General features: G+C 46.3%; 3 protein-coding genes across 3 annotated transcripts; 1 reads left to right on the plus strand and 2 right to left on the minus strand.

The window, feature by feature from the left end:
• Positions 1-4,862: 4,862 nt before the first annotated feature.
• Positions 4,863-64,104, minus strand: MTCL2 (microtubule crosslinking factor 2; the record flags this gene model as incomplete). Its single annotated transcript, XM_084247967.1, has 15 exons — positions 4,863-5,015; positions 6,046-7,372; positions 8,238-8,308; positions 9,823-9,894; positions 13,355-13,606; positions 15,103-15,270; positions 16,222-16,326; positions 16,951-17,181; positions 18,093-18,218; positions 20,321-20,461; positions 23,220-24,401; positions 25,069-25,131; positions 37,445-37,603; positions 44,165-44,389; positions 63,430-64,104. 15 exons carry the CDS (start codon positions 64,102-64,104, stop codon positions 4,863-4,865), a joined length of 4,950 nt encoding a protein of 1,649 aa, XP_084104093.1.
• An 8,897-nt stretch (positions 64,105-73,001) lies between these two features.
• On the plus strand, positions 73,002-86,599 carry TLDC2 (TBC/LysM-associated domain containing 2; the record flags this gene model as incomplete). The annotated part of the gene is made up of 6 exons (XM_084246668.1): positions 73,002-73,031; positions 73,208-73,378; positions 74,007-74,159; positions 79,871-79,966; positions 85,338-85,411; positions 86,464-86,599. The coding sequence occupies 6 exons, from the start codon at positions 73,002-73,004 to the stop codon at positions 86,597-86,599; spliced, it is 660 nt and encodes a 219-aa protein (XP_084102794.1).
• A 7,593-nt stretch (positions 86,600-94,192) lies between these two features.
• SAMHD1 (SAM and HD domain containing deoxynucleoside triphosphate triphosphohydrolase 1) lies at positions 94,193-137,470 on the minus strand (the record flags this gene model as incomplete). Its single annotated transcript, XM_084247326.1, has 15 exons — positions 94,193-94,397; positions 94,850-94,954; positions 101,172-101,267; positions 103,523-103,659; positions 109,448-109,563; positions 111,358-111,449; positions 112,213-112,321; positions 112,518-112,618; positions 114,139-114,294; positions 121,322-121,392; positions 123,306-123,421; positions 125,976-126,136; positions 129,340-129,412; positions 132,524-132,590; positions 137,263-137,470. 15 exons carry the CDS (start codon positions 137,468-137,470, stop codon positions 94,224-94,226), a joined length of 1,782 nt encoding a protein of 593 aa, XP_084103452.1. The 3' UTR covers positions 94,193-94,223.
• Between the last annotated feature and the right edge of the window lie 6,709 nt (positions 137,471-144,179).

The following is a 144,179-nucleotide window of genomic DNA, read 5'->3' on the forward strand; positions in this document are numbered from 1 at the left end:
TTGGTAGCAGTTTATTTTTTTTTAATTAATTTATTTATGTATACAAGAGCTAGGGGGTAGGCCAGAGGTGCAGGGTGAGGGTACGGTGAGAGGATTCACCAGAGACAGAGTGGGGAGTAGAACAGGCATATCTACTGAAATACACTGCTGAGGGGAGCAGTGGGTGAGACAGGAGAGGTCTGCTGTGCTATGTGGGTTAGCTCCCTGGCTGGGGATTGAACTCATGCCCCAGTGGCTGGCGATAGCTTTATAGCGCTGAGACTTTAACCCCTGCGCCACCAGGGAGGACCAGCAGTTTATTATTTAAAAAATAAAAAAAAAAGTCACCTGGAAAATATCCTTGTATCTTAGGTTCACATACTAAAACATCAAATAGTTTAGAAGCTCTTGAAGAAAGAACACTGACTATAAATTAGAGGCAGAAGAGTTTGTCTACTAGACCAGATAGGCTTCCTTTCCATGACTGGACGATGAGTTATGAAACCTAATGTGTTTCTCTTTTTCACCATGGCTGCCAGGAAACTCAAGAATAAATTTTAATACCATGATTTCAGGAATTACATTCACTAGATATAGGAACAATAATTCTTCCTTTTTGACTTTGTTTTATTGAACTAATATTCAATAATAGTCTATTTCTGCGGTCTTATGACTAAAATTGTAAATTACTTCTGATTCTTTTTGGAAATTTTCAGAGTAATTAAACCAAGTCAGAGCTAGGTTGAGCCCATGCTTTCTGTAAGGTCTATCTTTACGGATAATGGTTAAAGGAAAGACGCTAATGCTCAGGGCTCTCAAAAGATGCAGTGAATACTCCCTGGGAGTTTGTTAGAGATGCAAATTCCTGGCCCAGAGGCTGAGGTGGGCCCTGGAAGCTGCATTTTGGACAGGACCTCAAAGAATTCTGATGTATGGGGGCCCAGACTAGCCTCTGAGGCGCACAGGTCCACGATTCTGGTTCTACGTCTGGATTGGGCAGTGACATTGTCTGCCTCCACAAAAAGCCTCCAGTGGGGTGGGAGGTTTGCCTAATAAGTAGTATACAGAGTTGGGTTGGGGGATCCAGTGGACTCAGGTTCTAGTCTGGACCCCTAGTTAGGTGCCTCAGTTTCCGAATTTACAAAATGGGAGCACTAAACCTCTATCCTGGAGAGTAAACCTCTTGGAGTTGGTCCTGGAGGTTTGAAGGAAACATGGGATGGGAAAGTGATTTCTAAATAGTAAAGTACTCTAGGTGGGGTAGGTAGGGAAGTATTATTATTATTATTATTATTATTATTATTATTATTATTAAACAGGTAGTGGAAGCTTGGGGTGAGCTGGTGGAGCTGAAAAGGGGGTGATCTGAATGGGAGGGAGAGGGAGGAAGGGGCTGGAAGTTGGGAGGGCAAGAGAAGAACAGGTTGGGTGATGAAAGCAGGAAAGATGTGGGGGGTGTGTGCATGAGAAGCCATGTGGTGATCAGGGTGCAAGAGGGTCAGGTCTTTAGGCCCTTCACTTTGTCACCTGGGAGAGCAGCCAGTGGAGGAGCATCCCTGGGGAGTTCAGGGGGCGGGACACATTTTGAGTTCATAGAAAGCCAGGCCTCTTGTAGGTAGGTCAGTGTTTGGGGGGAAAAGAATTGGGCATTCAGGGAGACATTGGGCATTCAGGAAAAGAAAGGGCATTCAGGGAGACAGGGAATTGAATTTTGATGCTTTGTGCACGCCAGGTCTAAGACCCAATGGTGCACTGCACCAAAGCACTTGGATTTTCATTTCACACACATACATCATTGCCCCCAGAAAGGCATAACTGGGCTATGGGAAGAAGGCAGCCATAAGAAACAAGAGGCTACCCACTTCAGGGTCATTCAGGTGAACTGGTCCCTTACTTACCCCAACCAACTGATGTCAACACCATTTACCCAGTCTCGTGGTTCATATGGGATTAGGAAACCAGAGATCCTTGGGACTTTGTTGAAGAGAGTAGAGATGAGGGGAAAGGAGGAAGAAGGATAGAGGAGGAGAAGGGAGGAAGGAGGTGCTAGGAGTTAAAAGGTGTGGGGACAGTAAGACGAGGAAGAAAGGGATGAAGGGCAGCGTTCCTTCCTGGTACCCAATGCTCCAGGATAACCCCCACTGAGGGTCAGGCAGTTATCTGCTTTAGGAATGTTACCAAGACTTAAAAGGCATTTGAAGAAACAAACTTAGAAATTACATTCCAAAAGAGTAGAGAGTTTTTACAAACCGATCCCCCCACCCCAAAAAAGAAAACACAACCAATTACTAATTAAAATGCTAAAAAATCAAACCAAACCAATATTTACATGTAACATGTTCAACCCCATCAAGCCCCATGTCCAGAGGTTTCTATAGGAACAATGACAAGTGACCTTGCACAGTGGCATGCAGAAAGAAGAAACTGGAACTTTACCGAAAACCAAGATCTGGAACCTCTGACGCTGGCCAGGCAGCCAGGTGTTGAGACAACGAAGATGGCAAGGACAATCTTGGACGAGGACGATGGTAAGGCTGAGTGGTCCGAAGGCGGCAAGGTTCATGTCTCAAGAGGATTTCTTCGCGAAGATGAGAGCACAGCTTCCCTGACCCTCTGTAGCTTGGGGAGCTGGTAGAAGGCCTCTGATGGCTTGTGGCCTGGTGTGAATCCCCTCACCTCTTGGGGGAGCCCCCTGACATCTTGGGTGTAAGCAGCAGCATTCCAGAGGAAACTGACCCACAGCTGCATCAGCTGGCCTGCTCTGCCCACACAAGTCATAAGGAAGCGGGCTGGTGGGGCTGACATGACCCCGATATTATGCTGATAGAGAATGGAGATGAAGGATCTGGGTAACTGGTCCAGATGAATCTGAAAGGGCAGGGCTGGGAGCAGGTGGATAAGAGTGCAAAGGCATCTCCTGAGCTCTAGGGGGAATAGCTCTGATGGGGAAATTCCACAGACAAACCATTTCACCCTGGTGGTTTCACTCTGGGCCGCCAGCCAGATACAGGAAGGCGGCATATGTGCAGGTGTGAGGGCATGAGTGCCACTGGAATGGGCTCACTGGCATCCGAGGGGGAGGTCCTATGAGGCCCTCCTCGCCATGCTGCAATGAGCCAAGTTGTGATTACTCCAATGGCAAAAGCAGCTCACATGGCATGTGGGGAAGGGTAGGCAGGGAGCTGGGGCTGGGAGAAGAGCCGCAAAAGGTCACAAGGTTAAGGAGAGGCTGGTGAAAGGCTGGCAGGCTGGTGAGAAGTGAGGTGGTATGGAGACTCTCAGGTCCACGTGCAAAGCTGCAATAAACAACATTCTCCAAGTTCAGTCCAGTTTTCCTGCAGTTCTCACTTGGGGGAACTTGGAGGGCTCTCCATGCTCTTGATAGAACCTTAGTAATAGTGTTTAACTTAAGAAAAAAAAAGTGTCATAGGGCAGGAGGAAATAGAGAATGTTCAGAAGTGGTGATGTTGGTCCACCCTTCCACCTGTCAGTAAGCATCTGTAGCTGACTGCCCAGGGTCAGGCCAGTACCAGGTGTTGAGGGAAAAGCAGTGCTGTGAGGTCAAACGGTCAGCGGCATTGGGGGAGCAAGCTGCAGGGCTCCAGCTCCCTGGGAGGCATCCGAGTCTGACCAGGGGACCAGGCTTGGTTGTAGAACTGCCTCGTTTGCAAGGGGGACTCCACACCTACCCAGTGCGTTAGAAACCTCACATTGTGCCAGTGGCGAGAATGCATGTCTCAACCTCCAATAAATTATCTTGGGGACTCTGGGGTAAATTAAATTATTAAAATAAAGTAAAACCATCTTAAATATTTATAGTAAAAAAAAAAAAAATTCCAATGAACAGCCTAGGCAAGAAATGTGTTTCCACGCTCCACTCCACCACTGTGTCCTGGGGCGCTGGCCTCTTGGAGTGCTCCTTGGCCTGGCCTGGCCAACTGGGAGTCTCTTACCAGGAATATCTTTGTCCTCCATAGGATGTAAACACAGTGGGGATGGGGTACCCCTCCAAGGTGCTGGGGAAGATGCCCCAGCAATCAAGGCAATGGGCATGTAGGCATGTGTCTTTGCACCAGATCTTGAGACTATTTCTGTCCTCAGTGAGTTTCCTAGAACTTTAGGGCCCCCAAAGTCACCTTTGCAAAGGAGGCAGTTGTAGTGGCTCCCCGACCCTGAGCCCCACACATTCCCACCTCGTCTTCCAGTCCTTGCTGCATCCAAGCTATGGGCAGGGAGATCCAGGGCTCCAGGACTCCAAGCAGACACTTGGTAGTGGTTACTGCCCTATCATTCCCCCTGGAGTCACAGCATCCAGAGCAGCGGGGCTGGGAGGAGGAGGGGATGGTGGAAAGGAAGGGTAGGGCTGACACCTAGCCCAGCCCCACCAGAAACCCCAAGCTGAGCCTGACGTAGAGCAAAGCCTGTTCTCATCGGGGTTTCCTCTCCAAGGAAGGGGGATGTAGTTGGCAGGGTACATCTCTGTGGACCCTTTCCCTGAGGGGCACAGCCAGAGTGTATCCTTTCCTCGCTTCTTCTGAGAAGTGGACATGTGTAGAACTAAGCAAGGCTCTCCCGTAGGACCAAGGTTTGGCTTCCAACAGATGGCTCTCAACGGATCTCTCTGTAGAGGCTTCCAAAGCCCAGATTTGGTCTTTCTCCCGCTTGCTGCCTTCCCCTGGGAAGTTGGAGATCACCACCCAGTGGTCAGCAGGAGACCCTGCTTTACCTTGATGGGAAAGCTGTTCTCTGGCAGTGGTGCAGCTGCTGTCCTCCAGGATGAGGTGATGCCAAGGGCACGGGCCCATCACCCAGTCTCCTCTCTGCTGGTTCCCTTCGGCTATCCAGGAACTGGGCTGGTTGAGGCGGGGAGTTCGGCTGCTCTGTCACTCGCTGGGGGGCACTGCTCTCTCCTCCCCGCCCCAACCAGACTCTGAAGGGTGCAGCCTGCACTTGGAAGGAGAGTGGCGGATGGCAGAGCGAGATGGCCGGGCAAAGCAGGAGGCGAGAGACTGGGTGCTGCAGTCGCAGACAGCATCCTAGAAGGGAGGGGAAAAGTTAGCAGAAGCTGGGAGGCACTAACCGATCATTCAGGGATGGGTGGCCAATCGGGCACCCAGTCTGAATTTGGATTCAGCTGTGTCCAGAGACCAGTTAGTTCCCAGGAGATGTAACCCCTCTCCAATTTTTCTTTTTATTGTTTTTCTCCCTTTAGAGCAGTAATAAGTACTCATAAATAATATTTCAGACTGTAATAAATTCTGAAATACAAAGAGATGTTATAAAAGCAGAGCTAGGACAGCCCACCTGGACCACATGCAAATACAACACTGAGAGAGAAAAAAGCAAGAAGAGGATCTCAGAGAAAAGGAAGCTCCAGAGAAGGAGTCAGAAAGAAGCTGCTGAAACCTAGGGTCCCTGCCCTTGGGTTCTGTAAGACCCCCTGTCATCCTTCAGTGACCTTTACTTCCCTTTCTGCAAAGCTCTCTTACCCGCATAGCCCTACCCAAATCCAAAACTGGTATGAGGATTTGTGCAGCAAAAAGGTTTTCAGAGAAAAGGGGAGCACTTAGACACGGAGTCTTGGTAGGGGCGGGTGCTGGTGTGCTGACAAATGTTAACAACCAGTTTTCCAGGAGTGAGGGGAGATGCCCTGACTTGGTAGCATTTACCAGTTTTCATGGTGTAAATCTTTCCTTTGTGACTGACCTCAAGGTACCAGGGTGATGTCTCTGAACACTAAGATACTCATGACTGGCTCTCTGGAGCCAAACAAGCTGGCTCCAGCACACCGTTGTGTGGCAGGAGAGCAGTGAGCATGCCCCTTCCCTGGAGGAGATGCCAGCAATCTCTGGCATCTGGTGGCAAGGCAGCTGGTTAAGCCATGTTTGCTTGGCTCTTAGTATTTAGACTTGTGCCCTTCCAATCTGGAGTTTCACTCCTCACTCCAGGCTAGCACAAGGACTTTTGAAACACATGACCATAGTTCCTGAGTTTAAAAACCAAAGAGCTTGAACCTTATAAGCCAACCCCACCTCCAAAGAAACAGAGGAGAACCCAACCACCTACCTCATTGGGAAGGATAGTGGCTCCATCTGTATCTCGGGGGACACCATCCTTCCCCACCTGGGGAAGCATGGTGAGTCTGGTCTCCTCACCGCTACCTGATTTGGCAGCCTTCTTGTTCAGGATCCTGGCCATGCCCTCTGGCTGATGGTAGCTGGCTGGGGAGAGGGGCTCTGGTTTCTTAGTGCTCTCCTCTCCTGCTGCCGCAGTGGGGCTTGGGGCCCGGCCGCACACATTGCGGAAGAACTCCTGCACAATGCCATACTTGGGAGGCTCAGGCTTGGCCCGGGCCTCGGACATGCCCAATTTCCAGATGGACTCCGTGCTCCCCGAGTGTTCCACCACACTGAAGAGGCTGGACAGGCCATCATTTATGTTCCTCAACACGGGGCTGTCCCGCGTGGTGGTAGACCGGGCCCAGGCTGAGCCGTTCTGCTTGCCCTGGTGCAGGTTCCACAGGCTGCGGTCCTTGGCGCTGTCCAGCTTGGACACGGACCGCCTCTGTAGCTTGGGCGAGCCATACTTGGGGGAGCAGCATGGCCGCTCAATGCGAGAGTGTACCTTGTCTAGGGAGGAGGAGATCTGTTTGCTGCGCACAGACACCAGCGAGGAGCTGCGGGGTGACCAGCTCTTGCTGTGCAGGCTGCTGCGGGGCGGGTCAGTCTGCAGGCCCACACTGACCATGCGGATGGTCTGTGTGCCCACACTGGTCAGGCCCACTGTCTGGCTAGAGGTGCTCTTTACTTTCCTCTCCAGCGAGCCAGAGCGCATGGCCTGGCGCACACAGTTGGTGATCTCCTTCATGTCGTCACTCATATTGCCTGATATCTCAAAGTCGTGTAGGGCTGCTGGGAAGCCATTCCCAGATGATGAGGGGCCGCCCCCTGAGCCCCCGTCCAGGCGCTGCCGTGAAAAATTGCAGAGCCATCGGCTGTAGGAGCTCTCAGCCAGCCCATCGGCCTCAGTGGACTCTTTGGGCTTGGCTGTGGTGAAGAGGAAGCCGGGCTCGATGATGATCTTACCCTCCCTGTCATGGACCACGGGGACGCCCAGGCGCCGGGCCACTGGGGGGCTGTAGTAGACTCGGATGCCCGTCTTGTCTGGAGCCGTGTAGCTGCGCTGCATCTGCCTGCCCACTGGCTCCTGGCAGCCCTGTGAGGAGAGCCCCGGCTGTTCCTGGGTGTCCTTCTCTGGGTCCACTGGTTGGGTGCCCACAAAGGCAAAGGTAGGGTTATTGGGCAGTTTCTTGCTTCGGGTAGCTTCACTGGCAAGGTAGGGGGAACAGTCAAGCAAACTTTCAAATTCAGACATAGAGGAAACTGATTTGGTCCTGGGAAGAGCAGGGCAGAAAAAGAGCAGTGTTAGTGGAGGGTATCATCCACGCAGCAGGCACAACGGGTTTTGCACTTTATTCCAGGAGCCTCCTTCTACAAAGAGACTCCCTGGAGCTCAGTCTCTTGTTTTCTTGCTTACAATAAACCCTAATGTTCTTGCCTCTACCCCATGTCTTGAGTCCTCATTACATTTTTGAATGAGGAATTCAAGGATCCACCAGACAGAGCCTGATGACTAAAAATGTCTAGTACATGCCACACCGTTCATCCTCTGTTAGCTCTAGAAAGCAACTCTTCTTATTCCAATGAGATGAAATGGGTGGGATGTATGCCCAAGGTCATAACCCAATACAAAACAGTGGAGCTGGAATTCAAACCCTGCCCTCTGACTCCAAAGCCCACCCTCTGGCTCCTAGGCCCACCTACTCCAGCTGCTCTCATTGCCAGTGTCCTCTCTCCTCTTAAGGGTTTCCTAATGGTCCTCACAGGCCTCAGCCACAGCATAGACCCAGAGGATGCTGCGCAATAATCCCGGGAAGGGGTGTCCAGCTTGAGTCTCCCAACCACAGAGACAGAAGAAACAACCAACAGGAGCTCGAGTTTCTTTGCCACGAGGATAATGGGGGGCCTTAGTTTTCCATGGCCAGAATTGAACAAACAGAAAAACTGTAGGCAAAAATTCCCATTGTCCCAAGTTTCCAAGCTCCTGGATGACTTGGGTTCTCTACAAACTATTCTCCCGGTTCTGCTGAGAGGCAGATGGTGCAGAAGCAGGGAGAAGAGGCAAAGGTGTGGAATTGGTTTACAGAGTGGGGCAGGGGGTGGGCTGCAGGGCTGAGCAGGCCAAGGGGGTACTAGCACCTTTTTAAGCCGGTTCCCCCAAGCTCAGCTTCAGAAGCAGCCTCCTTGTCGTGGATCTTCTCACTGCGTGTCTGTTAAGGAAGAGAGACAGGAAGAGTCAGTTCTGCGTCCGGGGCCAAGATGAGGTTAGCATGAGAACTGACCCCAGCTCTTATTGTAGAACAGGAGTGAGGTCAGCACAGAATCCCATTGGTCAGTTTCTGGTGTGTGTCTAACCCTTCCTCCATGGGTGTGTGATCCCGCCTTGGCCAACTGGGGCTCCAAGAGAGAACCCCAAGGAAAAGAGTCCCATTCAAAATTTACTCCAAATGTGGTGGCAACAACAAAGCAGCCAGTGTTCTCTGTTAGGTGCAGGAATCCCTGCACAAGAATTCCAGCCTGTCTCGCCCCAGTTCCAGAACAGGTCTCCCAGGACCTGCACCAATTTTCTGATCTTGCATCACCAGCCCTCTTGAGCCCCTGATAAAACCACCTCCTGCCTCAGTTCCCCAGAATTGATTTTGTTGCTGGTAACCAACTCTCCTGACTCATACGCCACTTCCTTGGGCTGTCATGAGGATTATATGTGTGACACAAAGGGACTGTGTGGTCTCTGTTTGGTTTCCAGGTGCACTGCTATATGGACAATATACCTGAGGTTCAGGAGCAAACTTTACCAACATTATAGTATTGATTTCCACAATTAGAATTTGTACAAGGCAGAGAATGTGATTCTCATTTTACCAATGAGGTAACTGGAGCCCAGAGAGGGAGAGTGACTTACTTGAGATCACACAGCTATTAAGAGGCCCTGCTTTTTACAAAGGCACAAAGAGGGCAAGATAAGAATAGAAACACAGGGTGGCGCAGGGGTTAAGCCTGCGGCCTGAGTTTGATCCCCAGCCAGGGAACTGGCCCACATGGCGCAGCAGACCTCTCCTGTCTCACCTACTTCTCCCCTCAGCAGTGTATTTCAGTAGATCTTCCTGCTTTGCTCCCCACTCTTTCTCTGGTGAATCCTCTCCCCCCCAACACCTCTGGCCTACACCCAGTTCTTCTATGGATAAATAAATAAAACCTTAAAAAAAAAAAGAATAGAAACATATCCAACCTTTCCTCCAGGGATGGGATGGAACTGGAGGGGGCCCTTCAAACATTAGTTCCCAAACCTGGGCCTCCCTGGTGGCGCAAGGGGTTAAGACGCAACCTATGAAGCTATCTGCAGCCACTGCAGGGCGAGTTCGAACCCTGGCCAGGGAGCTACCCACATGGCGGAGCAGACCTCTCCTGACTCACCCACTGCTCCTCTCAGCAGTGTATTTCAGTCAGTCTGCCTGTTCTGTTCCCCACTCTGTCTCTGGTGAACCCTCTCACCCCCCACAACTCTGGCCTGTACCTCAATTCTTGTATGTATAAATAAATAAATATTAAAAAAAAAACCTCCCAAACCACAAACTGGAATAGAGACCCCAGGGTTGGGGAGTCCAGGGGTAAGAATATGACCAGTGGGACAGGATTAACCCCCTGTGTCATGTCCCCCCCAAAATGAGGAAATTTCTAGTGAAGCTAGGAGCCAAGAGAACATGGGCAGTCTCTGCCCACTCACCTCTTTCCAGCTGTTGTCCTGCTTCTCCAGGTCTGAGTGCTTTAGGACCCAGGGGTCAGCAGCCTTCTGCAGCTGGGCAAAGATCAAGAAGGCAGGTCAGTGGCAGGCAAAGCTGGTGACGCAGGGGTCTGCTTTATATGGGGCTCCACTCAGCAACCCAAGGACCCCGATCATGAACGAGGAGCCCCCTTCCCAATGGGCACCAAGTCTGAGCCACCAACAGGTGGATTTTGAGAATGATGAGGAAAGCAACTACTTAAAAGTGTCCTTAGAGAGGTCATTATACCTAACAAGGAACAGCTGTTCATGGAAACTCACACTACAGTTCCTGAAACAGCTAGATCAGCCAAGCGGCAGTCAAATCACAGCAGGATGGCAAATACAAAACCCCGTAGCCCCATCTACAGTAGCCATCACTGCTGGATCCCTGCACTCTCTCCTTTCCTACTGGACCTTGGGGCGGCCTCTGATTCCCTCCCCTCCTGGCGCCCCAGGGGGCATGTGAGGGAACCCACCTACTACCACACACTAGTTCATTTAATCCTCACAACAACTGCATGGGGTAGATGTTACTATTGTTATATCCATTTCCCAGGTAAAAGGATCAAGCATGAGGAAGGAAAGGAATCAGTCCACAGCTGGGCAGGTGAATTACAGCAGAAGTAGCAGCTCCCAGGACTTGGCAGCCTGCCCCATCTGCTGCTGCAATCATCTCTCGAGGATTGCCTTTGGGCCAACAGGGACCTGATCTCTGCCAATGACCAATGAAGGCCAGAAGGTCAACCACTTGCCTCATGGTGGACAAACTATGAGTCAGTTCCTGTTCACCCTCCTGAGGCTTCTCCTAGACCAAGCTGAAGGCAGACTTCGCAGAAAGCACATCCTCCCTTGGCTTCTTCCCCTCCCGACCCTGGTTTCCACCATCCCTTTACAAGTCATTTGTAACAAACTCATCAAATTTGCTCAGAACATTCCCAGTTTGATCACTGAAAGTCCTACGTCTCAGAAAACTCTCAGTCTTAAAAAAACTAGGAGGCTTTGCCTTGGACTGTCCCAGTTTTAAAAGGATAAGTCCCAGGAAATGCACAATGGGTTTTCACCCTACTTGTGCTTGAACTCATGTCTCAGGCATTGCTTCTTGCGAACCCAACAAAGACAATAGTAATAAAGACAATAACAAATTAACACCACCATGGATGAGCAGTAGCAAATGAGTACTGCAGTGTCACTCAAGCCCCAGTTAGAAGTGGTGCTTGGGAATTGTCATGTAAATTCCTTCCATTTCCATAGCTGCTTTGTGGGATGAAGTCAAGAACAGCCATCCCCATTATATAAGTGAGGACCAGCAATCAGAAGTGACTTGGTTGGGGCTGTTAACATATATATTTTTTTTTATTTATTTTTTAAATATTTATTTATTTATGCATACAAGAGCTGGGGCACAGGCCAGAGATGCAGGGGGGTGAGAGGATCCACCAGAGACAGAGTGGGGAACAGAACAGGCAGACTGACTGAAATACACTGCTGAGGGGAGCAGCAGGAGAGACAGGAGAGGTCTGCCTCACCATGCAGGTTGCTCCCTGGCCAGCCTGGGATCGAACTCATGCTGCAGAGGCTGCAGATTGCTTCATAGGGCAGTACTTAACCCCTTGCTCCACCAGGGAGGCCGCAACATATATATTTTTTTAAAGGAGATATTGGAACTTCCCTGGTGGCCTAGGGGTTGAGTCTCAGCGCTATATCACCTCTACAGCCTGAGTTCGATCCCCAGCCAGGGAGCTGACCCACATGGCACAGCAGACCTCTCCTGTCTCGCCCACTGCTCCCCTCAACAGTGTATTTCAGTAGATCTGCCTGTTCTGCTCCCCACTCTGTCTCTGGTGAATCCTCTCACTCCCTACATCTCTGGCCTGTACCCCAGTTCTTCTACACAAAAATAAATAAATAAAATAAAGGAGACACTATTTTATAAAAAGGACTTTGGTTTGATGATGCAAATAGATGCATCTGATTTGCTTATGACATGGGACATGCTGCCCTGCACTCACCAAGCAAGTGTTCCTAGTGGATGTGACCCTAGGGAGTTCTGTCCTTGGGGAGCGGGCAAGGCCCAGCATCAGGAGCCTGCAGATTTGACAGTTTTGCCAGATATAAGCTCTGGCCCTTACTGAGGCCAGATACCTTAGCCTCAGTCCCCTCATCTGAAAAAGGGGTTAGTGGTAGTGACCTTGCAGGACTGCTGGTGGTTAGGAGATATTTTAAGAAAGAGAAAATACAAATGCTCGATAAACTCATGAAAAGATGTTCACCTTCCACTGAAATCAGAGAAGTGCAAATTAAGGTAATGAGACAGCATTTTATACTCATTCACTGAGTCCCTGAATCCAGCTATACCTGACAGAGCTACTACCTTGGACCTCATTGTCGGGGTACCTGGATCTAGCTACACCTAAAGGTAACTCAGCCTTGCACCTCAGGTACTACTAAATATTGATAATCATAAGAACTGGCAAAAATAAAGCAAAAAGACACTTCTCACTGTGCTACCAGTGGGAATGTAATTGGGCAAAGCCTTTCTGTTGGGTTGGTTTGGCAGATTCTAGCAAATACAAATGCATATGTCCTCAGACCTAGCAGTGTCACTTCTAGGAATCTATCCTACTGAAATAATTCATGCATGTGTGGGGATGGTCAATGAAACACTACTTTTAATAGTGAAAAACTAGAAACAATCTCAATTTCATCAAAATGAAATAATCAATCATGGTGTTTGTGCTGGGAACACCAAGCAGCAGTTACACTGAATGAGTTCACCTCAACACTGTCACGAAGTAGGAGCTCTCCGTGAAAGTGGCAAAGTATAAACAAGTACACTATGGCTCCATTAAAGATTAAAAAAATCTCTGTGATTATAAATTTAAATAGCAAGAAAGGAAATGGGTTGGAGCATGCTTTTGCATATTGGGGTCTTACTAAAAGATGAAGTCCTAATTTATGTAATTAAAATAAAAAGTAAAACAAAGGAAAATTCACAACAAAAAGTGGAGCCTTGCAGCTTGGGTGGTGGCTGGGTGCATGATGTTAACTGTAATAGGGAGATAATGATCAGTGATTGTTTTTCCTACCCACCCACAGCCCACCCCACCCCCACCCCCACCAATCTTGCATCAGAGACCAATTTTTCCATAGGGAGCCATGTTTGGTTCTTTCCCAAGTTCCTGAGTTTTGGCAGGTTCCAGGGATAGTAGCATGATTCACACCTGGCCAATCAAAGTCATACAGAAAAGCAAACTTTTCATTGCAATTTATGAGCACAAAACTAACAGTGACCATATTTGAGGATAGCATGCTTAAGAATAAAACACAAAGGAACACAATTCTGAGAGATCATGGCAGAGAGAAAGACCTATTTCCTTTTGCATTTTCTGAGCACCTGGATCCATCTATATCAGAATGAGTTCATTCCTAGACTTTTCATACAGTGACTCCCCCTGTGGCTTGAGTCATCTTGGACTGGGGACAGCTCTCTCACCTGGCTCAGGCAGTTCTGAAGCTCCTTTACCTGCTGCTCCACCTGCTGCTTCTCACCCTGAAGCCGCTCCACCAGTTGCAGCTTCTCCTGACTCCAGTTGCGTTCACTGATCTGCAGCTGCCGCGTCAGCTCCATGACAGCACTATAGGACTCAGCCAGGAGGTGCTGCTGCTCCTCACGCTCCCTCTGTAGCGCTGCTTTCCAGTCGGGCCCTGGCCGTTCCCCAGCCCCCTTCCCAGCCTTCAGCTCCATCTGCAGAAGAAGAGCAAACTGAACGTCTGGCACCAGGAGAACCCCTCCTCTCAGCCCTCCCACCATCCACCCTTCTTCTCTCCTGAACACAGGAGGGAACGGGGGAGAGAACCCTCCTAATAGTACCCCTCATCTCTCCATGCAGAACTAACCCTTCTTCACAATCAAGGCTGTGGCACTCTCTCTACAGATACATGTGCTAAGGGCTCTTCAATCATTATCTCAGCATCCCCATGGAAACTCAGCAAAATAACTGCTATGCTATTTTACAGAGGAAGAAGAGGTTCAGAGGCTATTTGTCTCAGGTCACAGAGCTACAAAATGACAGAGGTTCTTCTGCCATTGCTTCTCATGACAGTCCATCTTCTCTTACCTTGATATGGAGTTACATGTGGGGGGACAAGTTTTACCTCCCTTCCTAAAGAGCTGGGACCCTATGATGTCCCCCCTTCCCCACTCCCAGCCCTGTGCTGGGATGTGCGCAGTCATGTAATGAATGTGTGCAGTGTGACGGCTTTCTTGGCCCCAAGCCTCAAGGTGGCAAGAGGGAAATGTGCAACCTCAAGAATCAATGCACCCCACGCCCCCCTAGCTGTGGTCTGGGGTGTTAACCCTCAGAATTGGCCAGATTATCAGGAATAGCACACACTGTGGAAGGTGCAGAGGGTGTCGCAGTGAGAGATCTGCAGGTCAGGTCAGGAGGAGAGCATGGCAGCACCAGGAAGCTAGACGCCCACAAGCACTAGGAAGAAGGGGAATCATGGTCTTGGAAAGGCAGGAGGAGCAATGGCTTGGAGGGCAATGGTCAGGTCTGCCACTTACTAGCTGGGAGTCCTTGAGAAAGAAACTTAACTCATTTGTGTCTTTTTGTCACTTGTCCAGCAGAGATCATCAATGTACCCACATTCAGGGGCCCATGATGCATGGGAAGGCAGCCTGCAGCGGAAGCCCTTCAGAATCATGGCAGGAGGCAGGGATGGTCAGAGCACAGCTAGGAGGAATCCTACTCACACTTTTCAAACCAGAGAGGGGCAGCAACTTGCCTCCAGGCACACAACAGAGACCAAATACCCAGGCTTCTGGTTAAAGCTCATTTGGTCATATTGTTATAGGGATGGGAGTCCTCCAGTTTGAGTGGAAGGAGTAAAACAGAGCAGGGGGTTCAGGGAAGCCTAATGAGAACAGCTGGCAGCAGGAATTGACATGTAGGTGAAGGGATTCACCAAGTGCAGACTGGCATTTGAGTGTTCTGGCTTCCCTCATCCTCGTCTGCCTTCCCTGTGGGCCATGGTGCAGGGGAGATACTTGTGCTGTCCCCACACGCCCCTCTGTGCTTCCTTCCCAGGTCCAGTAAGTCCTGCTCCCCATTGTTTTAGGTCACCCTTGCTGTGTGACTCTAGAAAAGTCTCTTGCCCTCTCTGGGAAACAAAGTAATGGGAAGGGCTTCCTATGCTTCTAGGCACCCTGCTCCCAAATCTGACAGCTGAGAGACGCACCTGGGCTGTATGGCTCTTCAGCTCTGCTCTCTCTGTCTCCCAAGTGGCCTTGGCCTTGGCAAACTGCTGCTGAAGCTCCGTCAGACCACGGCGTTCATCCCGGAGCAGCCAGCACAGCTCCTTCAGGGTCACCTTCATGTCAGCCAGTGTCTTGATGTACTCGTTAGGCTGCAGATGGGACAAGGCCTGTGTCAGAGCTTCCCAACACATGGGGGAGAGGCCTGGGCTGGCCACACTCACCCAGAGTACAGCTGAGATTCTACCAGGTCTTGGGCAAGTCCCACCACATCTCTGGTCATCTCACTTTGCAAAATGGGCATGACAAACCCAACTCTGGCCACCTCTTAGGCCAACATGCACCCCAGTCTCATATAAACACAGGACCCTGCAGTTATAGCAATAACTATTCAGTCTAAATCTGCGCTAGGTGTAGGCTTTTTCAAGGCTCTGCGGCTCTAGGCTCTGGACGTTCTCCTTGCTTCAGATCTGCATGCGCGACTCACCTCAAGCCAGATGGGGAGTCCAAAGCATGGAGCCTCCCTGATTGCCTGACAGGGTTCCAATCATCTCTCCTGGGTCTAATACCTGCCCCTACCCATATCCAAGGTCATCATGTGTGACTCTGGAGCCTGACCCTGCTGCTCTCTCTATTCCATGGTTTGATTCCTGACTCTAGGCCACAAGGTCCCTCTTTATGGCTCCAGCCTGATGTCCTTACATCTACTACGTATATTCCAAGTTGCAATCAGGCCCAGATTTCCTTGCCACATCTCTGCAAGCACAGTCTCTTTATCCAGATTGGGCCCCAATCTTTATCATTTAAGCTCCTACTCATTCTTCAAAACCCACCACTGTGACCCCCTTCTTTATAATACTTTCCCCTACACTCCAAAGAGAACCAATTGCTCTCTCTCACCTATTACCCTCTGGCTCTCTGTCACTGTCCTGGGGTGACTTATGCATCCCACAGCACCAAACACCTAGGGCCAGTGGCCAGGCAATCACTCCCTGCAGCTCTAGTGCCCAGTGCAGGACTGGGGTCAAAGAAGACAGCAGGATGTGATCACTAGACAGAAAGAGGAACAAATGGATGGGATTGGGAATGGGCTGAAAACACACCGTATTTTGGGTCCAGCTGTCCCCCATGCAGGTCTTGTTATCAGAATGCTGGGCATTTAATTCCTCCTCCTCCATTAGCAGGTATAGCTCCTTCATGCTATTTACCTATTTAAAAAAAAAAATACACTCAGCAGGGGGAGGGGAGTCAAGCTCTTGGCCCAGATAGAAAAGGACTGCATAGCTGGCAGGAAGAAAGAATGGGGATACATGGCACAGGTTAGACCAAAGGCACCCAGAGTTTTAATTTGACCCTGGACACCATCAGATGGAGAGCACAGGGGGACAGTCAGGCCCTTCTGGTCCCACACATCTCTCTGCCCCAAGGTCCATGATGTGTCCCAGAGGGCTGCTCAGTAATAACCATGTCATCAGGCAGGGTTAAGGTAGACATTGTGGTCAGTGCCACAGGCACCCCATGAGGACAATGAAAGGTTTGCGAGGGTGGAGGGAGCCTTTCCGGGAGGGGGGCTTGGTACCAAGGCATTCAGAGTAGAGACCTACCAGCCCCCAAGGAGACTTTCTCCTGGTGAGACCCACACCACGTCTGTCTTCCTCACTAGATATCCCCCGCACCAGCCACTGTGCTCAGTCAACAACTAGTTCTCACAGAAGCCTGCAAGCTGAGGCTCAGATATGAGCCTCAGGAGTGTGTAACCCCAGCAGGATCTCCCTCTCATGCTATCTCCCTCACCGCACTCCACCCTAGCCCCAGTGCCCGGGGAACCCTACCTCTAGGAAGTCATCCCTCTCGCTGGGCAAAATCTTGCCCTGCCTCCAGCGCTTGAGGAACCACCTAAGCTTCATGAAGAGCAGCAGGAAGTTGTGCTTGAACTGTTGGGATTCCTGCACCAGCATGTTCTTCTCCTGGCTCCAGAATTTCTGCTCCAGCCTTCGTTGAAGGCTCAGACTTTGCAGTTCAAACTCCCGCCTCAGGAGCGCCCTCTGCTGGTCCTCCTTCAGCTAGGAGGGGAACAAGCATGAGCAACCCCACCCATTCCAGGCGTCAGACCAGAACAGAGAGGACAATTTGGGCGGTGCCCCCTTAGTGATCCCTGCCAGGGATTCCAACGGGAGCAGCTCATTCTGTTGAGATAAACACTGCCCTCTGCTACCCTAGGAAGAGAAACTAATAAAAGTGGTAATCACAGTTACAGATCAGTAAAAGCTGGGATCTAAACCCAGCTTTGAGTATAAAAAGCACATCATAAAATCAGCACATACTGGGCACCAATGCTTCCCATGAACTCTCACATTTAATGAGGAACCTGGGCGAGAGGGCAACAACTGCAGGGAGCGGTAACCCTGGCGGACAGCAGAGGGCATGCTGGGAGTGGGGAAGGCTGAGCATATGCAATAATCTAGGAAGCAACTGGATGTCATGGCTGAGAGACGGAGACCTGCCCTGGATGTGCAACCCTAGGCAAAGCTCTTCAGAGCCCTGGGCATCAGTTTCCCCATCTGTAAAACAGCGACACCTCATAGGGAAGATTAAAGGACATAATGTGCAGAAAGTGCATGGTGCAGGCCTGATGCAGCAAGGGCTTAATATTATCAGGACTGTCGTTTTGATTACCAGCCAGGCCTATGGTCATTCTGCCACACATTTTCAGCCCTGAGAGAGAAAGTATATCACAGATGAGAACGGAAGGTCAGAGAGGAGAGAGGCTTGGCCCGAGGTCGCCCAGGTAGTAAGAAACCCAGGCTCCCAGCCCAGCACAGATAATGCACAATGACAAGTACAGCATGGCACAGGAAGACAAGTGTCCCCTGACAGTCTTGCCTTCTAAAGACTGGGGACTATAAGATTTATTTCTTCAGTTCAGGGAAGACGGGCTGGAATAGGTGCAGGGAGGGCCCTGCACATCACCCACCTGGACCATTTTCTGGTTGAAGTTGTCAGCCTCCTCCTTCCGAAGCTGCCGCTCCTGGGAGAGTTGCTCTTGCAGGCCCCGAAGGCTGTCATGGGCCTCGGCTAGCACCAGTTGCAGCTCCTTGATCTGGGTAGGGACGAAGGACACAGATAATGAAGGAGATCGAGCAGAGCAACACAGAAGCTGTGATCAAAGGATGAGCCTGATAGGGAGCAACAGAGGCAAGTTGGGCCCGAGCCATCCTTCAGCACAAAGCAAGCAGGACCCACTATTCCTTCTTCAGTGGGTTGTCATGACAATTAAGTGAAACAGTTTATATCAAATCTAGCTCTGGTTTATAATTTTAACTTAATAATTTCTCTCTTTGAAGTTTATTTGAAGAAAACAAGCTGCCATGAAAACTAAGTTTGGTTCACAAAGATGTTCATTATCTCATTGCTGGTAACTGCAAAAATGTAGAAACAATGTAGATAAATAAGTGAAGGGATTCATATCTGTGTTTAATAGGTCTATACATATGTAAAAACCCATTTAACTACACACTTAAGGACAGTGTCCTTTATGGTATGTACATTATTCTGTGATACTTGAATTAAAAGTTTTGTCTTTTTAAAAGAGATACACAGTATGCCTCAACAGAAAAACATGAAGGACATGGACACAGACACACTAAATATTAACAGAGGCTAACTATGTGATAAACTTGTGATCTTAACTGTTCTTTTCATATCTTTATACAATGCTGTTTAGGGATTTTGTTGTAGTTAATTATTGTTTATAATAATGACTATTACTAAAATCTTAAGAAAAAGAAAATAAAACTACCTTTTCAGGGGGAATGATATCTATATAGTTATATGTTATAGCTAAGCAGGCAAAACTAACCTACTTGGTTACAAGTCAGGATGGTGACTGGACGGGAGTACAGGGAGGTTCTTGGGGACAGGTCATGCTCTGTTTACTGACTGACTGCTGATTACATAGGAATGTTCAGTTTGTGAGAATTAATTGAGTTGTCCTCTAACAATTCAAGTATTTTTCTGTATGTACGTCACAGTTCAATTTCAAATTTTAAGGAAGTAAATAATGAGGGAATGTTTATGCTGTCATGTTAAATGGGAGGCAGGGGGAGAAGACAGGGTCAGTCCCAACTCCTTACACAAAACCTTTCCAGGTATGGCAAAATGTCCCTCTGTGAAAAAACCCAAACATTTATCATCTGGCCAATAGCGTTGAAATTTGGTTATGGAAGGGACTCTGACTTCAGGTATATCTTATATACCCATTTTGTATTTAAAATTTTTGAGAGGTTAAATAATAGCTGTGATCTCTGGTGTTCTTGGACTTGGGGCCCAACACAGTGTCTGGCAAATTATAACTGCTCAATAAAGAGTAGTTGAATTAAATAATAATTGAATTCATACAGGAAAGGATTCTTTCTGCAGGTAAGCTGACCTATTTCCCTTTCTCAGAAAGTAAAAACTAGGTATTCATGACTTCCCACCTTTTTGCCATGGCTGCTAGGAAACTCAGACCACTTAAAGAGTTTGATACAGTACTTTCCAGGGTTCTTCACTCCACAATTCTTAGCCACAACCCACTCTAATCCTTCCATGTGACAGAGGGGGAAGCTGCAGCCAGAAAGTGGGAACACATACCCACACAGCCACACATAGGTATCCTCTCTGAGGGCCAGAGAGGTATCATCCTCACCCTCACTCAACAAGGACCAGGCCTTAAGCTAAGGCTTTCCATGTGTTTAATTCCTCCTACAACCTTATGAGGACTCACCTTTATTTTAAAGTTCAAAAAACTGAGGATCAGAGAGGTAAAGTGACTTATCTTAGATCTCACTACCAGATCTGGCTGGACTCACAATTTGAATCTAGTCAGTCTCACTATAGAGACTGCTGCTTTCTTGCTATAGAAATTTGGGTTCCATTAAATGACATAAATTATTAAATCACAGTGGAATTCAGTATAGAAAAAAAAAGCATTGATTTATGCAGATGGATTTATAAGCTTCCTTTGTTCAAACCATGAAAATGACACAAATCTCTCTGGTTTTCTTTTCACCTTGGCTATCTATCTTGGCTCCAGGAAGCTTAGAACCCAATGGAATATTCAAAATCCATATAATTACCAGTCAAGAACCTCCATGGATCACTCTGCTTTAGGGAGGCCCCAATCTCCTCCTCTTACCCACCCCCCTGTAGGCCTAGGCCCACCTCAGAGGCGTAGGAGTCGTTGTCCTCAGCTCGGTAGGGTCTGAAGCTCCGGCTGGGATCGGGCTTGGAGTCCAAGTCACCAGCACGGAAGGCCTCTCGGATCCTGGGCTCCCAGTCCGGCAGGTCCCTGAAGTCAGGCGGCTGCCCCCCAGAGGCACAGGAAGAAACCAAAGGTAACCATGAGGAGGGGCCCAAGTTGTGCCAAAAACAGACCCCACCCCAGGCCTGTGGACTCTGACCACCCACCCAAGGGCTGGAACCTGAATCCCCAAAGGGGATTCAGCTCTGTAGGGCAGACCCACCCTCATTGGGACACTGCAACCCCTGATGGATGCTTACTGAAGGGATGAATGAGTAGGTAAGGTGAGTAGTAACAAGGGTCTGTCAATGTCTGTCTTATGCACAAACCTGAGCCAGCCTCAACAATCATATGTGCAACTTCCCTTAATTTCTGCCCCAAGAAGAACCAAGAAGGACACCTCACAGGGGCCATCTGCTCACTTGAAAATAGCAAGACCAAGCCAGATCAGCAGGGCATGGATTCAAGAAATTACAGTGCTACTACACTGCAGTTGTGAAAGAGTTAAGTACAGACAGGGGAGACCCCTTGCATTGCTCTCAAGAAGATGAAACCTCCCCTATATTCTCTTAGTCCTAGGACACACCACACTCCTTCCACAATGCCTTAGCACAGGCTACCCTCAATGCTTCCAAAACGCTTCCTCTGGTAATCCTTCCTCCTGAAGTCAGCTCAGATCAGAGACCCCCCCCCCCAACCCAGGGTCTAGGTCAAGTTCTTTGTTCATAGAATCAAGTACCTTTCCTGTTGAACCCTCATCTCAGTTTATAATTTCACATTCATTGGCATGCTATTTTGATTAACATCTCTCTTCCCCTCTAGATGATCACAGGCTGGGGGGCAAGAATCCTATCTGTTTTAGCTTAGCACAGCACCTCTAGCACTGAGCACACAAAGTACATGAACTATAAATACAGCATCATAAGTAAATGAACAAATAGATCATAGTACACAAGAAAAATAAGTTGTATGGGAACAGGAGGTGTAATAAAAAGCACTTTGGAGGAAAAAAGTCGATGAGAGCACAAGTAGAGAAAAATTGACAAGAAAGATTGGCATGCAACGATGAAATATTCTAGATCGGTACCTTTTTTTTTTTTTTTTTAAGATTTATTTATTTGGGCCTCCCTGGTGGTGCAGGGGTTAAAAACAGCGCTATCAATGGGCCTCCCCGATGGTGCAGCAGTTGAGCACTGGGTTGTGAAGCTGCCCTCAGCCTCTGCAGCTCTGGTTCGATCCCCTGCCGCTGGGCGAGGGTCCCACATGGCGCTCAGACCTCTCCTGCCACCCACTGCTCCCCTCAGCAGTGTACTTCGTCAGTCTGCCTGCTCTGTAATCCGCTCTGGCTCTGGTGAATTCTCTCACCCTCCAGTGCTTCTGACTGTACTCAGTGCTTGTATAAATAAGTAAACAAATTCTTTAAAAAAAAAAAAACAAAACAGCGCTATCAAGCTATCACTAGTCACTGCAGTACAAGTTCAATCCCCAGTCCACCAGGGAGCTAGCCCACATGGCGCAGCAGACCTCTCCAGTCTTGCCCACTGCTCCCCTCAGCAGCATTTTTCAGTTGATCCGCCTATTCTGCTCCCCACTCTATCTGGCGAATCCTCTCAGCCCCAACACACCTCTAACCTACCCCCCCAGTTCTTGTATTCATAAATAAATAAATATTAAAAAAACAAAAAGATGCTGATCTACTGAAGTACACTGCTGAGGGGAATAGAGGGTGAGACAAGAGAGGTCTGCTGCACCATGTGGGTTAGCTCCCTGGCCAGGGATTGAGCTGATGCTGCAGTGGCCGTGGATAGCTTGATAGTGCTCAGGCTCAACCCCTTGTACCACCAGGGAGGCCCCTAGATAAGTACCATTTGACATATGCAGCGACTGGACCTTTGAAAGGGGACTACTGCACTGAAGAATGGAACTTTCAATTGCATGTCATTTTTATTCATCTAAATTTCAGTAGCCATGTGTAGCTCGTGGCTACCATATTGGACATCTCTGCTTCTGACTCTTGCTAACTGGACCTATAGGAATGAGAAGGAGCGAGGGGAGGGAGGCTTTCATTCTTTTATCTCAGGCACATTTGAAACCCTGAATGTTCATGGATCACTTTGGCAATAATGCTTTCCTTTTGGTGGTGGTAGGGGGGGTTCATTTGCTATTTTAATTTTTCTCAATAGTATTTTATAAACATCAAGCTGGAAGTTCTTTATCTTTAGAAAGTCCAGTTTCTTGTCTTTATATAGGACACAAATCTTTTAGTTTTTTAAATAATTCTTGTTTCAAAATATAAAATTGCAAGAGGAAAAAGAAGGGGGAATCTGGCAAAAAGACAGGGCCCCAGAATCGACCCCTATATGTATGAATAGTAAATGAGAAAGTGAACTGTGGTGTAATCACTCAGGAAGACTGTATCCAGTCATGACTAGATGAACAACCACACACATAACTTCTGAGTGAAAGAAGACAGGCAAACGAGTGTGCACTTACTTGTATCAGTCAATTTATATAAATTTCAAAGACAGACAAAATTGAATCAAGGGAGGAGGGGCTCCCCTTGGGAGTGGTGATAGTGGCTTAAAGGGAGTATGAGGAGGGATTTCTGGGGTGCTGGTCAAGTTCTAGTTCTTTCTTGTTCTGCTTGGGTGATGATTACAGGAGTGTTTTCCCTTGGGAAAATGCATTAAGTTGTACACTGGTGCTGTGTACCTCTGTCATATGTGTGGGTTCTGTAACAAGTTTCTAGTTAAAATAAATAAATAAATAAATAAATAAATAAATAAATAAATAAATAAAGCAATATTGCCTGATTGTTACCTGGAAGTCTGAGCCAAGGTCTTTGGCTAGAAGCAGCTCCTTGGAGGTGCCCTGGGAGCCCAAGGGGGGCAGTGATGAGAAGGGCTCTGGCTGCTCCTTGGCAGAGCTCCCCAGGACGCTGTCTGCCTTCCGGGTGAAGACATTGAGCTCCTGCTGGAGCATGCTCAGTCGCACCAAGATGGCATGGATGAGCTTGGTGTCCCTGGGACCCTCACTGTTGTCAGGGGCCTCATGCAGCCGAAAGTCAGCACACTCATTGTCCAGATACAGACGAAGGCCAGCCGAGAAGCCATTGGCATCAGCCACCAGGACGTCAATGGCCTTGCTAACCAGCACCGCCTGCTCCCTCAGCCCAGGGAGTGCCTCGGCCTCCCTGGCTCTGCACAGCCGAGCAGCATGTGGCCCGTGGGCCTCGCCCAGTGCAGCAGGCACACACTGGGCAGAATCTCCAGCCTCGGCATCGGTCTCCAGCATTGGTCGGGTGCTCTGGCAGGAGGCGAGATCACAGCGCTGTAGGTTGGACAGGAGCACGCGGTTCTCATACTGTAGCTTCTTGACCTTACCGCTGAGCTCACCGATCTGCAGTTTGGCAGCGGCCAGCTCCTCCTGTGAGGGCTCGCTGAGCACCGAGCAGCTGTCCTCTGACAATGTCACGTCCAGTTCATGCTCCGAGCGGTATTTGGCCAGCTCAGTCAGCAGCAGCTTGTTCTGATCTTCGAGTTCCGCGGAGGAGCGTCGGAGCAGCTCCGCCTCCTCCTCCACGAACTGCAGGTGTCGCCTCAGCTCAGCCAGGCTCTCCCCACATTCGCTGCCACCCAGCGTGGAGAAAGCCAGTCGTGTCTCTGGGCCCCCACAGCCCCCGCCATGATCCTTCATGTCGTCCATCTCGGCCCGCAGGCCTCGGTTCTCCACTTCCAGCTCCACGATGCGGCGACTCAGCAGGTTGGCTTCCTCCTCCACCAACTTCAGATGCACCTTCAGTTCGGTCTCACGAGAGTGGGGTGCGTCTGCCAGCTCCTCAGCAGACAGGGCGCTGTCCAGATCTCCATAGAGCGAGCGGTACTTAAGCAGCTCCTCCTTCATGCTGTCGTTTTCCTTGGCCAGTTTGGTGAGCTTTTTACACATAAGGGCCGATTCCTCCTTTGCAAAGTGCAACTGGCATTTCAGGTCTGCACTATCCTCCTGGGATGCAATGGGCATAGGGACACAGGACCAGGAAGGTTAGTGCTGGGAGGCTCAGTTACAGAATCCCAGGGGGCAGTAACTGTGTCCTGGGGACACAGGAATGAATCAGATGTAGCCCTGACCCTCAGAAGCTGGGGGTGGAGAGGGGAACTTAGACATTGCAACAAAGATGTAACGCCATGTATAGCTTGGGGAATCCAGATACAGACTAATGTATCTGGAGTAGAAAACATTCTGCCAGGGCAACTGTTGCTGCTACCACAACTACCATTACTATTGCATTTTGCTTGTGTATAAAATGGGACAATAACACTTCCTCTGTCACAAAGCCATGGAGGGGATTCACTAAGATAATCATGAAAACTTCCTAGCACCCTGACAGTCCAGTAGCACTGGAGGCTAATATAGTCTATATCCGGCCCTATGCTACATTTACACTATCTATCTGAGCATGTGAGAACCATAGGCTCCAGGCCTGGTTCTGGGAAGTGAAATGAGCAGTAAAGTTAGGGAACTGAACAAAGGAAAAATGTGGGGTAGAAGCTGGGGAGGGGTGCGCATCTTAGGGGATTCTCTGGGCCACTTGGAATTAGGTCTCAGGCCACCAGACTAAAGCCTGACTGTGGGGACTGCACTGGGGGATATAGGTGCTACCAGGAGGTACCTGCATGGAAGGCTTCTTGTCTGTCTTCCCCAGAGAGCGGGTTCCTCTTTTCTTCAAGGAATGCTGGAGAGAAGATAAAAGAAAACAAAAACTGAACTGAAAGCTTACAAGAATAATGTGCATCCAAAGTGCAGTCATGGCTGGATAAATACCCTATAGTACAAATACTCCACGGAATACTACTCAGCTGTTAAAAAAGATGAAATTTGTGCTCCTTGTGACAATGTGGATGGAACTTGAAGAGAGGATGCTATTGATAAGTGAAATAAGTCAGAAAGTGACAATTACCAGATGGTTTCACTCATTTGTGGAATATAAATAACCAAAGAAAACCAATGTAAAAACTGAACTGAAAGTTTCTTAGACTCTGTGAAGAGCATGGTGGTTACCAGAGGGGAGAGGAACTGGGGAGGAAGTCGGGAACAGAGGTGGTTATGGGGCTTTGGTGGTGGGTGAGAGAAGCATGTAACTTACTGAAGTGTGAAGCTGTACTCCTGAAATGATACAGTTTCGTAAACAAATGGTAAATTGACAAAATCTGATTTAAATGAATAAAAGCATTGTGTCTCACAAAAAAAAATTAAAAAAAAAAAGAGCAGTCACCACGCATAGGGTTCCGTTGAGGGCCTCTCTCCCCCAACCTTCCCTATCCCAGCCCAGCTGTGTCCAGCCTGGACCACCACCAACTACAGAATCAATGGGACTCCCAATACCACCCACAGTGGGCTGAAAATGGGGGACAGGCCAGAAGCACTTGAGGACATAACTCTGTCTGCGGTTCCTCTCTTTTCTCCTACCCTCATATGAGATCCAGAGGCCTGAACCAAGTCTCAGAAATCAGGGTTTCTGTTTTTGTTTGTCTTTCATTCATTTACCAAAGACTTCCTGAGCACTTCTTATGTGACAGGCACATTTAGGTACAGAGAACACGGCTGCTGCACCTCCCCCTGCAGTGACCTTTAGGGCTAACCGTCCCTAGGTCCGGCTGGGCAACCAGCGCGCAGGGGGAGAACAGCAAAACCCTACCTGCTGCACCTCTCCCCGCAGTGATCTTTAGGAATGGCTTTCGCCATGGTCCCTAGATCCGGCTGGGCAACCAGCGCGTGGGGAGAGAACAGCCTGAAGCAGAGGAAGTGCAGCGGAAGTTCCCTGAAAAGGCAGAAGCTTATCAATAGATAACGACCACCAAGAACCACTACAAGAATGCTAAAAATCCTATCCCGTCTTCCTAGAACTACAAACTTTAATCCCTTATCTGTCTTTCTAAACTTCCTCCTTTCTTCTATAATGGTCATTGCTTGTTATGTAGATCACCTCCCTGATAGTGATAGACTGAGCCAGCGAGCAAGCTAATTTCTTTGATATTCATTCCTGTGCTTTTAGAAAACATATATATACTAGTCACAAACTTAAAGAAAATTACACTCAGATTTTCACTCTTGAAGTGTGTCTGTTTGTCATTTCTTTCGCCGACGCCCTGACCACCCTGCACGCTTCTCTCAACCCTGAGGTGGCCTCATCGTCTACTGCTGTGCTGGTCTGCGGCACACGGCAGTGACCAAGACAGACAGGAAGCTTGGGGAGGGTGCTATAATGCACCACCTAGACACCACCCTTCCCACTTTAGGACTGGGCCCTTGTTCCCCCAGCTAAGACCACAAAGTGGAGTCCCTCCTCCTAGCAATGGCTACTGGCTGAGGGCAGCCACCTTGTCCACGGTCAAGTGCCCTTTCCTGGGGGAGCCCACATCCGATGGCAGGCCAGTGCCCACACAGGACAATGCTAACATGCCATACCAGCTCCCCATCTGACCTGCTGAGCCCATTGGTGCTAATGCCTCATCCTGGATGATGTTATTCTCAAGGGGACTCTCCCATAAAGGAGCGTATGCAAATGTCCATCTCAGGGGGAATTCTGTCCTCAGGGAACTGGCATCCTGGTGGGGACTCTCTCTCTGAGTGAATATAAATAAACAAAGTGAATATGGGTGCAACAGATAATTACACAGAAGGCTTGGGAATGATGGCAGAAATGATTAGTTTTAATTTATATTGTAAGTTTTCATGAAGGCTGAAGTAAGATAAAGCTATTATAATAATAATAATCACAATTTCATAATCCAGAAATGATGGGGGAGAAATTAATACATTTGATTAGATAAGCAAATTCAACATGGAAACAAAAACACCCACAGCAAAGTAAAAATATAAATGACTAGTTGGAAAAAAAAACCCCTGCAATTTATTTATTAATATCCTAAGTACATAAAGAGTTTTACAAAAAAGAGAATAAATCATAAACCTATAGAAAAATGGGCAAAAGATAAGAAAAACAGTTAATAGGAAAGTGACTCCTAACCATAGGAAGATGCTCAACCCTACACATGATAGAGAAATGCAAATTAAAACTACATTGAGGGCCTTCCTGGTGGCACAAGGGTTTAAGACACAACCTATGAAGCTATCGGCAGCTATTGCAGCACAAGTTTGATCCCCGGCCAGGGAGCTACCCACATGGCTCAGCAGACCTCTCCTGACTCACCCGCTGCTCCCCTCAGCAGTGTATTTCAGTCGATCTGCCTGTTCTGCTCCCCACTCTGTCTCTGGTGAATCCTCTCACCCCCCACATCTCTGCCTGTACCCCAGTTCTTGTATGCATAAATAAATAAATCATAAAAAAAAAACCTACACCGAGATACCATTTCTCACCTATCAGATTGGCAAAAATCTAAACACCTGACAACATATTCTATTGATGAAACCATGGAGAAATAGCAGCTCTCATGTATCACTGGCAAGAATGCAAAATGGCACAAGCTGTATGGATGGGAATACAAGCAGATGACACAATAATTATTACAGATGTTTTAAAATGTCACTCAATGTTATTCCATTGAATACTTCCTCCCATGAGAGGGGGGATTTACATTCATGGTGTACACTTAGGTTGCTTTTGACTTTTCAAGTTAAGCAGGTATTTTTAAAGAATGCTCCCTAATGGTTTGAACGCTTGCCCTCTCCCACATACCCCCATATCTTACATCCCCCATCCCCGACAGTGGGAACCACTGACCTAATGCAAGCCTGCAGGGGAAAGAAGGGTCCCCACAGCAAATCTACAGTTGACCTGGAACCAGTTCTTGACATAGCTCTTAACCTAGTTTCAAAGACATGGAAGGAGAAAATGTGTATTCTTTAATGAGGTGATGTCAGGGTGGACCTACCACTGGTGTTCTCAACCTGGGTACTCATCATAATTACCTGGGGAAACTTAAAAAAACAAAAACAAAAACTTGATGCTCATGACCCCCAGAGATTCTGATATAATCAGTTAATTAGTCCAGGATAGATCCCAACCATCACTATTTTTATACAGGTGACTTATTGTGCAGCGCAGATGGGAACCACAGAATCTGGGGAAGAACTCCAGAGGGGCTCTTAAGAATATCTTAAAGCCAATCAAATCCTAAAGAGACCTGTTGAAATGCAAATGAGGCAGGAAGGCAGTGACTGATATTTCAGACACTGGGTGCCTCTGAGCAGGGAGCCAGTATTTGAGAAGGGCTGACCTGGGATATTTCAAAAGTGAGAACAGCAGAGAACAGGGGTGAGGGCTACAAAACAAACCCTCCTACAAAGTGCCCCTTCCATATACGGGTCACAGGAAGGGGATATTCAGAGAGACCCCAAGTGGAGTGGTAAGGTGGGGGTTCTGAGGTCAGATAGTCAAGCTTGCAGACCTGGGACTTCCTATCATGCTATGGGGTAAGAGGCTGTGACCTCAGCCAGGAGCTGAAATCTGTGAATACTACACCAACTTGATGATCCACAGCAAAACCCTTCCTTTCCCTGAAACTCCCTTTTATCATCTATTAAAGGGTGCCATGGGTAAGGTGATCAAAGCCTCTTTAAGGCTCCTTGGAGAGGGCCTCCCTGATGGCGCAAGGGGTTAAAACGCAGCCTATGAAGCTATCTGCAGCCACTGCAGAAAGAGTTGGATCCCCAGCCAGGGAGCTCCCCACATGGTGCAGCAGACCTCTCCTGACTCGCCCACTGCTCCCCTCAGCAGCGTATTTCAATCAATCTGCCTGTTCTGCTCCCCACTCTGTCTCTGGTGAATCCTCTCACCCCCCACACCCCAGTACTTATATGCATAAATAAATAAATCTTTAAAAGAAAAAAAGGCTCCCTGGAGAAAATATGTGGGATGATAGGAGGGGGCAGGGGTCTCCAAAGGCACTGAGAAGTCCCAGCCATACCATAGAAAGGAACGAGATAATAGAAAGCCATTAAAAAGGACCGAGGGGGGCCGCCCCGGTGGCCCAGCAGCGCTGGGTTGCAAAGCTGCCCGCAGCCTCTGCAACGCTGGTTCGATCCTCCGCTGCTCCCCGGCCACCAGAGGAGGGTCCCACATGGCGCGCAGACCTCTCCTGCCACCCGCTGCTCGCCTCAGCAGTGCACTTCGGTCCTTCTGCCTGCTCTGCTCCCCGCTCTGGCTCTGGTGAGTTCTCTCACCCTCCCACGCTTCTGACTGTACCCAGTGCTTGTATAAATAAATACATAAATCTTAAAAAAAAAAAAAGGTAGCTCAGCAGTTGAGTGCTGGGGCTGCGAGGCTGCCTGCAGCCTCTACAGCTCCGGTTAGTTCCCAGGCCACCGGAGAGGGTCCCACCAAAAAAAAAAAAAAAAAAAAAAAAAACCATTAAAAAGGACCAAGGGGATAGCTTCATAGTGCTGCGACTTAACCCCTTGCATCCATGAATAAATAAATCTTTAAAAAAAAAAAAAAGACGACCGAGGGAGCATGAGATTTGCTGTCAAGGTAAAATCTTGGAGATTTGTCGAAGGTGTGGGGGAAAAAAACCTGCAACCCAAATGGCCAGCTGATGAGCAGACAGACAAAATGTGGCCTATCCACACCAGGGAATTTATTTAGCGTTAGGAAGAAATGAAGTTTGACATAAGCCACAACACGAGCGTACTGTGAAAAGATTATGCTAAGTGGAGGAAGCCAGTCACAAAATGCCACCTAGTGTATATATAATTCCTTTTGCATGACATTTCCAGTACAAGCAAATCCACAAAAACAGAAAATAGATTAGTGGTTGTTAGGGAGAAGGCACGGGGTGCGACTGCTCATGGGCTCAGGGTTTCTTTTGGGGGGGGCTGAAAATGCTCTGGAATTAGAGAGTAGTGATGGTTGCCCGCCTCTGAATACTCAAACCACTGAATTGTATGCTTTAAAAAGGCAAACTTTATGATTTGTGGATTATATTTCAATAAACTTCCTATTTGAGAAAACTTGGAGTGTGTTACCATTTCTATAAATATAAAATGTGTGTGTGTGTGTGTGTGTGTGTATGTGTGTGTGTACACGGGGAGGGAAAGAGCTGAAGAATATACACCAGGCTGTTAATAATGAAAACATAGAACACATGGCCTTGCACTTTTCTCCCCACAGTTATTTTTTTTGAAGGGTAGGCACAGTCCTCCAGATTATTTTCTTTAAAATTTAAAAAATATATACACAATATTTAAAAAATAAACTAATATGCAAAAATATATTCTCACTGGAAAAAAAAATTAGTATCATGACAAAAAAGCAGAAATCTCGATTTTTTTTATGCCCCACTCACTCTCCTCTCCAACCTGAAGGTGACCACAGTTGCAGCTTGGCTGTAGCGCCTTCATGACTTTGGCTCCTGTGTTTAAAATACTGAAATAGATGGTGCTCTTTTAGACTTTCTTTTCTTCCTATGTTTACTTGACTGTGATCTTTGATTTTTATAATAAGTACTTCAGGCAGAAGAAAACCCCAAAATACCCAGCAACTGAAACAATACTGTGTTCATGTTATATCATTCTGTGTTACAGAAAAAGTTTAAACAATATAGTCCCACCTTCATTTAAAAAAAAAAATACATATAGGGCCTCCCCGGTGGCGCAGCGGTTGAGCGCTGGGTTGCGAAGTTGCCCGCAGCCTCTGCAGCGCTGGTTCGATCCCCGCCTGCTCCCCGGCCACCAGAGGAGGGTCCCACATGGTGCGCAGACCTCTCCTGCCGCCCGCTGCTCCCCTCAGCAGTGTACTTCAGTCCTTCTGCCTGTTCTGCTCCCTGCTCTGGCTCTGGTGAATTCTCTCACCGTCCCGTGCTTCTGACTGTACCCAGTGCATGTATGTATAAATAAATAAATAAATAAATAAATAAATAAATCTTTAAAAAAAAACACACAAAACATATACAGAGAAATATACCTTGTATGAGCATCCAGAAGGCCTGGAAACCCAAACCCAACTGTTAATCATAGGTTGGCTGATGAGGATTAGAAATGAAGGAGGTGGTGTTAGAGAATATTCTTTCACGTGTGGTTCTCCTGCCCCAGGCAACCAATGTACCAGAGTTTAGTGTCCCGTCCTTAGAGTTATGCTTGGCATGTATCTGTGCGGCTTTGTCATGCTTGTGCTTCACTGAGCTTCTATTACTTTCTCAGTAAAAACCAAAATGTACACATACTTGTACATTTTGAGAGATATATATATGTGCATATAAATAGGAAAACATTGACGTGTTTGTACCTCCCACAGATAGTAATTGTGAATACTGGATTACAGTTGAATGTTTTCTCTTTATGTCTTACTTGTATTTTGTAGCTTCTCTATGAAGCATACAGTCCCTGTTGGGTCAAAGGGGAAGTCTCAGTGTGTTTTAAGAATATACTTTCTGCAGGAAAAGTGACTGGACACTTTTCTAACAGGCAGAAAGTGAACTCTGAGTGGACTGAACCTCACCAGTATGGAAGGGCAGTGGGTAGAAAAGAGGGGTCAAAATAAATCTTTTCAGGATCAGAGGGGTTCCTTCCTCTACCCCTTCTAAGCCATCTAATGGTTCCTTGGCTCTGGGAGGGAAATTAGGGAAGCCTGGGGAGGTGCAGCACCCCTCATGGGAACCAAGGCTTGTCAGAGCTTCTCTGTGGAGCCCCCAGAGTAGACATTCCAGCCCTGGACCTTTGAAGGGCAGCCCAGCAAAGGCACCAACAAGAATGCCAGTTGCAAGGACCAGACCCCGAGGACCAGGAATACAATGGGGGCTTCCCCACCCACCAGCAATTCCTGAGCCTGCCTGTGAGCAACTGGGGGGAACCCCTCAAAGCATCCTTTGCGTTCCTTTCCTGTCCTTCTCCAGGACACCAGTAGATTGTGTCCTTGCCCCTATGCGAAGGGGCTGCCTGAACGCACCTCTGCAGAGGTCCCCTGCCCTCCAGCACCTTCTGTGCTTCCATGCTGCCAGATCAACCTTCAAGGAATAAAATGAACCTTCTGCCAAAACAGCTGCACAGATTTCACCAAATTTGGAGGGGATGTTTGGAAAGATCTCACTGAAAACACAGACAGTGCTGTGTGTGCAAAATGTAGCCTAGAGGGAATCTGGGCTGGGGGTGCATTTAGAGACTGAGACTTTCTTCCTCTGGAGCAGCTAAAACAGCCAGAAAGGCCATGGTGGGGGGGATGACAAAGGGTAGTTTAAACATACACCTCAAATCAAGTTACTGGAACAGATGCTGCCTGCTACAGGTGCCACTTTGCTCCTTCCATGGACAACTGGCAGCTCTCCTATGCAAAAGGGCATTTATTAGGCTCCAGTAAATGTTTCTCCAGACCCACAGCCATAGCAGTGGTTAAGACCATGAGAATCAGTATTTACCAACCCTTGATTCCATGCCAAGCACTTCAGCTGCTTGTCTCAATTAATTCTCACAAACACCTCTGAGAAATATGACTTAATCTTCCCATTTTATAAACTGAGCATTGGAGCAGCTACACAGTTTGCCAAAAAAATGGCAAAGCCAGAATTCAAACTGAGGTCCATGTGACTCCAAGTTTGAGTTTCTGATCCAGACAGACCACAGCTAGAATTTGTCAGACAACCACAATAGTAGTAGCAGGATTTGAACCTAGGGGGTCTGACCCTGTGGTCAACGCCTTTCTTTTCCCACCATAGTGGGAATCAGGATGAGGAGCCTGTGACAGAGAAGGAGGTACTCATTGAAATGAGCAGCCTCTTTGGAAGTTCTGAAAGCATACCAGGTCCCAGGAAGACCCCTGGATGGAGCAAGGTGGGCAAGAAAGGCTAAGAGTCAGTGTGGCTTCAAGAGATAGAGTGAGTCCTGGATTAAAATCCCATTTTTGTTTTTCCCAGCACCATCTATACATAGCAATTCCACTCCTCTAAGTACAGACCCAAGAGTATGAAAACACATACTCACTTAAAGCACACTCTACAAGACAATAGCTAGGGTATGGGAACAAGCTATGTGCCCACCGATAGGAGACTGGCTCAAGAAGATGATGTCTCGGGGCCTCCCTGGTGGTGCAAGGGATTAAGACACAACCTATGAAACAATCCTCAGCCACTGCAGCATGAGTTCAATCCCCCGGCCGGCCAGGGAGCTCCCCACATGGCGCAGAAGACCTCTCCTGACTTGCCCGCTGCTCCCCTCAGTAGTATATTTCAGTCAATTTGCCTGTTCTGCTCTCTACTCTGTCTCTGGTGGATCCTCTCACCCCACCGCACCTCTGGCCTGTACCCAGCTCTTGTATGCATAAATAAATAAATCTTAAAAAAAAGAAGTAAAAATCAAAACTCATACATGAATGTTTATAGCAGCATTATTCACAAGAAGCAAAAAGTAGGAGTAACCCAAATGTCGATCAAGTGCTGAGCAAACAGAATGTGGTGTACCCTTACAAAGGGTTTTATTAGGCCATAAAAAGAAAGGAAGTACTAACACAGGCTTCAACATGGATAAACCTTGAAAACCTTGAAAACGTGATGTTAAGTGGAATCATCAGAGACCATATAGTGCACAATTCCATTTGTACAAAATGTCCACAAGAGTAGGCTCCATGGAGACAGAAAGCAGAACAGTGGTTGTCAAGGGTTGGAGGGAACAGGGAATGGGAAGGGATTGCTAACAGGTTTCTTCTGGGGATAACGAAAATACTCTAGAATTAGATAATGGTGATGGTTGCACAGCAATACCATTGTACTAAAAACACTGAATTGTCCAGTTAAACATGATGGATTATATCACAATTTAAAAGTGGCCAAGAAAAGAGTACCACCTATAAAATGGGGACACTGTGTATGCGGGAGGTGTGGGGAGGGTCACACAACTCACAAGGACACATGGAAAATGTGTGGTGCGGTGCCTGGTACAGAGCAAGCACCCAGACACAGCCGTTATGCTTGAATAAATCACGTCAACCCCGATATTGGCTTCCTGCCTAATACAAGAAGGGAGGTACTGGACGAAGGGGAGGCTGGTGTTAGGATTCTTGAGCTCCAGCTGGGCAACAGTGGGACCACAGAGCTCGGCTGGGCTTGCACCCTCCCTTCTCTCTAGTGAAGAGCTATCGCCATAGCAACCACATCAGCTCAGTCCAGGGGCTCCTGTTCCCAGTCGGGTGACAGTATCGCCACAGCAACCTGTCAGGATGGCAAAGCAGATCTGGATGATGGGACTGGAGCAGCGCTGGCAGAAGAATTGCTAAGGGACCCTGGTCTCCATAGAAACCATGTCAGGAAGGAGAAGGGGGGAGAAAAGGAGGAGAGGAGGATCAGCAAATAAACACAGGGCCACGTCTCCTTGCCCAGTTCCTGAGACACCAAGGGCATGTCAAGGAGATCGAGACCAGCCTCACTGATGCTGCCTTCCAGGGGGAAGTGAACCAGTGTTCCTTGTGCACCTACTGTGTGCCAGGTACCACAAACGACCCTTAACATGCTTGACTTCATTTTTAAAATCCACAAATAATATCCAAATATGTTCTTATTGTTAAAAAAAAAAACCCAAAACCTTAACTGCAGCATTAATGGAATAAGCAAAAGCCATTCCCCATGCTGCTCTCACCACTTCTCACTTCTTTGTTTTGGTCTTCTTTCAGAATGGCTATGCATTTGCACATGCACATAGGTGCTTCAATATCAGTTTGTTTCATATGGTTTTTCATAATAACTTTGTATGTGCAATGTGTATAGTTTTTTAACTGTCTTTTCCTGCTTAACTGTATACCTTAGTTATCTCTGTCAGTATGTATACATTTACCTTATTCTTTTTCTTAATTTTGGTAAAGTACACATAAAACTTATCATTTAATCATTTTTCTTTTTTAATTGTGATAAAATATACATAAGGGACTCCCCAGTGGCACAGGCGGTTGAGTGCAGGGCTGTGAAGCTGTCTGCAGCCTCTGCAGTGCCGGTTCGATCCGGCACATGGTGTGGCAGACCTCTACTGCCGCACCCGCTGCTCCCCTCAGCAGTGTATTTCATCAGTCTGCCTGTTCTGTTCCCCGCTCTGTCTCTGGTGAATCCTCTCACCCTCCCGCACATCTAGCCTATACCCGGGTTCTTGTATAAATAAATAAATCTTAAAAAAATAAATAAAATATACATAACATAAAATTTTCTGTTTCAGCCAGTTTCAAGCATATAATTCAGGGGCACGAAGCACATTCATATTGTGGTTCACCAGCACCACAGTTTTTCATCTTCCCCACTGAAATTCTGTATCTATTAATTACTAATTCCCCACTCTCTGCCCCTCCAGTTTCTGGTAACTTCCATTCTTTCTGTGTCTAAGAATTTGACCACATCAAGTATATCTCATGCAAGCAGAATCATAACATTTGTTCTTTTGTGATGGGCTTATTCCACTTAGCATCTTGTCTTAGCATCTTGTCTTCCATGTTGTGGCCAGTGTCAGGGTTTCACTCCTTCTTAAGGCTGAGCATAGTCCACTGTATGTCCATACCACATCTTGTTTATCCACTCATCGATGGACACTGGGTCGCTTCTACCTCTTGCCTATTGTGAGTGATGCTACAATGAATTCGGGGGTACAAACATCTGTCCCTGTTTTCAATTCTCTTGGGTAGAAATCCACATAGTAATTCTATGCTTAACCTTTTCCCTAAGTGCGGTATTATCTTATTCTTTTAACATCTTCAGAGGGTTCCATGGTTACCCATCTTACTGATGATCAGGAAAAACCTCATCAGCTGGGTACTGTTATTATCCTGCTGTCATAGATGAAGAGACTTAGGGGCAAGGAAAGGCTGGGGGAGCTGAGCAAGGTGTATCTCTCTGGGATCCAGCTTCCTCTTTTAAAAAAAGGAACAGGCTGATCTCCAAGGCACTTTCTGAAATTGTCTCCCCTTTTTACTAGCAAGGGCAGCAGCAATGAGATGTGTGAAGATGGCAGCTGTGGGGAGTTGGGAGCCTGGAGGCCACATGAGGGAGGGAGCCCCCTCTAGCCCTGAAGCAGGGCAGGTCTCTGCAGCAGCTCTTAGTAGCAAATGCCAGCTGTCTCCACATTGAGAAGCTATTGGCACATCACACCAACACGCCAGCGGGAAGGGCAGTTGCAGGACTGTTCTGGCCCCAAGGCAGTGATGTCTCAGTCCTGGAGGCTGGCATGCCTGCCCTCAGGGAAGGTGAGGAGTGCAGGATACTGAGATGCCCAGCTAGGCCTCTGGGTCAGAAGTCACCCCAGGGTGTCTGACACATAGAATCCTGGAGTCTGGAGAATTCCAGCCCTTAGAGGTCTCCCCTGAGGCTAATGGTTTCCAACTGACCTGCAGAGCCCATGGGGCCCTGTATGACCTTGAGACTGCTCTCCCTCTCTCCAAGGCTGCTTTCTCATCCATAAAATGGGTATGATCAAAACCTCATTAGGCCTTTATGAAAACTGTTGAGACAGTGGCCAGCGGGGTGCCTAACCTGCTCTCCATCTAACACAGCAGGAGGAAGAGAGGGCGTGGCAAGTGGAGGAATGGCATGAGCAAGGACAGAGAAGCTGGTGCCCAGGGCTACATTTGGAGGGGTATAGTGCCCTGAAATCTGTGTCAAGTCACTGCCCAGAGGCCCAGCTCCAGCACTGACTTTATAGAAAAGGGCAGTGCCTTGCAGCCCCTAAAGCATATCCACACATTACCCCAGATAATCTCACAGTGACTCAAGACATACAATCCCATTTTACAGATGAGGAAACTGAGGCACAGAGGGCCAGGCCTCATGCTAGGCACTGTTGCATGGTTTCTAAATTAGTTCTCCCACAGCTGTGGTTCTTGGATGGATGACTATCTCCTTCACTAGCTTGTGGCCCAGGCGCCTTGAGGACGGGAACCAGGTGTCTTCACCACCACGTCCTTAATGTCCAGCACACAATGTATACAGAAGATGTTCAGGAAATTTTTGTGTGCTGAGAAAGAATAAAGAGGAGGCAGAGGTGTGAGCTTTGCCAGAGAGCAAAACCTCAGAAACAGAGGTTCAGAGATACCAGCTGTGTGACCCTGCCCAGGATGGGTGGTTTCTCACCTCTCTCGGCCGCTCTAGCTCTGTCTGCAGCACCTGCTTGGCCAGCTCGGTCTCAATGAGCCGCTGCCGAAGTTCCTCGTTCTCCTCCTCCAGCCGTGCCCGCTTCTTCTCCACCGCCTCGAGCTCCTTATGCAGCCGCACAGAGATGTCCTTAGAGACCTGAGCAAAAGCAGGTGATGAGCTGGGTGTGAGCAGCCTGCCACACAAAACCCCAGAGACGGCAGGGCTGTCATCACCCCCACTTAGCAGATGAGAAAACCAAGGCACAGAGAGGTCAAGTAACTCACCAACGGTCACACAGCCAGGAAGTAATAGAACCAGAACCTAAACTAGCATTCCCAAATGTCTACATTACAGAGCGGCCCCCATAAAGCTACAGAGGCCTATTCTTAAGGAAGTCTTTGCATTTACCTGGGGATTTTAATGCTTCCAACAGTCTCTCCCAGCCACCTTCTTGTCCAGACCTGTGGCAGGGAAAGTGGCTCATTTTACTTTGAACTGGAGTGAAAATCCAGAATGAGAGGGGTGGCCCTAGATCCACGTGAACCCCATCTTTGCTGGTAAACAGCACATGATCCTGGGTAAATCATTTCCCCACTGTGCCTCACTCCCCTTACTATAAAATGTGTGCAATCGTAATAGCACTGACCTCAATCCCGACAGGAGGGCTGAATCAATTATTGCAAAAAAGGCTTGGCCCGGAGCCTGCACAGTGAGTGCGGGTGAGTGGAAGCTGCTGCCACGAGGCACTGCAGCCCGGAGAGGGGCATGACTGGCTGGAGGATACAGTGTGACCCCAAGGCCTGTTTCTAATTGTCAGGGATATAAAACATGCCCCAGATGACAAAGGCTGGGCAGGTGTCCAAGTCATCCCTACAGAAAGGAGCCAGAAGAGCTGAGAGCACAATCCCAGTTTCAGGACTGCACCAATAACACCCCACTTCCTCGAGGATACCGTCTGCCCTAACCCCTGCTGGCTGGGGTGCAAGGCTAGGAAAGGGGGTCTCGTGAAACAAAGAAGACCCTTCTGAGCTGGTGAATCACAATGAGACCCCACCCCTAGGTGAGTTGGGCACTACCATTTTTGCATACCTACTGTGTACCAGATTCATCCATCTTCACCCCAATTCTACCCCCATTTTACTGGCAAGGAAACAAGTTCAGAGTATAAGAGACTTGCTTAGGGCTACACAGTGCACATGAGGACTAAGTTGGGGGAAGTCTCAGGGAGTGGCTGAGCTTGGCCAAGTCTCCATGAGGGGCACAAGGCCTTTACCAGCAAGAGGTATGTGTGGGGCAGAGAGCCCAGCACCCTGTGCCTGCCAGTCTCGGAAATGGCCATGGTACCTCCTCCCTGCCGGAAGGGAAGAGGGCCCTCCCCGGCTCTGCCCTCTGCCTGGGCCCAGGCCCAGCTCGGCACAGACCCCTTGGCAGAGTGTGAGACAGGCCAGGAAAAACAACAACCAGAAAGGAAATTCAGCCCTGCCCCTCCGCCTATGTTGCCCACTGTGTCTTTCTGCCCCGAAGATACCCAAGGAGAGCCAGGAGCTGGCCCAGAGGCCCCTCCCTCGGCCCCAGGACCACTAAACCTTTCTCACCCATACAATGCAGTAAGCATTCCCTCCCTAACAGAACAAGGACTATTCACTGAGGAAAGCGAGACTGCAGCCTGAGTCCAACACTCACTGGATTTGTGACCCAAGATGAAGTTATTTAACCACTGGAAGTCTCAGTTTGGTCATCAGCAAAGGGGATTCACAGAGCTGCTCACAGGGCTGCTGTGAGGAATAGATGACAGTGCTCATCCCTGGGGGTAGGACTGGTGGGGCACAGAGATCAGACCCCAGACTATGCTCCTGGGCTCCTTCACATCTCTGTTCCAGCAGCAGTGCAGGGCCTGGCACACACTAAATGCCTAATAAATGCTTGCTGGATGAGCAAACACCCCAACAAGTGAAAAGGGAAGGAGATGAAGGAGTGAATGACTAAAACATGAGGAACTGCACCCTCTCGTCACCCGCGCCAGCGCTGCTCAGGGAGTACTACATATCTGACTGGGTGAGGAACAGGTTACACTGGGGTTCACGAATGACTACAGGCATTTCATCCCTTTCATGGGTCCCCAGTCCCCTTTGGCATCATTCTCCATGGGATCTCCTTTCTCATTAGTCCCCACCCCAGAGGGCTGCCACGTCAAGACAGTCCAACTTCAGGGTCTCCCTGGTGGCACAAGTCTCAGCATTATGAAGCAGTCAGCAGCCACCACAGCATGATTTGGATTCCCGGCCAGGGAGCAATCCACATGGTGCAGCAGACCTCTCTTGTCTTGCCTGCTGCTCCCCTCAGCAGTGTATTTCAGTCAATCTGCTTGTTCTGTTCCCTACTCTATCTCTGGTGAATCCTCTCCCCTGCACCTCTGGCCTGTACCCCAGTTCTTGTATGCATAAATAAATAAATCTAAAAAAACAAAGCCCAACTGCAGACAGTTTACAGAATTCCAATTTGGACAAGAAAACCCTAGTCTCAGATCTGCAAGGGTCTCTCTGCCACCAGAGGAGGACCACAGGAGCAAAAAGCATGCTGGCCTGGAGGGCAGGAGCTTACCCCCTAGGCCTGGGCTTGCTGTTCCTTCCACTTGCTGAGCATCGCTGGGGCCCCCCTGGGCTGTGAGAACAGCTGACTTATAGACCCCACTGTCACATCCCCAGCACTCACCATGTGCTTTTCATCCCCTCAGGAAGTGCTTTGATTATTTATCCCCATTCTGAGGCTCAGGAAGGAAAGGTCACTTGCCCAAGATCATACAGCTCAAGTTCACAGAGTCAGGAAGCTACAGGAGCAAGATTTGAAATAAGGTGGGTCAATTCTAAAGTCTTGCTCTTGACCTGACCTGCTGTTGGCCTGGAGCTTGAAGACACACTGCAGTAGTATCTATAAGAGATGCAGTCATAAGTGCATCGGGCTCCTGTGTCAGGTGCTCACAGGGCTCCACTTGCTTGTCTCACTTGATCCCATCACAATCTTCCCAACTACTCCCAAGGTAGGGGGCTGAGAGTCTAGAGATGGTCAAGCAGCTGCAGCTTCCGGAAACCAGGGCAAATCCCCAAAGCACAAACAAATGTGCTCAGCCATGAGGTCACTGTTTACAGCGCTGGAGGCTGGCTCCTGCCAAATGCAACCAGCAGCCTCCAGGCCACGGCTCCTCTGCTCAAAGGGCCCCTCAGTCATGGGTCTCAGGGTGTCCCTGTCACTCTGAATACTTAGGGAGGGGGATGGGCACTCTCACTGAGGAACAGCCTTCCCGGGCAGCCTTGGGCTATGTGGCTGAATCCTCCCAGGAAACCCCAAAGGGTGGGAATGTTATCGCCATTTTACAGTTGAGGAAACTGAGGCTCAAAGAGACTATGGCTGGGTTACAAATGGGAGGCATCCCCACCCAGGTCACCCAAGAATTGAACCCAAAGCCAGAAATTTTTCCAGCAACACTGGATAGGAAAGGAAATATTTTATTGGTGTGTTCATGCTTTGGCTCCCACAGGAGGCCCTGTTGGGGGGGGGGGGGCCTGAGAATCTGCATTGTGAACAAGCCCTCCAGGTGAGGGCAGTGAGGTTGAGACTCTGACCTCCCCTTACCCACCTGTGCCCCAGCCACTTGGTTCTCTTGAGCAATAGCAACACCACAACAAACATCTCATTTGTTGAGTGCATGTCCATGTCAGTCTCTGTGCTTAGTGCTCGCTAGCTGAATTATCTCATTCTATCCTCACAGAAATCTCTATAGGTGGGGACTTTTTCTCAGAGATATTGTTAGGGGAAAAAGGATGTCCCAAAGCAAATTCCATATAGGCTTTGTGGACTCCACCCCCACCCCAGGTCAAAGCCAAAGACACTGGGAACTCCAAATCCCATCACCACCAAAGGGAAGGTGGCTGGGACCTGAGGGTGGGGTTAAGCAGCCAGGTGGATATAAAAGGCAGACATGTGGGCTTTGGGGGACCCCATTTTGGCTCTCCACCAGCTCGCAGCATCAGGCCAGCTCTGAGAGTGACTTTGGGTTTCCAGGTCGTCGGATCGGGTAGGACGCATTAAAGACTATTTCCCTATTTTCTCCCTGAGTTGTACATTTTCCTTATTTCCTTTCCTCTTGTAAATAAACTTTTTATTAACCTTTTTGTGTGTGTCTGTAGTAGAGTATTCATAAGTCCCTTTAAAGCACGTGGGTGAGGACCCACAGCCAGGAACCCGTTTAATATCGGGGTTGCTCTATAACAATATGAAGGAGCTTACCCAAGGTCACATAGCAAGCAAGTGGCAGAGCAGGTCTCTGGCCCCCTGCTCCTGCTCTCCCAGCCATGCCGGGCAAGATTCCTGACGTGTGAAGACCAGCAAGGAGAGAGGGAGCCTGGAAGGCGGACCAATGCCTAAGGTTTCATTCATGGCGCCCTTACCAATAGCTTATCCGCTGGATAAAACTGTAACAGGGTGGCCCCCAGGAAAGGGGGAGGTTCCAGGTTCCCTGCCCCACCTAAATGGAGGGGGGAGCTGAGCAGGAAGAGAAGAAGCTGCAGAGGAGACTGAGGAAGGAAGGAAGGAAGCAGGATGGAGCCAGAAGGAGACCTGGAGGAGGCGCATGGAGCCTAGAAACACGTGACGAAACTGCGCTTGCCTTTTGGTCGTGGACTGGGTGACGCAGATGTGGGTGAGACCCGTGGGGAGGTGACAATGGCAGCATTTATCTTGATTTTGATTTTGCTCTTTTCCTTCGGGGCTTGTCTGGTTGTTTCTGACCCTTTTCTGTGGGTCCCCACTGGAAGGTGCTTTAGACTTGTGGCAGGCTTTGGGGCCTTGCTCTGGGCCAATCCCATTTGGATGGACTTTTACCCAAGAGGGGACAGGTAACTTTGGGTGCTTCATTTAGAAACTAGATTCTTTGCCTTTCCTGTATTGTTTCCTAATTGTATTAAAGTTTCTTCCCATTAAAGTCTCATGTTTTGTGTTAATGCAGCGGATGGCAGAACCCATATAGAACAGGCAGGTTTGCGGGGTTTGGGCTGCCCCTCTCCCTGCCCTGTAACAAAACCACTGGTTCTACAAAGTCCTTAAGATTATTCAGCTGGTCTAAACCACGCTTTTAACAGAAGGCAAAAATGCCCAAGAGGTGGAGGACATGGGCCAAGAAGCTGGTAGAGCAAGTAAAGGTCCTCAGGGCTACCTTCCTAGGCAGCACCACACTGGGCCCAGCAGCTCTCCCAAGCAATGCCAGGGCAGTCAGAATTCTAAGACCTCCAAAAATGCCCCAGAAAATCTCCAGCACAAGGGGCAAAGCATGGTGTCCAGAGGCCTCCAGCCCAGGCAAGTCTGCATGAGCTCAGTGCTCCAGCTGCAGGGGCAGGCAGAGGAGAAAGGGAACAGGCAAGGTTGATGCTGATTGGCTAGTTCAAATCCCAACAGAAGGGGCTGTTCCCCTCCTTCCAGACTGTGGAGAATCCCCCTCCCCCAACACACTCACACACCAGCTGCTTTCTGCTCCTCCCACAGAGGCCCCGGCAGCCCAGCTGGGCCAGGCTGCTCTAGGCGGCTTCTCAGAGTCCCAGCCCCAAGTCTCCAATTACCTGGGCCCACAACACTCAATTAGTCTGAGCTCCCAGGGCCTTTCCTCACCCACAACCTCTGCCCCCATCTAATGATTAGAATTTGAATATTTGTGTAACCATTTCTCCCAGGAGCTGCCCTCTCAGGCAGAGGTGCACTTTGGACTTGGAGACCTTTCTAAGCTAGATGTCTCCATCTGTACAACAGACGTACCATCCCTCTGTGCACATTCAAGACAACAGGCATGCAAAAATCTGTGTGGGCACCACTCACTGTTAGCCTCCCCAGGCACATTCAGGGCCCCTTCCTCAACATTCCTCCTTCACCTCCTGTCTCAGGCCCACCACTTCCTCAGGCCTCAGCTCAGAAGTCTCCTGAGGGTTGCGCCAAGCCCCCATTCCCAGTTCCTACACCCCCTCATCACACTGGGTTGAGGTCTGTGGACCAGAGCGCCACCAAGTTCTCACATCCCTACCAGGGCTTACACAGACAGCTTGGCCTGTTCTCCAACCCATCCCTCCGGCGAGGCTGAGTTGGTGAGGGCAGGCAGTGAGACAGGAGGGCTGATGAGCCTGAGTTCTGCCAGCCACAAGCTGAGTGCCATGTGACCCTGGATGGGCACTTCCTTTCTCTGACTCTCACTGCTGAGTACTTACCGTAACATTTACCTATGTGATTTCATTAAATCTATCCTCAGAGAATCCTGTGAGGCAGGGGCTGGCTGCTGTTATACCATCTTACTGATGAGGAAACTGAAATTTAGTAACTTGCTCAAAATCATAAAATTAGGCCATATTGGAGGCAAAATTTAAACCAGCCAAATCTCGCTCCCTATTCTCACAATAAAGAAACCTCCATGGAACTGTGCAGGGGCAGCTCAGGGTCCAGCTCAGGTGTGTGATTGATATCAAAAAGTAGCTGCTATTAATAGCATTTATATTATGGTATCACTTTGGGACATCCCTGGTAGAAGGCTTGTACGTTCACCAGGGATCCCCATTTTACAAATGGGGAAGCTGAGGCACAAAGTAGTATAACTTCCCCAAGGACACACAGGGGGTCCTGGGCTGGCTTGGCCCCACCTCCCAACAAGGACACCTCTATGGGTTAGGGGAGGTCCTGGCTCACCTTGACATCCTGCTCCAGGCCACGGATGAGCTCACCGTCCACCTGGCCAGTCTGAGCGGCGCGGAGACTGCGGCGCTCGGCCTTGCGTAGCCGGTACTGCAAGATGCGACAGGTCTTGCTGGCCTGATCCAGCTGCTGTCGCAGTTCCTGCAACTGATACACGTCCTCCTCCATATAGACGTCCCGCATCTCCAGCATCTCTGCCCGCAGCTCCTCGATCTCATCCTGCAGAGGGAAGGAACTGTCAGGTAATCGGGCCCGTGACAGTGGTCAGGGTCCACACCCAACACTGTCCTAGGCACCACAGGGCTTGGGTGAGGTAGGCTGGATAATGGACCCTCCAAGGATGACCCATCCTAATTTTAAAAATCTGTTAATAATTTTATCTTATGATGCAAAGTGACTTTGCAAATGTGATTAAGTTTAGGATGTAGCAATTGGGAGACTATTCTGAGCTATCTGGGTGAGACCAAAGCAATCACCAGCATGCAGAGAAGAGGGAGGAAAGGGGTGATAAGGAAAGGCCAAGCCCCGAGGAAGGCCGGTGGCCTCTAGAAACTGGAAAAGTGAATGGATTCTCCCCCTAGAGCCTTCACAAGGAATGTAGCCCAGACAACACTTGATTTCCAGATTTCTGACCTCTGGAACTGTAAGATTATGATCTGGGAGTTTTTTTTAAGTCATTCAACTTGTGGTCATTTGTGACAGCAGCAATAGGAGACTAATATACTGGGAAAACAAGAGTGGTTGCCTCAACAAGTATTGTTGAGCTTGTGATGGTGCAGGCACACAAAAGTGACACCATGTAGCTTCTGCATGGAGCCTGAGTTTCAGTGGGGAGAGGAACAGTAAACCAACACATTTTAAAACTTCATTACTGTTAAGAGCTGTGACGACAAAAAACAAAAACCCTGGTCATATGATAGAAGGAAGGAAGGAAGGAAGAAGGACATGGTCAGGGAGGCCATCTCTAAAGAAGGGACATTTGAGCTGAGGCAAAAAGGAACATCCATGCAGAGAGCAAGCCACGGAGATGATTCCAGACAGAGGGAACAGTGCGTGCAAAGGCACAGAGGCAAGAAAGAGCTTGGCAAGTCAAGTCACAGCAAACAGCCAGAGCCACTATGGGTAGGTTGAAACAAATAGGGCTTGGCATGCAGAGTCTGGAAGAACTGAATAGAGTCTCGGTTTGGGTTTTAAGCGAGGGGGTTGGAAGGTGACCTCACTTCCTCAGAATAGCTCTTGCCACCTCTGTCACCAGCTCCAATGTCCCTCATTTCCCCTTTGCAGCACATCTGCAATTCTTTATTTAAGTTTGTCTCCCAGAGAGACCATGACTGCTGGTAGACATGGTTATCCCCATATCTACCTTGCTACATCCCCCACACCCAGCACAAGGCCTAGCATCCTATAGGCTCCTAACAAATACTAACTGAAAGTGTGAATATCTGTCTAGTTAGTTAACAACCACAAAGATGTAGCAATGTGAAACAATCATTTGACTCAAAGTGAAAGGGATGATTGAGGAAACCAGCAGGAGTGGATAATTGCTGTGTCAGTTAACAAGTGTGAAAACTGAGTCACAAATGGGAATAACAATATTGCTTTTAGTGTCACTGAATAGACTAAATAAGACTGTGCACTAAAAGAGAAACTGAGTCACAGGGGGTGAATGACATGCCAAAGATATCCCTAAGGAGTCAGAGAAACACATAAGGACAGGTGTGATGTGAGCTGGTTGAATCCAAGGAGCCAAAAAGCCCTCTGCAGGTCCTGGTGAGGGGCCACAGCTGGGTTCATCAATCTTCAGGGCCTCTCTTTCCCCAAAAAACATAAGCAGGCCAGTTTAATTCAGGGTACCTGCCAGGCCAGCCCTTACTATAAAGGTTTACTAAAGTCTTTACATACACTTACTGACTCATGGGACTATTTCTCAAATGGTTCTGAGCTCAGGAGTGAAACAGAGACATCTGCTTCTTCCAACCTAACATATACTGTACTGTTTCCACTGTGAACTGAAGGTTTTGATCCCCACGTGCCACAGCTTCTCTCACAGGGGTCTGTTCAGTGGCTCCCAATGTGGATGATTCTGCCTGCACTAGCTGCCAAGAAGTGGTCACCTTACCAGGACCCCCTCATCCCAATATACCCACAGACTCTCCACCCCAATATACCCTCAGACTTGCCACCCCATCACCATGCCGAGTGGACAGGACTAAAAGTAGAAGAGGAGGAAGTGGGACAGTCACTGATCACACCAGTTAAAGAAATGAGGAAGTAAGGAGCCCACGCACCATTTCAGATTAAGGAAGCAAAAGGAAACAGCACTCAGCAAGCACAGGCCAGAAGGCTAAATGCAAGCTAAGACAGCCCCTAGATAGACTTGTGCTCGAATGCTACACTAGAACCTCAGCTATTCTCTCCACAGATATACACAGAACCTGTGATGGTTGCAGATGCAGTGGTCTCAGTGGACCGAAAGCTCAGGATGAGCCAACGGGAAAGTACAGGGGACACACAAGCTCACAATGCTGGGCTACATTAACAGATGTATGACATTTAGGTCAGGGGAGGTGACATTTATTTACTTAGGGCTACAGAACACTATAGTATTTGGGAGAACTGCTTTTTTTTTTAACTTTTAAATATTTTTTTCTGTTTAAAAAGGCAAATGTAATCATAGAGACAGTTTTGAAACATAAATCAGGGCCTCCCTGGTGTTGCAAGGGGTTAAGTCTCAGCACTATGAAGCTATCAGCAATTCAATGCCCAGCCAGGGAGGTGACCCACACGGAGCAGCAGACCTCTCTTGACTTGCCCGCTACTCCCCTCAGCAGTGTATTCCAGTGGATCCGCTTGTTCTGCCCCCACTCTGTCTCTGGTGAATCCTCTCATCCCCCTACCTCTGACTTATACTCCAGTTCTTGCATGCATAAATAAAGGAAATAAATCTTTAAAAAAAAAGAAAAGAAAATATAAATCACACAAAACTCCTCCATTTGGTCCTGAATCACAGCGACTCTCAAAGTCTGGCCCCTGACTAGCACATTAATATCACTATGGAACTTAGAAATCCCCTCACCCCTACCAAGACCTATTGAATCAGAAACTGGGGATAGGCTCCCCAAATGATTCTAATACAGGATGTTTCCACCCAGTCAGTTTCCCTAAAAGGGTAAAATTCATGTGCCTCAGTACAAGTCCTCACCCCAGGGCCCAACTCTGAGCAGGGGCTCAATAAACATCTATTGAGCAAGTGCATGAATGACTGACTTTCTCACACGCGCAGCTGTCTCCCCAGGGCCTGTCCTTCTCCAGCCAGGATGTTGCATTCATGCCAGCTCCATCTCTTCTTGGTGGCCAAGGGGGCCCAGGCCCCTTGAGGGTATTTCCAGCTGCGAGCAGAATGCGGGTCAGCCCCTCCTGGCACGGTCCACGTGAGAGGGCGAGCCCACAAAGACCAGCTTGTGGCCTGCACAGTTCGGGGGAGTCCACTGTGATGTGGGCAGCAGAAGCTGGTGAATGGAGGACTCAGCCAGGCACTGACTTGCCCTTCGTGGGGGCAGGGAAAGGAGCTGATAGGACATGAGGAGGGGACCCTGCTTTACTCTGGAAGCTCTCAGACTTTACTGAGTCTCAGTCCTGCAGCCTTCTCCCCAATCACATGCCCAAAGTTCTCCAGTGACTGTCTGACCCCATTGAGGGGTCTAGAGGTGGCCAAGAGTCAGCTGGGGGAATGGGAACTGGCTGGGGGATGGGAACTCGTAGGGGGAAGGGCTTGGGGTAGGAAGCTCAGGCTCACCAACTCCTTCAAAGACAGCCTTGCTGAGCCTCTCCCCACTGCCAGATTCCCACCAGGCTGAATGTGGAGAAGGATTCAGCAGCCTAGTGGCTCCATGGCAAGGTGGTCAGTGACTCCTCCCAACATCGCTGGGGAAACCCCAAACTTCACTGCAGGCAGGAAAAGAGCACACTATCCAGCAGTGCCCAACTCAGAGTCTGAGGGGCCCCCAATTCTCAGCTCCACAGTGAGAAAGGCTGGCTGAAAGAAGCCGAAGAAGGTGTCCTGGCCAGGCTTGACCTGCCAGCCCCTCCACACCCATTCTCCAGCCACTGTCAAGTTCACAACACTTGCCCTTGAAGTCTAACCTGATTATTTAACCCAAACAGAACATGGGGAGTGGAAGGAGGAGGGTAAGGGGCAGGAGAAGGGTACCTACATGCTGCCAGGGCAATCAGCTTCTTCTTTTTTTTTTTTTTTTTTAAATTTTTTTTTTTTTTTAATAGAGGCATGCTTTATTTATTTGTTTGCTGGTTTGTTTGTTTGTTTTGTTTATACATGCACTGGGTACAGTCAGAAGCGCGGGAGGGTGAGAGAATTCACCAGAGCCAGAGCGGGGAGCAGAGCAGGCAGAAGGACCGAAGTACACTGCTGAGGGGAGCAGCGGGCGGCAGGAGAGGTCTGCGCGCCATGTGGGACCCTCCTCCGGTGGCCGGGGAGCAGCCGGGGATCGAACCGGCGCCGCAGAGGCCGCGGGCAGCTTCGCAACCCAGCGCTCAACCGCTGCGCCACCGGGGAGGCCCAGCTTCTTCTTTTACAGAAAATGTTTGTTTTGCTCTGGCTACCAAAGTAATGCCTGTTTATTGGAGAAAATTTGGAGGGGAAAGTAGATGGCAATCTCCTTAACTAGTTCCCACTGGCTTCTGTATTAGGTACAAATCACTTACCCTGATACCCGAGTCGCCCCTGGTCTCCCCACTCCTGTCTTGCCCCTGCTCTTGCACCCTCCGTTCCTTCATCCAGATAAGCCATGAATTACTATATAGCTGTCACCTATTGGGAGGCTCACTAATTACCTCACTCCACCTATGCACAATATGTGCTTGACCCTTTGATAATCTGATCCTCTTACCAACCATGGGAGCTAAGGACTGAAATGTTCCCATTTGTAGATGAAAAAACTGAGGCTCAAAGTCTCCCAGAGTTGCTCAAGCAAGGAATGGTGGGGATGGAATCCAAACAGGCCCTGTGAAACAGCCAGCGCATCTTAACTATGTGTTCTACTCGCAGGTTTGCTCAGGCATCTCTGCTATCATGGGCTTTGCCAGGCTAAGTCCTAATTATCTCATCCTTCCAGAAAACCCCCTCCTCCCCCAATCTGATTCAAACCCCACATTCCGAACTCTATTCATCTCTTGTACTAACAATTTTCAGTTATTTTCAAGTCTGTCTTCCCCAGGGGAGACAGGTGCTGGATTTGGCCCCTGTTTGGTCTCCACATTGCCCAGGACAGGGCACGGTCTGGAGCATGCACCCACCCTGTCTATGTGGATGAATAATGAAAGGATAAGTATGGCTTCTGCTACCTGGTCTTTCTCCGCAGCCCATGGCGGGCAGGCTTTCCTGATCCCTGCCTCACACCAGCTGCAGAGTTAGAGGGAGCCTGGGCAGCTCCAAAGCTGGTGTCAGGACCTCATGCCACCCCAAGAGGGCAGGCAGGGTGTATCTACCCAAGGAAACTCCTGCTTATCTATCCATCCCTGCCCACAAAGTGCACCTTGGTCCACTGCCACCCCGGTGACCCATGAGAGGCTGCTTCCTGCAGCCTCTCAGAGGCAGACCTGCTCCCTGCAATGGATTAGTTCCCAGGAACCCTGGGGGAATTGTCCAGGAAGAGTCCCTTGGTCCATGTTGGGCCAGAAAGCCAAACATGAGCTCACAATACTACTAATAATAGCAAAAGCTTGCACGGCAGCAAGGGCTTCACAGTTTACAATGACATTCCATCTAAATCATCTCATGGATCCTCAGAGAAGGCCATAGGCAGGCAGGACAGAAATCACCATCCCTGTTCTAGAACCACAGAGAAACAGGGAGGGTGGTGCACTGTGCCCCAGGTGAAAGATTTTGGATTTCAGGCTATTTGGAATTCAGGAAGCCCATGAATTTGGATGGAAAGAAATATCACATCTTTATTTTCACTAGCGTCTATCCTGGACAAGCCACAGTTGAATTAGCAGTACCTGTGTCTTTGCACCAAAAGAAACCACAGGTATTTTCACATCATGTAGCAGCTGTAGAAATGTCAAAATATTGTTTACACTCATCAGCACTGAGAAATTACAGTAGTTATTAGACCTGCCACAAGATCCTGTGAGTTGACAAACATACATATTACTATAGGATAATTTAAAAATAAATTTTGACTTTTCAATACATTTGTATTTTAATACATTTGGTTTACTTTGCATTTTATTTTAAACTTTTACAAACATCACTCTGGAGGCCTCCCTGGTGGCACAAGGGGTTAAGTCACAACACTATGAAGCTATCCACAGCACTGCAGCACGAGTTCTATCCCTGGCCAGGGAGTTGACCCATATGGCGCAGCAGACCTCTCCTGTCTCACCTGCTGCTCCCCTCAGCAGTGTATTTCAGTCAATCTGCCTATTCTGCTCCCCGCTCTGTCTCTGGTGGATCCTCTCTCACCTCCCCACCCACCCATCTGGCCTGCACCTCAGCTCTTGTATACATGGATAAATAAATCTTTTTTAAAAATTTAAATAAACAAACAAATAAATAACAACATTACTCTGAAAGTTATTCTCAGCAGAAATCTAAAGGGATCCCTGATCTCTGTTCTCTTCAGAGCTACCCCAGACCCTTGCTCTTCATCATGAAGGCATAAAGCAGGAAAAGAAGAGCTTTTAAATGTTCCAAGAAAGAATGCTTTCTGCAGAAAATTTACACAAATATAAGATGATTAATCTCCGTACAAAGAGGACAGAAGGAGGAAGCTTAGATCAGGGTCCACTGGAACACTAGCACGTGGCTCTCCATGCCCGGATCTGATGAGATTGGTTGGTAGAAGATAAATTGTGACTGACCTGTGGGGCTGAAGATGTAACTGACCAAACATGAGGCCCCTCTGCAGAAACAGAAGTGTTAATGGGTCTGCTGAACCCTGCAATAGTCCCTAGCTGACCATGAGGGGACAGGAAGGGAACCAGAAAGATAGGAGGTTCCTGAAGGTAGGAGGAAGAAACCTCACACCAGCCACCCAGGAAGACTGTTCCAGAGCAGAGGCCCCTGACTGCCTCTAATCCGAGAGTCAGCCTCCAAGGGGCTAGGAATTTCTCAGCATTTCTGGGGAACTTTGATATGGGCTGCGCAAACCACATTCTAGAAACCCTGGTCAAGAGAAAGAAGATGGCTCCTCAGCCCATCCAGCTCCCAAGGGACTGTACTGCCTGGGCCTTTTTCTACTAGGTAACGGCCAGCCACCACCTTACATCTCTACCTCAAATGCCACCTCTACCAAGAAGACCCCCTGGCTGCCCCAGGACACAGATCTTTTGTTTGAACAATTAGTGGTAGGCCAGATTCATCATGAAATTATTGGATTTGGGCCTCCCCGGTGGCGCAGCGGTTGAGCGCTGGGTTGCGAAGCTGCCTGCGGCCTCTGCGGCGCCGGTTCGATCCCCGGCTGCTCCCAGACCACCGGAGGAGGGTCCCACATGGCACGCAGACCTCTCCTGCCGCCCGCTGCTCCCCTCAGCAGTGTACTTTGGTCCTTCTGCCTGCTCTGCTCCCCGCTCTGGCTCTGGTGAATTCTCTCACCCTCCCGCGCTTCTGACTGTACCCAGTGCATGTACAAACAAACAAACAAATAAATAAATAAATAAACAAACAAGCCTCTATTTAAAAAAAAAAAAGAAATTATTGGATTTAATCCTCATGGCAAGACAGTTGCTCCCCACTAATTTGTTTCCACTTAGTACAAGGAGTGATTTTTTTTTTAACTGCATTTCTCCCATCTAAAATCCTCCAATGATCACCAAAACTTGGAAACAATCCAAATGTCCTTCAACTGGTAATGGATAAAGTGGTACATCCATATTATGGAATACTACTCAGCAACAAAAAAGGAACTGCTAATACCAGCAACAGCATCAGTGGAGCCAAAATGCATTAAGCTAAGTAAAGGAAGCCAAACTACATAGTGTCTGAGTCCATTTATATGACATTCTGGAAAAGGCAGGGCCATAGGGATGGAACAGATCAGGGGTTATCAGGGACCGAGGAAGAAGGGAGGAACTGACTACAAAGGAGAAACTGGGGAAGGCCGGTGGTGGAACTGTATATTTGTGAAAACTCATTTTACTATGAAAATTACTTGCCCTAAAAGCAGGACAAAAGCCTGACAACTGGGGCTTCCCTGGTGATGCAGGGGTTAAAGTCTCAGGTCTATCAAGCTATCACCAGCCACTGCGGCATGAGTTCGATCCCCAGTCAGGGAGTTAACCCACATGGCACAGCAGACCTCTCCTGTCTCGCCCGCTGCTCCCCTCAACAGTGTATTTCTGTCAATCCGCCTGTTCTCCTGCCCCTCTCTCTCTGGTGAATCTCTTACCTCCCAAACTTCAGGCCTCCACCCCAGCTCTTAAATGCGTGCACACACACACACACAAAGTCCGACCACTGTCCACCTCTCCATCTTCATCACCTCCTACTCCTCTCATTGGTTATACTTCAGCCACTTAGGTCTTCTCCCAGCAGTCAAAAGACATCTTACACATCCTACCGCCAAGCCTCTATACCTGCCCTTCCCTCTGCAACTCCCTGCATACATCTTGGTATTACTGGTTCCCCCTCCTACTTGAGGCCTCCACTTAAATGCCACCTCCTCCGAGAAACCTTCCAGAGTCCTCGCAGCCTGTTATAGCCATCTCAAACCTGTGTTTCTTTCATGGAATGTAATCATAGGCTCATCTGGGATACTAATTGTTTTACTTATGGTCTGTTTACTTGTGAATGTTGGTCTCTACCACTAGAATGTCAGGGCATCAGGAGGGCGGAGCCCAGAACAGTGACTGGAAAACAAAGAAATAGCTCAATAGATAGCTGCCTGATGATTACATGGGCCTAAGGTGACCATCCTGTTCCACTTCCCTGCATAAAATCGCTTCTAGTCAGTACTGCTGTGTATAAATCTAATTTCCTGACCCTGTTAAGTTAATGTCCATGGAAGCTTCAGATCCCAGTGGTGGGTCTCAAATCCCAGTCTACTAACTCCCGGTCTGCATCTCTGCCAGATTCCAAACCTCATCCACTTACATCACTTCCTCCCCAAGTTCCAGGGACCCAGTGGGCTGATGGGCAAATAGACCCAGGAAGAGAGATCTGAGCCGAGGGACCCAGAGTTTTCTCTCCCCAAGACGGCAACCACTTACAGAGAAACAGGAGCCTTTGCTGGCCCGCCTTCTCCCACATCACCCTGACCACCGTGGTCCCTCCCTTGGGCCAAAGCCCGGGCTGCCTTCCCATCTGCCACCCTGGCTCTGGCCTGCAGGGTGGGCCAGCAGTGGCCACAAAGGCGGTATGCCAGCCCCCCAGAGAGACCAGGGCAGCCATCTGCTGTCCCTTCTGCCCACCCCCCCGGGATCTGTCAAGGTTCCAGATGAGATCATTGCACTTGGACCCCAAGGACAGCAGAAGGCTCTGCAAAGCTCCATTTCCCCTCCAGTTTAATAACAGAGACTCTGGGCGTAGCAGCAGGGGGAAGGAAACCCACAGACTCCAAGGGATACTGGAGCCTAGAGAGGGCCTGGAAGCACCCCATAGTCCCCCCAGAGGTCCAGAGTTGACCAGGGAGGGACTCTGGGCTCCTGCCTCCCAATCCAGACCTTGGCCTCCTTGGGTTGAAGCTGGGCTCTAGTTGTGGGGAAGTCAGAGAAGCAGGCCAGCATACCTAGCCAGGCATTACCACATCACGCAGCACCCCTGCCCCAGCTGGCATGGAGGCTGCCTGGTCCCGGCGACCTTCAGGGTCATGAGGGGAAGACAAGAGTCTGGACTTGCCTCTCCAACACCAATAAACAACGGCAGGCTGCTCCCCAGAGGTCCCCTTGTGCCTGCACATGGCGGGGAGGGGACATTATTGTCTCAGTGTCCTAAACAATCCCCAACCGACAGGTGAGGAACCCAGGTCAGAAAGGCCAAGTGGGGCCTCCCTCGTGGCATAGGGGTTAAAGACGGTGCTGTCAAGCTATCTCCAGCCTCTGCAGTACAAGTTCGACCTCCGGCCAGGGAGCAACCCACATGGCGCAGCAGACCTCTCCTGTCTCGCCCGCTGCTCTCCTCAGCAGTGTACTTCGGTCAATCCACCAGTTCTGTTCCCAGCTCTGTCTCTGGTGAATCCTCATCCTCCACACCTCTGGCCTATACCCCAGTTCTTGTATGCATAAATAAATAAATAAATAAATAAATCTTTAAAAAAAAGAGAAAAGAAAAAAGAAAGGTCAAGTATGTTGTCCAAAGTCCCACACTAAGTGGCATAGCCAAGAGTCCAGTCCCATTTGAATTCTTTAAAGTAGATCTGGCACAGCTCTATATAGAGGCCAGAAACTCCCTCTGAAGGGGAGGGGGGTAGGAGGATGGTGGGGTGGGGAGCAGGGGGTAAGGAAATGCCTGCAAACTGCTCCCCACTAAGTTTAGGCCTAGCTTGTCACTGCCCCATTCCAAGCCTCACCCACAGAAGGCAGCAGTCCCTGCTGCTGGGGGAGTAAGGGGAAGAGGAGGGGGGGAAGGTAGGGAGGGGGAAGAGGGAGGGGGCCATCACAGCAGGGACAGCTCGGTGTCCCTCCTGTCTTTTCAGTGTGGACAGGAAGGAAGGCAGCATTTAGATCTGGATATGTTTAAAACATCCCTCAAATGACCTCTGGGCCATAGCCAAATCTCTGAGCCAGGAGAGAAAAGGGCTAAAGCCTTTAGGGAGAAAAATGAGGCTGGAGTGTCAAGGGTGTGGTCCAGGCTATAGTCTGAAGCTCTGCCACCCTAGCGTTGCATGCCCTGGCGCTTCACACCACTGAGACTTGGCTCGCGCCACTCCCTCTGCCTGGCGTCCAGGAATTAATACCACGAGACTCTGGTCCTTCTGCTTCTTGCCACTTCCAGGCTGTGTAACCTTTGGCAACCCCTTAACCTCTCTGGGCTTCAACTGACACTTGTGTAAAAGGACGGAACTAGGTCCAGCCCCGGTAAGGTTGCTGACCTCCAGCTGAACATAGGGGGACAAGGCTAAGGTGAAACCTGCAATTACTCAATTAATAACTTAATTACTGTAGAGGTAAATGCCCCAAGGAGCCTGCAGGAAGCTCTTAGGTGTCTAACGCAGGAGTCTGGTCCGGGGCAGCCAGAGGAAGAGGTGTTGGAGCTCTAAGCAGGAAAGCTGGGAAGGAAACCAAGGGGAGGGGGCGGGGAAGGCAGCAGAGGCCCTGGGGTCACAGGGCCCTTGCCTGGAAGCTGGGGATGTGCAGCAGTGGCTGAAGCTGGGAGCTGGAGTGGAGCATGGGTGAAGGGAGCCTGAGGGAGGCATGACCACACAGGCCGCTCAGACAGTTGGGCAGGCCTGAGGAGAGTCAAGTTGAGGAGGGCAGGGGCTGATGCAATAGCCCCAAGGTTCCCAAGCTGATGGGAGGGAGGTAACCTAAGTAAGACACTGAGCTGGCTCTGCCTAGCTGAAGGGCACCAAACTGCTTTTACACTGGAGACTGAGCTTCTCTTTGTGGTCCAGGCAATGGGAGATTAGAACAAGGTATTAGAACAAGGACCCCAAAGCCACTCTCCATCAACAAAGAGGTATCCCCAGGTGACAGAGCCCATGGGACTGGCTTCCCTCCATATTCAGGAAAGATTGACACAGGACAGATGGGGAGGGAAAAGATGTTGGAGATCCTCACAGTGCAGTTCAGCTCCATACACACTGCCCAAGTCCCTGCCCCAAGCCAAGCCCCACGCCCAAAGCCAGGTTCAACCCCAGCTGACAGTGAGTGATGAGGACTCATTGTAGGGCAACTGTTCAGTCCTCACTAAAAACCAGATCCCGTCTAATCCTTACATACCTGCTCTTTTAATTAATCCTTGCAACAACCCTGTGGGGTTGTTGCACTATCAGCACCCCCATCTTACAGACAAAAAGACTGAGGCTCATAAAGGGGACGCTACAGAGGAAAAGGCAAGGGGTGGTATGCAAGCCCAGGTCAGCTTGCCTTTAGACCACGGCGGTCTTAGCCACATTGGTCCCCAGAGAAGGCAAAGGCTGGCCTGCTGTCCCTACCTTCTCTGACACCCTGCCAGAAGAAGGGTGACCTCAAGAAGGTCAGCATATCTGGTATAAGAATGCAGACGCGGTGCTGACCTGTGGCCCACCAGTGAATGCTGGGGTCAGCCGGGTCCAGAACACCCAAGAGATTCTTTCCTACCCAGTTCCAAATTCCTTTTGGCACCACAAGGCAGAGAATGTAACCACAGATGAGGTCATGAGTGTAGGGCACCGAGGAATAACCTTAGTAATAACCTTGGCTGCTCATCAGGCTCCAGCCTAGAATTTGGTGGAGCCCCTGCCCTGGGGAACTCCCTCTGCCCTGGAGGTTACAGGGTGGTGCTGAGTATGCCTGAACACTAATCCTTGAAAGTGCCCTACAAGAATGGGATTAAATTCCCATTTTACAAGCAAGAAAACAGGTTTATGAAGGCATTTGCAAGTGGAGATCATGTGCCAGGAGGTGTATGCACCAAGGTGGGATTTGTCCATAAGCCCACAAGGCATTCCTTCCCTCCAATACTGGGCCCATGGGGCAGGCAGGACTTCGTGCCTGGTGCCACAGATGCACAAAAAGGGGGTGATTCCTAGCCCCTTCCCAACAAGGTAATCACAGTGCCTCAGCTCAGCTTGACATTCGACACCCTTCCCAAGCAGAGCCAACAACCCTTCCTAGCCTCTCCCTTGCCACTGCTCTCACCCACCATTCCTTCCGGCACTTGTATTTCTGCAGATCCCTGCTTTTCATTCAATCATGCAACAAATGAGTTGCATGGATGAGTCCCTAGGATGTACTAGGAACTGTTTCAGCAGTTGGAAACTCAAGGTTAACTCCACTGCACTGATGCCTCCTCCTCCTCCAGGAAGTCTTCCAGGCCCCTTCTCTGAATGGCACATCTTCTCCAGCCTCCTCTACCCAGGCATCCTTCATACCCTTTAGTATTGGGAGTGGGAGGGCCCTCCACAGACCCCAGCAAAGGGAAAAGGGGAGGAGTAGGAAGATGAGGGCCAGCAGGAAATTCCGAAGAGATTAGAAGGGAGTTGCTCCTGGGCAGTGTTTCTCCAGTGGGCAGGCCTGACAATTGCTCCATTTCACTCAGCACACTGGGCCCAGGCCCAAGTGCAGGGCATAAGGGGCCTGCAGGCCCTCAGCGCCTCCTGACTTGGTGACCTGCCAAACCCCCAACCACTTACCACCCAGCCCCAACCAGGATCCTAGGACACGGAGAACCAGAAGGTACAAAATCAAGCTCCTGCCATGCTCCTCGCTGCTCCCAACAGCCTTGCAGAGGAGCTAAAACAGCAGTTTGTACACATTAGCTCCAGGGAGACATGGACCAGGATTTCCTGTGTTTCTGTGTGGGTGAAATGTCACAGCCAGTGCATATGTGGATGCCCTGCTTTGTGGGTCTCTGGCTTGACATTTGAGTGCTCTGTACTCACATCCTTGCTGCTTATGTGGACGTGGCTGCCTGTCTTTGTGTCTATGTATGAGCGACTTCTGTGTGTGTATGTATGTGAGCCCCAAGTGGGTGTGCAAGCGCTTCTGCTGTGCTCTGCGGAAGAGGCAGTGGGGGGGTCTGGGGGAGGAATGTGTGTCTGTGCCCGCCTGGCAGGGGTGGCTCTGTGGGTTTCCCTGGTATCAGCACCTGTGTGTAACAAGACTGTGTGGGTTTGTGTGCGCCTGCTTCCTCTGCGTACTTCCAAAACAACTGAGGGTGTACCCAGGCTGTGTTCCGTCTCAGGGACCCATCCATGTGTATCTGGGTGTGTAAGATGTGTGTGAGGGTGCCTTTCTCAGCCAGGGGTCTCCTAGATGGTGTGATTCTCTGTTGCGTCTGTCTGGTGATATGTGGGTGTGATGAGACAGGCGGGTCTGTGTGCCTCTCAGAGTGTGCATCCTGTCTGTGTCTGGAGGTGTACTTCTGGAAGCATATAGTGTAAGCCTGTTACTGGATGTGGATTTGGATGTGTGTGAATGGTGTGGGTCTCTGAGCATAAGCTATGAATGTGTGTGTGTGTGTTTGTGTGTGTATGTGTGCGCAAAAGAGTGAACTCAGGAACACAGGCCCAGCCCTTCTGCAAGGAATGCTGGGAGCCCTGGCAGCTTCATGGTCCCCCCAGGCCTCAGCAGCAGCCGCCTCACATTTTCCATCTCATTTTCCATCTCACTGGAGCTGCCCCATCCCCCCATGACAGGCAAATTACTGAGAGTTCTTAAACACCCAGGTCTCTGAGAAGTTTTTTCCAGGTCACCTCTCAGCTACCATAGGGGAGGCTGGGACTCAGGGTAGAGACCAGCCAGGAGCTCTGCTGACTATAACTCCCACCTCCAACTGCCCCCACACAGCCACAGACAGACTAGAGCCACTGGGAGCTGGAAACAGCTTCATAACTGGCTACTGCATCCAGACATCTAATAAAGGACCTGGTACTGAAGAGGCACTTGGGAAACATGAGGATGAATGAATGAATGAGTGGATGAATGGATGGACAGATGAATGCCTGGAGGAGCAGGGAAAGGCACAACTAGGACAGGTACAACATTTGCCATGCACTTGATCTGTGTCACCACACCAAGCATAGTCTCCAAAACCTTGGGGTAGGCATGCCTGTCCCCAGTTTTATGGAATAGAGCCTCAGAAAGGTTGAGAACCTCACCCAGCATTCCAGAGCTTGTAACTGGCAACGCCAGGCAAGACGCCTGCTCTGTGACACTCCAAGGAACAAGCTGCCTCCTGCATGGGTGAGGCTAGAAGGACTGGAGAAGGGGAGCTCCTTAGTGTAGACTAGAGAGTTCCCACTCTATCAGCTGTGCAACCTTGGACACATTATTCAGTCTCTCTGTTTCCTCATCCGTCAAGTGGGTCTAATATCAGAACTCCATATACAGTATTCTGCGAGGGGTGGAGAGCTTACTTAACCCAGAGCCTGGCACATTGGAAGTGATCAAATAGCTTTCATGAATCAAGAGCCATGGCAGTCCAGGAAGCAATCTTCTGGTGGTCTCTTGGTGGGTTCTAATATTTGTGCACTTGGGATCCTATCATATCATTATCTAACCGTTGTCACTGGATCCGGACCCCCATCCCTTTCTCTAGGATCTCAGACCATTGGTGCCAATCACACTCTGCACTGCTGCAAGGTACATGCACTCACATATATGCATGCACATGCCCCTCACCCCCCAGCTCTGCCTGCAAGCTCAGCTTCTAACATAATCTCCACTTGTTCCCAACAAGTTTTAGCCTAGAGCCTGGTGCACAAGATTCTTCTCACTAATCCGTGCCCCTGACTAGACATACTATGAGCAAACAAAAGCTCATTGCTCCAATCATAACACAGAAAGAATAGAAGCTAGAGTTGGACCAACTGTTTGGGATGCTGGCTACGTGACCGGTAGCCATTTACTCTATTGCATAACGGGATAGTAGGAATGGGTGGGTTAGATGCTTCTCCTGGGCTCTTCTGCATGGACATCAGGATTGGCTGTACTCCAAATACTTATATCTAGAACCTCCCAGAAAGTGCAGATACCTGGCTTCACAGAGCCACAGGGCCACAGAATGTGATCACATCTTCTTGTCCCTCCGAGAAGCAGCCCCTGATTTATTAACATTCTAAAGTTAAGGGGATCCATCCTCCTGGCTGCTCCCAGTTCCCCCAAGAATGAAGACACAGACATCCTGTCGACTCACTGGATAGCAGAGTGGGAAAACATCATTTCATTATACAGAGAGGGAGAAAGCAGCTCAGAAAAGTCAAGTGACTTGCCCATGCCACACAGCAAATGGTGGAGTCAGTTCTCAAAGAATTGGGCTCCAACTCTCAGATTCTTCCATCCTTACACATCGGGTTCACGCAATGTCCTCAACACACGGTATGCGAGCAACAGGAATGAGTAAGTTCTGGAAGACCTCAGAACACAGCTCTGTTCTGCAGCTAAAGCTGCATCTTACAACCCTGAAATCTCAAAAGTTAACCTTCAGACCTCCTTCACTGGAAAGGATCCCGAGATCAAGCTGCTCAACTGTAGTCACCACAAAAATCTCCCTTCTGAAGCCGCCTTGATTAATCACAATCACCAATGTTTTAAACAGTTTGCAAACTACTTTCCACAAACCCTATGTCTTTATCCAAACATGCCAGGTCATCTGGCATAACCGAATAACTCAAGTGACAGTGAGCTCATTCCCTTTCATCCTCTCACTAAGAGAGTTGCCCATTTACACTTTCCCTGTGTGGGGCCCAGACCACGCTTCATGCAACAGGAGATCTGCCATCACCCCCACCAGGCCTTCTGCAGTTGACAGCTCCCAGTGCTTCCCACCAGTTGGGAGGTGAGCCCACGCAGCTCCCCTTCCCACGTGGTAGGACTCCCTGCACCCAGGCAGTAGGTGGTGTGGGAGCACACTGGGGATCTGTTCTTCTCCAGGTAACTCAGGTTCTGCACCTTAGAACCAAAGTGGCCCAAGGGGCAGGAAACACGTCAAGAGTGTAATGCACTCTCACTCCAAGCCCTGGCTGCCTAGGAGAACTGGCTCTGGGACCTGGAACAAGTCCCTTCCCTGCTCAGGCCACAATCTACTCATCTGTAGGATGAGCAAAACAACACCTCCTGGAGTAGTCCCTACTTTTATGGTCCACGTTCTGGGTTCTATAAAGCTCCAGAGAAGTTCAGGGACAGACCCAAGATTACACAGCAAGAACTACACAATCTGGCCCTGTTCACATCTCCCATGCAATCTCCATCTCCTCTCTAGCCTCTGCGCTGGTCTCAAAATCAACAAGCTTTTCCCTACTTCCTTACCGGATGTTCTTATTCAGCTGGTTCCATCTCATCTGTCAGTCCTTGGCCTCCCTGAGCCCCCCAGTCACACCTTCATGTGTTCTTGGTACTGTCTTTCTCCATCTTCATCATGATCCATATTGTCATTTATTGTCCAACTACTGCTTAACCCCACTCTCCTCCATTAGACCCAAAGCCCCATGAAAACAGACACTTCATCCCTGTTCACAGTGGTACCCCCATCTGTGATGATGCCTGGCATAGGCACTAAATAGTTGTGAATGAATGAATGAGGGGCCAGGAGAAAGACGGGCCTCTTCCAGGTGGGGAGGAGGAATGATTCTGCCTACACAGAATCCACAGAGAACCTGACAGGCACCCATGGAAATGTGTCACATACCACTTGAGAATAGCAGTGATCACAGCTGCCCTCATCTGAGCTGACAACAAGCCGGGTGCTATCTTATTTACCCTGTAAGGCTGGGAGATGTGTGATTTCCCTCTTAACCAGGAAAATGAACTCCAGAGACCTCAAGTAACTTGCCCAAGATCACACAGCCAGGAATCTACAGATCCCAGATCCAAGAGAGATCTGAGAGACCTGGGCATGGAGCCTGAAACACTGAATGAATGATGGAAATTGAGGCTCAGCTCTGGCCCAGGCAGTGGGAAGTCCCCAGCAAGGCCCTGCCCCTATGAGATTCTGGGGCTATTTTTCTATCTTAACAGTCATGGATGACTCAGATTGACTCCTGGGCCCTGCCACTGACTTCCTGGGATGAACAGGAGCCCATGGAGTGGAAGAATGAGAAGACTCTGAAGCAAAGCTGTGGCTCACCTTCCCTTGCCAGGATGTGCAGTGGGGGCCAGGAAGCTCAAGTGAGGAGCTCAGGGTCTGAGTTCAGCGCAGTTCAAGCAAAGAGTCCAGGAAGCAGCTCAGAGCACTGGCAGGGCAGGGCCAGGTCTCTTTCTGGCTTGTCTCCCTCCTTCTGCCCACCCTCTCCTCACCCCAGGCTTCTATAGGAGCTGACTGAACCCCTGATTGCCAACACTGAATGGTGCCTTTGGGGAGATTAAGCCTCATCTTTAACAGATGAAGAAATTGCCTAGCTTGAGGAAGAGTAGAGTAGACTGCTATTGAACATATGCTGCAAAGCAGATACTGGGGATAAATGGGGAGGGGGTGACACAGTTGAGCAAGACCCCAAAACTCTAACAAGAGAGAAAACCACTTGATGAGAAGAATCATCCTGCAAAGCTAAATATTGCCAGCAGATATAAATCAGCAGAGCACTGTTAACACTGCGGCCCTCTGCCTGGGGTCTGAGCCCAGGGTCTGCAGTAGGGTCTGCTGTAGTGCTATAGCATCAGCTCACAAGAGTGGCTAACCTTTCAGCTTCTTCCAAAACCATGCCGTGGTGGTAGAGCCCATGAAGCTTCCAGTCTCTCTGGCCAACGTCAGCACATAAGAGCTGGTATATCCCTAAAGTTGCCAAGGTCCAGGGCAGTGCACAGATGGAGCCTGGCCTGCACCTAGTAGGTGCTCATGTCCACTGAAAGGGTAAAGGCGAAGGCTGCTCTCTCAGGGGTGCTGTTCTGAGGTCCTCACATATCCAAAAGAATGTCCCATCTCTCACTGGGAACATGGAAAAACATGGGCCCTGGTCACGAGGGGTCAACCAGACAACTAAGTGTTCAGGGGCTGTCCCAGAGAGGGCTGAAGACAATATCCGGAGATCGAGGAAGCGGACTCTGAACCAGTTCTCCCACAACATCATCCTCCCAGGCTGTGGGACCGTTAGACTGGGCGGAAGTCGGACTGCAGCCAAGGGGATGTTCCCAGATGTCATGCTTTCAAACCGGACCCGCCCTGAATGGCAGGCAGGGACAGGCCTGCACTGGGGAAAGCCCTGGGGAAAGACTCAGAATGGTGTTCTGGCCTCTCCTCGGCAGAGGATGGCCACAGGTCTCCCTGGCAGCAGAGCACCCCAGGCAGGACGGTCACCAAAGGCCTGGCCTCTGGCCTGGAGATGGGGGTTCTAAGCAATTGAGGGTAGAGGTCTAGCTCCTCACTGACTACCTCAGGCCCGGTATTCCCCCAAATGTCAATTATGACTCTGGGCATCCTCCAAAGCAGTTTTCTCAAGCCCTCCTTCCTAAATCAGGGTCCTTTGACCAGTTTCCTACTCAGGTGAAAGCTTCTTAAACACAATGGGAGGGGGACGTGAAAGAGCCCTAGAGCAAGCTCCGAGTGGTCCCCCTGGGTTTAGGAGCCCTTTTCGGTGGTACTGGGCCGGCTGGTAGCTCAGGCCCTTGGGGTTATGACAACCGGCACCTCCCACAGCCCCCCTCGTCCCCATCAGCACCCCCACCTTGAGATAGTCGTTCTCCGAGCGCAGCTCCTCCAGCTCTCGCACGAAGCCGCCAGGGCCGCAGTCCAGCATGTCCTCGGTGAGGTCGGAGAAAGCGAGCGAGGCACTCAGCGGCAGGCGGCTGCTGCCCACCGACGACGCGGCTCCCGACGGCTCGTCCGGGGAGGCTGGGGGCCGCGGAGGGTGCTGCGCCGGCTGCGCGGGCTGGGGCGGCTGCCCGGGGCGGGCCCCCGCCGGGCCCCCGGCCGCCGACTCGGCGTCGCTGCTCAGCGCCAAGTCCAGGCCCAGCAGGCGCGCCTCCTCCGACGCGCAGTCCGACACCTCCGAGCTGCTGTCCGTGAGGCTGGGCGGCGGCGGCGGTGGTCTCGGCCCCGTCCCCGGGCGCGGGCGGCCCTTCGAGCGGACCCCGGTGCGCACCCCGGCCACCCGCGCCCCTGCGCCGCGCGCCCCCGGAGCCACCACGCGCCCCTTCTTGTCCGGCCGCGCCGAGGACGCGGCGCTGCAGGCGGCTGCGGCACCCGGGCCTGGGCCGCGGCGGCCCTTGGCCAGAGACCAGCCGGCCACGTCCTTGGGCCGGGCCGGCGACGGCGCGCGGTGGCTCTTCTTCCTCTCCGGGAGCGGCGCGGGCGGGGGGCCGCAGCCCCGGGCCGAGGGCTCCCCCGCCGGCGCCTCCATCGTGGCCTCCCTCTGCCTCAGCAAGCGGCGCGCATGGCTCGGGGCCGCCCGGCCTCCGCGCCCCTGTGGCGAGTCCCGGCGCACCTCGGGCCGCTCGGGCCGCGGCTGCTCTCGGCCCGCCTCAGCCGCGGGCGTGCGCTCCGGCCCCGAGCCCCGCCGCGCGCTCTCTCCGCCGCTCTGAGTTCGGAGAGCGCGACCAGACCGTCTCCAGGCGCCCCGGCTCCGGCTCCGGCTCCGCCCGGCGCCCGCCCCCTCGGCCTCGCCGCGCCCCCGGAGCGCCCCCGGGCCCCGGCTGCTGGAGCGCCGATCGCCTCCTCCGGCTCCGAGTCCGGCTGCGGCCCGGGCCCCGGCTCCGCCCGGCGCGGTCCGCCCCCCGCGCAGCCCCGCCAGCTCCCCGCCCCGCCGCCTCGGCTCGGGGGCGCGCGGCTCCGCGAACAAAAGGCGGACGCGGCGCGAGCGGCGGGGAGGGACGCAGGCGGCGAGCGAGGGAGGGATCCGCGAGGCAACAGCGACCCCCTCGAGGGTCAGGCGGGCCCGGGCTGCCGCGGCCTGGGCTCCCTCCTCCTCGGCTCCGCCGCCCCCCACTGCCCTGCCGGCCTGGAGCGTGCACCCCGCGGTGGCGCCCCTTCTCCCGGCGTCCAGGCAGGGGTCCCGCGGGCGGCGGGACGCGGGACTTCCAGGCCGAGGCCCGGCGGACCTCAGGCCGCAGGAGTCTGCATCCATATACACACCGGGTACCACCGCGGTCCTCGCCGCCGCGCTGAGCCTGCGCGAACTCCGCCCCCTCCGCCCCACAAAGCCGGAGCGGGTACCCCATTGTACAGAAGGGCAAACTGAAGCGCGGGGAAGACCATCAGCCCTAGGGCGACGGCCGCGCGCGGGTGGGCCCCTGAGCCTGCCCCGGCGCCTCGGCCTCGGCTTCCCTCTCCCTGGTCATGGACGGGGGAGCCCCGGGTGCAAGCCCCGGGGTGCATGCCCGTGGCTGGTCGTGACCCCAGGCTTACTCCCGCCTCTCCCCGACCCCCGATTGCAGACTGCACAGTAACATGGAGTAGGCCCATTTTGAGGTGTCAAACTGGTGATGCTTTCGGGGTAGGTTCTGGCACAGGCCAGAGGCTGTTGCCCCGATACCCACACGTCCTCGCAAGGGCCCCAGCTCTAGTAGTTTCTTTGCTCCCAGAGCCGAGCTCCCGGCAGTGTTGTTGGTTTGCCAACGTGTCTGCCACACCTTCCCCGCCCCCTTCCATTCCCCGCTGCTCGCTGCCACACCTCTGCCTAGCTAAAACGTTGCAGGGCAGAGCCAGATCAAGTTCCCCGGCTATCCTAGCGGGCAAGTGCCCACCCTCTAGGCAGCACCCTGGGGGGGGGGGGGGGCAGGGCTGTTTTTACCCCCCCACGACCTCTTTTTTCCTCCTTCTTCTCCTTTCCTTTCCTCCACCACTTCCCTTAGCTCTTTTCCGCCTCCTTTTCCTTGCTTTCCCTTTCCTTTTCCTACCCATTTCCTCCTTCCTCCTCCATCTCCCCCAGGCCTGTTCCTACACTTCCTCCTGCCCTTAATACGCAGCTGGCACCAGGTCCTTTTCTTCTTTCCTGTCCCACCTTCCCCACACACAGTGCATGCACTCCTGGGTATATACTTCCATCCCCATCTGGATGTATCTAGGTGTGTGACTGCCCCCTCCACCTTCAGATGCTTCATCCGGGTGGCCCCCACCTCGCCAGATAAAGGGCAGGGCCACTCACCAGATTCTGAGTAAACACTTCAGGGGCATTCCCAAGCCCTCCTGGAATGCACCAGCTCCCTGCCGGAGTGACTGTCGGCTCACCCAGTGATGCACTGAGGAACACAGTGGTTGACTTGTCAGTGGTGGGTTCCTGTTCATGGAGCACACAGTGTAGAGGGGAGATGAGCCACAAAAGACTCATCATAAGCAGTGTGGCAAGGCATGACTCAGGGGCAGGGGTGCTGGGAGGTGACCCAGGACAGAGCTTCCCACTTCCTGGGCCTCAGATTCCCCACCTGGTCTGGCCTAATGGAACAGATGAAGGGTCTTCCAGCATGAGGGCCTTGTTTCTTGGATGATTCTGGCCTGGCACAGAGAGATGCTGTGTAGCTCTTAGACATTGTTTACCCTCTCTGTGCTTTCAGTTTTTCTCCTATGCAGAATATGGCTTTAGCGATACTGGATGGTGTGGATCCATGCAGGAGGCATGCCAGACCAGGCTGGCTCAGCCACTCCTCACATACCCATAGCCACACCAGGGGGCCTGAGATTAGAGTGGCCTGGATCTCCCCATTTGACCCTGGGCCTGAGTCCCAGCTCAACCACATATCCTCACTGGGCTTCCACAGTCATGGTTGAGCAAGGGGTTGGGGGAGCCATGTTCTACATTGCAGCCCCTGGAGAGTCCTGGAGAAAAAGAAAGGCCCTTTTGGGGAGGAATCTGGGGGTGAAAGAACTGAGATAAGAGCTCTGGACTCAGGATCAGTTCAGACTAGGGAGGTTTGCTGAGAGTTCAAAATTGGCTGCTTGCAGGGAGACCATCATTGACTGCCAGCAAAGCAAGCCCTGTGCTTCTTGACCTGAGGATGTTCACGTACGCAGGGCTCTGTGCTCAAACTGCAGTGGAGCATCTCAGAAAGGCAAGGAACTTCTTGTGACTGTTTTTTCTTTCCCCAAAGATGGGCACAGCAATGTATATATCATCCCAACTGCTCTTTTTACAATGTGGCACAGACACTTTTCCAATTGAGTAGCAGAGTCTGTGGGTCCTTCCCTTGAACCTGAACAGATCTTTGTGACTGCCTCAACCAAAAGACTATGGGGGAGGAGGGCTCCCTGGTGGCACAGGGGATAAGGCACAATCTATGAAGCTATTCGCAGCCACTGAAGCACAAGTTCGATCCCTGGGCAGGGAGGTGACCCACATGGCGCGGCAGACCTCTCCTGACTCACCCGCTGCTCCCCTCAGCAGTGTATTTTAGTAGATCTGCCTGTTCTGTTCCCCATTCTGTCTCTGGTGAATCCTCTCATTCCCCACACCTCTGGTCTGTACTCCAGTTCTTGTATGCATAAATAAATCAATCTTTTTTTTAAAAAAAAAAAAAAAGGTTATGGGGGAGATGACACTGTCACTTCCAAGGCTGGGTCATAAAAGGCAATATGGCTCTGCCCAGTGAAAGCGCACACTCTCTCTCCCTCTCTTTCTCTCCCTCTCTCTCTCCTAACCCTTGGAACCCAGCCACCATGTGGGGAGGAAGTCCAGGCCTTATGGACAGGCCACGTGAAGTGTTCCTGCCAACAACTCCAGAGCTGGTCCCCATTAAACCACTAGATGTGTGAGAGAATGAGATATCAGATGGTTCAGCCTGCAGCCTTGGAGCTGCCCCAGATGATGCCAAGTGGAGCAGAAACTAGCTGCCCCACTGATCCTGCCTGATTGCAAAATAAATATTGTTGTTTTAAGCCACTAAGTTTGTTACACAGCGATGGATACCAGGAATGCAGGCCCAAGGTCATACAGCTTGTTACAGGGCTGGGACTGATTTGAACCCAGGGCCACCCAACCCCAGAACCTGTTGTGCCGCGTGATCAGGCTGCATCCAGCCCAGGCACACAGTGTGTGCTGTATAAACCTCCACTCAAAAGCAATGAAGTATTCAATGATTGCAAGAATTATATATCACCATGTAAGAAATAAAAATGATGATTTCCCGATGGGAAAAGTTTGCTTTCTCCTGTTCTAGCTGCTAACGTGACCAACATGATGGAGGCTAAATCCTAGAAGGCTTCAATAAAAGGTAATTTTTTAAAAAGATTTATTTATTTATTTATACAAGCACTGGGTACAGTCAGAAGCGCGGGAGGGTGAGAGAATGCACCATGCAGGACCCTCCTCCAGTGGCCAGGGAGCAGCAGGGGATCGAGCCTGCCCTGCAGAGGCTGCGGGCAGCTTCGCAACCCAGCGCTCAACCGCTGCACCACCAGGGAGGCCAAAAGGTAATTTTTTTAATGAAAGATTTTTTTCATTATACAAATCATGAAGAAACAAAGCTACTGGTCGAGGAAGAGGAATTGGTAGGGTACCTGCCTTATTTAGGGAGGCGTCTCTGAAAAGGTGACAAACTAAGTTATCAAAGAGACAGAGTAAGAGAACTCCGAGCAGAGCAACAGAAAAGGCAAAGGCTCCAGAGGAAGACAAGCTTGATAGTCTCAGGAAAGTAAGATCAATGTGACTGGAACTTGGATGATAGCAGAAGGAGAAGATAAAGTTGGGGTAGACAGCAGAAGCCAAGGCATGTCCTGGGCAGGGGCTTTATTTTTGACCCAGTGACAAGACATTGGAGAATGTCAGCAGATCCATGAGGCTCTCTAACTTATGATTTAAATAGGTCACTCTAGGTCCTCGCAAGAAGGGAAGCTAGTGGGCCAAAGGACTATTGAACCATAGTCCGAGAGAACAGTGGATGAGGTGGAGGCAGTGGAGAGGAAAAGGAGAGTGGTCTTGAGATCTTTTCTGGAACTTTGAAGAGTCAGTTTCCCTGGGCAGGAAGTAAGGGTTCTGAGAAATGAAGTCAAGTTCAACTTTCTGGTTTCTGACTTTAGATACAGGGTGCATGATGATGCTATTTAACCAGACAGGAAAGGCAAACTAGGAGGTGGTCAAAGAATAGAGAGACCAGATTTGGAAGGGGAAATCATGACTTCTTTCTGGGTTTGAGATGATTATGGACCATCCAAGTAGAAAGCCCCATGTAAGGAATTGATAGAAGGGACTCCCTGGTGGTGCAGGGGGTTGAACGCAGCACTGTGAAGCTGTCCACGGCCTTTGCGGTGAGTTCTATCCCCGGCCGGCTGGGAGGCAACCCACATGGCATGGCAGACCTCTCCTGATTCACCCGCTGCTCCCCTCAGCAGTGTATTTCAGTCTGTTCTGCTCTCCACTCTGTCTCTGGTGAATCCTCTCACCCCCCCACACCCCTCTGGCCTGTACCCCAGTTCCGGTATGCATGAAAAAATCAATCTTTTTTTTTTTTTTAAAAAAAAAAGAATGAGACAGCAAGGCAAATCTCATTGTGCCACCTGTTTAGAGATTGAGTGTGGGGGACATAGGTCAGGGGTGGGGTGGGAGAGCAGGGAGGGACAGGTGTGTGACCCCTGAGCTGTTTACAGTTTCAACACATATTGCAACAGCCGTGTTTGAGATGGCAACAGGGCCCCTCACTTTCCTGTTTTCCCCATAATACAAGTCCTTTTGGCATCCCACCCTTCCAGAACAGAGGATGCCCTGGAGACATGGCCATAGATAGGGTAGCTAAGGATCGAAGTCCTCTCCACCAAAGCCAGCAAGAGGTTTTTTTGTGGTTTTTTTTTTCAGCTATATTTCAGTGGTGTGAGTAACCCCAGATTGGGGGGGGCTCACCCCCACAATAAAGGCTGACTGCCCATTTGGTGAGCATATTTTCATGGGGATCCTGCCCTGGGTTGGAGGTGGCTTGCTCTGGGACAGGTTGAAGCCCCTTCCAACTTTGAGTTCTGTGATTCAACAATGCAACTTTCATTGAAATCCTCCTATGGGTCAGGGACAAAGACATAACCCCCCATAGATGGGGTGCCTGATGTATGCTAAACACTGGGCTTTCTATGTGGAACCTCACAAAATGTCAAGGCTTGTCAACGAGGAAAGAATTGAATCAGCACTCCATCTGATGGAGGGGAAATCAGTAGGGCCAGAGCGGGGCTGCTTCTCCCAGCCTCCAGCCCTGAGCTGCCCCTGCAGAGCCCATAGCTTTACCCATGCTGTAGCAGTTGTGTCCCACAAGGGAAGAGCCTTCGACAGTGGGCTTTAGTTACTAGGTGTCTGTGGTGAGAGACTCTGGTCCAGTGGGGGCAGAGCGGAGCCAGAGGGGTGACAAGGTCATGTTTGTGTGTATTTGTGGGGTTTGAGTTTCTGATGGACAATAATCACCTCCAGGCCTTCCCAGCTGGAACCAGTATGGGCGCAGGGCCAGGGCCTGCCACCCTCTGGGCAAGTATAAGAGCCAGGGAGGAGAGCCTGGAACTGATCGTGGTAGAAGTGCCAGCCACCTGCCAAGGGACCAGGGTGTGGAACTAAAGCTTCTGCGTACTGACTACTAGTTGGGCAAGGTCAGTTCTGGATGCGGCCCCCTCTTTGGGGTTCAGAGAGATGCACTAAGGAAAACAACTGGCTGAATGGACTGGAGGTCTCAGATACCAGGGCTTAGCAGGGTGAGTACATCTCCACAGTTCCTGCCTCTCCTTCCCCACCTGAGCTACTCACTCACTCTTGCGTGTGATCAAGTCACTATCCCAGAGGTGACAGGTAGAGACAGTGGCCATTTGTCAGAGATTCAAGTCCTGGATCTCTCAAGGAGGCAGCGTCAGGTGGATAGAAATAAGCATTGTCATTTATCCAGCAGTCAGCAAACAGCAGGTACTGAGGGTTATCTCAGCAAATTGAAGATAGTCTGGCATGACATTCTAATTCTTTTTTTTTTAAGATTTATTTATTCATATATACAAGCACTGGGTACAGTCAGAAGCGTGGGAGGGTGAGAGAATTCAGCAGAGCCAGAGGGGAGAGCAGAGCAGGCAGACTGATGAAGTACACTGCTGAGGGGAGCAGCGGGCGGCAGGAGAGGTCTGCGCGCCATGTGGGACCCTCGCCTGGAGGCCGGGAATCGAACTGGCACTGCAGAGGCTGCAGGCAGCTTAGCAACCCATCGCTCATCCGCTGTGCCACCAGGGAGGCCCGACATTCTAATTCTTGAGACATTTTTTTCATTTCTCCTATAATAGCCCTAGGAGGTAGATATTAGTATTGTACAGATGAAGAGATTGAAGCCCAGAGGTGTTAAGTAACTTCCCAAGGTCACATAGCAAGTAAGTGGCAAAAGCAGGGTTTGAACTCCCTGACTCCAGAGTCTTACCATTAGCTATTGTATATACTGTCCTGTGCTGAGTCCCTCCCTTTCTGAGGGGCAGTTTGCTTATCTGTGGGTTTTTTTTTTTTTAGATTTATTTTTATTTATTTATGCATACAAGAACTGGTGTGTAGGCCAGAGATGCGGGGTGGGAGTGGTGAGAGGATTCATCAGAGACAGCATGGGGAACAGAACAGGTGGATTTACTGAAATACACTGCTGAGGGGAGCAGCAGGCAAGACAGGAGAGGTATGCTGTGCCAGGTGGGTTAGCCCCCTGGTGGGGGATCAAGTTCATGCTGAAGTGTCTGCCCATAGCTTGATAGTCCTAAGACTTAACCCCTTGTGCCACCAGGCTCCTTGTCTGTGGTTTGAGGGTATAAGACTTAAGGATCTGAAAGATATCACCCTGCCATTCCCTAAAGATTTCTGGACACTGGTGGGTTTTAAGCAACTGGGAAACCTTTGGAAACATTTATCAAGAACTATGTACATGCCCTTTGACCAAGCATTCAACTTTTGAAATTCATCATAAAGGATATAATCAGAATTATGAACAAGGAAATTCATTACAGTTTGCCTCTAATCGCAGAAAATGAGAAGCAAACAAAATATCCAAAAAGAGGAATAAGTGATGTACTTCTTATGATGAAATAATTTGCAGACGTTAAAAACCACATGTTCAGGCAGCACTCCCTCTGCCCACCTGTGACTATGCAGGTGCCTCTTTTCACCAACTCTTTCCCTTTGCAGGGCAGCAGCATTCCTGCCTGACCGTGACCTGTCAAGGCTGCCCGCCTGCAACCATGCAGGCCTCTCTTAGCAAACCTGTCCCTTCTGGGGCAGCTCTTCCTACCTGCTTGTGTCTATGCAAGTGTCTTTTACTGTTTTATCCCTTCCCTAATAAACCTGCCCTTTAAATATAAAAACAAAAAAACCAAAAAAAAAAAAACCCACATGTTCAAAGATTACAGGATGTCACTGGAAAATTCTCATTCATTGAGTTGAGAGAAGCTCTTTATAAATTATACACATGGTATGATCTATTTATAAATGTGTGCATACACATGTATATGAAATAAATCCAAAAATGTGAAAAATATACCCTTAGGCAGTGAGAGTTTAACTTTGAGAGATGGAATTATGAATATTTTTCTATCTTTCTTTATTCTTTCCTAGATTTCTCAAATTTTCTATTATAAATATGTATTAAATATGTATTTCTTAATCACAAAAATGAAATTTTGTATTTTTTTAAAAGATCTGTTCCTTTTTTAAAATTTTTATTTATTTATTTTTAAAGATTTATTTATTTATTTATTTATACAAGCACTGGGTATAGTCAAAAGTGCGGGAGGGTGAGAGAATTCACCAGAGCCAGAGCTGGGAACAGAACAGGCAGACCAATGAAATACACTGCTGAGGGGAGCAGCAGGCATGGCAGGAGAGGTCTGTGTGCCATGTGGGGCCCTCGCTGGTGGCCAGGGATTGAACCGGTGCTGCAGAGGCTGCAGGCAGCTTCGCAGCCCAGCACTCAACCGCTGTGCCACCAGGGGAGGCCCCAAAAGATCTGTTCCTTTGGTCCAGGCTTAATGCCTTTCAAGCTTCTGTTATGATGCACTCACCAGCTTTGAGAAGATGTCAGTGCTATGGGGGCCTCTGACATGATCTGGAGAACCAGAGGCCTGAAGGGCAAGGAGGTAGAAAGAAATGAGAATAGAATTACTGTTCACACCTAACATGTATCAAATGCCAACTTCAAGTGAATTGATTGTGGCTGACCTTAGAGACTCACTTGGTGACAGCTTGGCCTGGGAGGACAGGGGAAAGGGAGCAAAGGACAACTGGGTGGGCGTGGAATCAGCTGGGTGTGCCCCAGGCCTCTCCCTGTCATCTCCAGGCCTCACCCAGTGAGGCTTCCTCTCACCGCAGGACTGAGAACTCACAAGAGAATGAAAGGTGGCTGGCGCTATACTCTGTTGGTAAGTGGCAGGCTGGGGGCAGGGTCAGTCTGATCTGTTGTGGACACTTTCCAGCCTACTTTGGCTGGGCTGGGGGTGGCAGGGGCCTGGGAAGGGGTCATGAAGCTGAGAGGCTTTCATGCTCAGGAGGTGGGGAAACTGGTGTCTCCTTTTGTTGATTCTTTGTGTTTTCACAGTCCAGTGAGTTAGAAGACACTCTGTCTGCAGAGGAGGGTGAGGAAGAGGAGGAGACAGCACCAGCTTCAGCCTCAGCGCCAGCTCCAGCCTCAGCCCCTGCTCCTGAAGGTCCCGAAGAGCCCCAGCTGACAGAACCCAGCCAGGTTTTGGGAGCCTCAGAGATTAAGCAGGTTCGGGCATGGTCCAAGGCACAAGGATTCCAGCCCCAAGTGGAAAGGTCCCAGTCTTCTGCCCCACCCCAGACAGATCCAGGGACACCTGGGATCACTCCTGCCCTGCCCCCAGCTCAGTGTCACCTTGGGGAAATCTATTTCCTTTCTTATAAAATGACCCAGTAGTAACTAGCACCATGCTCTTCACTGGGCCAGGAGGTTACGAATCAAATGAAATTAGCTTCAGCCCTTGCGACTGAAGCCAAAGGTGGGGTGGGGTGGGGTGGGGCGTTTGTAGGTGGGAAGATTAGGAGGAAAGATTCAGCATTTCATCTATTCTCTGTTTGCCAGGGGTTTGGGACCCGGCTTCCAAACTTGATTCTGCTATTTACTCCCCATGTGGACTTCAGGGAACTTGCTTTACCTCCCTTGAGCCTCAGTTTTCTCATCTATAAAACAGGAATAATAATCCCTCTGTACAAAGGCTGCTGCTAATAGGCATGAAAACCCCCCCAGAAAATAGTAAACTGCTCTAACCTGTAGAGCTCCATGCCTGTGTGAGTGGTGGCTATTTAACCCATTCTCTGGGGCTCCCAGGATATAGTTTCCACTATAGATCCCACACTCACCTCCTGCCCTTCCCCAGCTCAGCCTCCACCTCCCTGCAAGACTCACTGGCCATTCCTGGAGTCTGGTCTTTTGCACCTCGAGGGATGGCTTCAGTTTACGGAACCTGTACAGGCAGATGGAGGGCCACGACGGGCCGGTGCTGCTGGTGCTGAGGGACCAGGATGGGCAGGTGAGCTGGACTGGGGCCCCAACCTGAGACTATGGGGGCTTCCAACTAGGTACCAATGGGCAGCCTCAGGAAAGAGAACACAGAAATTTTTAAAACATTATCTGCTGGTAGAAAAAAGAATGGGTTGCAGAAAGCATCAAGAGTAGACTCCTACATTTTATAAGAGGAATGTGGAGAGGGCACTGCCTTTGGTCTCTCGAATGGGGGGATTCAGGCAGCAGGGGTAAGAAGGAGGAAAAGTTGGTTAGAGCTGCTCCTCTGTGGAAGAAACATGTTAGAGATAGGAGAGATCTCGGGGGTCCCAGGGGACCCCACTTGGTCAGGAGTACCTCCCTTAAAATGCTATCAGAAGGACTTGTTGCTACAAAACCAGGATGCTGACTCCCCCTGGATGGAGCCTCTTCCTTGGCAAAACAATGCTGACTAGGAGGAAGTTTCCACTCATATTAACCCCTCTCTTCTCAGTGATCCTATGCTGCCATCCAGTGCATTCCACCTAACCATCCCACCAGAGAAGAATGGCTAAAAACAACTCTGGCCTAGACAGTGAAATATTTGGTAGATAAGAAAAATGATGTAGAACCATAGATATTCCAAGTGGGTTTTTATCTCAAGAATTATAAAGCTTTAGTTCTATTAGGACAAAACTGATAGTGTGATATGAAATATGAAGTTTACATTTAAACAGTTGTCACAAAAGCCTAACATATGTCTAAACAGATTTTACAATGGAATTCAAGATGCAGGTCTAGATGATGACAAAAGTGATGGCTGACATGACTCAAGACAGCATTTGGGGTGTTAATTCTTTTTTTTTTTTTTTTAAAGATTTATTTATTTATTTATGCATACAAGAGCTGGGGTACAGGCCAGAGATGTGGGGGGTGACAGGATTCACCAGAAACAGAGTGGGGACCAGAACAGGTGGATTAACTGAAATACACTGCTGAGGGGAGCAGAGGGCAGAGACAGGAGAGGTCTGCCTCGCCATGTGGGTTTCTCCCTGACGGGCCAGGGATCAAACTCGTGCTGCAGAGGCTGTGGATTGCTTCATAATGAGGTGCTTAACCCCTTGTGCCACCAGGGAGGCCCTGGGGTGTTAATTCTTTTTTTTTTTTTTTAAAGATTTATTTATTTATTTATACAAGCACTGGGTACAGTCAGAAGTGCGAGAGGGTGAGACAATTCACCAGAGCCAGAGCGGGGAACAGAACAGGCAGAAGGACCGAAGTACACTGCTGAGGGGAGCAGTGGGCGTGGCAGGAGAGGTCTGTGCGCCATGTGGGACCCTCGCCAGTGGCTGGGGATCGAACTGGCGCTGCAGAGGCTGCGAGCAGCTTTGCAGCCCAGAGTTCAACCGCTGCGCCACCGGGGAGGCCCAGGAGTGTTAATTCTTAATATTATTTTTGTTTTGTTTTGTTTTGTTCTGTATTTTAATTATTGTCAATTTTTAAAAAAAATATTTTTGCGTAGAACTGGGGTGTAGGCCAGAGGTGTGGAGGGTAAGACAGTGTGGGGAGTAGAACAGGCAAATTTACTGAAATGCACTGCTAAGCAGAGCAGTGGACGAGACTGGAGAGGTATGCTGCGCATGTGGGTTACCTCCTTGGCTGGGGATGGAACTCAGGCCATAGAGGTGACAGCACTGAGACAACTCTTAGGCCACCAGGGAGACCCTTGTTCTGTATTTTAAAGTAAGCCTTTATTTACCCCAGTATAAAAGCTCACTTTTCTACCAAGACCAGGGCTCAAATCACTAAACTCTGAAGTGTTCCATAGAACTTGTGCTGTCGGGCCTCCCCGGTGGCGCAGCGGTTGAGCGCTGGGTTGCGAAACTGCGCGCGGCCTCTGCGGCGCCGGTTCGATCCCCGGCTGCTCCCCAGCCACCGGAGGAGGGTCCCACATGGCGCGCAGACCATATAAATAAAGCATGCCTCTATTAAAAAAAAATTTAAAAAAAATTAGAACTTGTGCTGTCAATGACTGAACCCTGGCACCAATGGTTTCAAAGTTCAAGAATCAGAAAGGCGGAGTCTCCCTGGTAGCCTAGGTGTTAAGTCTCAGCACTATCACTGCTGAGATCTGAGTTCCATCCCCAGCCAGGGAGCTAGCCCACAAGGTGCAGCACACCTCTCCTGTATTGCCTACTGCTCCCCTTAACAGTATATTTTAGTAAATCCACCTGTTCTGCTCCCCACTCTGTTTCTGGTGAATCCTTTCACCCCCCACACCTCTGACTCACACCCCAGTTCTTCTGTGCAAAAAAAAAAAAAAATTCAGAAAGGCTCCAAGAGTTCTCCATGCTTAGAGCATACGTCCTTGTCTTTTCCTACCCTCTAGCCTCCTCCACAATATCTCCTCCACAATACTTTAGTCAGTGGCCCTGAGGGACAAGCTAGTATTTGTAACTTCATAATCCAAGACAGAAGGGTCCATGTGCCAATTTCAAGAATTAGCACCTCTAAGACAGAATGATCTGCCTGTCTACACACCCCACCCCAATAAAAGATTTTCACTCCTTAATCAGTTTCTGCCCCCCAAATGGCAGCTTTAGTAAGTTATTAACTGGTTTAGTCCTTTGTTGGTAACAGCATTAAGTTTGGGCAAGAAACGCCTTGGCTTATAAATTTCAGGCACTCAGTCTGTGAGTCACACAGTCCTCATTCATGTCACCAGTGACATATTTGGAAAAGATAAAATATTCTAGACATAGAAACAAATCATCATTGGTTGTCTGTGTTTTCCATTATTTCACCATTACTCCAGTGAGGCCCCAATTGTAACAAAAATGATCCCACCTACCTCCCTTCCTCCCCAGCCCATCACCCCCACCCCAAATAACATACCAGAAATAGTCTAAAACTTCACACATGCCAGTCTGTGAGAATGTGGGGTTGACACTACTAGGAAGCGGGCTGTGGGCCATGGAGATGCTTTTCGGAGATCCACAGAATCCTTTTGCTCACCCGCACACCCATTCTGCAAATTTATCCTCATAAGAGGCCCTTTGCTGTTCTCAGTCAAGGGCAGGATGGGTTGCTTGAAACACTTACTCTTCCCCTCCCTGGGGTAGATATGCAAACAGTGCAGCAGGGAACAACTTTAAAGCCCCGTGGGCCACAGAAACTCTGCTGGCTCTTCAAAGGACATCTTCTCAAGCCACCTCTGTGCTGCCATGCAAGTAGAATGTCCAACCCAGTTGGACAGGGACTAGTCCTCAGGAGAGTCTGTTCTGGTCTCTTATCTGTTGTTTACTCCGAGGGGCCAGGATGCCACCTCAGTCTTTCCTCACTGAAGGATAAGACAACCTGTGGGCCCTTGTGTTGGCTTCCTTGGCAGGGACCAGGTCCTCCTCATCGAAGTTTCCCCATTTCATCCAGTTCTCCCCTATGGTCTGCAGCTGCTCAGGCTCCCCGTCCTGGCAAAGCCTTGTGGATTTTCTCACTCTCTTCTTTCTTCTTCTTTAGCTTGTTCCCCTCTCCTTTATCTTCAGGATCAGTCAGCAAAGCTTGCCTCTGTCTGCACTATCTGTCTCCAGTGTTGTCTTCCGTGATGGCAGAAACTCAGCTGTGAGACAGGGCACTCCAGTTCTCTGGTTCCCTCCAGGTGTGCTCACCTGAGACCCCTGTCCCCAGCAGGCTGAGCTTCACTGTGCCCTCGCCCTCCCCCACCCAGATCACACCTTTTTTTTTTTCCTATAAGAACTAAGATTTATTTTATCAGAAGAATCACAAGAACTGGGGTACAGGCCACAGGTACGGGGGGTGAGAGGACTCACCAGAGATAGAGTGGGGAGCATAACAGGCAGATTGACTGAAATACACTGCTGAGGGGAGCAGCGGGTGAGACAGGAGAGGTCTGCTGCGCCACGTGGGTTGCTCCCTGGCCGGAGATTGAACTCATGCTGCAGTGGCTGCAGACAGCTTCATAGTGCTGAGACTTTAACCTCTGCGCCACCAGGGAGGCCCTAGGTCAGAGCTTTTTCCCACTCCATGTTCCTCCTCCTCTGCTAGCCCCTCCTCCACTCTCTTCTAGCTGTCTTCTCCCCATAGAGCCCAACCGCTTTCTGTTATAAAGGGTGACACTGCTCAGAGCAGCGCCCACAAGCCCCAGAAGAGGTGCCCTTGCTATTGGTGCCACCTAGGGAGGCAGGGGTTGGGGGGTGGCGCCCTGAAAAGAGAAAAGTGAGGAGCCAGGACCCAGGTGACCTTGGTAGAGTCCTCACTGAGTAGGAGCACCGCAGGCCCTCCAAGTTTTGGTTTTTAAAGCAGAACATGAGAGACACTCAGATAGCTGGGGGAAATGGAATATTAACGGGATGCCATCTCGTATGAAACCTGTTAATTTTCTTAAGTGAGATAACAGGACTGTGGTTACATAAGTCAACATTCCCCACCCTTCAGAGAGGAACTATTTAGGGGTGAAAATTTGCACTATCTATAACTTACTTTCAAATGGGTCAGAAAAACTATGAAGAGAAAGTAAATATGGCAAACACATTTACACACTTAAATCCACATGGAAGCTCCTCTGTACTGAGGTTTTTTGTTTTTTTTTTTAAAGATTTATTTATACAAGCACTGGGTACAGTCAGAAGTGCAGGAGGGTGAGAGAATTCACCAGAGCCAGAGCGGGGAACAGAACAGGCAGACTAACGAAGTACACTGATGAGGGGAGCAGCAGGTGGCAGGAGAGGTCTGTAGTGCCATGTGGGACCCTTGCTGGTGACCGGGGATCGAACCGGCGCTGCAGAGGCTGCAGGCAGCTTTGCAGCCCAGCACTCAACCACTGCGCCACCAGGGGAGGCCCCATGTTTGAATCTTAACTTAGACGTTTGGGGATGTTTTTTGTGACCAGAAAAACACCATAGGAACTTAACTCTTGTTTCTATCAATTAGCCTATGGTGAATTTGGTTCCTTTCTACATTGTTTTGCTTAAAGTTGCAGTTTCCAAGAACCTAATGAAGATATTAAATGAGGACTTGATGTACAAGAATAAGTACACTGGCATGCTGGAAGGAAATGCACTAACATGTTAAGTGGAATAATGGGCATTTGGGTGGCTTTATTTTTCTTTCTGCTTGCCTATAACTGCTAAGATTTTTCTGCAAGGAATACTTATATAAAATAAACACATTAAAGAAAAAGGAGGATGCTAGCAAGAGCTCTTGCCTGGGGAGGGTTAAGGGAAAAGATGCATATTGAAGGAGATCTCTCTAAGCCCTGGATCAGTCCTGGGTGCCCCTCTAGGGTGAGCCTCTATGACCAAAACTGGAGAATGGGATCGCCAGAGGATGTCCAACTTCCTTCTAGCTCCAAGTTCTTTTTTTTTTTTTTTTTTTTTTTTTTAAATTTTTTTTTTTAAAGCTTATATTTTTTTTTAATAGAGGCATGTTTTATTTATTTATTCATTTATTTGTTTGTTTGTTTTTGTTTATACATGCACTGGGCACAGTCAGAAGCACGGGAGGGCGAGAGAATTCACCAGAGCCAGAGCGGGGAGCAGAGCAGGCAGAAGGACCGAAGGACACTGCTGAGGGGAGCAGCGGGCGGCAGGAGAGGTCTGCGCGCCATGTGGGACCCTCCTCCGGTGGCCGGGGAGCAGCCGGGGATCGAACCGGTGCCGCAGAGGCCGCGGGCAGCTTCGCAACCCAGCGTTCAACCGCTACGCCACCAGGGAGGCCCTAGCTCCAAGTTCTTTTGTTTTCCAGATGTTTGGGGCCTTCTCCTCCTCGGCTATTCGATGCAGCAAAAGCTTCTATGGTACTGGCGAGACATTCCTCTACTCCTTCTCGCCAGAGCTGAAGGTGATATTATCAACCTTTGGGGGTGGGAAGAAGGAGTGGGATCTAGGGCAGGACAAAGATCCTTCTTTCCACAGAGGGAATGCAGCAGGGCAGTGTGGGCAGAGCATTCCCCTTGGCCTGCTCAGCTTATTTTTTCAGCTTATTTTTTAAAAATGCTGAAGTCCCCAGCAACCACTGTCTAGCTCTGATTGGGAGAGGGTTGTTGCTCACCAAACACAGGCTGAAAAGAGATGGGTCCAAGGGCAGGGAGGCCTGTGGGTGTGGTGGGTAGAAGATGAAAACAGATGTGTCCTTTGGCTTCTATTTTCTCAGGACCTGCTGAGTAAGGTCATCAGCTGTGAGTGAGGATGGTGGAACGGGTGTGAAGGTTGATGGGAGTGAAGGTATCAAATAGTCATCACGGGAGCCAAAGGGGAAGCCTGCTAGAGAAAAGTAGACACGGGACAGCTGGGCAGTGTTGGAGGTGGCGCTCCATTCAGACCCTTGGGTCCAGGCATGGAAAGTGAATGTGAGGATTCAGCTGTGACTGGGGTTTTGCTAAGCTGGTGGACAGATGGAAAAGGAAGTTGACGGGAGGGGCCTCCCTGATGGCGCAAGGGGTTAAGTCTCAGCACTATGAAGCTATCAGCGGCCACTGAAGCATGAGACCTCTTCTGTCTTCTATCGCCTGCCCGCTGCTCCCCTCAGCAGTGTCTTCTGTCAGTCTGTCTGTTCTGCTCCCCACGCTATTAATGGTGAATCCTCTCACCTCCCCACCCCACCCCTGCACCTCTGGCCTACACCCAGCTCTTTTATGCATAAATAAATCTTTTTTAAAAAAGGAATTTGAGGGCCTCCCCTGGTGGTGCAGCAGTTGAGCGCTGGGCTGTGAAGCTGCCCGCAGCCTCTGCAGCACAGGTTTGATCCCTGGCCACTGGCGAGGGTCCCACATGGCGCACAGACCTCTCCTGCCGCCTGCTGCTCCCCTCAGCAGTGTATTTCATTAGTCTGCCTGTTCTGTTCCCTGCTCTGGCTCTGGTGAATTCTCTCACCCTCCCATGCTTCTGAATGTACCCAGTGCTTGTCTAAATAAATAAATAAATCTTTAAAAAAAAAAAAAAAAGGAATTTGAAGGAAGTAGAAATATAAAATGGACCTCAGACAAGGAGGGCAGGGAAACCAGATGGGGACTGAAGCACAATGAAATGCAGATGGAATCGGGGCCATGAGAGCTTATCTTGAAGTCAGAGACTAGGAGTGGTGATACTTGTTGAACCCTTGTGCCGGAATACAGGATACAGAGGGACATTTTAAACAGACTGGTAAAGTCAAGTCCTTGAGTGTGACCACAGGAGACAGTGGTGAGGTGGGTGTAAGAAAACCCACTAGAGAGGAAGGAGTTGAGGGGCAGGCATTGGGTGGAGACAAGTGGATGGTGAAGATCACTGAAGGCAATGACAGGAATGGGGAAGGAGGGGAAGAGGGTGAACCAGGCTCAAGTAACTGGTGACTAGGAGATGGGTCAATGACAGAAACAAGACGGATGGGGCCATCAGATAGCACCAGATGCCAGGGAGCCTTTGAAGGAGGGAGAATAATTGTAAGTATCTCTCATCCACAGCTTTTTCTGTCTCTGGACTATTTACTGAACAAAACCACTGAGCATGCTACTTTCTTTTTATTTTTAAAAAGATTTATTTATTTACGCATACAAGAGCTGGGGTGTAGGCCAGAGGTGCTAGGTGGGGGGTGGGGGTGTGTAAGAGGTTTCGCCAGAGACAGAGTAGGGAGCAGAACAGGTGGATCTACTGAAATACACTGCTGAGGGGAACAGCAGGTGAGATAGGAGAGGTCTTCTGCGCTATGTGGGTCAGATTCCTGGCCAGGGATTGAACTCATGCTGCAGTGGCTGCTGATAGCCCGGTAACGCTGAGACTTAACCCCTTACGCCACCAGGGAGGCCCAGAGCATGCTATTTCACTAACACAAACAGTAGCAGCTGACCTGCATAGTTTACTGGCTGTTTCTGAGACTTTCACAAGTTAGAGCATTGAATCAGCAAGTTATGAGGTACATATCATTATCATCCCCATGTTACAAGAAGGGGAAGCTGCAGGGAAAAACATGCCCAAGGCCACACATCCTTAGGATGTGAGGTGGAAAAAGGTCTTTGAGCTTGAACTTAGCCAAAAGCACTGCATGATTTCTCTAAACGACAGTCACTGCCTTGAGATGCTCCCAGGGAGGGTCAGGATACAGAATGATAAATGCTACGGCAGAAGCACAAAGGAAGAGCACCTTTATGAAGTGGGGTGGGAAAACCAAAGGACACTTCCTAGAGGAGGAGCTTCTTGCGCTGGGTCCTGGTAGACAAATAGAACATCACCTGGTGATGTAGAGCATAAGGAGCAGTTTTCTTGGGCTCAGAAACTGAAGAGAAGGGGAAGCACGTTTAGGAACCAAGAGATGGGGGGGAGAGGGAGAAGAGTATAAGGGAGAACCTTGCCCTCCCCATTAGCCCTCAAGAAATATTTGTTCAGTGGATTAAGAACTGGTTTCAAGTGCTTGGGTTTGCTACTAGAGACATCCTCTGAAATGCACAGACCAAGACACTTACAGATACATCCAGCCACACAACCATCTTGTCCATGACAAGGAATTAAGGAGATCTCTGTTTCTGTATTTCATTGTTGGCATTGGTGGACTAGTTATCAGGAAAGAGGTCAGTGGTCAGTTATTCATGGTGAACCTAGGTTAGATTCTAGTTATCACCACTTGCCTTCCTATAGTCACCTACTGGAATTCTAAAGTTCTAGAATTTTCTCCTACAACACTGGTAACTCCTTGGTAGAATCCTTTGCTAGTTCCTCCTCATTTCCTCAACCTTTTAACATCAGAGGGTTCTGGAACTACTTTTGGCTGTCATCTCTTCTCTGACTGCCCTCATTTCCTTTGAGATCTTATCCATTCCATCCATGCCATCTGTGTGCTAACAGCCTATTCCCTTGGACTCAAAACTCACATATCTGACAGCAATACAGTGTCACCAGTCAGATCCTAAGCATGGCATGTCAAATTTCACATGTCCAAAACTGAGTTTCTTACTTAACCACACATCTGCTCCTTCCGCCACCTTCCCCAGCAAAGCTAGTGGAACCACCATCTGTCCTGCTACTGATAACCAAAAACTCTGGAGTTCTTCCTAACTTCTTTTTCTTTCTTTCACACTCTACATCTGGGCTATCAACAAATCCTGATGACTCTGCCTTCCCTCTCTATCTCTATCTAGAATCCACCATTTCTCACCATGTCCTTTGCTGTTGCCCTGGTTCAAGTCACCACCATTACTTGCCTGTGTTACTGTGATAGCCTCCTAATGGGTCTCCTTGCTTGCCCTTTCAGTCATCACATAGCTGGAGTGATCCTTTTAAAAGGTAAGTCAGAGCATATCACACAAGTCTTTATAATAACCTACAAGTTTCTATGTCTCCTGACCTTTCTCTGAATTGTTTCTTCCTACTTTGCCTTTCCTTCACTCTACTCTAGACACAACTCTACTACCTCAGGGCCTTTGCACATGCAGTTTTGCTAGAGTGCTGTCCATCAGATGTCCACATAGTTTGGTTTCACCTCCTTTAGGTCTCAAGTGTCACCAACTCAGCAAGGCATCCTTCCTGACCATCTGACTTAACTTTACAACACTTCATGTCCTGGAAACCCTTATTTCCCTTCTCTACTTTATTCTCCTTAGCATGTCACCAGCTAACACATTATTTAGTCACTATTTAATATAGTGCCTAAAATGGTGCCTGGGGTAAAATGCTAAAAAACGTTGTTGAATGAATGACTTTTCCAGAGTGTTGCTCTGTCTTCCCAGCCTGTTGTTAGGACACTTATCTTTTAAAAACTTGGTTAATTTTGTCTGCCTTTGGTCTTTTGGCACTTCTTGAGTTAATGAATTTCTAGCAGTTCCTTGATAGCTATTCCAAGCACTACCATGAACAAGGTCTTAATTTCTTCTGCAGCAATGCTTATCTCATTCCTTCAAGTTTGAAGGTCAGCTTCCTTGATGAAAGTAGAGGAGTTGAATGGTTCTATCTCCTTGTGCTTACTTGTTAATATTATCTCTTCTGAGCTCAAGGCTTATCTTTTATTCATCCACTTTCTTGCTAAAAATCCTTTGATTGTTCACAGCATTTTTTTGGCAACTAATTATAGGCAATAATATACTGTACTTTTGCAGCCCTTAAACATCTTATAATTTATTCATTCCACAAACATCTATACCTTGTGCTAGGAATACTGCCAGGAGTCAGGACAACCCTCACAGAGTTTACATGTTAATGGGTACACTGACACATGAACAGGGTCATAAAAAGCAGGGTCTGGGAGGAAGGGTTAAGGATTTTTTAATTTATTTATGCATACAAGAACTGGGGTGTAGGCCAGAGGTGTAGGGGATGAGAAGATTCACCAATTACAGAGTGGGGAGCAGAACAGGCAGATCTACTGAAATACACTGCTGAGGGGAGCAGCAGGCCAGATAGGAGAGGTCTGCTGTGCCATGTGGGTTAGCTCCCTGGTGGGGGATCGAACTCATGCTACAGTGGCTGTCAATAGCTTGATAGAGCTGAGACTTAACCCCTGTACCACCAGGGAGTCTCAGAAAGGGTTACTTTAGATAGGTGGTCCAGAAAATTTCTCTGTGATGACAGTTGGGTTAAAAGAAGTGGCCATTTGAGGATCTGAAGGAAGAACGTTCTGGGGAGAGGGATCAGCAGGAATGAGCTGTGGTACCTCAGGAACAGAAAAGCCAGTGTAGCTGAAGTGGCTGTCATAAGGAGGAGAAAAAGTCAGAGATGAAATCAGGGATCAGAGTAAGGTGGGCTTTTGACTGTAGTCAGGAGTTGGATTTTATTCCCATTGCAATGGGAAACCGTTAGAGTTTTATCCAGTTAGACTTTGAATATCACTCAGATTGCAATGTGGAGATGGACTGTGAGCAGGAGACCGTGGAAGCAGAGAGAATCATTGGGAAGCTGAGGAGGGTGAGGAGAGACTATGGTATGGATTGGGTAGGCAAGAGTGAGCAGAGATAGAAGGGACAATGTTGGAAGTCAGTGTCTCTTTGGGGTGGATCCTGCTGGCCTTACTGCTTCAGAGGGCTCTGGTATATTTCTAGAATAGAGGGTTTTGGGAATTCAGACTGGAGGGCAAGAGTAAATGTACTTCCTCTAAGGAGACTGGAAAGAAATTTCAAGAGCTAAGTGCCCAGAGTACTTAGTGGGTGCCTGGATGTTGCGCCCTTTACAACACTGCCACCTAGTGGTATGGAATCAAACCAAAAGGGAAAGACACGTCTAGTAACCTGAGCCTTTTCCTATCATCCCAGGTCTTTAAGTGGACAGGAAATAACTCTTTCTTTGTGAAAGGAAACTTGGATTCACTAATGATGGGCAGTAGCAGGTATGTGTATTAATCATCCCCGAGTCTCGGGTGGTCTGTGTTCTGGTCCCTTTTCCTGTCTGGAAAGGCTGGGTGAGGCTGCCTCTGACAAAATGAGGAGGCTGATAGTTAATTTTTAGGTCTCCTCCTTCCATACCCCCAGGTGCTGCCAAGTCCCCCAGCCAACTCCCTCAACTCCATTCTAAATCAACATTGAGAGGGAATGATGGCATGAACTCTCCCCCAAAGTCTTACAGTTGGTGACAAGTTAGTCTGGATTTATATAACTTTGGGAACAACATTCCACATGGCTGGATAAAGCTGGAGGCAAAAGATGGGCAAACCTCAAATTTACCTGTCAATTCCATGATCCCAGCAAATGTAACTCCCTGGAAAAAGCTGGCATCTGCCCAGAAATCTGGCCTACGAGTCTGTGTGCACGTGTGCATGGGTGTGTGGGTTGGGGGATGGGCGGTGAAGTGGGTTAGGAAGAAAAGGGTAGTCGGCCCCTGGTGTGACCTGCAAATTCAGGCAGAACAAATCTTATCCTGAGGGCAAAGATGAAAGCATTGCTTCATTAGTGCCAGGCAAATTCCTTGCTATCCCAATTACCTGAAAGGCCTCCACAAGAAGCAGGTTGGCACAGAACAAACCTATCAGTGCTGATTGGCATTACTCATTTTCAGCTCCAGCTTGCTTTCTGTCAGGTAAGAGGACTAGACTGGATGCTCTCAGATGTGTTTTGGGCTCAGAATCCACGGCTGTTAGACTTACTCCTGTGATTAAATACTACATCCTAAACTGTTCCAAAGGTTCTAAAACTGGACTGTGATCATGGTTGTATCACTCTATGTATTTAATAAAATCAATGAATTGCAAAAAAAACCAAACACCCTTTATATCCTGTGGGAACAGCATGCTGAGTCCCCAACAATTCATGATACATCAGTTTAGGGGAAGACGAAACTGGCAAAAAGGAGCTGTGGTATTGTGTGGCCAAGAGCCAGTCATGCGGATCTGAATAGTCTCACACCCAGGAGGGAGACATGCCAAGACTTTGCTCTTCTCCCTAGTGGCCAGTTTGGTCTTTGGATGGATGGAGACTTGTACCACGGTGGGAGCCACCCCTGTGCAACCTTCAACAACGAGGTGCTGGCCCGGCAGGAGCAGTTCTACATCCAGGAGCTAGAGGCCTGGGTTCTGAGCTGATGCCCCGCAGTGGACAGCTTCCTGAGGCAACAGGTGCTTGGACGTGCTCACACTGCCACCCAGGCCTCTTACACAGGCCAGCCCATTCAGACCCAAAGTGGATAGCAAAGTGTTGACAGTAGCTGTTAGCCAAACCCCCTGTGGTCTTTGAACCCAAAACAGGCATGGGTGCAGACACTGTTCTCTGGAAGAGGTACCTTTGAAGGAGTGAAAGGTATTTATACCTCATCTGAGCAGTGCAAAGCACTTCATATAAATTATCTTTTTAGAAATTATACATGTTTATGGACTTCCCTGGTGGCACAGGGGTTAAAGGCTCAGCGTTATCAATAGCTATAGCCAGCCATTGCAGCATGAGTTTGATCCCCGGCCAGGGAGCTAACCCACATGGTGCAGCAGACCTCTCATGTCTTGCCCATGCTCCCCTCAGCAATGTATTTCAGTAGATCCTCCTGTTCTGCTCTCTACTCTGTCTTGGGTGAATCCTCTCACCCCCCGGCACCTCTGGCTTACATCCCAATTCTTGTATGCATAAATAAAATAAAAAGAAATCTTTTTTTAAAAAGAAATTATACAATACATGTTTATTGTAGAAAAAAAGATACAAACATTACCTGAAATTCAACCCTCCCCTCCAATACTAACATTTTCATGTCTGTCTTTCAGAAAATTTCCCACGGAGAGAGAGATTTTTTAAAAATGGGATTGTGCATTGTATGTTTTAGAAATTATTTTAAAGAAAATTAAACCCATAGACACCTGGGTTTAACTGGTGAAATAAAGACTCTGTTAGCTTCAATTTTTTTCTATAACATTGAGGCCTGTCTACTGCCAGTGTGCCAGGTGCTTGCAAATCTCTAATTTCACAGGGAAGATATGAATGCAGCAAATGAAAAGTATGCATAATAGAATAAAGGTTATAACAAAGAATAAAGGTATGCATATTAGAATAAAGGGACTTTATTTATGTTAGAATAAAGGAACCCTGAAAGGCTAAAATGGAGGATATTTTCTGGCACAACAGGAGATCAGAAAAATAAGAAAAATCCATATCCGTTCCCATGCTACTGCCTGCCTCCTACTAGAAGGAAAAACTTCGCTATTATCCACCATTATTAACAGAAGGAAATCAAGTGACACTGGCCTGTTAAATACAACCCCCTTGCAGATATACCATCAAATATCTGGGTGGATTCCTAGAAAAAAACACATCTCCTTTGAACAAAAGGGTTAAAGCTGGACACATAAGACTGAGATAAAGTCATTAAGAAACATACCTTTAGTTTTAAGATGGAAATACATTCATGAAGTTTTATTGCAGCTATTTCCTCACCCAAGCATCATTTTAACTTGCACATCTATTTACATTCTGAAGGTGACAATGTTAACTAACTCTAGAGGTAAAGTTGTTAAAGTCTCCATTTTTATAATAGTGAAGATGTTTAAGAAAAATTTAACATTGTAAATGACACATGGTTCTTTTATAATTAAAACAGTTGCAAAGGACATAAAGTGCAGCTGCCTTATAAGTAACAAAAGATGCAAATGGAAAAGATTCAAGTTGTTTTTCGGATAGCAAAGTGATACAATACTGGGTCTACAAAATTCTAGAGTAGATAAAAATTATTTAAAGGCAGGAGTTACAAAAATAAAACCATCTTAGCAGAAAAACATTACATTCTTATCCTTGGGTTGAGTCAAATGGTTCTCCCCACTGAAAGTTTTAGAGGCACCATAGCCAAAACAGGTATGACCCTGTTTAACGGCCCACCTCATCTGTGCTTCTATGAGCCTCCATTTGAACACACCTCACACTCATAGAATCATGGTGGGGGAGAGAGAGCAGAATTTTCACTGTTCTCCTATGATTTACAATGAAATCTTGATTACCTACTGAGGGATGCTGGGGGGGGGGGGATAATACAGAATGGCAGACATTCCAAGTGGCACATAGTTTTCACCCCAGTGCCAACAGAAGCTGGTTACAGTGGTAGGTGGCAGTATTCTAAGACTCTGAGGTGAGTCTCTTGGCAGGTTCTCAGTGCTCCCTTCCTCCCACTTGCTTTTGCCCAAGCCAGCACTGGCTCCCTATTCCCAGTCAATCAAGGAGGGCCTCATAAGGGAGTGTGAAGTCAGGGACTCGTCGCTAACACTCCCTACTGCCTTGTATCTTCAGGACCAAACCCGGAGGCTTCAGCATTAACATTAGACTTTGCTCATGGTGAACTTCTGTAGAACTGGGGATGAGGGAGGGGTGTGTGTGTGTGTGTGTGTGTGTGTGTGTGTATGTGTGTGTGTAGGGGTGCCCTCAGTGCAGAAATACTGTTCAACCACTGCTACCTCACAGCTAGAGACAAAGAGTAAGTGCTGGGGACATCCAGTTACACGGGATCCTGAAATTTAGGGGTAATCATTCATCTCAGCACAGACATATCAATCTTTGCTCTGAAACCTATAAATTGCACCAACCTAGCAAAAAATGAAGTCTCAGTTCTGAGTAGCCCTGAGGATGATTCCTGTGAAGAATTCTGACCAGCTCAAGGGAGATGACAGAGCTGGTCAGAAGGCAGCCTTCTCCACACCACCAGTGGTAAAACCCTCGGGACTCAGGCAGTGGGTATTCAGGAGAGTCTGGAACTGTAAATGAGCCCAAGAACAGCCTGGTTTGGGGAATCCCTCTGGCACCAGGTGCATGGGTTTCCCAAAAGGTAGTCTATGTCCCACTTCAGAGGAGGCCGGAGCTCTTAGACCTTCTCAGTAAATTAATCAGAGTTAGAGCCCACTCCTGGCCCTCAACTATTGACTACAACTGAGCAGCTTACAAGGGGTAAAAGGGTTGAGCGAATGGTGTCTTTTACATTCAGACCACTTACAGAGAACTAGCCTCAAATATGGGGTGATGGGCAACTCCTCAGGGCTAGGATTTTAACCATGGTTGTTCATGACAATCCCAATGTCAAATTGCAGTGTGCACCTTTGTCTCATTTAAAAAAAATAAAAAAACAATCATATATCATAAGAGTTAAAAGGAAGTTATTCTAAGAAAATAGGTGACTAAAGGAGAAGCCTTAATGAATATTTAAAAAAGGGCAAGATAATGCTTTTCACAGCATGTATACAGCAAAATTTGCCCAATATGTCTTTATCTTTGAATAAAAATTTCTTAGATTTAGCATGTGTATACATTCAAAATATAAAAAGTACTAGTTTTCACTAAATTTGAAGAGCAAGCTCTATGATCAAATTTCCTAAATTAATGAATTGTTTTGGATTAATGAACTTAATGAATTGATTGCAGACATTCACACGTCTTTGTTCTTGAAAAGCTGGACTCTGGATTTGGATGCTTCTCGACGGAAATCTGGATTGTGATTCCACTCACCTTTTAGAGGTGTTATAAGTGGGGCTACAACATCGCCATCCTGTTAAGGAGAAAAAAAAAAAAAACTAGAGACAGAAAAGCCAGTTTTTCTAATTTTGGGTGAAAGTTTCAGGGACACACACCTTGTCTTGCAGAAAGAATGTACTGTTTGCTCATTTGGCTCTGTTGAAACTTTATCTCTTCCCCCATATTAACTTTCTTTTGTTCAACAACATTGGGCCCGACTTGACAAAGCTATTAAAAGCAGTCATTCAGCTGCCATAATACTCATATACCTGAAAGACCTGTCTGTCTCAAAGTCAACCATTATTTGTCTTCAAATTCACCTCTATTTTTACCAAACTTTCTTATTCCTACTCATTCTAATTTCTACTCTAGTGGATTTTATAAAATGCAAAGTTGTAACTCTCCTGCTTAAAACATATTAAAGGCTCTCCTCTGCTCTTGGCTTACAGAATTATGCATATCCCAGACCCCATCCCTAAATGCACCATGTGCTCTCTCATCTTTCAGTCTCCCAGGCCTCCTTTACCTAGGTGACTTTTCTCATCTAGGTCACCCTTCAGCTTCTAAGTCCTTCTTTAAAAATAGGCCTTTCCCAGCTGAACAAGTCAGGTTAAAAGCATCTTCCTTTTTGTTCCTCTAAAACTCTGTGCCCTCCTCCCCTCCGAAGTACATATTTTATTTTTTTTAAGATTTATTTATTTATTTATACAAGAACTGGGGTACAGGCCAGATGTGCGGGAGGGTGACAGGATTCACCAGAGATAGAGTGGGGAACAGAACAGGCAGACTGACGAAATACATTACTGAGGGGAACAGCAGGCACAACAGGAGAGGTCTGCTGCACCATATGGGACCCTCGCCAGCTGGCAGGGATTGAACCTGCGCTGCAAAGGCTGCAGACAGCTTCACAGCGCTGCGCTCAACCACCTGCACCACCAGGGGAGGCCCCGAAGTACTTATTGTGTCACTGTAAGTATTTATATCTCTGATCTATCCAAAGGACATAAAAACATTAATTCAAAAGGACACCTGCACTCCTATGCTTTTTGCAGCACTAATTACAATAGGTAAGCTATGGAAACAACCCAAATGCCCAAAAATAGATGACTGGATCAAGAAGATGTGGTATAGGGCCTCCCTGGTGGTGCAAGGGGTTAAGACGCAACCTATGAAGCAATTAGCAGCCTCTGCAGCACAAGTTCAATTCCCTGGCCGGCCAGGGAGCAACCCACATGGCGCAGCAGACCTCTCCTGTCTCACCCACTGCTCCCCTCAGCAGTGCACTTTGGTCAATATGCCTGTTCTGTTCCCCACTCTGTCTCTGGCAAATCCTCTCACCCTCCACACCTGTGGCCTGTACCCCAGTTCTTGTATGTATAAATAAATAAATCTTAAAAAAAAAAAAAGAAGGTGTGGTATATATACACAATGGAATATCACTCAGCAATCAGAAAAGATAAACTCATGTCATTCACAGCAACATGGATAGAGCTGGAAGGGATCATGCTCAGTGAAATATGCCAGAAAGAAAAAGAAAAATATCGGATAGTTTCACTTATAGGAGGAATGTAGAGGATCCAAATAAGGGATCAGAGAGAGAAAAAAGTAATTATAATAAAATCAAAATCAAAATCAAGAGGCAACTATAAACTAGAGACATTCTGTAGGGGAAGAGAAGGGAGTAGGATCAAAACAAAGGAGGGAAGAGCACAAGGGACTATGGTGATAGTACACAGGTGAACTGGTGGTGGGAATTTCATGGGAACTATAACTGAGATGAGAAAGCATACATTGTACAAAAATGAAGACTGATGTAAAATAATATATAAAGTAAAAAAAAATTATGTATACCTGTGTTTGCAAACCCCAACCAGAGTGAGGTCCAAGTGAGCTACATGTCTTAGGAACTATATGTCTTAGTAACCCTGGTATCTAACACAAGGCCTGGCAAAAATACCCATTCGTTGAATGAATGTACCTAGATTTAAAGTAGCTAAACCTTAATAGCCTCTTATCTCTGCTTCCAAACTCTCCAATGCACAATCCATCCACTGCTAGTTTTCTTTCTACTTCAGAGTAGAAAGAAAGGTGTACCTGGTGCTACACCTCCTGAGATTTACTTCCTTATTCCCACGGATCTCACTCTAGTTGGAGATGACAAACACAGAATAATTACAGTAACATGGTAACTTGAATATTCTTGAGGATTCTCTCCTACTAAACATGAGAAAATGTTCATTAGCTGATTTTCCAAAGTTCTTTATAATCTAGTCTACTCTTCAAGTTTAACCTCTCACTACTCAATAATAAGAATCTTCTGCTCTGTCGACAGGCCTCCTCAAAATCCCTAAACACACTCAGCTTGTTCCAATCCCATTCCTCCATTATTCATTACCAAATATATCCATCCTGTCTCTCTGTTATCTAACCAAATACAATCCAGCCTTCCAGACCCAACAGAGTCCTCCCTCCTTCACAGGCTTTTCTGAGTTTTCCCATCTCTCTGAATCCTACCAGGACTCACCTGGCATGTGACAAAGTGCCCACGTGCCAGCCAACTCTTTCATGCCTGATCTTTTGTTATTGTTCCCTTCAGCACCAGACACAGAGGGGATAGAGGAAGCGATAGTGCAGAGAGAGCACTTAATTAGGGAGTCAAATGAGGTTTCCTACCTGTCCGCCAATTATATTCATTCATTCATTCAGTTGCCAGGTCCTGATTGGTCATTATCTCTTTCCCAGATACTTAATACATGTAGGTCAATAAGGGATATTTTTTTTTTTTAAGATTTATTTATTCATCCATACAAGCACTGGGTACAGTCAGGAGCGCGGGAGGGCGAGAGACTCCACCAGAGTCAGAGCAGAGAGCACAGCAGGCAGAAGGACCGAAGTACACTGCTGAGGGGAGTAGCAGGCGGCAGGAGAGGTCTGCGCGACATGTGGGATCCTCGCCTGGGGGCTGGGGATCAAACCAGCGCTGCAGAGGCCGCGGGCAGCCCAGCGCTCAACTGCTGCACCACCGGGGAGGACCAATTAGGGATAATTTTAACAACATTTTCTATAGGATTGGCAACTACAATTGGGTTCTTCTTCCCTCTGTACTCTTATTTCAGAGAATTTAAATAGTTTACAGATTTTGATAATGCTGAGTTTCAAATATTAAGTTAGAAAATGTAGTATCAGTTCTATGTGTCCTTTTTTTTAAAAAGATTTATTTATTTATTTATTTATTCATTCATTCATTCATTCATTTATACAAGCACTGGGTACAGTCAGAAGCGCGGGAGGGCGAGAGAATTCACCAGAGCCAGAGCAGGGAGCAGAGCAGGCAGAAGGACCGAAGTACACTGCTGAGGGGAGCAGTGGGCGGCAGGAGAGGTCTGCGCGCCATGTGGGACCCTCGCCCGGGGGCCGGGGATTGAATTGGCACTGCAGAGGCTGCGGGCAGCTTTGCAACCCAGTGCTCAACCGCTGCGCCACCAGGGGAGGCCCAGTTCTATGTGTCTTTAGACAAGTTAACTACTCAGCTTTGGTAACCTTCTCTGAAAGATAAGGACACTAGAACATTCCTTGTAGTGTCAGTGGAGGGGACTGGATGAGATGAGCAGTGAGGTTATAAAGTACTATTTACATGTTCAGCACATTAAACTTTTATCATTAGGACATTAGGACATGAGGTTAATTTCTTTTCATACGAGAAAAATCAGCTATCTTCCAGGCTCCTAAGCTCTGTTCTTAATGTGGTATTAAAAGCACCACTGACTATCAGTGTAGGAAGAAATCACTGGTTCACACAGCTGAGACATTTTAAAAAGGAAAGCCTAAGGTATACAAATAAATTTCAAAAATCATAACCAACCCACTATAATTTAAATGAGAACATTTCCAAGAGAATTTGGTTTTCACTTAAAAATTTTAAATTGTAGGGCCTCCCCGCTGGTGCAGCGGTTGAGCGCTGGGTTGCGAAGCTGCCCGCAGCCTCTGCGGCGCCGGTTCGATCCCCGGCTGCTCCCCGGCCACCGGAGGAGGGTCCCACGCAGACCTCTCCTGCCACCCGCTGCTCCCCTCAGCAGTGTACTTCGGTCCTTCTGCCTGCTCTGCTCCCCGCTCTGGCTCTGGTGAATTCTCTCACCCTCCCGCGCTTCTGACTGTACCCAGTGCTTGTATAAATAAATAAATAAATAAAAATTAATCTTAAAAATATATATATAAAAAAAAACATTAAAAAAAATTTTAAATTGTACTGTTTGTGAATAATAGGCTACTCACCTGTGGCTTGGTGAAATCTTTGATTTTACACCAATTAACAAAATGCTGTTGTGCTGCGTACAAACTCTTTTTATCTGTCTTCTTACAGTAAACTCGAATTAACTGCTCTGCAAATCTCTCTGGCAAAAGCCGTGAAACCTTTTTAAAAAAGAAAAGATTTCACTGTTACCTTGAATTCACACAAGAGAAATTACCTACCTTCCAGGCTCCTAAACTCCATTCTTAATGTACTATTAAAAGCACCACGATGTCTTGCTATTTTATCCCAAATATAATCCGAAGGGAAACATTCAAGATAGTCATCATATTGCAAAATGTCCCACAACTTTATGTCAATTAGTAACAGGCCAGTATTCTGTATTCTTAACCAAGACTCTAAACCAAAAGCATCATTTTCATCTATGTTAAGCAAGCAGAAAAAACTATCAAGATGGTCTAGTCTATACAAAACCAGGTGGTACACTTTAATTTTAAAGATAAGCTTTTACTTTTACTGTACACACTGATTTTACAACCTGAACTGCATGCAGATGTACTCTAGAGATTTACTAAATTCCACTGTGGGATATTTATTTTTTATAGGTAGTTACCTGTTCTTTTGTAATCATGATGGCTTTGTTGGGGTCAGTCTTACAATAGAAGCGAACATGATCAATTGGATTCTTGTCTTCCATTCCATAATCCATATTGATAACCTTAATAAAAGCAGGAAATAAGTGCTCACATAGTAACTGAGAATTGAGTTCAGGGTATGATATGGATCACAGCTCTCTGGAGGTTCAGAAGGAAGAGCACTGATTAAGGGAGTTTATAGTGCACGACCCATAGGAATTTGGTCATGAAGTCTGGGTGTGGGGGTTAGGTACTTGTGCTTTCAATATGAGTTGGCATAAAGTCAATACCTACTACATGACAGACAATGTTGTAGGCACAAGAAATATAAGGAAGCTTGACACAACCCCAGCACCAACAGACCATGTAGCCTAGACTGAAGTTGGACCAATAATTATAACATTATCTAGCCACTATCAGAATTACCCAGGAAAAGTAGAGGGTGCTGTGAAACTCTGGAGCCTGATAGCATGGAGCTTTGAAAGAATGACTGGAAATATCTTCCTAGGAAAGTGACTTTATGAAATAAGTAGGAATTAACCAGGCCTACGAAGGAAAGAATTCCAGGCAGAGGACACAGCTGTGAGCCAGAGAAGATGGAAACTGCTGCATCTGGTAACACTGAAGTCATTGGTGATTTTGGAGAGAGTAGGTTCAGTAAAGCAATGGCCACAGAACAAAAGATTCAGGAATAAATGAGAAATAAAAAGAGAGAAGTCAACTTTTTGAAGTTTGGCTTTTAAGAACAGGCAAGAGGGCCTCTCTGGTGGCCAAGCGGTTAAGACGCAACCTATGAATCTATCCATAGCCTCTGCAGCACGAGTTCCCAGCACAGCAGACCTCTCCTGTCTCACCGGCTGCTCTCCTCAGTGGTGTATTTCAGTAGATCTGCCTGTTCCGCTCCCCACTCGGGGTCCTTTGAGGAAAGTAAGGTCACACTGCAGTGAAGCATTCATGTCATCCAGTGACAAGCACCAGGCCTGGAAGCCACCTACCCAGCACTGGCCTCCATCTCCAAGCTCTTCTGAGTCTACTTGGCCCTCATCCTGTATGATAATGAGGTGTCAGTCACACAGGATAAGATGACCCGCATTAAAGTAGGTGATGTAAATGTTGAGCCATTCTGGCCAGGCTCGTTTGCATGGCTCTGGCCCACATCAACATTGTGGAGTCTTATCTGTAATGTAGGGGTTGGGGGACCTGCCTCATCAGCAGGAAGTCCTGCCCCCTCTACCAATGCTGCCCCACCTGAGAAGAAAATGTAGGATCAAAGAAAGAAGGATCTGAAGAGTCCTATGAAGACTTTGGTTTTGATCTTTTTGACTAAACTTCTTTTTAAAATGTTCAATAAAAAGCTGAACTCTTGGGCCTCCCTGGTGGAACAAGGGGTTAAGACGCAACCTATGAAGCAATCCGCAGCCACTGCAGCACGAGTTCGATCCCGGGCCAGGGAGCTACCCGCATGGCACAGCAGACCTCTCCTGACTCGCCTGCTGCTCCCCTCAGCAGTGTATTTCAGTCACTCTTCCTGTTCTGTTCCCCACTATGTACCTGGTGAATCCTCTCATCCCCCCCCCCACACCTCTGGCCTGTACCCCAGTTATTGTATGCATAAAAAAAAATCTTAAAAAAAAAAAGCTGAACTCTTTAAAAAAAAATGAAGAGGCAGCAGAGATGATTATGTAGAGGAATACAGTACCTAGGAAAGGTAAGCAGAAACAACTGTTCAATGAGTTTCATCCTAAAGAAAAGGTGAAGGGTAAAGGAGGGTGGTTTTCTGAAACTGAAAGTCTGTCTAAGCTGAAGGGAAGGTCAGAGGGAGGAGAGGATACTGTAAGATTCTCAGAAGTCCTGAGACAAATGGCTCTATAGCTGCATTGCCCAATGTGGTAACCACATGTGGTCTTTTAAATTTAAAGTCATTAAATACAATAAAATACAATGAAAAGCTTGGTTCTTCAGTTGCAGTAGCCACATTTCAAGTACTCGATAGCCACAATAGCCAACAGCAGCCACCAACACGACAGCACAGATACAGACCATTGCCAACACCACAGAATTCCGTCACACAGCTCTGGGGTCTAGAACACAAGCAGCAGAATTACTCTGAGCCTTTGATAAGAAGAGACATTGCCCCACTATACAGCGGGAGACTGAACACAGCTGCAGCGAGAAGCAGGCTTGCTTGCTTGATGGGGTAGTTTGAGGAGGTTCCTTTCTAAAGGCCTGAAATAAAAGCCAAGTTAGTCATCAAGGGTAAATACAGTTGGGGTGGGAAGCAGCATTGAAGATCTAAGGGGAGAGAAGATGGTTTCAAAGAGAAATTCCAGAGACCGAAAAATTACACTAATTTTGCAAGAAAGGCCAGAGGGTCCAGATAAGGTGGGTGACCATGAATTTAGAGATACGAGCAACAGTGATTATAGCAGCAGTTTATGTCCAACTGTCGACACAGAGAAGTGGATTAGATTCATCCCTGTCACTCGGCCTTTTGCTAGGTAGGTACAAAGAAGGGGAAGGGAGCTAAGGATAACTAGAGAAAATTACTGAACTAATGGACTGTAGGATCTAAGATTGGGAGAAAAATAAAGGCAAGCTGGAAAAAAGTAGAGAGATGATAAACTGGGGGTCCCCATTAACTAGGAACAAGCAAATAAGGAATAAAGGTGTCTGTGGACAGCCCAGATGCTCAAAATAGTGATTTTTAGAAGGAAGGTAGTTTTGAATGTCAATAAGGTTCAAAGCTTAATAATCTCTTGTGTGTGATGGTTGAGGTGGAGTGGATGAGATCACTGCAGACCTCAGAACTGGCCAGTCAAGTGGCTATGAAATCACTTGATTATTGGCAAGAATTAAGAGTGACAACCATGACAAAACCTTTGAAGAGGACAGTGGATGATTGGAGTTGCAGCCTTAGAGAAACAAGAATCTGGCCTGGGGTCTGGAAATGCTATGACAGAACAAGAGGAAGGTCTCTTAACCCTGAGGAATGTGCTTCTGAAAGAATGTAGGGAAAGCGGGTTCTCCGAGGACAGCCAGGCTGCAACAGAGGCAATGAGACAGCTAAAAGGCTGAGGATATGGGCGGCTTCGTTAATTATGGAGTGGAAATTTCAAAGGGCTCCACAGTTAGGTCTGGGAGAAAGGGAGAGACTAGAATGAAATGGCAGCAGAGTGTTGTGACTGTGATGATACAGAGAAGAACAGATGATAAGAGGATCTTATTTGGTGAGTGGTGACTAAAGAAAACCAGAATCTGAGGTTTGGTAGCTTTACTATCTGAAAGAAGGGTGTATGTACACCTGAGGTTCAGCTGCAGTGTAGGAGAGACCAGGGGTCTGTCAACTCTGTGCAGATGAATGGTTTGGACAGCTGCAGGGAGTGTGCTGCATCCCTTCCCCTGAGAGGGAGCAATTGCTCAGTCCTCCCCATGACCCCAGGGCTGGTGCTGTCATAGGCCTCACTCTTGACTATTGTTTCACGTGGGATGATGCTGTCATAGGCTTGGACATTTTCAGTTATTCGTTAAGGCATAAACACTAATCAAATTTTTAAGCATTTTTCAGAAGTGCCACTAGCTCTTTCCTAGGCTTTAGAATAGGAATAAAAGGTAATCTCTAATGTATTACTGGAAAGTGCTTCTTAAAGAAGATTTGATAAAATACCAATTTTTTTCAGAAAGGCAATATCAAGAGTATTGGAGAGCATATTTTTTATCAATGATTCACAAGCAAAAGAAAGGTCTACAGATTGATTATAAATCTTAAATAATAAATAGTAAAATAAGGTTTTATAGCCCATTTAATCACCATAAAAGTTTCTACAAAGCCCTAAAAGGAACTATGTAAAACTCACCAAATAGATATATTACACTGTCAAACTAAAACTGAGATGCTTAATATGACATTTAATTAGCAGTTTTATTTGCTTTTTTCAGAATACAGAAAGGCTTTAAGCATTTAAAATGTAAAGGTTTTAATTTCTGATTATGAAAGTCATACTGTGCTCACTGTAAAAAACAAACAAAAATAACAATGAAACCTGTAACTCTATTACCTAGATAGAAACAATATTAACATTTTATTATTAAAATATCCGGATTCTTTTTCTTTTTTCTTTTTTAAATATTTATTTATTTATTTATACAAGCACTGGGTACAGTCAGAAGCGCGGAAGGTGAGAGAATTCGCCAGAGCCGGGAGCAGAACAGGCAGAAGGACCGAGGTACACTGCTGAGGGGAGCAGCGGTCACAACAGGATTGGTCTGCGGCCATGTGGGACCTTTGCCTGGCAGCTGGGGATCGAACTGGCGCTGCAGAGGCTGCGGGCAGCTTCGCAGCCCAGCGCTCAACCGTTGCGCCACCGGGGAGGCCCCCAGATTATTTTTCAATGTGCTCACAGTCCACACAGTATATATACATTTAAAGTAGCTAAAACAAAATCATACTATATGTTCTTCTCTTCACTTAGTATAAACAAATTCTATATTAAAAACAAATTTTAATGCTTACATTATTCCACTGTATTAACAGACATATACATCCGTCCTCTAATTTCATACTATAACAATGACACAATAAATATATTCAATAATTGCGCTTTTTGAAAAATGGATTATCTCCTTAGGACACATCCCTAAAATGAAATAATTTGATTAAAATGAACCCAGTTTGGTCCTCCCTGGTGGTGCAAGGGGTTAAACACCACAATATGAAGCAATCCACAGACTCTGCAGCCTGAGCTCGAGCCCCTGCCAGCCAGGGAGCAACACACAAGGCACAGCAGACCTCCCCTGACTTGCTCACTGCACCCCTCAGCAGTGTAGTTCCATCAGTCTGCCTGTTCTGCTCCCTACTCTGTCTCTAGTAAATCTTCTCACCCCACCCCCACATCTCTGGCCTGTACCCCAGCTCTTGTATGCATAAATATATCTTTAAAAAAAATGGACCCAGTTTGTTCTCGCATATCAATTTATGCTCTCATGTTCACATAACTTTATTACCACAAAATCTGTATATAATTTTTATTCTTACAAGGCTGAGCATCAAAAAAAAAAAATCTTTCATTGTTGCACCAACTCTCCTTTAGGTTAAAAGGAGAAATTTATTTTCATGTCTTCTGGCCATACAGATGTTCTTTTCTCCTGTGCATGGCCTCTTCAGGTACCTCTGATCCTATATCCAGTGAGACCACAATTTGAGAGAAAAATCAAATGGGAGGCTGGGGATTGTTTAGGAGCAATGCACCACACTGAGGGTGAGCTGGTCCCTTGGGGAGAGCACCAAGGGCAAGGGCGGACATGTGAGAGCCCAGGGAAAACATTCTGGACAGTGAAGTCTTTCAGAGTCTCAGGAAGTCAGGATGTGAGGTCCTTTATTCTGGGGCAACCTCATCCATCTAATGAAACGGAAATTGCAGCTTGATCTGCAGGCCTGAGGCACTTTAAAACATGATCAAGTAGACAGACACTAGGTCCAAGGGCAATTCCTTAGTGTATTCCTTGGCAGAGAATGGTTAGGAAAGCTTACCCTTCACTCAAAGATGTGTCAATAAGAAAATAACAAATGAGTGGCTTATGGGGAAAAAATACACAAGGAACATTGTCCAGAAGAGTGAACTCTGAAAAAAAAATTTCTATAGGAAGCAGAAGAACATATGAGAGAACCATTTGACATTCTCATTAGGATACAAAAAGTCACCACAACCTCTCAGTGGAAAAAAGTCTTATTCCATTGTGGTGTGCACAGGCGATTAAAAAATAATTGGCAGGGCCTCCCTGGTGGCGCAGCGGTTGAGCGCTGGGTTGCGAAGCTGCCCACAGCCTCTGCAGTGCCGGTTCGATCCCCGATTGCTCCCCGGCCACCAGAGGAGGGTCCCACATGGTGCGCACACCTCTCCTGCCGCCCGGTGCTCCCCTCAGCAGTGTACTTCAGTCCGTCTGCCTTTTCTGCTCCCCACTCTGGCTCTGGTGAATTCTCTCACCCTCCCGCGCTTCTGACTGTACCCAGTGCTTGTATAAATAAATAAATATTTAAAAAAAAAATAATTGGCATGTGCTACTTCTGTGATCAAGAAAACATTCAAAAATTAATATAAACAATGTTCTACTAACCACACAAGCAGTTATATAAAAAATATTGATATGTTAAAGAAAAATTTAAAAAGTTAATGTTGGTTGTTTCTATGAGATCACAGATAATTCTCTTTCTTTTATCTTTGTGTATTTTCTAAATTTTCTATAATGAACACATACTGTTTTTATGATGGTATACATCTGTATATTACCAAGCTAACTACTTACATCTACTATGAAATCCTCAGCCTTCAGTTCAATTTCCAGGTACACTTCCTCGGGTTTAGCATCAGCAAGCTCTTGTGGAAATTTTTTGCAGTCTTCCTAGAAAAGATAAGATTTTTTAAAAATTTATTTATTTATTTTTAAAGATTTATTTTATTTATTTATTTTTATTTATTTATTTATACAAGCACTGGGTACAGTCAGAAGCGCGGGAGGGTGAGAGAATCCACCAGAGCCAGAGTGGGAAGCAGAGCAGGCAGAAGGACCGAAACACACTGCTGAGGGGAGCAGCGGGTGGCAGGAGAGGTCTGCGCGCCATGTGGGACCCTCCTCCGGTGGCCGGGGAGCAGCCGGGGATTGAACCAGTGCTGTAGAGGCTGCGGGCAGCTTCACAATCCAGCGCTCAACCGCTGTGCCACCGGGGAGGCCCCAATAAGATGTTTTTTTAAAGATTTATTTATTTAGGCATACAAGAGCTAGGGTGTAGGCCAGAGGTGTGGGGTGGGGTTGAGAGGATTCAGTAGAGACAGAGTGGGGAGCAGAACAGGTGGACTGACTGAAATACAGTGCTGAGGGGAGCGGGGCAAGGAGAGGTCTGCTGTGCCATGTGGGTCACCTCCCTGGCCTGGGATCGAACAGTAGCTGTGATTGCTTCATGGTGCTGGTACTTAACCCCTTGCCCCACCAGGAAGGACCAAGATAAGATTTTTTTTTTTTTATTTTTTAAAGATTTATTTATTTATTTATACAAGAGCCGGGGTACAGGCCAGATGCGCAGGAGGGTGAGAGGATTCACCAGAGACAGAGCAGGGAACAGAACAGGGAGTTTGACGCAATACACTGCTGAGGGGAGCAGTGGGCAAGACAGGAGAGGTCTCCTGCACCATGTGGGACCCTCCCCGGTCGGCCGGGATCAAACCAGCGCTGCAGAGGCTGCGGACAGCTTCACAGCAGTGTTCAACCGTCTGTGCCACCAGGGGAAGCCCAAGATAAGATTCTTTATGTTAGAACCTTCCTTACCTTTTTATCACTCTGTGCCCAAGAGGTTCCCTTTGTGAAAATGGCAATTTTTTTCTTTTAAAGATTTATTTATTTATGCATACAAGAACTGGGGTACAGGCCAGAGGTGTGGGGGAGTGAGAAGATTCATCAGAGACAGAGTGGGGAACAGAACAGGCAGATCTACTAAAACACACTGTTTAGGGGAGCAGCGGGCGAGACAGGAGAGGTCTGCTGCGCCATGTGGGTAGCTCCCTGGCCGGGGATGGAACTCATGCTGCGGTGGCTGCGGATTGCTTCACAGGTTGCATCTTAACCCCTTGTGCCACCAGGGAGGCCCTGAAAATGGCACTTTACTAAGAAAAGTGGGTAGAAATAACCAAGCAAAAACATAGCTTTTCTGTGTATGTCATCCTGTAATCATGTCACAACAGAGCAGTTTTCATAACAAAATTTTCACATTTAAAAACATGTAGCATCAACTTATCAGCATAACAGAAGAAATAAGTGTAACTCAAGGAAATGTGTGCAGCAGGGTATGGTTATCAGTATGGATTTCTGGCAAAGAAGAAAACCTTCAGGGCCTCCCCGGTGACCTAGGGGTTAAGTCTCAGCACTGTAACATCAGTGGCCTGAGTTTGATCCCTGGCCAGGGAGCTAACCCACATATGGCAGAGCAGACCTCTCCTGTCTTGCCTGCTGCTCCCCTCAGCAGTGTATTTCAGTAGATCTGCCTGCTCTGCTCCCCACTCTGTCTCTGGTGAATCTTCTCACCCCCCACACTTCTGGCCTATACTCCAGTTCTTCTATGCATAAATAAATAAACCTTTAAAAAAAGAAAGAAAGGGCCTCCCTGGTGGCGCAGCGGTTGAGTGCTGGGTTGCGAAGCTGCCCGCAGCCTCTGCAGCGCCGGTTCGATCCCCGGCCAACGGGCGAGGGTCCACATGGAGCGCAGACCTCTCCTGCTGCCCACTGCTCCCCTCAGCAGTGTTCTTCGGTCCTTCTGCCTCTCTGCTCCCTGCTCTGGCTCTGGTGAATTCTCTCTTCCTCCCGTGCTTCTGACTGTACCCAGTGCTTGTATAAATAAATAAATCTTTAAAAAAAAAAAAGAAAACCTCAATAAGCAGGAAAAAATAAGATATCTGAATTAAGAAAGACAGGAATGTACCATCTGGGAGAAACAGATATATTGTGAAAACAGAAGTTAAAAGTAGGTCCTTAAAGTCTCAGTGAAGCTAAGAATGAACACAAGGCCTTAGAACAGAGTCTAGGTTTTGTGATGAGTTAATGGTTTCCTCTTGGAGGGCAGAGAAACTTTCACTAATGGTAGAAAAGTACGAGCTAACCCAACTTACCCTTTGAAACTTTTCTTCTCTTGACTGAGTCTCACCTACATACTTGTATAGGTTACGGGATTCAATTTTTTTTAAAATATCTCGTGCTGCATCCAATCTGGTGTCAGTAGAGTATAAAATCTCCAGAAAAATATTATCTGCCAATTTGATGAAATTTCAGTTATCGCAAAATGAAAACAAAAAAACAAAAAACCACAAGATTTAACAGGCTTCATATACTGCTGTGCTTCTGAAATTTCAATCACAAGTTTACAGATATAGACAATGTGAAATTTTTTTATAAAGAGTGAATTTTAAGAAAAGTTCTAGTCCATGTCTTAGATTTGCTAAAGGTAATCTAGCAAGTGAGGAAGGAGCAGAGCTAAAACAAGACTGCACTGGAGTTGACGACATGAGGCTGAGTGACGGGCACACATGGGTGTTAATTTGTTATGATTTGCTTATTTTTTAAAGATTTATTTATTTTTATGCATACAAGAGCTGGGGTATAAGCCAGAGATGTGTGGGGTGAGAGAATTCACTAAAGACAGAGTGGGGAACAGAACAGGCAGACTGACTGAAATACACTGCTGAGGGGAACAGCGGGTGAGAGACGAGAGGTCTGCTGCGCCATGTGGCCGGCCGGTGATTGAACTCATGCTGCAGAGGCTGCGGATTGCTTCACAGTGCAGTGCTCAACCCCTTGTGCCACCAGGGAGGCCCTGGTTTGTTGGGTTTTTTTTTTAATAAGAGAATGATATTTAAGTAATACTGAAATTATATCTGAGATCTGCTTCCAAATAGCCTAGTGTCTTACAGAAGTGGGTGGATGGAAGCAAAATTGCTGTGCTGATAATTGTTGAAGCTAAGTGATAGGTACATGGAATTTTGTAAATTTTCTTTTTTTTTTTTTTAAAGATTTATTTATTTATTTATGCAAGCACTGGATAGTCAGAAGCACAGGAGGGTGAGAGAATTCACCAGAGCCAGAGCGGGGAGCAGAGCAGGCAGAAGGACCGAAGTACACTGCTGAGGGGAGCAGCGGGCGGCAGGAGAGGTCTGCGCGCCATGTGGGACCCTCCTCCAGTGGCTGGGGAGCAGCTGGGTATCGAACCAGCGCTGCATAGGCTGCAGGCAGCTTCGCAACCCAGCTCTCAACCGCTGCGCCACTGGGGAGGCCCTGTAAATTTTCTTAATTAAAAGTTTTTTTAACATTCCTGTCCATGAGAAGGTAGTTTTTCCCTTCTCTTTTTCCTTCAGCTTGTTACTTTGAAAAAATTTAAAAAGAAAATACCATTGACCAAAACTCATGAACAATTAACATTTCCCATCTATATGCACATTCTTTCCATGGGTATATGTTTATATGTTTATATGCATGCACATACATTTTTATGAAACATTTGAAAATCACAGACATTAGAACGCTTCATTCCAAAATACTTAAGCAAATATCATCCAAGAATAAGAAAATTCTCCTACATAAGCACAATATGCCAAGAAATTTAAAATTGATCTAAAACTAACAGTGTATATTTAAATTTGCTTAATCCATTAATTCAACTTACAGGGTTTTCTTGTTGATAAAGAAACCAAGTAAAGTCAATGATACTAGTCATCATGTTTTTTAAGTCTCCTTTAATCTAGACCTAGAATAATTCCCCTGATTTATCATTTGTGATATCGATATTTTAGAAAAGTTCAGGCAGTCATCTTGTAAAATGTCCCAGAGTCTAAAATGTTATTGCAGGGGACTAGAAGTTAGAGGTAAGGTCCACCTATGCTAATGAATATTGAGGAGAAAGACCAAGAAAATGGTTACCTCGTAAGACTAGGGCCATATTATCTGCAATGCTTAAAGATAGCTACATCCAGAGAAGCTGAAACATTCATCAGAAACATGAAATTAGGAGGGCCTCCCTGGTGGTACTGGGGTTAAAGTCTCAGGGCTATCACCACCATGGCCTGACTTAGATCTCTAGCCAGGGAAGCCAACCCACATGGCGTAGCAGACCCCTGTTGGCTTGCTTGCTGCTACTCTCAGCCGTATGTTTCAGTTGCTCTGCCTGTTCTGCTCCCCACTGTCTCTGGTGAATCCTCTCACCCCCCCCCCCCCCGCACTTCTGGCCTGTACCTCAGTTCTTGTATGCATAAATAAATAAATCTTAAAAAAAGGTCAGTATTAAATATAGCATGTCCTTGAATAACAAAATTTCATTACAAAGTTGATGAGGGGAAAAAAAAAAATCCATTGGTAACTGGGACCTCTGTGTCTCCCCATGTCTGCATGGGCTTTCTCCAGGCACTCTGCTTTTCTCCCATATCCCAAGATGAGCAAGTTAGGTTCACTGGTGTATCAGAATCATCCCAGAGAGTCCTGTGCAGCACTGGTTCCCACCCATGCCCTGAGCTACCAGGACAGCTTCTAGCCCTCTGCAACCCTGAACTGTGTGAAAATGAATGACTGAATATAAGTTATTAATTATTATCAGAGTATTTGGGGTCTTTATTTAGTAGTGTAGAGATTTTTTTTTCCTGTGACCAGAAAACTGCCCTTGGAATTTAACTCTTCTTTATAACAATTAGCCTATGATAAAATTGATTTTATTATGTCATTTCACTTAAAAATCACAGCTTCTAAGAACTTATTATTGATATTAAATGAGAGCTTAATCTCCTGCCTGCCCGAATTGCTTTATCTCTGTTTCTGTCAACATAACAACAGGAGGCTAGTCAATATAGTATGATGTTATTTATTTTTATTCTTTTTTAAAAAAATATTTATTTATTTATGATTACAAGAACTGGGGTACAGGCCAGAGGTGTGGGAGGTGAGATGATTCACCAGAGACAGAGTGGGGAGCAGAACAGGTGGATCTACTGAAATATACTGCTGAGGGAAGCAGTAGGTGAGACAGGAGGCCCCCATTTTCTAATCTTAACCAACTGTAAAATAAATATATATACATATACATATATATATATATACACACATAACAAAATGAAACAGGGATCCCCCATATTGAAAGTCAGTGCACACTTGAGAACACTGTATGTACATCAATATTTAAGGCTTATTAAGAGCTTGCTTCTTGCTTATTAATTAATTTTGGTTGGATGATTACAGTTATAGGGGATAATGTATATCTAAACTGTTTCTATGTTTTGTTACACAGTGGGAAGGAAGATATAATGGACTATGGAAGAGGACCATGGGTGCCTTGGTGGTGGGTGTGTATGAGGACATGCATCTGAGGAGGTGTTAGCCTATGCCTCTGAATCATATGTAATTTTGTAAGACAATGCTGCCTCAATAGGAAAAAAAATAAGAATAAAAATGGGACCTCCCTGGTGGCGCAAGAAGTTAAGTCTCGGCACAATGAAGCTACTAGAAGCCACTGCAGCACGAGTTCAATCCCCAGTCAGGAAGCTGACCCACATGGTGCAGTAGACCTCTCCTGTCTTCCCCACTGCTCCCCTCAGCAGTGTATTTCAGTCAATCCACCTGTTCAGCTCTCCACTCTGTCTCTGGTGAATCCTCTCAGCCGCCCTGTACCTCTGGCCTATATCCCAGCTCTTGTATGTATAAATAAATAAATCTTGGGCCTCCCTGGTGGCACAGCGGTTGAGCGCTGGGTTGCAAAGCTGCCTGCAGCCTCTGCAGCGCCGGTTCGATCCCCGGCTGCTCCCTGACCACCGGAGGAGGGTCCCACATGGCACGCAGACCTCTCCTGCCGCCCGCTGCTCCCCTCAGCAGTGTGCCTCAGTCCTTCTGCCTGCTCTGCTCCCCGCTCTGGCTCTGGTGAATTCTCTCACCCTCCCGCACTTCTGACTGTACCCAGTGATCGTATAAATAAATAAATAAATCTTTAAAAAAAATTAGAAAAAGACTGTGCTAATTGCCTACAAGTAAGTATATTTTATTTTACCTTTTTAAAAAAGATTTATTTATTTAAATACAAATCTATTTTTAAAAAGGTAAAATAAAATATACTTCTAATTGCCTAGGCAATTAGCCAGTATATTTTTAATTTTACCTTTTTAAAAGATTTATTTATTTAAGCATACAGAGCTGGGTACAGTCAGAAGTGCAGGGAGGGTGAGAGGAATTCATCCAGAGACAGTGGGGGAACAGACAGCACTGCTGAGGGAGCTGAGGCCACTGCTGAGGGGAGCAGTGGGCTAGTCAGGAGAGGTCTGCTGCGTCATGTGGGTTATTCCCTGCCTGGCCGGGGATCAAATTCGTGGTGCAGAGGCTGCAGATTGCTTCATAGTGAGGTGCTTAACCCCTTGTACCATGAAGGAGGCCCAAGTAAGTATATTTTAAAAGAATAATACATAATAGTTTTGGCAATCTAACTTTTCTCTGATTTTATTATATTTAAATGTTTATTATGTTCATGAAATTCAATAAAATCATGGGCTTGTATTTCATGTCTTTTCCCCCCATTTTTTTTTTTTAAGATTTATGTATTTATTTATTTATACAAGCACTGGGTACAGTCAGAAGCGTGAGATGACGAGAGAATTCACCAGAGCCAGAGCGGGGAGCAGAGCAGGCAGAAGGACCAAAGTACACTGCTGAGGGGAGCAGCGGGTGGCAGGAGAGGTCTGCGCGCCATGTGGGACCCTCCTCCGGTGGCCGGGGAGCAGCCGGGGATCGAAACGGTGCTGTAGAGGCTGCAGGCAGCTTCACAACCCAGCTCAACTGCTGCGCCACTAGGGAGGCCCTCCCCCCCATTTTATTTAGTAATTTATTTTTATTGGATTTATTTATATTATTTATCAACAGAGAGGTTGGAAATGAAGAATACTGGTTGTTTGGAGACAGTGTGAGGGTAAATGGTTCCGGTTTCATTCTGGCAGTGGTCTGCAAACAGAATTCAGCAGGACCAGAACAGCAGGAGTGCCTGACACAGGAAGCTGCTGAAGGATGATCTCAGCTATCTCATAGGCCATTTAGTTTCTGTTGTTTTTGCTTATTTTCAGTCTCCAGCCTCTCCACTAATTCTGAAAGTATGTGATTTCTTTCTAATTTTATTTTAAGTTAAGCAGAGTGAGTTTTCATGACTTCCAAGTAAAAATTCTGACTGGCATGTACTTTATGGTCCTTTTTTTTTTTTGCTTATTCTCAAAATTCTTTATATCTTTGTCAGTCTACACTTTGCCACATTAAAGAACCTGTTGTGTTATCTTCACCTCTGTTCTTTCCCTCCCTAAGTTATAGATTTCATTTCTGTTGAAATGGTAAGAAACATTCCTGCCATCCTGAGTTTTGCAACAAAAATAATGTTTAAAGGGTTATCAGCTTTTTTTGGTATTAGTACAGTTGTATTCTAAATTAAATAATAAATATTGAGTATTTGCCTGCCAACTACGTACTGGCCATTATGGCTCTTTTAAGCATCATAACAAAACTATACACAATGGGCCTCCCTGGTGGCGCAGGGAGTTAAGATGCAAACTATGAAGCTACCCACAACCACTACAGCACGAGTTCCATCCCTGGCCAGGGAGGTGACCCACATGGCACAGCAGGACTCCCCTGGCTCACCTGCTGCTCCCCTCAGCAGTATGTTTCAGTAGATCTGCCCATTCTGTTCCCCACTCTGTCTCTGGTGAACCCTCTCAACCCCCACATCTCTGGCCTGTACCCTAGTTCTTATATGCATAAAGAAACAAATCTTAAAAAAAAAAAACAAACACTATACACAAGGTACCATTATTCCCATTACATAGATGATGAAACTAAGGTTCAGAGAGGTTACATGACTTTATCAAAGTCAACTCACTAGGACAAGCAGAGACAAAACAGAAATCTAAAAGTATATATGACTTGAGAAGCTAAAATACATTGGAATGTTTGGAAAACAATGCATTTGCAATCTGAGGATGGCTTCTATTTGATCTGAGATCGACCATATACTTTGCCTTTTATTTTTTTACCTGTTAGTTTAGTAAAGGCTTCCATGTCATCAATTGCTGTAGAAATGTGGTACTTTACTCCATTAGTACCTATAATCTCTATGTAGTTGTCTGCTTTGAGAAAAGCATCTGTAATCCTATGGATCATTAAAAAAAAATGTTATGCTTATGACAAAAGTTGAATATTTTTTACTTTATGCTTTACTTAAAGTTAAGGAACTCTTTCTACTTTAGGGAAATAAAATCTTGAGACACAATGTTATAAAGCAATTGGTTCTCTATCAAACTAAATAACTGCTAAACAAGGACATGGTGATTTGTGAGCTACCATGTTAACTATGTTAAAGGCATTGGAACAGGGATTTAGATACATTGTTTTAATTCCATATTTTCAACAATAAAATAGGTGTAATCAGCTTCAGTCTTATAGATGCATAAATTAATTTTTGTAACAAAGTTAGGAAGAAGCAATGCCAGGTTTTTTTTTTCTTTCTTTCTTTTTTCTTTTTTTTGTGGGACCCTCGCCAGTGGCCGGGGAATGAACTGGCGCTACAGAGGCTGCAGGCAGCCTCGCAGCCCAGTGATCAACTGCTGTGCCACCAGGGGAGGCACGCCAGGTTTGTTTTTTTTAAAGATTTTTGATTTCTACATACAAGAACTGGGGTACAGGCCAGAGGTGAGGAGGGTGAGAGGATTCACTAGAGACAGGGTGGGGGACAGAACAGGCAAACTGACTAAAATACACTGCTGAGGGGAGAAGCAGACAAGGTAGGAGAGGTCTGCTATGCCATGTGGGTAGCTCTCTAGCCAGTGGGTGCTGCAGAGGCTACGGATAGCTTCACAGTGCTGTGTCTAACCCATGTGCCTCCAGGGAGACCCCTACAATGCCAAGTTTTGAACCTAAATCTCTCTGCCTCTCCAAATTAAAAACAAAATACACATGGTCCTACCTGGTGGTGCAAGGGGTTAAATCTCAGCACTATGAAGCTATCTGCAGCCACCCCAGCACAAGTTTGATTCCTGCTCAGGGAGTAACCCACATGGCACACAGAACTCTCCTGTATCCCCCGCTGCTCCCCTCAGCAGTGTATTTCAGTAGATCTGTCTGTTTTGCTCCCCTCTCTGTCTCTGGTGAATCTCCCCACTCCCACATCTCTGGCCTGCAACCTAGCTCTTGTATGCATAAATAAATAAATCCTAAAAAAATGAAACCCAAATACATGAACCCAAAACAACAAGAACATATTACCAAAGTAACAAATAGGAGACTTTATTCTAACTAGCTTGTTCATGACAAACAGGAAAAATAAAAATAAGCATAATTTCTTCAACACATATATAAACATGAAAAGCTTATAATAAATAAAGTTAAGCTATTTTAGAGACATGAAATTAACTCAATTCACATCCAATTTTTGATAACCACTCATTGGGGTATTTGAGTTGCATAAGACACTTAGCTGTACTTTCATACTATGATTCTGATCAACTCAGAAAGAAAAGGTGAAATTCCTGTTAGTTTTACTACTTGGCACTAATTTTGATAAATAATTGACAGTGTAAGGATTAATCTTAATCCTAAAAATTAATTGTCATTATTTTCAGAATTATGTACATCCACATCTCATTACCTTGGTGACTATTACCTGGTACATAGGTGACTACAAGTATGGAAATCCAAGTCATTCCATTGTCTCTTTATGAATAGTCTAAGCCAGTTCTTCTGTCCCTTCACCTGTCCCCTTATTCACTTTCCATCTCTTCTCCCAAGTACGTTTACTTTTTTTGCTTATTTATCTAAGGGAACCATTTTAGATTTATTCATTTAAAATTTACTTAAATTTATCTAGAAATCTCAACTTGAACCAAGTATGATACTCTAACAAAGCACCATGGAACATTTTCTCCCATATAACAATTGAATTTCTTACATCGTATCAATGATGTTGCCAACTTTGTGTTGATAAGCTCTACGGTGTAAACAGTTGCGTGTGTGGAACATGTCATACAGATTCCCAACCTCCTGTAGGAAAATGTAAAGTAAATGCAAAATCAGATTATGTAACCTCTGTAAGTAGACAAGTATATAAGACAAGGAAAAGGGATGGTGGCAAAGCCATTTATTTGCAACTTTTGTTTTCAGTAAACCAAAATCTATTGAACGCTTTAACTCTGTAACAGGTTCTGTTTTAGGTATCTTAAATGTATTATTAACCTTCTCAACACTAAGAATTACTGTTACTAGCAATCATTATTGTTGTATCCTTCATTCTCAAAAGGCATTGTATTCTTCATTCTTCTATAACATAAGACTACACTACTCTTTAATTCGTGACTCTATAATCTAGTAGGCACCTACATATTCCAGTCTTTTTAAACATTTACAAAACACATTAAGGATGAAACTGAAGTCCAACTTTCTGGGTTAAAACTCTAGTTCTGACATTTATCAACTGTACGTCTTGAGTTTCAATTTGCTTATATATTAAGAGAGCTAATAATAAGTATATATTTCATAAGATTATAAGGATGAAGCTAATAAATCTAAAGCACTTAAAACAGAGCCTGCCACAATACTCAAAAAAAGTCTATTATAATTGTATTATTATTTAATAATGCCATAGAGTGGAGAGAATCTTAAGATACTTACAAACACAAAGCATGAAATAAAGAGATGAACAATCTACCATGTACTGATTTTTCCAAATTATTGAATGATTATTTCTAGATTTCAAACCAGAAACTATACCTCCTATTTTGTTTTTCTGATATATGATATAGTTTACCTTTTCTCTTGTGCAAATATGTTTCCGATTTTCCACTTCACAGACACGGGCAAATTTAATAAAGCGTTTATAATCAAAATTATTTTGGATTCCAAGATGATGGCAGTCCCTAGAAAGAATCCAAAGCAGAGAGATGAAAATTTTCAACAAGGCAAACCTACCTTAAATGTTAACACTAAATTTTATATACAGTAGTTTATAAACCCTTCATACAATGACTACATTTATTTACTTATATAAAAATTATATATATACTGATACCAGGACTTTAAGTTGCCAACTTTTCTGAAGTATTCAGTACATACCTGGCAAAATAATCCCATTTGTCCACATCAATGCCATTTCTTTTATTAGCCACAATCTCATAAAGGAAGCTTTTCTCTTTAGGGCGTCCTTGATATGGCCACTAGAAGGAAAAAAGACTCACTTAAAAGGTTTTAGGATAAGAGCCAAATCTGTTTACAAGCAAAACAATTTTATTAGTTTGAAATTTATAAATAAATACTTGATTAGGATCATGAGGTAAACTAGAAGGTTTTACTCTTTTTTTAAAAGATTTATTTATTTTTATATAAGAATTGGGGTACAGACCAGAGATGCAGGGGCGGGGGGGTGTTGTTGAGAGGATTCACCAGAGACAGCAGGGACAGAACAGGCAGAGAGACCGAAGTACACGACGAGGGGAGCAGCAGGCGAGACAGGAGAGTTCTGTCCCACCATGTGGGTTTCTCCCTGGCGGGCCAGAAATCAAACTCAAACTCGTGCTGCAGTGGCTGCGGATTGCTTCATGGATTGCTTCATAGGTTGCGTCTTAATCCCTGCGCCATCAGGGAGGCCCAGAAGGTTTTACTCTTTCCTTCCTTTGTTTGATTCCCAAATTAGTAGGGAAGGGGGGTGGGGCAGGGAATGCTAAGGTTTCGGATATTCTGCTATTACTAAGTCTTTTGTGCCATTGAAAAGCTCTTAAGTCTGTTAACATTTCCCATAACAACCCAGCTTTCTTTGTTTGAAAGTTTTAAAAATATATAAATCTAATTATGAAGTAGTAAGAATGTTTCTTATAATGCATGAATTAATGCATTAAACTAGTATTAATCTTTCAAAGTAGCTACAAATCTAGTCTAGATGATATGCATTGTCCAAAGAATTTTTGGAGCTCTATTTTTTGGAAATAGGATGCTTGCCTCAAATCCACCTCTTTATCTTACATCTCATAAAGAGATCTGCATCTGGTGCCTCCCTGGTGATGCAGGGGTTAAAGTCTCAGTGCTATCAAGCTATCACTAGCCATTGAGGGTATGAATTCCATCCCTAGTGAGGGAGCTAACCTGCATGGTGCAGCAGACCTCTCCTGTCTCGCCACTGCTACCCTTAGCAGTGTATTTCAGTAGATCCACCTGTTCTGCTCCCCACTTTGTTTCTGGTAAATCCTCTCATTCCCCACACCTCTAGCCTACACCCAGTCCTTTTAGGCAAAAGAATAAATAGGGCCCTCCCTGGTGGTGCAAGGGGTTGAGATGAAACCTATGAAGGTATCTGTAGCCACTACAGCATGAGTTCGATCCCGATCCAGGGAGAAACCCATGTGGCACAGCAAACCTCTCCTGACTTGCCCGCTGCTGCCCTCAGCAGCATATTTCAGTCAATCTGCTTGTTCTGTTCCCCACTCTGTCTCTGATGAATCCTCTCACCCCCTCCCACACCTCTGGCCTATACCCCAGTTCTTTTATACATAAATAAATAAATAAATCTTTAACAAAAAAGAATAAATTAATAAAAATATGAAACAATCTTTAAAAAAAGTAGAAATATATAACTTACTTTTTCATTCAGTCACTCTAAAGTAGCCAAATGTGTAGCTAAGAAGAAATCAAGGAACGACTAGGTGAAGAACACCAGTCGGTTCAAATCAAGTTATAAACCTACCTTCGACTTACTGTCTGGTGATCCATGTGGCCCTTCAATTTGCTCCTTAATAAAGCAAATATCTTCTTCAAGGACGAGACCATAGTGTTCCATGACATCTTTGAGTCCATTAGAATCAACTAAATGGTCAAACATCTTAACTGAGCCCAGTTCATGCTAGGAAAAGTTAACATAATATGGTCCATTATAGACTTTTGTCCAATAGGAACTCTAGATTATCCAAATTACATGATTCTTGGTAACTTAGAGATAAGGTTCCACTGCATGTTAATTTCCTGGTTTCCAGCTATAATCTTCAAAAAATCTGTCAAATTATCTATGTGTTTTACTAGTCTGTAGATCTTATACAAGTCATGTTCATTGTTTTGTAAATATATTTAATGAGATATAATCATTTACAGTGCCTGGAAGAATATTAACTGGTAAAATTCCACTTAAATGAACAGCACTATAAAATTCAGTTCTATTGTTTCAACAGCCTTGGAAAATATCAAGTTGTAAATTCTGTCAACACTTCCATCTACTGGTGAAAGGGGAAACTGCAAACTTGCCAGCAAAAAAAAAAAAACGCTTTAGCGTTTTCAAGTTAACATCTGTGTTGGAATCTCAAATTGGCATCAGTTTGCTTATCTATCTCTGCTCACTTACTCATAATGTGTTCACTGATAATTGTAAAGAGCACATGATCCTATGAATACATCCGTCCTATCCCAGATTTGACAAAAAATAAAAAGCTCAAGGCAAAAACAAAAATCTGCATAGTCCTATAAAAGTTGTTAAAAAATTAGGGCCTCCCCGGTGGCGCAGCGGTTGAGCGCTGGGTTGCGTAGCTGCCTTCAGCCTCTGCGGTGCTGGTTTGATCCCCGGCTGCTCCCCGGCCACCGGAGGAGGGTCCCACATGGCGCACAGACCTCTCCTGCAGCCCGCTGCTCCCCTCAGCAGTGTACTTCGGTCCTTCTGCCTCCTCTGCTCCCCGCTCTGGCTCTGGTGAATTCTCTCACCCTCCCGCACTTCTGACTGTACCCAGTGCTTGTTTGTATGTATGTATGTATGTATGTATGTATAAATAAATAAATAAATGAATGAATGAATGAATGAATGAAATAAAATAAATCTTAAAAAAAAATTAACTCAAGGGTTTCCCTGGTGGTGCAGCAGGTTGAGCACAGCACTGTGAAGCTGGTCTGCAGCCTCTGCAGCGTGGGTTCGATTCCCGACTGGTCAGGGAGATACCCACATGGTGCGGCAGACCTCTCCTGTCTCTCCTGCTACTCTTCTCAGCAGTGTTTTCAGTCCGTATGCCTGTTCTGCTCCTGGCTCTGCCTCTGGTGAATACTTTCACTGTCCTGTGACTCTGGCCTATACCCTAGTTTTTGCACAAAATAAATAAAAAAAAATTTAAAAAATTAACTCAAGATATATTATATAACAGAGCCTCCCTGGTGGCGCAGGGGGTTAAGGTATAGCACTGTGAAGCCATCCTGTGGCACTGCAGCACAGTACGAATTAGTGCAGCAGACCTCTCCTGTCTCACCTGCTGCTCCCCTCAGCAGTGTATTTCAGTCAATCTGCCTGTTCTGTTCCCCACTCTGTCTCTGGTGAGTCCTCTCACCCCCAACCACCTCTGGCCTATACCCCAGTTCTTGTATGTATAAATAAATCTTTAAAAAATATACTATATAACAAAGAGGAAAAACAGGTGTATAATGAAGAAATTGAGCAAAGAGGAAAAACAGGTGTATAATGAAGAAATTGAGCAGATACTGCCTAAGGAATCAAACTCATTATCACCAGTAATACTCAAACAGATTTTATGTGCCTGATGGGATACACTAAAGATTTACACAACTTATTTCTGTGGCATTCCGCCAAAAATACAGTCTGATGCTATAAGGAAATACCGAATGAACTGAGGGACATTTTACAAAATAATTCACCTCTACTGTTTAAAAAATTGATAAGATCAGGCTTCCCTGGTGGCGCAGCAGTTGTGCGCTGGGCTACAAAGCTGCCCACAGCCAGTTCAATCCCCAGCCGCCAGCAAGGGTCCCACATGGTTAGACAGACCTCTCCTGCCATGCCCACTGCTCCCCTCAGCAGTGTACTTCATCAGTCTGCCTGTTCTGCTCCCCGCTCTGGCTCTGGTGAATTCTCTCACCCTCCTGCACTTCTGACTGTACCCAGTGCTTGTATAAATAAATAAATCTTTAAAAAAAAATTGATAAGATCATCAGAGAAATGGCAATTAAGTGTATAGACCTGGTCTAACTGTATAGACCAGGGGGAAAAAAATGCCTCACTCTTAATGAACAATTGGTGAAATCTGAAATAATGCCTACAAATTAGGTAAGAGTACAGCTTCAATATTAATTTCCTGGTGTTGATTACGCCATTGAGGTTATATAAAAAAAGTTCTTGTTTTTAGAAAATAACCACTGAGGGCCTCCCCTGGTGGCACAGACGGTTGAGCGCAGCACTGTGAAGCTGTCCGCATCTGCTGCAGCGCTGGTTGGATCCTGGCTGGCCAGTGAGGGTCCCACATGGCGACGCAGACCTGTCTTATCTTGCCCGCTGCTCCCCTCAGCAGTGTATTTCATCAGTCTGCCTGTTCTGTTTCCTGCTCTGTTTCTGGTGGTTCCTCTCACCCTCATGTGCATCTGGTCTGTACCCCGGTTCTTGTATAAATAAATAAAATCTTAAAAAAAAAAGACAATAACCACTGGAAAAAATGGATAAGTCTCTAACTTACTTTTAAATGGTTCAGAAAAAAAATATATATAAGAAATAATTCAGTTCCATAAAGATAGCACAGACGATAACAATTAGCTCAGACAATAAGATCTAAAATTATCCTATAAAAATAATAAATAGGGCCTCCCTGGTGGCACAGTGGATGAATGCTGGGCTGTGAAGCTGCCCACGGCCTCTGCAGTGCCAGTTGAATCCCCAGCCACCCGGCGAGGGTCCCACATGGTGCGCAGACCTCTCCTGCCGTGCCCGCTGCTCCCCTCAGCAGTGTACTTCGTCAGCCTGCCTGTTCTGCTCCCCGCTCTGGCTCTGGTGAATTCTCTCACCCTCCCGTGCGTCTGACTGTACCCAGTGTTTGTATAAATAAATAAATAAATCTTAAAAAAAATTAAAAAATAAAAAATAAGCATAACTTTAAAAAAAATAAATAATGAAATTATCAACAAGAGTAGGTATAACAGAAAATATTTAAGACCTCTATGGGACCCAGCAATTCCACTCCTAGGTATGTACCCAAAGGACACAGAAACATCAATTCCAAAGAACACCTGCACCCCTATGTTTATAGCAGCACTGTTTACAATAGCTAAGCTTTGGAAACAACCCAAATGCCCAAAAATAGATGACTGGATCAAGAAGATGTGGTACATATATACCATGGAATATTACTCAGCATTCAAAAAAGATAAACACATGCAATTTGCTGCAACATGGATGGCGCTGGAAGGGATCATGCTCAGCGAAATAAGCCAAAAAGAAAAAGAAAAATACCGGATGGTCTCACTCATAGCAGGAATCTAGAAAACTTAAATAATGGACCAGGAAAATGAATAACTATAAGAAAGTGAAAATCAAAATCAACAAAAAACTATGAACCAGAGACACTTTTAGGGGGGCGGGGGCGGGAGGGGAGGGATTGGGGTCAGAATGGGGGGCTGCAATTGTATGGGGAATATAACAATAAAATTTATAAAAAAAAAAAAAAATGAAGCTAAAAGTATAAATTGGTAAAATAAAAAAAAAAAAAAAAAGACCTCTATGGGAAAAATTATAAAACTTATAATGGAAGAACAAAGGGTCAAAGATATTCCTATAACACAAGTGTGAACAGTTGTCTTACCAACTCTCAAAACTTACAATACAGTAATAATAACTAAGAAAGTGTAGAATAGGAAAGAATTTAGAAACATTATATATTGAAAACTATTGCTGGGATTAGTGTTATAGATCAGTAGGGAAAATGTTGGGGGGAAAGGATGTCCTGAATGGATTCCACAAACACAGGTTTTATGGATTCCATCCCAACCCCAGACCAGAGAGATCCAAGGCACCAAAGACTACAAATCCCATAATGTCATCACCACCAAAGGGAGGATTGCTGGGAACTAAGTGTGAAGTTAAGCAGCCAGGTTTGGTATATAACCAGCCATGTGAGTTTGAGGGTTCTTGTGTTTTTTTTTTTTTTGCTGGCCTTCAGCATGCTATTTGGGTTCTAGCTCGGGAACTAGTTGGACACATTTACCAATTTATCTCTCTCTCTTTCTCCCTGGGTTATTCCTTTCTTCATTTCCCCTTTTTGTAAATTAACCCTTTATTAACCCTTTCTTGTGTGTGTGCCTGCAGTTGAGTCTCATTATAAGTCCCTTTAAGCACATGGGTGAGGACCCACACTCAGGTCAACCCATTTCACATTGAGGTTGCCCTGTAACAAAGGGATGAGCTATTCAATAATTACCCTTAGTTAAAAGAAAAGTAGATTTCTATCACACAGAGAAACAAAATATAATTCCACAAGAGTTATGAATTTAAATGTGAGAGGCAAAATATTTAAAGAAGAAGACTTGAGAATAAGTAGATCCTATTTAGGTCAATTAAATAGGAGAAAGCAACTGTAAACTCTAGACCAAACCTACTGGAGAGCAACCAAAAGCAGGCAGATGTTAGAAGAGAGTCAACACTTGGAAGACAAAGGCATTGGGAAATATTCCAGTTTTTTAAATGCCTTTTAGCCTAAGAGTGGGTCCCAAGGTAGCAAAACTGGAAAGAAACTCTGCATCTTACTGGCCTGAAGAACCAGAGAACTTCATCAAATTTAAAATTTCTATTTCTCAAAAGGCACCATTAAGAAAATGAATGGGGGCCTCCCCGGTGGTGCGGCAGGTTGAGTGCTGCGCTATGAAGCTGTCTGCAGCCTCTGCAGTGCTGGTTCAATTCCAGGCTGGCCAGGGAGATTCCCACATGGCTCGGCAGACCTCTCCTATCTTGCCCGCTGCTACCCTCAGCAGTGTATTTCGGTCAGTCTGCCTGTTCTGCTCCCTGCTCTGCTCTGGTGAATTCTCTTACCCTCCCACGCCTCTAGCCTGTACCCCAGTTCTTTTATAAATATAAATAAATCTTAAAAAAAAAGAAAATGAGGGCCTCCCCGGTGGCGCAATGGTTGAGCGCTGGGTTGCGAAGCTGCCCGCAGCCTCTGCAGCACTGGTTCGATCCCCAGCTGCTCCCCGGCCACCGGAGGAGGGTCCCACATGGCGCGCAGACCTCTCCTGCCGCTCGCTGCTCCCCTCAGCAGTGTACTTCGGTCCTTCTGCCTGCTCTGCTCCCCGCTCTGGCTCTGGTGAATCCTCTCACCCTCCCGTGCTTCTGACTGTGCCCAGTGCTTGTATAAATTAATTAATTAATTAATTTTTAAAAATTTAAAAAAAAAGAAAAAGAAAAAGAATAGGCAAGCCAGGGACCAGGGGGAAAATATTCACAAAATCCTTCCCTGGTGGTACAAGGGGTTAAGTCTCAGCACTATGAAGCTATCAGCAGCCACTACAGCATGAGTTTGATCCCCAGCCAGGGAGCTGACCCACATGGCGCAGTAGATCTCTCATGTCTCTCCTGCTGCTCCCCTCAGCAGTGTATTTCAATCAATCTGCCTGTTGTGCTCCCTACTCTGTCTCTGTCCCCCTGCACCTCTGGCCTATACCCCGGTTCTTGTATGCATAAATAAATAAATCTTAAAAAAAAAATACTGGGGCCTCCCTGGTGGCTCAAGGGGTTAAGTCACAGCACTATGAAGCTATGAGCAGCCACTGCAGCATGAGTTTGATCCCTGGCCAGGGAGGTGACCCACATGGAGCAGCAGACCTCTCCTGTCTCACCCACTGCTCCCCTTAGCAATGTATTTCAGTAGATCTGCCTGTTCTGTTTCCCACTCTATCTCTGGTGAATCCTCTCACCCCCCCCCCACACCTCTGGCCTGTACCCCAGTTCTTGTATGCATAAATAAATAAATCTTTAAAAAAAAAAACCACTGCGCATAGCAACTTTATTAACCTTAGTAATTAATAACCTCATTAATAAACAGAAAAGTAAAAATCCAACTTCCATTAAATGTAGAAAAGATGAGCAAAACTTGACTTATTCATACAACAGACTACCTCAGCAATAAAAAGGAATGAACTACTATTAATGACAAAAACTTCTGGCTTTTCCAGATTGAATATTTGTAGATTAGAACAGCAGCTTTAAGACAATCCATGAGGATAATGAATGCATTCAAGTGAGTGAATCTTAAATCGTTTGTTGAGTGAATAAAGCAAGATACAATAAGCACCCACTATGTGATATACTTATATCCAGTTTAAAAACAAGGTAACTGATCTATAATTATGAAAGTGTAAGATAGTGGTTTGAACAGGGAAGAAGGAATTGATGGAAAGGGGTACAAAGGAATTTTGCAGAAAGATGAAAGCATTCTATAGCCTGATTTTAAGTGGTGGTTACATGGAGACATACACGTGCCAAAACTCCCTGAATTGTACACTTAAATCTATATAATGTATCACGTGTGAATTATCCCTTTGAAGAAAACAAACAGAAAATAGTGATTGACACATAAGAGGCACTTGCTATATACTGATATTCCTTTCAACTCCAGGTTCTAGAAGTACATGTGGAAAAAAATATGATTGAACCTAGCTTTACTTCTTAAAATTGATTCCAAATATATGGGTCAGTTACCTGCAAGTCCCAAATTATCAAATGGTTCCTTTAACTTACATGATGAATTGAAACAAGTGAAATGATTTTTATTTATTTTTCGGCAGTGTGAAAAAGTAGAAAAGCATTAAATTAGCAACTAGAAAACCAAGTTTTCTAGTGTTGGCTCTGGTAGTTAGCAGTTCTGTGATTTTTGGTGCATCAATACACCTCTGTGCTTCAGGTTCCTTTGCACTAGTGAAAAACGGAGATGATAATTCTTTCCTTATGGACTACTTAAGGACTTTCCTTATGGTGAGATCAGTGGACACACACACACAAAAACACCCTGAAAACTGCAGTGGGAAGTATTCTATTCCACAGCAGCAGTTGCCTACAATAGCTTTTATTTTATTGACTATTGAATATTTGTACATACACTATATACATATTGAGTATATATACATACCTTCCAATTTATCCCTGGGCGAGCAAGTGGAATAAATCTTCCATCAAACATATGAGAAAATGGCCCGTGACCTTAAAAACAAAAAGCAGCCTTAGAACAAGAAAACTGTTTGCAAATTGATAAAAATGGAATCTTTTAATCTTTTTAATTTAACTAGCATATCAACAGAAATTAAAATCCATAAATACATCACAAAAAAGGGCAAATCTTTCCTTCTTATTTCTACAGGAAACAGAACTCTATCAGAAAACAAGTCCTTCAAAGAGAGGTCTCTGAGAAATAAGTACAACTTAGTGAGTTAAACTTTTATTCTGAAATTTTGCCATTCCTAATTTTTGCTGTTAAACTTTCCTTTCTTTGATAAAATAATGGTAGCTGAAATTTTAATGTCCTTACTTGACTCTTTAAAAATTTGTCAAACCATAAAAGAGAGAGGTCACTGAATCACCAGAGTTTGCATAAATCTGAGTAAAATGACAGCCTTATGTAGCTAAAAGGAATGTAAATGACAAAATTTTTGGCATCTCCAGATTGAGTATTTGTGGATTAGAACTGCAGCTTTAAGACAATCCACTAGGGTCAGGAAGAAAATATTAGAACTTAATTTTATTACTCTCATTCTTTACAAACACCTATCTTTAAGTAAAATTCATCATGTACCTATTCTATAATAAACATACACATATCAGGACCATACCTAGGGATTTTACTGACGACTTGGGCAATCAGAAATGAAGATGACTAGTTTCTCTTATTTGTATATGATTTTAAGGTTCCACATTTACTATGATGAAACTCTGTTGAAGCACAACTGTGGTGTTATCAGCATTTCCCTATTAGTGAGTTCCTGGCCTGGAGGGAGCCCACAAGACACCAGCCCAGAGATTTTTTTCAGTGTGTACACAAAGGTTCATCACTAAGGGGCTCAGATTCCTGGGGATCTATCAAAGGTTTCCAAATGACTTCCTCTTAAAATAGGAAGAATTAAAATACCAAGAATCTGTTATATTTACCATGAGGAGTACTATTTATACTGAAATCTTCAAAGGGATAGGCTAAAAAAATGCCATATCCCTTTAAGTACCTGGCTATTGGAACACAGCCACAGGGGAAACACAACCCTCAGGATCCTACAATAGGTATGAATTAACATAAGGATAGGGGTAAAAACTTCTGTGATAAAAGAAGGCAAGATTATCTTTTTTTTAAAGATTTATTATTATTTATTTATGCATACAAGAACTGGGTGTAGGCCAGAGATGCAGGGGTGTGAGAAGGTTCACCAGAGACAGAGTGGGGAGCAGAACAGGTGGATCTACTAAAATATACTGCTGAGGGGAGCACCTGGTGAGACAGGAGAGGTCATCTCTTGGCTTGGGATCCAGTGCTCCAGTGGCTGGTGATAGCTTGACAGCTCTGAGACTTAACCCTTACTCCACCAGGGAAGCACTATTTTCTCTTTCTTTATCAACGGAAAAGGATGATGTTATTCTACTAGGTTGTGCACCAAGACATCACAGGGAAGAAAAGGAGTTCTTGGGCCTCCCTGGTGGCACAAGAGTTTATGCACAGCACTATAAAGCTATCCGCAGCCTCTGCAGCATGAGTTCAATCCATGGGCAGCCAGGGAGCTACCCACATGGCACAGCAGACCTCTTCTGTCTGGCCCACTGCTCTCCTCAGTAGTGTATCTCAGTAGATCTGCCTATTCTGCTCCCTACTCTGTCTCTGGTGAATACTCTCACCCATCGCAGCCCTGGTTTACACCCCAGTTCTTGTATGCATAAAATAAATAAAAACAAATCTTTAAAAAAAAACTTCATCCTTTTTCTTGTCTTTGCTGCACACTAATTGTATTAAAGTTCCTTTCCATTAAAGGTCTTACTCAGTAGAGTATGTTTTCTCTTGACAGGCGGATGACAGCACCTATTTAGAGTGGGCAGGTTTAGGGTTCCTGGGCTGCCCCTCTTCTTGCCCAACTTACCAAGGTCATGACAAAGTCCAGCAATCTGAACACAGAGCTCATCCCGTTCATTTATCTGCAGTTCAGGTTGCTTTTCACGCAGTTCACGAACTAGACATCCTGCTAGATACCCTACACTGCAGAGCAGAAAACAAAACAAGTCATACTTCTGTTTGAAAAATGAATAATACCTCTGGCTCTTAAGAACTTTAATATGTGGGGCTTCCCTGGTGGTGCAAGAGGTTAAGTGTCAGCACTATGAAACAATCTGCAACTACTGCAGCACGAGTTCGATCCAGAGATGTGACCCACATGGCGCAGCAGACCTCTCCGGTCTCACCCACTGCTCCCCTCAGCAGTGTATTTCAGTAGATCCGCCTGTTCTGCTCCCCACTCTGTCTCTGGTGAATCCTCTTGCCACCCACACCCCCATATCTCTGGCCTACACCCCAGCTCTTGTATGTATAAATAAATAAATCCTTTAATAAAACTTAAATATATTTCTCAGTAGTGGGTGCGGTATGATATAGACATTTGCTGAGGTTAAACCGTATGCTGAAACCTAGAGTTTTATAAACCGTTACTTAAATAAAAAAGAAAAAGAAAAAATATATATTTCTCATGTTTTCTAATATATATATCTTGGTCAACTTAACAGAATAGTCTGTTTCAGAGCCAGGCATGAACAGATAATTCCAAAGCGATACTTCTTATCTCTGCATCACTCATCACTAAAAAATGCAAAATCTAAACCACAATGTGATACCGCCTCACACGCACACACCCATTACGATGACCATTATATAAACACACACACACAAATATTATTCAGCTTTTAAAAAGAATGAAATTTTGACCTATGCTACAACATAGATAAACCTCAAGGAAATTATGCTAAGTGAAATAAGCAGTTTTGCAAGATGTAAAACTGCTGTAGCTTGCAGAAGTTACAAATAATGCATTATTCACTGAAAATAAAGTATCAATGATAGTTAAAGAGTTTGTTAAATAATCCAAGTGACAATTAGAACACTGGAAGCAGTCTGACAGATTTTATTCTGTGAGTATTGTTCCAATAAACAGTCTGAATTTAGCGGATACAGGTAGAAACAATACAGGTAGAAACAATGAGTCACTTACATTAAGAAAGTAATTATTCTTGATAGGTGGGGAAAGGGTTTGTAGTTCCAACTTGTCCTGACCTAAATATTTGTTGATGCTAGAGGAAAGTAACTCAGAATATAATTTTTTCTTTGCTAATGAATGTACTGCAGAGGTTCAGAGCTTGGGTATCATTGTCAAATCTTTTATTATCTGAAAAGACTGACCTTACGTTCAGGATGCAGCTACCTGCATTAGAGGATGAAGCCCATGAAGATGGCCTTGCTTCCCTGTCTGCAAGATAGGGGGTTGATCCCCAGAAAATTTAAAATTTTTTTTTTTAGATTTATTTATTTATTTATACAAGCACTAGGTACAGTCAGAAGCGTGGGAGGGTGAGAGAATTCACCAGAGCCAGAGCGGGGAACAGAACAGGCAGATTGACAAAGAAATACACTGCTGAGGGTAGCAGCGGGGCGAGATAGGAGAGGTCTGCACGCCATGTGGAACCCTCACCTGCAGCCGGGGAACGAACCGGTGCTGCAGAGGCTGCGGGCAGCTTCGCAGCCCAGCACTCAACCACTGCACCACCAGGGGAGGCCCTGATCCCCAGAAAATTTTATAACATGTTGACAGTGGATATATTTAATACTATTGAACCACACAATTAAAAAGGATTAAGATGGTAAATTTTACATTCTGTGTATTTTAGCTACAATTTTTTTTTAAAAAGTAGAACTGTTGGCGTTATGATGCTTGCAACACAGACTAAAGATAAAGCACCTCACAAATGTCAAATGCACTTTTAGCACTTCCTTAGTTCTGTATGAATACAAAATCTTTCTTCTCTCCTAAATTCTGAACTCCATGACAATAGAGACAATTGTTATTTGCTGGATTCATAGGGCCTAGTAAGTTTTCACTAAATATTTTTGATGACTAAATAGGTATTTGAGTAGATACATGTTTGGATAATTAAAAACGCTTCAAATCGACCTACACACACAAAAGCAATACAATGTGAGTACTTCATGAAAATCTAGAAAACCTAGTAACCCAGTTCTTCCCAGCCATGTCCTTTCAGCTCTACAGTTTATAATGAAAAAGCAGATTGTGTGAAAAGAGGTGCTACTTTCTATAAGTCTGTTCATGCTTTTCTGATTTGCATATTTTCTGATAGCTAAGAAAATTATCTGGATTCAAAGGGCAATTCTATACAAGACTAAGTAGGGACTACTTTATTTATTAAATAATTAATTTTTATTATTTATTAAATAATTTATTATTTATTAAATAATTAAACTTATAAAGTTATTTGTTAGTAACCAACCCTGATAGTTATAATATAAAAACATAAATATTTCTTCCAAATGATGTGTCAATAGATGGTATTTCATTATCTTTCCAAGAAAGATCTGAGGGCTTATAAGAATATAAAACAAATAAAATATAGCAAGACAAATCTCAATTTTCTCATCAATAAAATTATCTTTACCATTTGGTAAAACTATTCCCTAAAAGAGGAGACATTTATTTCATGAGACAGAGAAGGTTCTTAGTGACTAAGTTCCCCACCAATTCCCTTCTTACCCCAGACTATGTTCAAATCGATTGTGTGAAGCTCCAGGGAAAACATAGTAACCACCTCCCAATTGTTTGATATATCGAAGCCGCTGAAATTGAGGTGTGTCAATGATTCGAATGAGGAGAGGATGAAGTTCAATGTGGCCATGGATAGGATCATTAATTACCTAGAAAATTATGTTTCAATTAATATTATTAATAATACATAACTTCATTGAAAATTTTTGTGCAGTCATCCCTATACACAATCCAAAGTTAAAGCTATTTGCTTGTTCTAAGTAAGAACAATACTAAGGGAAATGACAAGACATTAATATCATTACCTTACTTAGGTATCACTAACAGAGAGATCAAGTATATTCGATCTGGGTAAATCTTACTTCTTCCTAATGGATTCTAGTAACAGAAAGATAATGATCTTAATCATGTTACTATATATATGTGACTAATTAGCCTTTATTTATTTATTTTTTTAAATATAAGGATTTTTTTTAATTAATTAATTTATTTATTTATACAAGCACTGGGGACAGTCAGAAGTGCAGGAGGGTGAGAGAATTCACCAGAGCCAGAGCAGGGAACAGAACAGGCAGACTGACGAAGTACACTGCTGAGGGGAGCAGCGGGCGGCAGGAGAGGCCTGCGCACCATGTGGGACCCTCACTGGTGGCCGGGGATTGAACTGGCGCTGCAGAGGCTGCAGGCAGCTTCGCAGCCCAGCGCTCAACCGCTGCACCACCAGGGGAGGCCCTAATTAGCCTTTAATAAGTTAGTGTTGAATTCAAATGAAACATATTGAAGACAGTCATTCACATCATATAAGTCGTATCACTACAAAGTCAATGACTAGAATTTGTACCTTTGTTAAACAATTCAACCCTGTGAATGTCCTTATCAGACAAGAAAAAGTTTCACAATCTTTAAGTTTATGAAAATTACATATAGTAGACCCTTGAGCAATCCATGAGTTAGAGGAGCCTTTCTATTTCACCACCCAATGCCCCAGTCAAAAATCTCAATATAATTTTTGACTTTCCAAAGAGTTAACAATAAACTAGTCTATTCCTTTCCCTTTATATAAGATCAATGTAATTACCATAAAACAAATAATGACCTATGAGCCTCCCTGGTGGCGCAGGGGTTAAAGTCTCAGTGCTATAAAGCTATCACCAGCCACTGCAGCCTGAGTTTGCCCCTGACCAGGAAGCTAACCCACATGGCACAGCAGACCTCTCCTGTCTTCGCTCACTGTTCCCGTCAGTATTTCAGTAGATCCACCTGTTCTGCTTCTCACTCTGTCTCTGGTGATCCCCTTACCCCCAACCCCTGCAATTCTGGCCTACACTCAGTTCTTGTATGCATGAATAAATAAAAATAAATCTTTAAAAAAATACAAATAACAATTTATCATTAAAATTATCAAAGAACAATTCTGTAATTTAGTTTCATTCATTTACAGATCTAAAATCCCCCACTATAAATTATTTCATGTCAGAACGCATGGTGAACAATTTTCATGTTTTTACAAATCCGGATTCAGAAGCCAACTATACTAAATTTAGTATGAAGAAAAATGAGTTAAGAATAAAAGATGGCAGGGCCTCCGTGGTGGTGCAAGAGATTAAGACACAACCTATGAAGCTATCTGCAGCCACTGCAGCACGAGTTCGATTTCCAGCCAGGAAGCAACCCACATGGCACAGCAGACCTCTCCTGACTCGCCCGCTGCTCCCCTCAGCAGTGTATTTCAGTCTGCCCGTTCTGTTCCCCACTCTATCTGTGGTGAATCCTCTCACCCCCCACACCTCTGGCCTGTACCCTATTCTTGTATGCATAAATAAATCTTTAAAAAAAAAAAGATGGTGACCTTAAGCTAGGCAATAGTTTCTTAGATATAACACCAAAAGCAAAAAAGGCAAAACAAAAAAAAAAAATAGGGCCTTCCTGGTGGCCTAGGGGTTAAGTCTCAGCACTATCACCTCCATAGCCTGAATTCAATACCTGGCCAGAGAGTTAACCCACATAAGGAGCAGCAGACCTCTCCTGTTTTGCCCCACTGCTCCTCTTAATAGTGTATTTCAGTAAATACACCTGTTCTGCTCCCCATTCTGGCTCTGGTGAATCCTCTCACAGCCCTGCGCCTCTGGCCTACACCCTAGTTCTTCTATGCAAGATAAAATAAAATAAAATAAACTGAACTACATCAAAAATTTAAACTTCTGTGTTCAGAAAATCACCAACAAAAAGTGAAAAGACAGTACAGAAAATGGTAGAAAATATTTACTTATCATATATCTAAAAAGTGACCTAGGGCCTCCCTGGGGGTGCAAGGGGTAAAGCAAAGAAAGCTCTGTGAAGTTATCTGCAACCTCTGCAGCCAGGGTTCAATACCCAGCTACCCACATGGTGCAGCAGACCTTTCCTGCTCACCTGCTGCTCCCTTCAGCAGTGTATTTCAGTCAGTTTGCCTGTTCTGCTCCCCACTCTGTGTCTGGTGAATTCTCTCACCCCCTGCACCTCTGACCTGTACCCCAGTTCTGGTATGCACAAATAAAGTTTTTAAAAATAAATAAATAGGGCCTCCCTAGTAGCATAGGGGTTAAAGACAAAGCTTTCAAGCTGCTGCCAGCTGCTGCTAGCTGCCCCACCACGAGTTCAATCCCCAGAGGCCAGGGAGCAACCCGCATGGCTTAGTAGACCTCTCCTGTCTCGCCCGCTGCTCCCCTCAGCAGTGTATTTCAGTGGATCTGCCTGTTCTGGTCCCCACTCTTTGGTGAGTCCTCTCACCTCCCACACCTCTGGACTGAACCCACTTCTTGTGTGCATGAATGGATAGATCTTTATAAATAAATAAATAAACAAACAAATAAATAAACGGTGACCTGCATCCATAATATATAAAGAACTTTATTTAAAAGACTTATTTTTATTTATTTATGTATACAACAACTGAGGTGTAGGCCAGAGGTGTGGGGGGTGAGAGAATTCACCAGAGACAGAGTGGGGAGCAGAACAGGTGGATCTACTGAAATACACTATTGAAGGGAGCAGTGGGCAGAGACAGGAGAGGTCTGCTGCGCCAAGTAGGTTAGCTCCCTGGCCGGGGATTGAACTCAGGCCGCAGTGGCTGACCATAACTTGAAAGCAGTGAGACTTCAACCCCTGGGCCACCAGGAAGGCACAATACATAAAGAAATTTTACAATTTAAATTAGATTGTGAGAACAAGTGAGCAATTTTGTGAACTTTCTAAAAAACATTAACTTGTACACTTTCAACGAGTAAGCTGAAGTTATGTGAATTGTATCAATTCTACATAATTGTTGTATCACTTTATATTTCAAAAACATGATAACTCAGATTCTTCTTACCTTCATTGCATCACCATGACGTGGACCCAGTCGTTGGATATAACTAATCAGTTTCCGTCTCTCACCCAAGGAACTAAAATTATAACAGGTTAAAAAAATCTGTCATCAATTACTTAATAATAACGCATGGAATATTTAACAGATTATAGTCAACTCAAGATTATCTACACTAACAGAAAAAGAAGTCAGATTAAAAGAAACAATAAATAATACAAACTTAATCCTAGAAACTCTTTTCTTTTAGCTGAGCATAACCAAGAGTTACAGCATAACATAATATTAACCTCACTGCCCAGTATTTTCCTAAGCTAATCATTTATTTAAAACCCCAAACAGAAACTATTCATAAAGAATTTCCTGATTAAAGGAAATAAATATAGCCACTAAAACTCTGAAGACTTTTGTTTTGGCAAAGTTTATGGCAAAATAAATTCTTAAAACAAAGATCCTGGGTCAGAATACTTAGGTTATGTTAAGATTTTATTTCTGACAGCCTCCTGCCTACTTATGGCTGTGCATGTACCTTTTTTTTTCTCCTTTTCCTAATAAACCTGTCCTGTTAAAATATAAAGATTTTTATTTCTGCATTTCTAATGCAAAATGTAATCCTTGTTACAACCTATATCTACATTTAACATAACAATGTCCTTATTTCCTAAAAAAAATCTTTTAAATTAGCTAATTAAAAAAAATTGGGGGCCTCCCTGGTGGTGCAAGGGGTTAAGTCTCAGCACTATGAAGCCATCAGCAGCCATTGCAGCACACGACTTGGATCCCCGGCCAGCAAGATACCCACATGGCACAGCAGACCTCTCCTGTCTCGCCCACTGGTCCTCTCAGCAGTGTATTTCAGCCAATCTGCCTATTTTGCTCCCCATTTTCTCTGGTGAATCTTCTCACCCCTCCACACCTCTGGCTTATATCCTAGTTCTTGTATGCATAAATAAATAAATCTTTAAAAAAAAAAAATCAAGTGACTATAAGAAATGCTTGTTTAAACTGGATTCCCCCTAGAAAGCTGAGTCCAGAACAAGAGCTTACATAAAACAATTTATTTTGGGGCATGAATCCTGGGAACAGGGGTAGGGGCTAACAAAGGTGAAACAGGAAAGGAGGCAAGAGCAATACAAGGATACACTAAATTAGTTGCAGTGATATCATTTTGGACAATTTCAGCTGATCCCACTGGGATCTTTAAAGGTAGCAGCTTTTTTGGGCCTCCCTAGTGGCCTAGGGGTTAAGTCCCAGAGCTATCACTGCTACTGACTGAGTTTGATCCCCAGCCAGGGAGATAACCCACACGGCACAGCCGACCTTTCCAGTCTCCTCTGCTGCTCCCCTTAGCAGTGTATTTCAGTAAATTCACCTGTTCTGCCCCCACTCTGTCACAGGTGAATCCTCTCACCCCCTGTACCTCTGGCCCACACCCTAGTTCTTTTAGTCAAGAAAAAAAGTAGCATCATTCTGTCCAGTAGAATTTAGCAATGATGGAAATCTACATTTGCTCTGTCCAACCATTAGTCACAAGCTCTAAGTGGCTATTGAGTACTTGAAATATGGCTAGCCTAACTGAAGTATTTAAATTAATTTAAAAATGTAGCTAGTGGCTACCATATAAGGAAACACAAGTGTAAGGAGTCCTGCAGAATCTACCTTTGAATTAAAAGGTAGGCACATAAGTTGTATCACATAATGTTCCCTTTGAAATTGTCTGTTTTGTTCACTAATGTGTCCTAAATTCTAGAAGAATATCTAACACGTAATGAGCATTCCATAAATATTTGTTGAAGAAATCAATAGCATTTGGGTCTACAAAGTCTATGATTCTCTAAAAAGAAAGGATATTGGAATCTCAAATAATAAGCACACTTACATGTAAGAAAGAGGTAGTACCAGGGTGGGGGGCCTTTGAGGGGACTAAAGAGGCTTGAAAATTATGAAAGCGTCATAAGGTTCTTTTTTTTTTTAAAGATTTATTTTTTATTTATACAAGTACTGGGGTACAAGCCAGATACACAGGAGGGTGAGAGGATTCACCAGAGACAGAGCGGGGAACAGACAGGCAGACTGATGAAATACACTGCTGAGGAGAGCAGCGGGTGCAACAGGAGAGGTCTGCCGCACCATGTGGGATTCTCACCAGCTGGCCGGGATCGAACCCGCGCTGCAGAGGCTGCGGAGAGGCTGCACAGGCAGCCTCACAGTGTGGAGCTCAATCGCCTGCGCCACCAGGGAGGCCCAGGCATCATAAGGTTCTGATCAAAAAACACACATTGAAAGACAGCTAAATGTTCTAAGAAGATCTTTTCTTCACAATCTCCTTCCATTACTATTTACTAAGGGAAAGTGCATGAGGCCATTCAGTATAATCCTTTGTATTGATTCTTTGGTTACAGTTACCACAAACAATATTTAGCTAAGTGGAATTCCAGAAGAAAAGATCATATTTCACTACTGTTGCCAAATTCCATAATAGAAACTAAGTCTCCATTTTAAGGAATATTTAAATATTGGATCACCTTCAGCCATACATTGGAATCAAAGTCTCTCTCTCTCTCTCTCTCTCAACATACATACATATATATATATGTATATGCGTATATGTGTATATATATAAAGTTTACAAGGGCTTATGTACTAATCACTTTACATACATTGTATCATTATTAGTATCCATTTTACAGGTATAGAAATTGATTACATAATTTGTCCCATATCAACAACTAACAAGCACCAAACTACTTTGTCATAACTACTAGTCACAAACTACTTTGTATAGTGTTTCTAAATCTAATACCGCAAACACTACAGTCTAAGACAGTTTTAGGAAAACCTAGAAATAGATTCAAAATAAGGTTATAGTCTTGATTTTTCTTGCTAACATGTCCCCCCATCAGTTCTTATTTCTTTTCTAGTGTTTAATATTCAACTATTCTGAACGTGAGAATAAAAAGTTGTTTACTACAAATTTCATTAAGGTTTGTCAGCAAAATTTTAAAAATATGACTCATCAGTTATATTAGACATAGGATTTGCACAACAGAAACAACTGGCGAACAATTTTAAAATGTGCCACAAATTTATATGAGGATAGTTAGTATTAGAGATCTTGGAGTTTATCCCTCAAATGTAAATAAAATGGTTATAAGTATTCTTGGATTCAATATGAATTTATAGTTCTTACCTCATTCCAAGATTTTCAAGAAGGGAATCATCAAGAAAGGGCAGTAATGAACCTGTGATTTTATTTTCTACGGAAAGAAAGGAAGAGAGATGAATGATTTCAATATTTAGAGCATATGATCTTTGATTTCTTTCAAATTGGATCTATCAGAATTTATTCAGATCAACATTTCTGAGGATTCATTAATCAACTGGACTGTCTCATGTCCTACTTTTTAATTGCTACTTGGAGGTCTTAATTTTAATAAGATGATTATACCAAGAAGCTTTTTTTTTAATAAAGAAGATGATAATTTAAAAATTATTTCAGTAAATTTGCATAAGCTCAGTTGCCAAAAACAACAACAACAACAGACCTGTGGGGTTTTTACCAAGTTGACCCCTTTCTGGGGTGGGGAAAAGTCTCTTTCATTCTTAAATTAGTCATGTAAAAAAATAGCCTGAGGGTTTCCCAAAGTGTTAACTTAGTTCTAAAACCTCCAACGAAAGCATGCAATACTATACCTCTAAAGGCTTTATATATGATTTGTTTTTTCTTTCTCTTTTTATATAATTAATTCTAGTCCTTCCTGACCTAAGATTTCAAAACTCTAGACTACTTTAAAACAATAACTTTCTGAAGCTAACAAGATGAGGAAGTAGTTTTCCAGAAAGAAAGAGTTTAAATGAAAACGGCTTTTTTTTGTATTTTTTGATCATAAAAAATAATGTAAATAAATTCAACAATTAAAAATACAGAAAGTATAAAATATCAATTTAAATTTTCCTAATAGATAATCACTGTTAACATTTCCGTGAATATCATTCAAGGCATTCATCCACGCAACTAGGTAATTTTACATAAATGAGATTATGTTGTTTATGACTTACTTTTTCATAGCTAACATGTCATAAACTTATTTCTTGCCAATTATTAAACTACATCATTTTAAACTGATGACAGTCTTATCTTCCATAAGATATACTATGTAGTAAGATATATTTAACTACTTTTTTTCAGAGCCATAAGCTCCTTGCCCCTAAAATGAGCATAACTGAATTTAAATAGAGTTATAAAGATTTTTTAAGATAAAAAACATCAAGAGCACAGACCATTATCTCACACAAAGTAAACTTTCAATAAATGCTAACCATCACTTAATTAATACTATTATTTAAAGAATTCACTCAGTACCATTCAGAACTTCATCTGCAAATGAAAACAAGACTTTTATTTGAGATAGTTATGGAGATGGTAATCCAGAAGCACACCTTAACAAGGCCCTGTGAAACTCCACTCTGGAGTAAAAAAGACACTTTATACAGGCAGAGTTCCTAGAGGTAAACTAACAAAATTCTCGAAAAGGGGAAATATAAACATGCAAAAGGAGGAAGCCTGGCTTTTTAGTGCATATGAACAACAGATAGCCCACATTGAGGCTCAGGTTTGTTTGGGGCAAGTTCATCATTTGAGTTGCTAAGTGGTCGGGTATGGTATATGTGCATAAATTCTACTCTCCTAATGACCTCAGATTCTGTTCTGGACAACCTCCTTTATTTTAATTTCATTTCTCAGTACAGTCACAATTATTGATAATTATTATTTAGGTAATTTATACTTTTTTTGCTATCTATAACCAATGGTTAGATGAACTGATCTCTGATCTTTAAAAAATAATCCTGCATATATATTTTGACATCTGTACACTCCTACCTGTAAGTTTCCTAGAAATAATATCCATGGTTGAGCTCAACAATCAATATTTTCCATCAGTTTCACTGGGTTACCTATTTCTCCTATTATTAATATTTAAATATCTTCTCATCTAAACAGTTGGTATTTTTTAAATTGCTATTGAGACTGAACACTTTTGTTTACTGGTTTGTTGTTAATTGTTTGTTCTTGTGTTTTGCTCATTTTTCTATTGGGGTGCTTTCTTTTTTCCACTTCTCTTAATTGATTATGTTCTCCAATTTTTCAAAAAATTGGTTTATTTCCTAATTGTTGAGAGAAATTTGATGGTTTTTGATGAAAACTTATTAAGTTGTAGCTGGCATGAATTATGGAGTCCAAAGACCTAACTTTGAAATCAAACTCCACTTTTTTAATTGCTGTGTGACCTTGGAAAGTTATTTAATACTCTGAACCTCAAATACATCATCTATTTAAAAAAATATATGGTTAAGGGGGGGCAGGGCAGGGAAAAATATATGGATGATAGCATAAAAAATGCCAGGGTTCTTGTTGTGAGAATGTATTTCCTAATGAGGTAAGAGCTCCAACACCTTGTGCTTGGGTTTGTCAAATAAAAACATCTAGACTTAGATAGTGAGATTTGGAAAGATTACCACAATAAGGAGAAAGTTCCCACTTTAGAAATCTGCAAGCAGCTCAAAATCTCCCACTTTAGAAATCTGCAAGCAGCTCAAAATCAAACAGAAAATTGTAAGGCTTTTTATAAAGTGAAGAAATGGGGGCCTCCCTGGTGGCACAAGATGTTGTGTCACAGCGCCACAGCAGCACAAGTTTGATCCCCCTCCAGGGAGCTAACCCACAGGGCGTTAACCTCTCCTGTCTCGCCCACTGCTCCTCTCAGCAGTGTATTTCAGTCAATCTAAGTGTTCTACTTCCCACTCTCTCTCTGGTGAATCCTCTCACACACACCCCACCTCTGGCCTACACCCCAGCTCTTGTATGCATAAATAAACAAATCTTAAAAAAAAAAATAAAGTGAAGGAAGTACAGGCAGAGAAGCAGAATGTTTGGAAGGAAAGCGGAACCAGCAAGAAAAATGACCCTACTGGTGTTTGTCAGGATGTTAGGGGGAAAGGATGTCCTGAGATAATCTCATACAGGCTTTGTGAACTCCACCCCCACTCCAGACTAAAGCCATCAGGACATTGGGAAAGACAAATTCCATCACCACCAAGGGGAGGGTGGCTGGGACCTGAGGGTGAAGTTGGGCAGCCAGGTTGGATATAAAAACCAAACTCGTGGGCCTTGTTCCCTCTCTGGCTCCCGATCGCTCGCCTCCTGGCTTCAAGGCTCCTGGCTGGCGGCCAACACTGAGAGCGCCATTTTGGGATTCCTGATCAGCGGATCGGGTAGGACTCATTTAATACTTTGTCTCCCACTTTTCTCCCAGAGCTGTCCATTTCCTCATTTCCCCTTCCCTTGTAAATAAACCTTTTATTAACCTTTCACGTGTGCCTGCAGTAGAGCATTGATAAGTCCTTTTAAGCGCGCGGGTGAGGACCCACAGTCAGGCACCCCGTTTTGTATCGGGGTTGCTCTACAACAGTTTGGCGCCGGACAGTGTCCTGTTGTGCTCAGCTCAGATCCCAGGGAAAGCTGACGAGGGGCATAACCCACTTTTTCAGTGCTTGCTCAGGTTTGGGGGCAACCACAAGTTCAGGGGTCTGCAGGAAAGAAAAAGAGAGGCCTAACTGACAAAACAAAGAGAAGGAATTGTGAAACACCAACTAAAAATAAGCAGTATCTTCTGGTAGCATTGTACTAGACTGTGGATTCAAGAGAACAGATCATTCTGGAAGCAGATGAATTAATCTACAGAACACCATTGAACAGACAGCCAACACATAGCCAATCACATTTTGGAGCCAGAAAAATTAAACTCCTTTATGACCACCTGTTGCTACTACAAGGAAAAAAATCCACTCCAACAGAGAACAGGGGGCCGGGAAGGAAAAGAGGTACAATTTCCCACACCCATTCAAGCTATCTTTACTACCTGAACTACTGATTTTATTTTGACCCAAGTCACCAGAGCGGAGAAACAGGGCCCCACAATTGCAGAAGTTTGCTGGATTTGCAAACCACATCACTGCCCTCTAGAACAAGCCAGAGGATAAGGCTTCACACCCATCACAGAGAGCTGAATGCATTTCAAGTGGTGGGATGGCTGCTTGAACTTGAGTCAGTAAAGTCACTTAACACAACCTACACACCTCAGATGAGATGAGACCAAACTGTGAGCTGCAGGGAGTTCGCTGGTCAACTGAACATCCCAAAAATGCTTTTGGAGAATAAAACATGATCATTACGAAACTGAAGTACAATCAACAGGTCATTCTGGGCCCTCGTGGGATACTATGGTTTGGATTTGGATATTAACAAAACAAGCTCCTCCCTTTTTAGGAAATCCCCAAATTGAGGAGGCAAGCAGAGGAAAGCAAAACCTATCAGCACCAAAACACACCCTAACTTGGCAAGCGTGCCCGAGCTGCGGTAGCAGAGGGGTCTCCCGAGACCGGGGCGCCCGAATGACAGCAACCACACGACCGAGGGACTCGAGTCTCTCCTGTCCAGGGCTGGGGCCGCAAGTCCCGAAGAATCCCAGCAGAACTGGACCGCCTGCGCCGTCCAGATTTGCAACCCAAAGTCGGCTTCCTTCCCACGAGACCCAGACGCCCCATTTCGCCTCCCTCCACCTCACCTCCTGCCTCAGGTGCCCCCCTTCGGTGCCTCTGGCGCCAGATCAGCCTTCCCCCCTCGGGCCCCTTTCTCTGGCTCTCCGCCGCGCCTCAGGATTCCATTCTCCGCCTCAGGTCATCCCTCCCAGGGCGCCCCCCGCCTGGGGTCCCCACCCCTGCGGGTGCCTCCCGCATCAGCTTCCCCTTCTCCGTGCCGAGGCCTCTGAGAGGCACTTGCTCACTGTCTCAGGGCGCCCCCTCCTCAGGCCCAGCGGCCCCCGCCTCGGGTCGCACCCCTCGGCCCCTCCAGCCCCAGTGCCCCGCTACCTCGGAAGCGCTGCAGCAGCCCCGAGTCACTGAAGCCACAGTGCTGCAGGTAGCAGCACACCTGCTCCGGATCCCAGGTTTTATGGTTCGGGTGGAGCTCGAGGCGCGGGGACATCTTCGCCTCTACGATAGGGGTGTTTGGCGGCGTTCTCGGGCTGCTGTCGCATCGGGCCCGCTTGGGGGGCTTCTCGGAGTCGGAGCTCTGCATGGCCACAGCCGGCGCCCGGCTCCACACAGTCAAGCACCGCGGCGCCCGCTCCGCGCGCAGGCGCACTGGCGGCCGGCCCCGGTGGCGAGTCAGCTTAGTAGAGCCGGCCCCCGCCTCCGCGCAGGCGCACTGACAGCTCAGCTGGGGCGCCCGCGGCTCAGCCACTTTGGCCAGCTGGTTCCTTGCGCAGGCGCCGTGACAATTCAATGGTCTTCAACCTCGCCCAGGGGGTTTCCGAGAAAGGGCTCTGCTCGAAACCGAACCAAGGGCGGTGCCAAGTAAAGGCTGTGTCGAGAAAAGATTGAGTACACACCCATGGAAGTCCCGACACAGTCCTTAGCCGGGGCTTTTCGGGGTGAATTGAGGGTACCCGCTGCTGAAAATCCCAGGCTTGTCCCTGGCCGTGTTTCAGAGACCCAAACCTAAAAGGCCACCAGGCTGCCAACATCTTGGGAAAAATGGGTAAGAAGCAAAACTGAAAGATCCTGGAATGACTTAAAATAATATGTGAAGGTATTTTCTTGCATTTCACAAGTTCTACAGTATTAGGCTTTACTAGCTGACTGGGCTGCTAGAGCGCCCTGGATATGCCTAGCCACAAACTCTGTTAGTCTTATCTTTAGGTTGCTATACAGAATCCGTTACAGGATAGAGAGAGGGGCACCCCAAAACCCCCAGACCTGCCCACTCTAAATAGGTTCTGCCATTTGCCACATCAAGAGAAAACATACTCTAGTGTGTAATACCGTCAATGGAAAGGAACTTTAACACAGTCAGTGTGCAATACAGAAAAGGGGTAGAATGGGGATGAATATAATTTCCAAATCAAGCACCTAAAGATACCCGGCCCCTTGTAAGTAAGTGTCCAGACAAACAGGGTTGGCCCAAAGCAGGGCCTCTGCGGCCTGACTGAAAGCCTGCCACAAGTCTAAGGCACCTCCTGGGGGGGACCCAAAGGAAAAGGGCAGAAGGGGTGTCCGGAAGGAAAAGAGCAAAATCAAAATCAAGATGAAGGTTGCCATTAACCTCCCCACGGGTCTCTCACCTACATCTGTTTCAAACGGTCCAGGACCAAAAAGCAAGTGCAGCTTCTTCACATGTCTCTCTGCTCCATGAGCCTCCTCCAAGTCTCCTCCTTACTCTCTATCCTTCTTCCTTCCTTTCCCAGTCTCTCCAGCTTCTTTTTCTCCCTGCTCAGCTCCACCCTCCCTTGGGTGGGACAGGGAACCTGGCACCTTCCCTTTTCCTGAAGACCACCCTGTTACAGAATGGACTTCTCTCCAAGCGAATCCTCTCCACCCCAAACACCAGGAGTTTAAGGAAACAAATTGGCCAATCTGATTAAAATTTATCTTCAATAACTTTCACTACTTGGTGGTAACAGACTCTGAAAATGCCATTGCCCTCCCTATATCTTCTCTTCTTGATAGGAGCTAGGGAGGAGGAGTAGATCTGGTGAGATGCTAAGCTGGTAGAGTAGGAAAACTGCACACATGTACTGCTTATGGCCTGTCTGCGCTGAGTTAATTTTCCAGCCCAAGGACATGTCTGGAGGAGTGCGAGGAACCAGTGCTATCAGAAGACCAGCTTCAGCACACTAGCCAGATGTCCAGCAGGGTGATAAGTTGCTCCGTGGTCTGTACATCACAATCTCCTGGCAGCAATGAAGGCCTGCTTACTGCTGAATTCTCTTTGTTCAACTCACGATAAAAAGTCACCTGGAAATGAAATGTTAAGGCAGTTTCTTTAGGATATTAGCCCTGTCTTCTAGATTGCCAGCTGTCTGATTAAATCACACTTTAAAGATTCAATTCCTGTCTCTACTTTATTGGTAATTGGTGGTGACAGAACTTCGGTATTCCGGTTACACTATGACCATGGCAGGACTCAAACTTGCCTATAAAACTTGGTCCATGCGGGCCTCCCCTGGTGGCGCAGCGGTTGAGCGCCGGGCTGTGAGGCTGCCTCCAGCCTCTGCAGCACCGGTTCGTTCCCTGGCTGCCGGCAAGGGTCCCACAAAAAAAAAAAAAAAAACCTTGGTCCATGCAATTAACTGGTAAAGGAGAGCTCCTGTCTCTGCTAGAGGCAACACCCATCCCATCAACCCAGCCATGGATCCCCCTCTAAGGGATAAATGATGAATAATTCAAGCAGTATGAACTAGTGATCTAGTGGTGACACAAAATATTCTTAGCAAACACAGAGTTTTACTGTGTGCCAGGCACTGTTCTACAGACTTTGCAAATAACTTGAGTATCACAATAGCCTGTTAACCTAAAAATCAAGAGACAGTAAAAAGGCAAAGCATGCTTATTTGGAACCTAAGAATTGCATTCAAGGGAGCACAGATTTGGCTAGAAACCCAGTGTCTCAAGGAGGAGCAAAAGGCAGGGGGTTTTATGAAAAGAGAAGGATGGGTCATTAGTGATGAAAAGCAAGCCTAGATTTGAACTTCACTGATTGGTCAGACAAAAGGGTTACATTGGCTTCTTGAAATGTAAGCAGCTTAGTCCAGATCAAGAGTTTATGAAAAACAGACATAAGTGGAACCACTTTAAAATAGCATCAGAGAGGGCCTCCTTGGTGGTGCAGGGGTTAAAGACAGTGCTATCACCAGCCACTGCAGCATGAGTTCAATCTGATCCCCTGGCTGGCAAGGGAGCTAACCCACATGGCACAGCAGACTTCTCCTGTCTCGCCCGCTGCTCCCCTCAGCAGTGTATTTCAGTAGACCTGCCTGTTCTGCTCCCCACTCTCTCTGGTGAATTTTCTCACCCCCCACTTGCACCTCTGGCTTACACCCCAGTTCTTGTGTGCATAAACAAATAACTCTTTTTAAAAAAATAAATAAAATAAAATAAAATAGGGTCAGAGTTGTCATGATGGAAAAACTGCTTACTGGCCATTTGTACTGGGCCAAAAGACCCTTGAAGATGACCAAACAGTAGTTGTTTCAGGAACCCTTGTTTGAGAATCCAAGTAGAATGGACTTCTGATCATAAAGGACAGATGATTATGGACTTTTGCCAGAGGATAGAATCAGTATCCAGTTATGTATGGCCAAGAATAGGTTAAATGATCAACTAATTAACTCTATTTTTTTAAAGATTTATTTTATTTATTTATGCATGCAAGAACTGGGGTGTAGGCCAGGGGTGCGGGGTGGGGTGTGGGTGAGAAGATTCACCAGACAGAGTAGGGAGCAGGACAGGCAGCAGATTGACTGAAATACACTGCTGAGGGGAGCAGCGCGTGAGACAGGAGAGGTCTGCTATGCCATGTGGGTTAGCTCCCTGGCAGGGGATCGGGATTGGACTTGTGCTGCAGTGGCTGTGGAGCTTCATAGTGCTAATTTAACCCCTTCTGCCACCAGAGAGGCCCCAATAAAATAAATCTTTAAAAAAGGGGCCTCCCTGGTGGCCCAGTACGTTGAGCATTGAGCATAGCACTGGAAAGCTATCCGCATCCTCTGTAGTGTGGATTCAATTCCGGCCAGCCAGGATATACTGACATGGCATGGCAGACCTCTCCAGTCTCACCCGCTGCTCCCCTTAGCAGTGCTTTCGGTCTGTCTGCCTATTCTGCTCCCTGCTCTGTCTCTGGTGACTCCTCTCATCCTCCTGCACCTCTGACTTTTACCCCAGCTCTTGTATAAATAAAGTAAATCTTTAAAAAAAAACTGTATTCTAAAATGCAACACTTTAATCCTAAATAAACACTTGACTGCCTCTAATCTTAGCCTTTTATGTTTAGGTTAACAAGTTCAAGGAACAGATGACCAAGACAGTTTCTCTAGAATGGATCCCCCAGCTCCATTTTTTAAATGCCTCCTCTTTTGTCAACTTTTACAAACCTTACAAGGTAAGGAACTGAGGTACAAAGAAATAACTGAGTAATTTGCCCAGTTTCACACAGGTAGGAAGTGATGAAGCCTATATTCAAACCAAGGCAATATGGCCTGACCCCAAAATTCCTGCTCTTGGGCCTCCCTGGTGGCCTAGGGGTTAAGTCTCAGTGCTATCACCACCATGGCCTGAGTTTGATCCCTGGCCAGGGAGCTAACCCACATGGTGCAGCAGACATCTGTCTCTGCCCGCTGCTCCCCTCAGCAGTGTATTTCAGTAAATTTGCCTGTTTGGTTCCCCACTCTGTCTCTGGTGAGTCCTCTCACCCCCTACACCTCTGGCCTACACCCCAGTTCTTCTACACAAAAGAACCCTGAAGTCTCTGGTCTTAATCACTTACCAACAATTGCTTATTAATGGGAGTTTTGATGTAAAATATTTTATGTGAATAAACCCCAATATTTCAATTGTTCCCTTTTACCATAGGCCTGTGGGGGTAAGTACAGAGTTGTGTAGTTGTCTTCCTTTTTTGCAGGAGGGCCAAGCCCAGAAAGTCCCAAAATAGTTTGGGGAAGACCAGTTCGAAGACTTATGAAACAGAAACAAGGGTGGTGAAGGAGGCAACAAATCGCATACATGTGAAAGGCATTTCAACTCAGAAATGATTGTTTTGAAACTTGTGTTTATTAAACTTGTGAGGAACAGGGAGAGAACAGGGTGGGGCCAGGGCCCAACGGTATACGGTAATGGGGTGTAGTTGCTCTTTCCTGGGTGAAGTGTGGTGAGCCAGACCTGAGCAGGGATGAGCCCATTTCCCTGAATCATATACAGTGATGTAAATGAATGTTACTTCTAGTAAATATATAGGTTTAAAATAATTTTTTTTTTTTAATAGAGGCATGTTTTATTTATTTATTTATTTGTTTGTTTGTTTGTTTACACATGCACTGGGTACAGTCAGAAGCACAGGAGGGCGAGAGAATTCACCAGAGCCAGAGCAGGGAGCAGAGCAGGCAGAAGGACCGAAGTACACTGCTGAGGGGAGCAGCGGGCTGCAGGAGAGGTCTGCACGCCATGTGGGACCCTCCTTTGCTGGCTGGGGAGCAGCCGGGGATCGAACCAGCGCCACAGAGGCCGCGGGCAGCTTCGCAACCCAGCGCTCAACCACTGCGCCACCGGGGAGGCCCGGTTTAAAATAATTTTTTAAAAAATTGTGGGTGGCACCACAGCAAGGTTTCCAGGATAGTAGAAGGTGATATCAGCAGGATTTTGGGTTAAATCAATTGGGTTTACACAAAGCAGTTTCTATGGCAAACTTTATTTTTCTATTTGCTTGCTTTTATTAAAAAAGTATAATTTAATGACGTATTTCTTATTTCCCCACCCCCACCCCAATCTGCTATTCTAAGAGCTCAAGATCTAACACAATGTGGTTGGTTATTTGCTCAAGGTCACTTGACTGATCAAAGTGACAGAGTTGAGATTCAGAGCTGCCTCCAAAGCTTGGGCACTTTCCAGTCTGTCACTTCACTTAACTCCTCTCCCAGGTGGTGATCCCATCCAGTCAGTCATTCCACAACTTGTAACAAATATACTAGACACAGACCCTGTGCACATTAAAGAGAAATGACTGCTCTCCTCTGATGCCAGTCTCGCTTGTTAGGACTAGAAAAGACTAAAAACCTTTACATAAAATCATTACATAAAACCCTCCCTTTCCTTCTACCCACCCAGCTGAACTGAGCAGTTCTATTTCTGCTTGTGGTTTTACCTCTCTCCACAGCTTCATTTTCAGCCAGTGCTGCTGGTTCTCAATGCCAGCTCCCATCACACTCTGGTTCTTTGGTCTACTTCCTCTTCATCCTTTACTGAACTTAGCCTCCTCAGCACATTCCTTTTTCCATCTACCGAAACCCCCAAATCAAGCGAAAACTCTTTTTAAACAATTTCATGTAAGATTTTCTTACCATATAATGCTCAAGAAATAAAACCTAGAAAACAAAATGTAGAAAACATATGTATACATATACACATATAAATCCAAAGAGCACCTCCTGGTATGTGCTTTGTAAGTCCCTTTCTATTACCGATAGATATAAAAACTTATCACCAGGTCTGAGAATTCCTTTGGGAATTAAAAAGAATTGTCAGAATGACAATAACAACCATATTTAACTGCCCATTATGAATCAGACTTTCTACCTGTGCTTTATTCTATAATTTTGAGTCCTCAAAACAACCTCATTAGAACAGTTTTGTGTTAGTTAAGCTTCTCTGGTTATCAATACATTTATTCCTTCAATAAATATTAATATTTACTGGGTACTTACTATTTGCCTGGCATCTGGGACACATCACATGAACAAAAGAAACAAAAACCCTTGCCCTAGTGAAACTTTTATTCTAGTGGGGGAGACTGGCAATGAAGAATAATATAAATGACAACAATAAACTTATATGTAAGAATTTGGTGCTGTGGAAAAAACCATTAAAGAGGATAGAGTCACAATTTTGGAAATATTAGTCATAATAGATCCTTTGAAAAAGTGACATTTGAACAGAGATTTGAAGGAGATGGGGAAGTCAGCCATGTAGGGATCTGGAGTGAAAACATTCCAGGTGAAGAGAATAGCAGGTGCAAAGGTGCGGTACCCCCTCCCGCGGCAGAACTCAAGTGATAACAATCTAGTCCTTGATGTTCGGCCCGGTCAAGGTACCGAGCGCGCGGGAAGAACACACCGCACCCCAAGAAGAGTAGTGCGGATAACACATCGGACCCCGAGAAGATTGCTGCTGATCATTATGCTCATAACATGTTTATTTTCCCTGTGTAGCAAAATAAGTAACCCTTTGTCTGTTCGTCT

This window comes from Talpa europaea, assembly GCF_964194135.1.
Source record: "Talpa europaea genome assembly, chromosome: 11".
Classification (NCBI taxonomy): Eukaryota; Metazoa; Chordata; class Mammalia; order Eulipotyphla; family Talpidae; genus Talpa; species Talpa europaea.